The following is a 135,528-nucleotide window of genomic DNA, read 5'->3' as shown; positions in this document are numbered from 1 at the left end:
GAGGGGGAGACCCGGAGCAGAGACAGGGGAGACCCGGGGATAGAGAGAGGAGGAGACCCAGGGGTGGAGAGAGCGGGAGACCCGGAGCAGAGACAGGAGAGACCAGGGGCAGAGAGGGGAGGCAGAGAAAGAGATGGAGGAGAGGGCGGGACGGGCTGACGGGGGCCGCGGCGCCGGAGCGGGGCGGGGGTCGGGGGGCGGGCGACGGAGGGACGGGGTGCGCGGCCGGGCTGGGGCACGGGGTGCCCGCCCTCAGACCTACCCTCCGGGCCATGGGCTGATGCCGGCGGCAGCTCCCGGGTCCCTCCAGGGCCTGGCCGGCGGGGCGGGCACAGCCCGGGGCAGCGGCCCCCGACGGGCCGCGGTGCGGACGCCAGGGGGTGGGGCAGGAGACCGGGGGACCGGCCCCCCCACCCCCGCCGCCGTCAGTGGCCGGCGCCGGGCAGCGCGGAGGTTGCGTGCATGGACCCCCGGCACCCTCCCCCCGCGGGGGTCAGGACGAGGGGCTCATGCCGGCGGGGGCGGGGGTGAGCGGGGGGGCGGGCCCCCTGTCCTTCCCCCCCCCCCCCCGGGGTCCCGGGAGGATCGGGGCAGCCCGAGGACGATGGACCGGGAGACTGGGGACAGCGGGGGAGGAGGGAGACTGGGAGGGGGCGCGGGCGGGGGGCCGGGGGGCGCGGGGCACGGGCGGGGGCGGCGGGGGCGGCGGGGGGCTCCCCGCGCGGGGTCCCGGCGGCGGCGGCGGGCCGGACGGCTGCCGGCGGCTGGGTGGCTCGGTGTCTCCCCGCCTCCCCGTCTCTCCCGGTCTCTCCCGGTCTCTCCCTCTCTCTGTGGTCACATCCGGAAGTTCCACATCGAGATGCTTAACCCACTGTCCGCCGGTGGCTGGGCCGCGGGCGGGGCGGGCGGGGCGGGCGGGGCGGGCGGCCCCTCCCTCCTCTCCCCTCCTCCCTCCTCCCCCCCTCCCCCCCGCCGCCGCCCTAGGGGCGGCCTTTGTGTCGGGGTCTCCCCGGGTCCCCACCCCGGCTGCCCCTGTCCGCGCTGCCCTCTCCCCGCACCCGGCCCGGGCCTCCTCCGCCTCCCGCCCGCCGGCCGCCACAGGTCTCCGTCCGCCCGGCCCGCCCCCGCTCCCCAGCCGCGGAGCCTCCCGCTCCCTTTCTCTCCATGTCGTTCCCTCTTTGTCTCTCTGTCTCTTTGTCTCTCTCTCTCTTTGTCTCTGTCTGTCTGTCTGTCTCTAGGAGACAAACGTGCAGACAGAGGAGAGAACTGAAGGCTGGAAGTAACCAAACCCCATATTTTAGTTTCTGTCCTTGCTCTGGGCCCCCTAACTTCCCTCCCCTGGGAGCCAAGGATGCTCATGTGCCTGTCTGAAGCCATCTGTGTGTGTGTGTGCGCGTGTGTGTGTGTGTGTGTGTGTGTGTGTGTCTGGTGGTGGGGCAATGCCTGGGGATGTGCGTGTGTTTGCAGGGCTGTAGCTGTCTCTGCATATGGTGACTCCTGGGGCTGTGTGTCTGCCTGAGTTCGTACACACAGAATCCGGACCTCGGTCGTCAGAGCGTCAGCCCATGCATGGTGTGTGTGGGAGGGCCGTGTGTGCATGCGCATGGGGGGTTGCCCAGGTGTGCAGGCCTGGAGGTGTCCCTCTGTCCCTCTGCCCCGTTTTGACCCCTGCCTTTCACAAGGGTCTCCCCTGCCCTCAGTTTGGGCAGTTTCTGGAATCTGCAAGGTTGAGGGTAAATCATGTACCCACCTGCTCGCATATCTGTCGGGGAGCCGGTCTGCGGTTTTTATCTGGTTCCTGGAGGATCTGGGACCCAGACAGCCTTTGCAACTGGTGTTCCAATGAGACGTAGGAGGGTTCTGCAACAAAAGTTAATATTGAGCTCTGACTGTGTGCGGGGCGGTGTCCTGGAGACATATCAGGGAGAAAAGACAAACTTCCTGGCCTCCTGGCACTCACGTTCTACTGGGGATGGTTGGGGAGAGAGCAGACCAGTAAGTAAGTGTGTAAGTATAAAATAATGCCTAGAGACGACAAGTGCTCTGAAGCAAAGCAGAACAAGGACAGAGGAGTTGATATAAGCTAGACAGGGAAGGCCCTCAGAGGAGGTGACATCTGAGCAGAGACCTGAAGAAGGCGAGGGAGGGAGCCATGTGGACTCCTGAGCGAAGATCACTGGAAGCAGAACAGCAGGTGCAAAGGCCCTGGGGCAGGAATGTCCCTGGTGTGTTGGAGAAACAGTGAGGAGGTCAGGAGGGCAACAACAGGAGAGGGCAGGAGAGGGCAGGTAGGAGGAGAGAGAGAGAGACACCTGGGATTCATCATCTCACTGGCTTTTTCTACATTGGGGGTCTTTATCCTCTGGTGTCCTCAAATTCCTGAGGGGATATGCTAATGTGTGTCAGGAGGCCCGTGAACTCTCTGAAATTGCAAATGGTGGGCTTGGTGCCTGTGTGCTCCTTTCCCAGGAAATGGCCCCTTGATTTAGTCCTATTGTCATAAAGGGATACTGGACCCCCAAAAGTTACCCAACCATCACTCCTGAGAGACTGTGCCAAAGAGAAACGAGACAGAGATCCAGACAGAAGGGGGGAGGGACAGAGATCCAGAAAGAGGGGGACAGAGACGAGGGGCAGAGATCCAGAGGGGGAGGGACAGAGATCCAGAAAGAGGGGGGGGGGGGGGGGGGGGGGGGGGGGCACTGAGAGAGGGGCGGAGGCAGGACGCCCACCCCTGCTGGGCTTGCTAAGGATATTTTTATGACCCTCATAAACAGCTCTGCTCCGTGGCAATCTGCTTCTCCATCCTCCCATCTTTTTTTTTTTTTTTTTAAAGATTTTTATTTATCTGACAGAGAGAGAGAGAGAACAAGTAGGCAGAGAGACAGGCAGAGGGAGAGGGAGAAGCAGGCTCCCCTCTGAGCAGGGACCCCGATGCGGGGCTCGATCCCAGGACCCTGGGATCATGACCTGAGCCGAAGGCAGCCACTTAACCGGCTGAGCCACCCAGGCGCCCCTCCATCCTCCCATCTTGTGGAAGCTAAACAAAACCACCCAGGGCAGGGGTGAGACAGCTGGAGCTAAAGCAGGAGGGATTGGGGTCAGGACAGCAGCAGGACTTCCCGGTGGGAGAGGGCTAGTGAGCAGGGGGCTGTGAGGAGGGCAAGGACAGGACGAGGGGATGGCCCTGGTGCCCCTCACTCCTGGGTAGGTTCCCTCCTCCCCCACCCCAGGCTCAGCTTCATCCCAGAAGCCTCCCACCTCTGGCTCTGGCTCTGTCACTCTCTCCCACGCCCTCACTCTCTCTGTCTCACACGGGACCTCTGACCCTGTCTCTCCGTCCCTGCCTCAACCACCAGCCCTCCAGCCTGGCCATCTCTGGGTGTCCTCCAAGAACCCGGCACCTCGGCCCCTCTTCTCTCAGCCTCTGTCGGGCAATGGGCTTGAGGGGGAGGAGGAGGGAAAATGGTTAAAGCGGAGAGTGCCAGGACCCTGGGGGCCCCTGTGCTAGTGGGCAGTGCCCCTGAGGCTCTCCGGAGGGACAGGAGCAACTGTCCCTCGGATGACGCTGGCCCTTTAAGGAAGGCAGAAGGGAAGGGAAGGGGGCCCGGAGAGCCTTTAATCACTGCCACACACCCCGCCCCCCAGATAGGGGTTTTGGAGCAGAAAATTAATTTAAATCACTTTTTAATTAAAGATGCAAAGCTCTTCTGTCTGCTCCCTCCCCCCCCCACGTCCACTGCCTTCAGCTGAGGTTCAGGGTGGGAGGGCCAGGAGTGTGGGCACCCAGGCTTGCCTTACATCTTGGGGGGTATGCTGAGGTCCCCTCCCCAAGCTGACTCTGAAAACAAGAAGTGTGGGGAGTGCGTGGACAGAGGGAGAGAGGCGACTCTGTCTTCACTGGGGTGGGGCATCCCAGTGAGGCCAGTGAAGGGGTGTGACTGGGAAGCAGGCAAAAACAGCGCTGGAAAGGGACAGGAAAGTGGGGGGACAGACTGAGTTACAGATGGGGGGAGAGGGAGACAGAGACAGAGACAAGAGTCATCTCTGCCATTGCTCTGAGTTCAGAGGACGCTCCAGCCCCCCAAACAAGGAGGAGGGCCTCTGACTCTTGGGCGTAAATCTTTTTAATTAAAGAGAGGAGGGAGATGTTGGCAAGGGGAAAATAGGAGTGTCTGGAAAACTGATGGAGAGAGGGGAAGGGAGGAGGTCTGCAATTTTCTCACTGCCCCGCCCCCCCAGGCTGTCTGTCTGTCTGTATCTCACACACGCACATGCCCGCACGCGCACCCCAGTCTCCCATCTTTCTCTCCGACCTCAGGCCTCCTCTGCCGAGCTTCCTCCCTTATGTGGTCCTTGGACCTCTGGACCCTTGTGTCCCAGGGGAGGGAGCAGGTGGGGTCCAGGCCCGGATCCCGGCAGGCGGGGCTGGGGTGGGGTGGGGGCCCACACTTGCTGACTCTGGTGGGGTCGCATCTCTGAGGGTGGTGTTTGGACCCCTGGGCACAGGTACTGGGGAGTAGGCGCGTCTGCCTTTCTCTCTGGGTGTGTGCGGCTCAGCATGGACACAGACCCCCCAGGTGGGCCCCGAGCCCGGGAGGGGGTCTCATCCTCTAGCTCTGCGCCATCAAGTCGTCCATGAGTAGACCTGGGGGACCTGGAGGTCCCCCCAACACAGGTTCCCCCCACTTGGCCGCCAACCTCTCGGTGGCCTGGGAGGACCTTCTCCCTCAGTTCAGTCCTCTCTGGGGCTTTGCCCACCAGGTGGCTGTGATTCCGCAGAGACCCCCAGCCATCCCCACCATCAGCTCTCAATGGATGGAGTGAGCAAGGAGCTGCTGGGAGGGGGGGCTGTCTTCTGTCATGGTCCTACAAGCTCTCTGCCTCAGTTCCCCTCTGTCAACAGCTCGGGGTTTGTCTCTCCATCTCTCTTCCTCCTTCCTCATCCTAGGCTCTCCGCAAGGATCTGTATCTTTGCTCAGGGGTGGGGATGAAGGGACCCTAAAAGACGGTCCTCTGTGTCTCTGTTTCTGTCTTGGGTGTGTGTCCATCTGTCTGTCTCACCTGTCTCTCCCTCCATCTTTTCATCTGTCTCTGTGTCTCCTTTTCTCTGGATGGTCTGTCTCCCCCTCCCCCTAGCTCATCTCTGTCTCTGGAGACTGCTGTCTCTTGGTCTTTGTGTTCCCCCCCTTTTCCTCTCCTTCTGAGCCCCCCCCCCCCGTGGCCCTGGGTTTCTGCCTTCCTGTGTCTCTCCCTCACCCCTCACCCCGCCCAGGCCCCTCACAGATGCATCTCCCGAATCCCCAGTGCCTCCCCTGCCTGGCTCCAGGAGAGGAAAACATTCATCTTGGTGGGGGGGGGAGCCCCCCTCCCCACGCCCCCCCTCCGCCTGCCTCCTGGGCCCATCCATCACCAGAGCCAGCAACTCCGGCGGCTCATTTGTCACCGCCGCCTGCCTCCCCACCAAGCAATCATACCATTAGCCATGGCTCGGCAGAGGCCACTGGGAGGACCGGCCTGACCCAGGTGGGGGAGGGGCGCTGGCCACGACTCCCACCCCCAGCCCCACTCCTGTCTTCCTGTCCCTTCCCTCCTTTTTCTTCCAATCGGCTTTCCTCTGCCAGCCTCGCTCCATGCCTTAATGTCTGCTTTCTGGGTCTCATCTCTGCTCTGCGCTTCCCCTCCTCCCCCCGCCCCCGCCTCTCTCCCTGCTCCCCCCTCTTCCCCTCCCCCTCCCTCCTCGCCTCCTCCCCCCTCCTCCTCTCCTTCTCCATCCCTCTCGTACCACACACCTCCCTCCCTGTCTTGAGTGTGTCTGTCTGTCCATTTGTCTGTCTCTTGTGTCTCTCTCTCCATCTTTTCCTTCCTGTCTCTGTCTCTCTTGTCTGGATGATCTCTCTGTCTCTCAGCCTCACTCTCCCCTGTCTCTGCATCTCCCCGCATCTCCCTCACCCCCACGTGGCCCTGCTGGGTTGGGCGGGGGGGGGGGGGGGGACTCTGTCTGCTCTCTGGTCCACAGCTCCCTGGCACCGCATTAAGGGGCTGGAGGACCGCTTTGACCCTCTGGAACCATCTCTGCCCCATCTCTCCCTCTCTCTCCCATCTGCCTCGGCGCCGCATTTAAAAGTCTCCGCATTTAAAAGTCTCCGGGCCCCCCTCTCCCCATCTAATTTTCTGTCTCCTTTGGTCTTTGTCTCTGCTTTGTTCCGCGCTCCCTCCTCTCTTCTGTTCCTCTTCCCCTCCAGTCCTGTGGTCCCTCCTCTCCTGACCCCAACTGCCCCTTTCAATCCATCATCCTTGACATTTCCTTCTCTCCACCTCCTGGGGAGAAAATTGCAGGCAGAGGGCAGGGGAGCAGAGAGGCCAACTATGGGGGGGGGGCAAGAGAGCCAGGGCCTGGAGAGACACTGAGACCTGGGAAGCCCATCCCTTCTCTCCCCCAGGCTTGAGTGCTGGGAAGGTCTCCATGACTTCAATCCTCAAGGGGACAGCAGGAAGCCCAGGAGGGGCCAGGAGCCAGCCCTTCCTTGTTCCCTGGAGGGACAGCCGGGCCTCCCTTCTTGGTGCCCATGCATTTTCCCACTGGACGGGGGAGACGGTAGGGCTGTGTGGGCTGTGGGTGTCCCACTTATGTCCCTGTGACCCAACAGCAGCTCCCCCACTGGCACCTGCACCCCCAGTGGATGCACGCTCTGGCTGAGGCAGGAAGTGGTAGGAGCCAAGCCCTGGAAGAAGGCCTCCTCATCAGCAGCCCAGAGTTAGTGGATAAACACCCCAGTTTCCTCACCCTGAGGTTGGGCACCCCAAAGAGGATTCTGCACCATCCCTGAGCGGTCCCAGCAGGGTTGAGACTCTGTTGCCCGCAGGGGGTGACCTGCTGATCAACACATCCTTAATGCTTTCCTTCCCTCCAGTGTCTCCTGGAATCACCTCCCAAATAAGCCACTTGCCTTCCATCCTTGCCTTGGGCTGGCTTCTGTGGAGCCCAGCCTCAGACGGTGGCCAAGCAGGGACTCAGTGGATAGGCACAGAGAGTGGGCAAGGGGAGGAGAGATCCCCTGTGAATCTTATCTGTCCATGTGGCTAGGCTATGGTGGCGCCCAGCTTAGATGTTACTTGTGAAGGTGTTTTTCAGATGAGACCAATATTTAAATCAGTTGACTCTAAGTAAAGCAGATAATCCTCCAAAAAGTGGGTGGGCCTCACCCAATCAGTTGAAGGCCTTTAGAGAAAAAGACCGACGTCCCATGAGAAGACAGTAAATCTACTTCCAGACTGCCTTTCAGCTTAGGAAGCAACATCACCGCTTCCCTGGGTCTCCAGCCTGCTGGCCTGCCCTGCAGACTTTGAACTCACCAGCCCTCACAGTCACATGAGCCAATTCTTTAAAATAAATCTATCTATGGATCCATCTATCCATCCTATTGGTTCCATTTCTCTGGAGAGGCCTCACTAATATACCTCCCAAGCCTACGATGCTGTGAGCATGTGAGACACAGCAAAGAAATGAAAAAGAACATAAGGGTTCAAGACGTGGGGTATGGGACGCCTGGGTGGCTCAGTTGGTTAAGCGACTGCCTTCGGCTCAGGTCATGATCCTGGAGTCCCGGGATCGAGTCCCGCATCGGGCTCCCTGCTCGGCAGGGAGTCTGCTTCTCCCTCTGACCCTCCCCCCTCTCATGCTCTCTATCTCATTCTCTCTCAAATAAATAAATAAAATCTTAAAAAAAAAAAAAAAGACGTGGGGTATATTCATGCACTGGACTATTATTTATCCATAAGAAGGAATAAAGTACAGATACCTGCTATAACATGGATGGACGATGGCTAAGTGAAAGAAGCCAGACATAACAGGCCACATATTGTAGGACTCCGTGTATATGAAATGTCCAGAATAGGCAAATCCATAGACACAGGGCTCTGATTAGTCGCTGCCAGGGCTGGGGGAGGGGAAGTGGGGAGTGACTGCTAATGGGTATGGGGTCTCCTTTTGGGGCGATGGAAAAGTTCTGGAACCAGATAGTGCTGATGGGTTACACAGCATTGTGGATGCACTAAAATGGCACTGAACCGTGCACTCGAAAATGGTTAAAACGGTGAATTTTACGTTATGTGTATTTTATCACAATCAAAAAGAAAGACGTTCAAGGGGCCGCCTGCGTGGCTCAGTCGGCTGGGCGTCCGACTCTTGATTTCAGCTCGGGTCCTGATCTCGGGGTCGTGGGATCGAGCCCAGAGTTGGGCTCTGCGCTGGGTGTGGAGCCTGCTTGGGATTCCCTCTCTCTCTCTCCCTCTGCCCCTCCCCCCTCTGTAATTAAAAGAAAGAAAGGGGTTCAAGATGTAGAGATACCCAGAAACTAAGAGACAAGAGGCAGTGGTGAGTTAGCTCTAAAGGTAGAGGATTCATTACCTTTAACTCCGCGCAGTTGCTGTTACAAATTAGCACCAGCTCAGGGGCTGAAAACAACACAGATTTATCCTCTCACAGTTCTGGAGGTCAACATTCCAAAGTCAGTGTCTGAGCCAAAATCAGGGTGTCAGCAGGGCTGCGCTCCCTCTGGAGGCTCGAGGGGAGAATCCGTTCCTTGCCTCTTCCGGCTTCCGGGGGCTTCTGGTCCAGCTTCCGGGGACTTCTGGCCCAGCTTCCGGGGGCTTGTGGCCACGTGACTCCAGTCTTGAAGGGCCAGCGTCGTCAGATCTCTCTGCCCCGTGCTCACATGCGCCCCCTCCTGTGTGTGTAGTATCCTCTCCCTCTTCAGGATGCCTGTGACTGCATTTAGGGCTGACCCGGGTCATCCAGAGTGATTGGCCCATCTCAAGACCCTTTATTTAATCCCACCTGCAGAATCCTTCCCTGTCCTATAAGGTAACATTCAACAGGTCCTGGGGATGAGGACACGGATTATCTTTGGGGGGCGGGGGGCTAGTATTCAGCCTACCACGAATGGCTGCCAACAAGTCCCCTCCTCCCTCTAGGCACGTGCTTCACCCATCAAGAGGCGGCTTCTACTTCCCTGCCCGCTGAAATCCTGTGAATTGCTTGTGGTAGACGTGACCCAGGGCACCTTGCAACCTGGTAGAGAAGTTGGTCTAACCGACTAGGGGAGGAGGGCGGCCAGATGGAGAAGTAAAGCGGCCCAGCCCCCAGGCAGCGCCCACTGCAATCCACAAGGGAGGGCATCTTGCACATTCCAGCCACGGCCGAGCTCCCAAATGAATGCAGCCACACGATGACCTCAGCCAACACGACATGGACCCGAAGAACCAATGTCAACACACAGAAATGTGAGAAATAATACAGCGTTGTTTCAAGCCACCAAATTTCAGGTGGCTTGTTCCTCTGCGATAGGTAACTGATGAAGACACACACACACACACACACAGACACACACACACGAGGGGTGGGGGGCTGACATTTGGAAACAGGTAAACGGGGAGTGAAGATACAGATCAAGGAAGCAAAGCAGAGAGACAGAGACGGAGAGAGAGGAGGAGAAGACAAGGCTTAAAAGAGAACTTTGGAAACAGAGAGAGGGGGAGAGAGAGCAGTGGAGAGACAAGAGGCAAAGAAATTGTCAGGAAGTTCAGGGGCTCGGAGCCCCCGCTAGGCTTTCAGCCCCCAGCCAGCACCAGCGTCAGCCACACGGTGCCTTACCTGCACTGCCAGCCTGGCTGAGCCTTCAGATCGCTGGAGCCTCAGCTGACATCTGACTGCCGTCATGGGACAGACCCCAAGCAAAGACGATCCAGGTCAACCCATAGAGCCCACGGGAACCAAGCCACCCACGGAACCGTGGGAGAGGATATGAACTCGTCCTTTCAGCCCCTAAGTCTTGGGGTGGTTTGCTCCGTAGCAACAGACATCCCGGACGGGGAGCTTGGAGGGTCAGGGACAGGTGTGGGTGAGGAGTGGGACCCGGGGCAGTTGAGGGGCGGGGTCTTAGGCAGCAGATTTATTTGGGGGAAACAGGCTAAGGACTTGGGGAGCGGTTTGGGAAGATGAGGCTGAGGAAATGTGGGTTTTGAGTTTGGGGAGGTTTGGGGGGTTGGGACCGGGTCTGGCTGGGGACCTTGATCTTGGAGCAGGTGACGCAAAGGGTCCGGGACCCTCTGGTGTTGATGTCAGTTTCACCCCGCACCCCTATTCTGATTGCTTAGAGCTTCTCAGCATCCACTCCACACGCTCCCTCAAACGTTTCTGCAGAAGAGATTGTTCATTGTCCCACTACATCCATTCACCTCACTTGTCCTGAAACATCCTTGGAGATTTTAAGCATCATGACTCAGGATAAAAACTACATTTTTTTTCCCCCAGCACCTCTCATAGCAAGACGTGGCCATGTGAGTCAGGTCTGGCCACCGAGATGCGGAAGGAAGTGATATGTGGCCTTCTTGGGCCACGGTGGATCTCAGACCTCTCCTTCCTGCCCCATCCTTCTGGTTGGAATGAGGCCACGGACGTGAGCCATCCTGAGCTAAAACGAGGAAGGCCATACTCTGGCTATGCTGGAGCAACAAGATAGAAGAAACCTGAGTTTTTATTGCCCCGGTGAAGTAGATTTGCCATACCAGATGCGGACTGTCACACGAGAGAGAGAAAGAAACTCTTACCTTATTTAAGCCATTATTAGTTTGGATCCCCGTTATTCACGTCTAAACCACATCTAACTACTATCAGTAAAAATATTACCAGTACAAGTACTTCCTTCTTTAACCAATTATCATCTCTATTTTACAGATGAAGAAACAAGCCCAGAGAGGTTAAGTAACTTGCTCAAGGTGGCACAGCCAGTTAGTGGTAGAGCTGGGATTGGAACCCAGGTCCTCTTACTTGAGGACCAACATATTTGAGTCTTTTAAGTCTTTAACTGATCTGAAAGTCCAGTGGATGTAACAGGCCCTCTCCTGGGAAAATGCTCCTGCATGTGCGGTTTGCACACAAGCTCAGAAATTTCCCGAAACCTGTCCACTGATCTCAGTACATGTAGATTCCAGCTTGAGAATCCTCATGCAGTCTATTCCCTCGGCACCTGTCTGTGGCCTTGGGTGCACACAGCAGAAGGTGACTGACTGATTCCACAGAAGCAGAGTGTATGTGTCAGCTTAGGCTGGGTGATGTCGCAGTAACAAACATCCCCCAAATCTCAGTTGAATGAAATAAAGATCTTTCTTTCTTTCTTTTTCTTTCTTTCTTTCTCTTTCTTTCTTTCTCTCTCTCTCTCTCTCCCTTCCTTCCTTCCTTCCTTTCATTCATTCATTCATAATCTCTATGTCCAACGTACAGCTCAAATCACGACCCCAAAATCAAGAGTCAACATGCCCTACTGATTGAGCCAGCCAGGTACCCCAGATTTATTTCTTGATCAAGCTACAAGCCCACGGCAAGTTGGCTGCATAACACCTTCACCCTAGAACCCCAGGCTGTTAAGAGTGGTCACTATGTACATTATAGCTCATCATGGCCAAAGAAGACGAGACATGGTAAAGCGTGCACTGGCATTGAAAGCTTCTACCCAGAAGGGCCACACATCACTTCTGCCCTCTTTCTTTAGCTGAGGCAAATCACTACTGAATTCAAAGGGCTGGGAATGCACAATGTTCCCACAGGGAAGGCAAACAGAATTTAGCGAATGTTAATACAATTCACTATATGGAACTTAAGGAAAAAGGTATGAGGGGCCCACGGAAGCACTGAGTGGCCTGGAGAACCAGGCATGAGGCTAAGGTTCCAGAAAGAGAGCCCCAAACCTCGGCCAGAATGGACCCAACAAGGAAGCCACCTCCATAGCCACGGGCGATCCGGATCTGAGTCTTGGATGTCCCAGTTTGCACCGCTGCTGGGACCGGGACATAACCTCGCCTGCCCACCTCCCCAACACTGATGCTGCCTCTGTGTCCGTGCCCCTTCTTGCAACCAGCGAGTCAGAGGGTGCCGGTGTGACACCATCCTCACCAGCTACATGGATCCCCTACGGAGCCTCCTTTTGCAAGGCGCTCCTTTGGAATTGAGGACTCCTGCTGGTGAGTCTCTTTGGGGGGATCTAAGTCATGCGACTGTGCCCTAACTATAAAGAAGGCTGGGAAGGTCAGTTCCATGGCTCCTTTCTGGAGGATACAAACTTTCAAGGCTGGAAACGTCCCCACACATAGTGCATTTAGTGGCCAGAAATACGAGAAGTTTCCACTATGTGCTCACATCACTGAGGTCCAGGGAGAGATGGGAGTTGGCACTAGGCTTCGGCAAGCCTCTGTATTCGTTCCCTGTTGCTCTTGTAACACATTACCACCAGCTTAGGGGCTTCAAACAACACACACTTCTTTCCCTACAGTTCAGGAGGCCAGAAATCCAACATCAAGGGGATGGCCGCTCATTCCCGAGGCTCTAGGGGAGAAGCCGGTCCCTTGCCTTCTTCAGTTTCCAGAAGTGCCTGAGCTCCTCAGCTTGTGGCCCTTCCCGGGTAACTCCAACCTCTGCTTCCCCTGTCACACGTCCTGCTGCGTTCACCCCCTCCCCCTTTCTGAAGACCCTTGTGGTGGCACTTAGGGCCCACGCAGATAATCCAGTGTAATGTTCCCTCATAAGACGAGCTTAATCACATTGGTGACGTCCCTCTGCGCAGAAAGGAACATATCCACAGGTTCTGAGGATTAGCAAGGGGACCTGTTGGGGGGCCATTAGTCAGCTTACCACAGCGCGGCTTAATGGAACGCATCCAAGGGTTGTCTGTCCTAGGGACTCCTGTAGAGCCCTAGAGTGAGGTCAGGGCATTCACCCCCCCACACCTCCCACTGGCCCGGCCCCCGCCCCATGGGTGTGGGTCAGTTTGCATGTCTATACCAGGGCCACAGCTTTTGTGGGGTGACCCTCTCCATGTGGCCATACTTTCCAGCTTCTGGAAGTCACTGCCCCCCGCCCCCCGCCCCGTCCCCCAGGCTGGGGGCGTTACTAGCTCTCAGCTCTGCTAGCCCCAGAGTCCTGCACCATCCCTTGTCCTTTTCCCTTCACCCTGCTTGCTTAGATCAGCCCCAGTGCCCCAGTTCCCTGCCACCTGTGTCCTGCTACAGAGTCTTTCCACTCACAGGTCCCAAGCTGACCGCCACCTCTTGCACTGTTTGCAATGTGTCCCCCACTGCCCTGAGAGCCGGACGAGAGCAGGGCCAAGGGAGATTTTGGTCACCACAGTGGCCCCAGCATAGTGCCAGGCACAGATCAGGCACGTACTGGATAAAGGGAATTAAAGAACGTGGGGGCTAGAGTGAGTGGAAGGGATATTCCCCATTTCTTCTCCCCTGGGTTTGGGTTTTAGGAACCGAGACTCAGGTGGCAAAGCAGGTGTAGAGGGAGTCTGCATTTCTCTGTCCTTCTGGGGCTGTTCTAGGACGGCCATTGTGGTGCGTGCGTGCGTGCGTGCGTGCGTGTACGTGTGTGCATGTGCATGTGAGTGGGGAGGGGAGGGAGAGAGGAGGGGGAGAGAGAGAGAATATGAACTATAAAAGTAAGCAAGCTGGAAATATCTAGAAAGTATAACTCTTCCATCTATTGAGCTCTTACTATGTGCTAGGTATTATTCTAAAAATATATATCATTCGATAGAACCCTGCACCATTAGTCCCCATTATTCTTGTTCTTGTCCCCATTTTCCAGATGAGGGAACTGAGGCACAAAGAAAGGAAATCATTGTGCTATTGCTTCCTGCCATGACAAGTAATTGAAATCACTCCCAAGCTGACTCCCTTGGAACTCCTAGCATCCAGGGAAGAATCGTGACTTTGGTGTGGGACGGTCCTCATCTCATCCACGTCCCAAGCTCTGGATGTGCTCTCTTTGAAGCTGAGATCTTACTCATCTTCCTGAGGCCAGGCTCACCCATTTCCTTACCTCTACACCACTGTCCTTCTTCAACCTGGTAAGACAGAGTTGTCCTTGTCCCATTGGGCACTCTGGACCTCATCCTCTTCCATCCCTGCCCTTCCTAGCCATGAGACTTTGGGCAAGTTGCTTTCCCTCTCTGAGCCTGTTTCCACACCTGTAGAAGGGGGGCGATCCTTAGGAGGGACTATATGCTCTGCCTCAGTTTCCCCGACTTCTACTCCCTCCTCCGTCTAGATCAGCCTGACCCCTTCCCCACACCCTCCACCAAACTGCTCTTGTCAAGTCCTAAATCCCAAAGTTGCTTCCAGCTGCTCATCTTCCTCCACCTTTCAATCCTGTCAACCGCACCCTCATTCTGGAAACTCTCTTCTCTGGGCTTCAGGTGTCCCAGTCTCCTGGTTTCCCACCTACCTTTCCGGCGTGTCCTTCTCCATCGGCAGGTCTCCCATGTTCCTTGTGCCCCACCCCCTCCGTGGCTTGGTAACACCGCATTGCCAACAGATGCCAAATCTCTGTCAAGCACATCCCCCTCTCCTGAGTTCCAGGTGTCCCCTGGATGTCTCCCCTCCCTGACATCTCCTCTGGATGTCCCATAGGCTTCACCCTCAGCATGTACTCACCTGAGTCCAGCATGTTCTCCAAACCTGTTCTCCCTACTTATCCCCACCTTCATTCCCCAAACCCAGGAGAGACCTCACTGCTTCTGCCAGACATTGTCCACACTGACTCCCTCCCCGTCCCCCACCCCCAATTACCGGATCCACTCTCCACCCTTCTCCCTCCAGCTCTGCGTCCTAGAAGGGTGACCTATATGCACCAACTATTAACCTCTGGCTTCCGGTTGAATTCAGCCAATGGGAGGCACCAGCAGGAGCCTGGTGGGTGGGAGGAGAGTCAGGTTGGGGTGTTCACTGTCCAGCCCCCTTCTCTCTTCAGTGTGGGTCGTCGGTGCCCATACTCATGGCCTTCACTATACCTACAGCTTCAAGTCTCAACAGCTTCAGGTAACTGTCAGCTCACACCTTCAGGCCGGGGGTGGTAACTGGTCCCTCTACTGCCGGCCCCGAGGTCCTGCGACTTCTCCCGGCTTGTCTTCCTTGACCTTGCCCACCCCTTAATCCCTTAATAGCCCCTTCTTTAAACTTTCCCTGGCGACTCCCTTTGCGTGCGCCACTTCTTTCCTGCTAGGGCCCTGCCTGCACGCTCTCCCTGAACCCCCTCATCCAGCCTGATCCATTATCTTCTAAACCATCCCCTTCGTGCTGTCCCCCTTCCACCGCCATCTCCTTACTCCAGGACCCCTCTGCTGCCCCAGCCTCCTCCCTGATCTCGCAGCCTCCAGCCTCACAGGCAGCCAGAAGGAAAGTTTGAAAATGTAAATCAGACATCAACTGCCTGGCCCCTCTTTAAAACCCTTCCAAAGCTCCCCTTTGGTTTTGGGATAAATTCTAAGCTCCTTAGAGGGGCTGATAAGGTCTCTTGAGCTCGCTCCACTCCCCATCCCCATGCACCCCATACCCCATTCATGCTAACCACTGGCAGGAGTATGAAAAAGCCAGTAACTCACAAGTCTGCACACCTTTACATAGGCTGTGCCCTTTTCCTGGTGAAGCAAGCGCGCGCGCGCGCGCACACACACACACACACACACACACACACTCGCTTCAGGAAACTCCCATCAACCCCAGCTCCTCTGATAGGCAAATCTGGGTCCTCCTCTTTTGTGTTCCCAGGATGCCCAGTGAAAAGGAAGAGTTTGTGGCTGGTGGAATGGGGGCGTGGCTAGGAAAGCTCCCGGGTGAGGCGTGGGGGCGTGGCTAGGGAAAACTGGGTGGTCGGTGGGGGCGTGGCTAGGGAAAGCTCCCGGGCGCGGCGTAGGGGCGTAGCTAGGGAAAACTGGGTGGTGAATAGGGGCGTGGCTATGGGAAGCAAGTGTGGACTTTCAGTGTGGCTGGTGCATGTGGGTGTCCTGCAGAGGACTGGGGGCATGGAAAAACCCAGAGTACCTGGTCTGTTCCACAGTTGCCCAAGTCTCAGTCAGAGACTTCATTAGCTCCCTCCTCTAGAATCCCAACTGCTGACGGGAAGGCTGTTTTTCAGGCAGAATTTCAAATTTATATGGCAACTTTTACAGAAATCACAGAGAAGACACAGCGACTGGTGCTGATGAGCTAGGAGTAGAGAAAGGGGAGTGGGTAACAGGTCTGGGATGTTGGGGTGATGCACAACAGGACGATAGAACGCTAAAAACCTGTGGGAAGCAGGGTGTTATGGGGGTTGTAGGGTGATCCTCAGGGTCCCAAGCAGAGGGCAGCACTCCGCACACCCCAAGTGTGTCCTTTGGGCAGGAAACAACAGTAAGAAAATGCAGATGGCCTACCAACAGATGGGTGGCCTCCAAAGTTAAAAATGCCCACCCAGACCCCCTGGCCCCAGTCCCACCCTCCCACCCACCCCTGCTCCCCATCAGGCAGAGATGTGGCAGCATTTGCTGGCTTGTAGCCTTGGTCCTCTGGGACCCTCGGTCTCCTCTTCGAGGGCCCTGCCCGGATTGGCTGGCACTGAGGGCAAAATGAGCCTTCTAGATTGTCAGGGGAGATGGCTGGACTCCCTTTGATTCCTGGCCTCCTCCCCAAAGCCAATTCTCATGGCTGGGGGGAGTCTGCTGCCCTCACAAAAGGAAAGTCTGTCACCCCCTTTCCCCAAGACATGCACCCTCCCGCGTCCCCCCTCCCCCAAACACACTATATATACACACAGCCCCCCCCTTCCAAGGCGTGGCTGGGCTCTCAGAGGTAGTGGAGGCAAGTGGGGGCACTGGAATGTGAGAAGTTGCAGGTTCAAATGTGCCTCCTCCAGCTCTGAAACCCCAAACTTCTCCCCTCCCTTCTCCAAGCCTCGAGAATTAGTATCCTCCCAAGGGCCTGAGTGGAGAAATCAGGGAAGGTGTGGCCCCCTTATGCACGCACCTACCTGTTCCTCCGCCCCACCCCGGGGGGCTGAACAGAGCTCCCTGAGGGTTGGGGAGAAGGGCTGAGAGCGGGGACATCCTGGGATGGATCAGCCTCCTTCAAAGGTCCCCCAGGGAGGGCTAGGTTCTGAGACCCTGGGGCACAGGTCCCTGGTGGTGGTGGTGGGGGGATCCTCTAGAGGAAGGGGGTCGTAAGGGATAGGGAAAGGCTGGGTGTCTAGGGAGACCGATGGTAGATTCTCTAGAAGGTCACTGGGTAGGGGGCGGTTCTCTAGGGAGGGGCCTCGAGGTGAAAATGTCCCCAGGGGTGTGGACAGTGACTAACAGGGATGGGCTGCAGTTGCGGGTACCTCGGGGAGACTCCCGAAGGGAAGGGAGGAGGATGTCAGTGGGGACTGAGGGCGGGGCTATCAGTTCCCGGGAGGAAGGGAGGCTGAGTCCCAGGAGAGGAGGCTGAATCTCTGGAGGACAAAGGAGACGCGGGTCCAGAGCAGGGGCAGCCGAGTCTCGGGGGCGGGGGCGGGGGGCGGGAGGGGGCTAGAAGCCCCGGATGTGGCAGTAAGCCTCGAGGCTGGCGAAGAGGATGTAGAGGAACCAGAGGCCCAGGAAGAGCGCGGTGGTGGCGAGCTTGGGGCCGCGCGGGCCGCCCAGCTCGCCCCCGATGTGCGGCCGGCGCCGGTACAGCAGCACGGCGATGCCCACGAAGGCGAAGACGGTGAAGAGCGTGACGGAGAAGGCCAGCGTGCCGGTGCGCACCTCGAACGGGCGGCCCTGCACCGCCCAGTACACGGCGGCCACCGACCAGGCCACGCCCAGGCCCAGGAACACGTTCACGGCGTTGGAGCCCGTCACGTTGCCGATGGACGCGTCCGCGCACTGGTCCTGCAGCGCCGCCACCTTGCTGGCGAACGTGTCTGCGTGGGCAGAGACACGGCGGTCAGAGGGTCCCCGCGGGTCCCCGCCGCCTGCTCTCCGTAAGACCCGACGCCACCCCCATGCCCCCGACGAGCCAGACCGCGCCGTGTGCCCTCCCCGCCTCCCGCTGCTGCAGCTCTGCACCTGCGGCCTTGACCCCACCCAAGAGGCCAAGCGGCTCACCGTCCCTACGCCTGCTCTCTACAGAACCAGCTGCCTGCTTTCTATGGAACTCGCTGCCTGCTTTCTAGGTCTGCATGCAGTGGTATCCACTACCTACTTTGCGTGGCATCCGCTGCCTGCTTCCTGTGGACTCGCTGCCTGATTTGGGGGGAGAGGGGGGCCCAGTCTCTGCATTCTATGGGGCCTGCCGCCTACTTTCTCTGGGACTCACTGCTTTCCATAGGAATCAATCTCCGCATCGCATGAACCCACCGCCTACTTTTGTATTGGCCCAATCCTCCCATTGCCACCTGGCTGGACAAAATATGTGTTAGGTTCCATGCGCACGTGATCCTGTTCCTGTCAATTCTCCCCCGTGGTTTCTGTCAAGCATACAGCCTGGTTTCTATGGCCTCTGCCCACTTTTGAACATCTTGCTAATAACTCAGATCTCTGGTACGGAGCGCGGGCATCAGGGAACCATTCACAGTAGTCTACGGGACCGCCGCCTGCTTTCTAGGTCTACAGCGCCACCACCCGACTGGTGAACACATCCATGTGGGAAAAAAAGGTGTCAGGCTCCCCACATCTGGTCTTCCCACTCCTGTAAGAATTTCTGTCTGGGCCCCCTGGTCTCTAAGGGACCCTCTCTCAGGTTTATTTGGGAAGAGGGGGATCATGGACATTGCGTTTCCATGGGACATACACTACAGGCTTCGAGGCCCCGCTATCTTATTTCTGTGGCACTCCCGCCTCCAACATCTAGTTTCAACTCTGCCCGCTCATCTTAGTTAAAGCTTTGAGACTCACTGGCCTCGTTCCTGTCATGGCCACCAACATGGTTCGATGGAATCTTCCACGTGGTTTCTCGAGGGGAAGGTAATTAATCTTGTTTCTTTGGCACCCACTGATTGGTACCTATGAAGTCCCCACCTTATTTCTGTGGGACCCCTCTCCTTTCTCTTCAGTGCCCCGCCTTCTTTCTATGGAATCCATCGTCTGGTTTCTACATCTCCCACCAGCTTAGTTCTATGGGACATTACGCCCGGTTGCTTTTGGGGAGGATTCAGTCTGTATATTGAATCTACAGACCCCCGCCGCCTAGTTTCTGTTATGTTCCATCATCATATCTCTAGGGGACCCACCATATGGGTTCTGTGTGACTCCACCACCTGATATCTGCAGAACCTTTCTTTTAGGCTCTACTGTTGGACTTCTCTGAGACTCTACCCGGACAAGCAGTCTCCCAGGGGGTTACCGGGGATGGAGGTGCCCAGGGCCACGAAGACTACAGCGTTGACAGAGTCCTTGAGCCCAACGGTGCAGCCAAAGTGGGAGGCCAGGTCCCCAATGAGCGCGGTGAGCAGGCCAATGACCAGGATGCAGACGCCGAAGCAGGCCCAGCCGTGGCAGTACTCGGTGGGGGGCACACAGGCGAATAGCACCTTCCAGAACACCGTCAGGAAGTGCATGACGTAGTCAAAGCAGGAAGGCAGCCGTTCCTCCCGGGACCCGTCCTCCTCCTCCTCCTCGTCCCCTGTGGGCACACGACCCAGCTGGGGCACACACCCATGCCTCCTTCTTCCTCACCTACAGATCCCTCCCATTTTGTGCAATTTCCAGGCAGTGAGTTTCCTGAAGCGAATTGCTTTCCCAGAATCCCTTGCAGCTAGGAGAATGTACGGGCCCAGATAAAAATACTCGCTTTTCCAGAATTCCTTGAAGATAGAGGCTACGTGCCCAGCTAAAAATATCTGGCTTGCTAGGATCCCTTGCTGTTAGGGGTGGCCATCTCCCTAGCTAAAAACAATCTTCTTCTCAGAAGCCTTTACAACTACCATCTACATACAGCCATTTCTGGAGCTAGAAATACTGACTTGCTCTGATTCACTGCAGCTAACCGTAGCCACGTAGTCAGCTAACGGGGCTTACTGTCCCAGAATCCTTTGCAGCTAGAGCGCCAGCCAGATACCTAGCTAACATTATTCACGTTCCCAGAATCCCTTCGGGCTAGCAACAGCCATGTCCTCAGATAAAATATTCACTTTCCTGGAATTCCTTGCAGCTAGTGGCAGTCCTGTCCTCAGCTAAATACTTGCTTTCCCACACTCCCTTGCAGCAGTGGCCATGTGACCCAGTCTGGCAATGAGACCTAAACAGAGGGTTTCCGGAAGGCTCCGGCTTTCCTGACACAGGCACCGTGTTACGGATCTGTTTCTCTGAACCTTGTCAGGGATGCCTCACTCACCATTAGAGTTGTCTGTGCCACGTATTGTGACGGAATTTGACCTGCTTTCGACTTGTAACAGGAAAGCACAGATGAAATGTTTTGTCTACCTTGCCCTAAACTGAGAAGCATAAAGTGATGAATGAGAAGTAGTGAACGACTCCAGTGACCAAGCACTACATCTGGAAGGATGCCGATAAGAAACAGTGTAACCCTCCTTGCTTCCCTGCTTCCTCTTTCTGCCTGCCTGGAACGCGAACTTGACACCTGGAGGTGCGGCAGCCATCTTGCAACCATGAGGGCAAACAGCTGAAAGTGGGAAAGAGAAATTAAGAAGAAGCCCGGGCATTTAAGGATGTTACTGAGCTGCCAACTCTTTATCGCCTCCTATGGATTTCTTGGTTCTGTGAGAAAAAGAAACTCGAGTGTGCTTAAGCCACTGTGGTTGAGTTTTCTGGTGTTTGCTGCTGAATGCATTCCTAATTGGCCACAGTGAGACAAGGCCAAAGTCAGAGTGGGGAGAACACACTCTTGGGAGGGAAGGGGCTGCTTTCATTGCATCTCTTGGGGGCTTTCCCTGCTCTGCTTCAAATCCTGCCTTGGTTTCCTACTGCCCTTAGACCCAGGCCCACACTCCTGCGCTTGGCATTTGAGAACCCGCAGGCTCTGGCCTTTGCTTACTTCTCTGGCCTTTCCCATCAGGGGAGGCTCTTCTTCAGCCTTTCCCATGGAGGGAGCCTCATGATTATGTCTGTGGCTCTGGGGCTACCTCTCTGGTGTCAAACCTTGGATCTGCTGTGTGATCTTGAATCAGTGTCCTAACCTCTCTGAGCTTCCAGATGCCTATCTGAGAAATGGGAGGAGGAACTGGACCAGCCTCAAGAGAAGGCCGTGATGACTACATGAGTGAGGCCACAGAAAGTACTCTGCGTGCAGCCTGGCCCACCTCCAGTGTGACGGTTATTGTTTGAAGGCCCCTTCTAGTGCCTGGGGAGATTCACTGATGCTCCAAACCAAGGCCACCCTGCAAAGAGCTTACAGTTGAGGCAGGGAGGTAAAGGATATAATACAAGAGCACCTCTACATGCCAGACGGGACATGATTCACCCTCCAAGGGGCTGAGAACTGCCCTTCTCTGGCAGCGCCTCAAGCAGCTTTGGGCTCACAGCAAGGATGGAAAGGCATTTGTTGAACAAAGTGCAAAATGATCACACACTGAACAAGCTACTTGGGAAACATCTGTTAAGTGAGGTCATACAGGAAATGGACTTCCAAGCTCCCTGGCACTCCACTGTCCCCATCATCACTGTCACCATCAGGATGATTACTTACCACTGGTATGGTTCCCCCACCCCCCTCACTCCTTCCTCCGATCTAATCAGTTGCTCTCTACAGACCCACTGGCTGACTCACGTTGGCCCTCCGTAACCACCGTCTCACACCCTCCCCTCTTCCCTAAGCCCAGAGGGAGGGCCGTGGCTCCCCAGCATTCTTGGACAGAAGCTCCAATTCCTCAGCACATCGTCACGCCCCACCCCAGCCTCTCCTTCTTCCTCCCACGGGCTCCCTCTGGCACCTGGAGCTTCCCCCATTGAGAATGCTCCACGGGCCCCCATGCACCAAAATGACACCCAAGCTCCCTATTGGAGCCTACGAGGACCTGCATGGTCTGGACTCTGCCCACCTCCAGCTTCATCCCATGCTGCTTCTTCATGCCCGAAACTAGTCACCACCACGCCCCCCCAAATGTGCCATGACCCAGCAGACTTCCAGACTCTGGACTTGGTTTTCCCTCTGCCTGGAACACCTCCCTGTCTTCTCCCTCCCCCTGGCTAACTCCTATTCCAATTTGAAGACTCGGCTCAGGAGCCTCCTCCTCCAGGGAGTCCTCCATGACCTTTGAGCTGGGTCAACACCCTATCTGGGCTCCTGCAGCAACATCGGGTCCCCTGTCCCAGCGCTGCCTGCTTTGGGTTGTCACTGTCTTGTGACAGGTCTGTCTCCCCAGCTGGACTGTGAGCTCTGTGAGAACAAGGACCAATCGGTCATGGTTATCTCTTTGTCCCCAGCACTGTCCTACACAGGGCTGAGTCAAGAGAATCCCTCAGAAATAGATATTGAAAGGATGTGGCTTCAGAGGGAGACACTACTTCGTTTCTATTAGACCTCTGAGCTGGTGTCCGCAGCTCTGCTACCTGGTATTTTTCCATCTCCGAAGCCTGGTTTCTTTCCATCCCACTGAGCAACCACAATTCCTGGTGTATTTTCAGCTCCTACCAGGTAGGCCTCCTAGAAGGAAACCTGATGTATAAAGGACAGAAGCCTTGAGCTCCACCTCAGCTCTTTCTGAATTCCCTGTGGGACTTCAGGCCAGTCCCTCCTCTGCCTCTGGGCCTCAGTTTCCCCAATCCGTATCACAAAGTGCCGATCAATGTTGATCTCCAGGATTGAGCCTGTGAATCCAAGTGTCATGGTGTCTCTGGCCACAGGGGGGCAGTGTGGGCCTGCCTGAGACCTAAGGAGGGTGAACCGCACAGGTGGGAGAGAGCTGGGTGCCCTGGTGACTGTCTCCATGGCAACAGAGGAGCCCAGGCTGTCTGGGGAGGCCAAGACTTTTAACCTGGTCCCACCCTGCGGCTGTCTGATGAGAAAGCCCCGCCCGACCGCTCCCCCACCGGCCCTCTGGGCTGTCTCTCTGTCTCCCTGTCTCTCGCTCTGGCCTTCTGCCATTTAGGGACTTCACCCTCTACATTTCTCATGCTCTCTCCACATCTCTGTCTTTCTCCATGATTCTCTGTGCATCTCTCTTTGTGTGTCTGTCTCTCCTGTTTGTATCCGTTCCTTATCTTTTCCTCTGTCTTTCCGTTTCTTTGTGTCTTTCTTGTTCTCTTTCTCTTCTCTATCGTGCTGTCCTTCTCTTCTCGTCCCTCTTTCTCTCTCTTCCTCGCCATTCCCCTGTCTCTCCATCCCTCTCTCTCTCTCCTTTCTCCTCCCTCCCCACTTACCTGCGCTCACCGTAACGGCCTCTAAAAACTGTTCTCTCCAGGAATGGGTCCCAATCACCAAAGCCAAGTTGGTTTTCTTGATGAGTTTATCCACCGTGTTCTGAGGATAAAAGGGTGCGGGAGAAATCATTGCCCGTGACCACCTCAGGGCACCCCGAGGCTCCCTGCAGAACACTGGGGTTGGGGCTCACAGCCCATGCTCAGGGGTCCCCAACCCCCCACAGCCAGGTTCACAGCAAGAAGGGAAAAAGGGAGTGCTGCTGTCCATGGTGCTAGCACAGGGATGGGAGGATGGTCTCGCACATTTGACCACCCCTCCCTTATGACCTTCATAGCTGATTCCTCCTGGACCCTCCCCAAGGAAATGACTCCAGGAAGCTGGGGTCTCAGAAAGTCACCTTAAAATCATATGACTCCTCGATGATGACCTCCAGCCTGCAGTTTTCCCCAAGAACTGGCTTGCCCATCTCCGCTATCCTCCGAGCCTCCTCCTCCTCGGCTGTCAGCTTCCTGTCCCCATCCCCTGCAGCATGAAGGATGGGAGTTAGACTCCAGGGAGGCCCGCCTCACTGGGCCCATGATGCCCTTGCTACCTGTTCCCACTGAGAAAGAAAACTGTCTGCTGTCCTCTGGGAAGCCTCCTTGGTGGCATGCTCCCAGCCTGCCCCAGTGTCCCATCTGACCACCGTCTTCCCCAACCAAAGACCCAGCTGGTCCATGAAGTTCAGCTGGTGGGCTCTGGGCTTCATATGGAAGGAGCTGTGTGACCTGGGGCAATGCCTTGGACTCTCTCTGCCTCAGTGTTCATATCTGTAAAACAGGCAAAATGACAGTAGCTACCTCATGGGTGGTTGTGAGGGTTAAAGAAGTTAATTCATGTGCAGTGCTTAGCACAGTGCCTGGTGCACAATAAATAATCCAAAATGGTATTTCCTTTGTTAAAAGTACCACCATCATCATTATCATCACCACCCTTGTGGGAGGAGGCCTTGTCTCTACATCCAAGCTCTGAAAAACATCCTGGAGTGTGTCTGAGGTGGTAAGGAAAGAGGGGATTCCCAATTTCAGTACAGACCCACCCATAGCTCACTTATCTCCCCGAAGCATGTTGGTCCTTGGGTCCAAGCCCAGCATCAACTTAACCCTAACTCTCAGTGGAAAGCCACCCCCACCAGGAACACTCAGAAAACTCTGCCAGCAATGATTTTTATTGTGTTAAGCTGTTGGGATTAGGGGGCCTATTTGTTACAGAAGCTCCTATTACTTACCCTAATACGATCTTCCATCTGACCCTAATCCTAACCCCAAACCCCAATTCTGATCTCAGCTCCAAAACTACTCTGTCCCTTATCTTCGAGCCACTGCCCCCACCCCCACCCCCAATCTCTGACCCTGGCCCCAATTTGAATGGTAAGTCCCCCAAACTCACCTTAAACCCCCACCTAGGTTTTGACCTAAATCTGACCCCAATTCTAATCTGACCCCACCATAAACCCAGATGGGATCCTGACTTACCATTCCCTCAATCTTAACTACAAACAAAACACGATCTTGGGGCACCTGGGTGGCTCAATTGGTTGAGTATCTGACTTTTGATTTCAGCTTAGGTCATGATCTCAGGGTCGTGAGATGAAGTCCCACACTGAGCTCTACCCTGGGCGTGGAGCCTGCCTAAGATTCTCTCCCTCTCTCTCTGCCCCTCCCCACCAATCATGTGCTCTCTCTCCCTCCTCTCACTCAAAAACAAACAAAAACATGATCTTGGTCTCCAAACCCCCAACTGTAACTCCAAACTCAATGGGCCCTACCAACTCTGACGTCAGTTCCAACCCTCACCCAGCCCCGAATCTGCCTTTATCTCACTTCTAACTTGCCTCAAACGTAACCTGGAAGGGTAGCTTGAGGCCACGACCCTCCCCTGAGACCTCCCTCCCATGTCGCTGTCCAGTCAAGCCCAGCGGTAACTCCACTCACCTTGATTGAGCAGCAGAGCTGGGGAGAGAGAGAATAGAGAGAAGGTGAGATTGCTTCCCTGGGAAGCTCAGATCCATGAGCCCGAAGGAGCACCCACTAATGGAGCCTCCAAGGGTCCTCCCACCCTGAACCCCTTACCTCTCCCACAGCCCACCCATCACCCCTCACCTGAAATCCCTCGCTTAAGCCACTGCGGCTGGCCCAGCTCGATGAAGAAATTATCTTTTTTCTCATATTCCTCGTCATCAACTATCTTTACCTGAAGAGTTTTCCTGAGGGGGGGGGGAGGAAGAGCACCCAGCATAAGCCCCCTCCCCAAATTGCCAGATAACTCACCCATTAGCCCATTTTTTTAGCACCCCTCCATCCCAGGCTCCCTAATCTCAGTTAATCCTCACAACTGCCCCCACAGGAAGGCTCTCTATCATCCCTGCTTGACAGAAACATGCCCAGAAACAGCTAAGGAAGCTGAGGTTTATTAAATAGCAACCTGAAGTGTCCTGACAAAACCAAAGTTAGGGTAGGTCCTTCCTCTGCTCAAAATGTTCATATGGCTCCTATCTCAGCCAAAATAAAAACCAAAGTCCTTACAAAGGCCAACAAGGCCCCATGCCATGTGGCCCTTTTTCCCTTTCTGGCCCCCTGCCCCACGCCCCCTTACTCACACACTCCAGCTACACTGGCCTCCTCACTGTTCCTTGAACATGCTAGGCCTGCTTGTGCCTCAGGGCCTTTGCACTGGCTGTTCTGTCCACCTAGAACACTCTTCCCCAGGCTCATTCCCTCAGTTTCTCTGGATCTCTGTTCAAATTAATTTCTCATTGAAGCTCACTCCCACCACTTTCTTAATTTTGAAATCCACCCCTGCCTGGACCCCAGCATGCCCGGCCCCCTTACTCTGCTCTATATCTTCTTTGTTCCATATCACCTTCTAACATACCACCTAATGTGTTTATTTGGTTTGTGGTTTGCCATTTGCCTCTTCACATTAAGATATAAGTTCCACCAGGGCGGTGACCTTTGTTCATTTACATTCTTTGCTGTATCCCCAATGCATAGAGCAGTGCCTGGCACATAATATGCCTTCTAGAAACATTTGTTAACTCTAAGCCTTCAGCTCAGGAGACGCTCTGCTTCCTGCCCTCTGTCCTGACCACGTTCTGAGGGTTAACTGAGTGCTAATTGATTTTGTCAGCATCCCCACTGCTTTGGTAACAGGGAGGGGGGTGACTAGGGAGGAACAGCCAAACATTATTTTTGCCCTCCAGGCACACAACCCACCCCCCTCACTCACAAAGACCCACAACCCCAGAAAGACCACAGCCCTGCCACTAGCAGCTCTCTCAGTGGTAGGAACCTTGCGGCCTGGCCCCAGAACCCAGAAACACAAACACCCAGCCCACACAGTCACCCAGCAGAGGAAGCTCAGCCAATCACACCGCCCACACCCACACACCATCGCACCCCGCAGCCATTCCCTATGCAGTGGCAAAATCACACAGACCAGATGCCTGTTAGCACAACACCCCCACCACAGCCTCGCGACTTCGCCAACCTGCAAAGCCCCATTGTGGTACCATGTAGACTCTCTTTCCTTATATCTCCCTCATTAAGCTTCTTGCTGTCTGTTTATTTTTATTCCCTTCAGTCTCTCTCTTTCTCTCTCCATCTCTGACCCTCTCTGTCTCAGGCTCTTCCCCAGCTCTCTGCCTTTCTTCATCTGTGTTCTTCTCTCCCCATCTCAGTCTCTCGGTGTCCATAGGATGGAATAACCGAAGTCAACGCAACTCAGTCAAGAGGCTCTCAATCATACAGTCTCTCAATGGACCCATCTCAACACACAAACGCAAAGGACACAGCGACACCCATACAAAGACAGATGCACACAAGACAGTCATGTGGGGACATATGCCCACCTCCGCCCTCACCCCGTCCTGGTCTCAGGATATTTTAAATTTTCTGTGGGTGAAAAGAAATCGCCGCCCCCAACCTCAGTTGTGGGCTGGGAGCTGTCCACGGTGCTGGAACACCGTGGCAAGAAGCAGGGTCTCCGGAGACATTCTTCTCACACACCCTGACACGCAGACAGCTGCCGACCTGGTGACACGCTGACAAGGTGATACGCACACATCTCCGACACTCACTCTCTCCCAGACACGCAGTGATCCGCCGGCATGCGGTGACTGCGTGCCAACTGGCACCCTGACAGGCGTGCCCTCAGGGGACCCAGGGAGGAGAAACCCAACTGGCAGGGGACAGCAAGAGGGACTCGAGCTAGACAAAGGCAGGACTTCCTGAGATCAAAGGAAGCAGCCTTTCTCCCCAGTCTGACTCCCTCATGCCTGCCCTCCCTGTTTCCTGGAAACCCCACTCTCCCGCCCTCCGCAGCCTCTGATCTCGAACCAGTCTCCTTTGCATCCTGTCTCTTGTGCCTCTCTCTGACCCAAACTCTTTTCTCTCTGTCTCATCAAGAGGACCTCTCCTTCCCTGAGTCCCACTGAGTTTCTCTCAGTAAGAAGGTCTCTCTCTTTCTTCCCTGAATCTCGCTTCCCTTCAGGCTTCCTGGATCGTAGCTTCTCAATCTCTCTGGCTCCCTCTCTCCACATATTTCTCAGTTTCCTTCTCCCTTTGTATCAAAGTTTCTGTCTTTCTCTAACTCTGTGCCTCTGTCTCTCCGTCTCTCTCTCTCTCTCATTCTCTCCCCACCACCCCATCTCTGGGCATCTCTCCTCCACCTCGGTGTTGATCCTACCTGGGGCCGCCCCTCCAGCCGGGCTGCTTCCAAGCACCTCTAATTAGCGCCTGCCCGGGAGAGGAAGGATGTGTTTCCCTAAACTTAGCTAATTAGCCTCCTGTTCTCTGTCATCTGAAGCCACAGCTGGAAGCTTGGGCGGGGGCGAGGGTGGGGGCGGGGGCAGAGGGCGTCCCAGCCTGGGGAAGCCCTTTGGGGGAGGAGACGGCCTGTGGGGTCGCAGCAGCAGGAGGGAAGCGGGTTAGACTACAGGAAGGACCAGAATGAGCAGAAAGACAACTTTCCCCCATTCCCCCTGCCTCTTGAATGTGAGAAGGGGGTCTGGGATGGTGCCCACAGCCCTCAGCCCAAGTTCTCAGCTCAAGCCAGACAGAGAGAGAGATGGAAAGGTAAGGAGAGTCCATAACTGAAATATAACCCGAGTCAGAGAGCTAGACAATGAGGGCCGAGATCTAGAGATTAACAGAGACCCAAAGAGAGACTGCCAGGAGCGAGAGACGCGGAGACGCGAAGGGAGGGATGGAGAGGCGGGGAGAGCAGTGAGAAGCTGAGCGGAGGCCAAGGCACAGAGGCAGGGAGGAGGAGGGGGAAGGGAGCGCGGTGGGGGCTCTGCTTGGTGGGAGGAGCGTGGGCGGCAGGAGGAGGGAGACAGACGGGCGTGCGGGGGCGGAAGGGCGCAGGCAAAGGGGGGAGGCGCCGTCTGCATCCCAGGCAGGTGGCGGGGGATGTGAGGCTGCAGGCACACAGTGGGGAGACTCGGGCATCTGTGTAAGGGGGTGGCCGGGTGTCTGGGCGTGAGACCAGCCCTGACGCCGTGTTTTAGCGAGCGTGTCTGTGGCTTGGTGATTCTGTATGTGCCAGTGTGTGTGTTGGTTGTGTCGGTGTATCCAGCCCACTTCCCCAGACCCCACGCCACCTTCCGCAAATCCAGTGTCTTCCAGTTTCTTCAGTGTCTCTCCAAGCCCTGCCCTTACCTTGCCAGGCCCCCATATTCCGACTCGGTCTTTTCCCAAAGCCTAGCCCACATTCCCCTTAAGTGTCCTGCCATTTCTCCAGGTTCTTCCTCCTACCCACAAGCCCCACCCTTTCCCTAGTCCCGCCCCAAGCTCCGCCCTATCCCCTTAGGCCCCGCCTTCTTCCGCCGTCCTCGTCCAGTTCCTTGGGTCCCTACCCAGACCCCATCCATCGCCTTAGGCCTTGCTGCTTCTCCATTTCCACAGGCACCGTCCCACCTCGATCGGACCCTCCCCTCTCTCCTCAGGCCACATTCCATCTCCTACTAGCTACCAATTAAATCCTCTACACTCCTCTTCCCAGGCCTCTATCCTACCTCTTCTCCTCTCTCCTCACCTGGCCCTTCTTTCTCGGGTCCACCCTGTTCTCAAACCAGCCTCTTTCTCCCACGCCCTTCCCACGTCCAGTCCCTTCCTCTTGGCCCCGCCCCGTCACTCCTGTCTCCTCCCTCCTCGTCCCTGGCCCGCCCCCTCTGTGGGCCGTGCCCCGCCTCCCCAGCCCTCCCCAATCAGGTCCCGCCCACTACCCGACACGCCCCCCACTGCCCAGGGCCGGCCCTGGCCCCGCGACCCCGCCCCCTCTCGCGGCCCGCCCACCGGTCGGCCGCGCCCACGTCTCCGGCCCCGCCCCATATGCCCGCCGAGCCCCATTCCCCCTCCCCGCTGCGGCGCGCTCACATGGTCTCGTCGTCGCCGAACTCCAGCTCGCCGCACGCGTCCTCGTAGTGCACGCCGCCGCCGCGCGCCGTGCCGTCCACCGTGCGGTACGGGAGGCGCACGGTGCCCCGCGCGCCCGAGCTGCGCACGACGCGCACGTCCACGGTGCCCATGCACTCGCTCACGTGCAGCAGGCGGTCCTGGAAGGAGAATATGCCCGCGTGGTCGTCGTCCAGGATGGTGACGGTGGCCAGCAGTGGCGCCACCAGCCGTCCCTTGGGCCGCCCGCCGCCGTCGGGCTCGAACATGCCCTGCGCGTCGCCCACGCGCAGGTTCAGCAGCCGCACGAAGAAGTGTTCATCCTCCTCAAAGATGTCGTCGTCTATGATGCCGATCCGCAGCTCCTTCTGTGTCTCGCCCGGCTTGAACACCAGCGTGCCCTCGCTGTGGCGGGAGGGTTGGGGGGGTGGGGAAGAAAGCGGTGAAGGTGGGTCAGCGGCTCTGGGAAGGAGGGGAGTCAGGGCAGGCTTCCTGGAGGAGGGAGAGGCGCCACCGAAAACTCCCAAGTATGAGGGTGGACAGGCATTAAACAAATAATACTGAGGATGGATTAGGGTGGGCTTCCTAGGGGGGAGAGTAGGGGATGCAAAAGGGGAACAAGACCGAGGTAGTCCCTCCCTCGTGGAGCCCATGAGGATTAGGAGCGCCAGCATTAAATAGATAATGATGACGATGAGATCAGCGCCGGCTTCCTGGGGGAGTTTCTAGTGGACAGGAGTGCTCCAGGCAGAGGGAACAGCGCATGCAAAATCCCAGGGTGGAGACAGCCTGCAGTGTTCCACAGCCACACTTCTCAAACCTTAATGTGCACACGAATCACCTGGGAGATCTTGCTAAAATGCAGATTCTGGTTCAGTGGCTCTGGGTTTCAAGACTGCATTTCTAAGTTGCTCCCACAGGATGTGGATTCTCCCATAGGGTACAGGGACCACACTTGGGAGTAGCAGGGATGTGGGGCCCAGAGCTGACCTTTTCACACTTCTGATGAAAACCCTTGAGTCTTCCTGGGTACCCACAAGAGAACATCCACACTCCTTAACTTGGTGTCATTCATTCATTCATTCAACAAATCCTCCCTGAGCACCTTCTCTGTGCCCTGTTCTGGGTGGTGTTGGGAAAAGAGCAGTGAAGAGGCCTTGTCTTCACAGGGCTCACCGCACTCACAGCCCCGTGGGAGAGCCATATCGTGGTGACAATTACACATTTAATAATTACTGTTCATTCATTCAACAAATATTTACTGAGCAGCTGCTGTGTGCCAGGCACTGTTCTTAGTGTTGGGGAAATGGCAGCAAAACCAGATCAGAGGGGCACTTGGGTGGCTCAGTCGTTAAGCATCTGCCTTTGGCTCAGGTCATGATTTCAGGGTCCTGGGATCGAATCCCGCATCGGGCTCCCTGCTCATCGGGGAGTCTGCTTCTCCCTCTTCCTCTGCTCCTCCCCCTCTGCTCATGCTCTGTCTCTCAAATAAATAAATAAAATCTTAAAAAAAAAAAAAAAAAACCAACAGATCAGAGAAAAATCCCTACCCTGGTGGAGCTTCTGTTCTAGTACAAGAGATGGGTAAACAACAAACATATAATAAAATGTCAGGTGGTGATGGTGCTATGGAGAAAAATAGAGAAGGGGTGCCTGGGTGGCTCAGTCGTTAAGCATCTGCCTTCGGCTTGGGTTGTGATCCAGGGTTCTGGGATCGAGCCCCGCGTTCTGGGATCAAGCCCCGCGTCGGGCTCCCTGCTCGGCGGGAAGTCTGCTTCTCCCTCTCCTGCTCTCCCTGCTTGTGTTCCCTCTCTGGCTGTCTCTCTCTCTGTCAAATAAATAAAATCTTTAAAGAAAAAATAGAGGAAAGCAGAGGAAGGAGGTTAGGGAGTGAGAAGGTGTTGTGTTAGGACGTCAGGGAAATTTTTCCTGAGGTGATATTTGAGCAGAGACTTGAGGGAGGTGAGGGAGGGAACCATGTGGAGAATATCTGAGGAAAAGTATCCCTGGCAAAGGGAACAGCCAGTGCAAATGTCCTGAGGCAGGACCAGCTTGGAGTATTTGAGGAGGCTAGTGTGGCTCCAGTGGAGGGAGCAAGGGAGGGGGGAGGGCGATGAGGGAGATGACATCACAGAGGGAACAGGGCAGAAGTCAGGGACCCCAGAGGGGACATTGGTGCTTACTCCAAGTGGGGTGGGAAGCATGGGAGGCCTCTGAGGAGGGGAAGGATATAAGCTGGCTTAGGTCTAAATGAGCATCAGTTGTGTAAGTCTCTGAACATATGTGAGATGCTCTATAATGGGGCAGGGGAAGAAATGAGATGATGACATCAGAGTAATCAGAGAGAAACTTTGAGGGGACAGGGAATTAGTGGGTTCCTGGCAGGGCTGTAGGCATCAGAATGACTCTGGGATGTAAATGCACCTTGAAAATCTATAATTTCCCCTCCCAACCCATCCCAGCCTGCACCACTGGCACCATTTCTGAAAGGTGCTATATGATCCATGAGTGTTCTCTATCATTACTGTGATCACTTTCATAAGAAAGAGGTCCTGGGCTCCACTTCTCTGAAAGAAGTCCAGCTCTGGGGGGTGGGGGGAGGCAGAGGGACCCCGAGGTTCTGGCAAAGAGGTAGAACCAGATGACAAGCCTGGAGTAGACAGGTAAGGGGCTCCCTGTGGCTGCAGCCTTCTGCTCAGGAGACGCTGTCCATGGTGGCTGAGGCACCCAGCCCAGGGAGCCCACCTGCTCTGAGCCGGGTCGGGCCGATGTGCTGGCTTTCTGATCTCGGGTGGTAGGATTTGCAGCCCTCTGAACCTCAGGTTCCTCATCTGTAAAGTGGAGCTAATAACAATGTCTACCTCGTTATGAGGATCGAGTTATAAGGCTAGGGAAGCACTCAACAAAATTTAGCTAGTGATATTTGTATATTAAGATTAGAATCTTAGGGATGCCTGTGTGGCTCAGTGGGTTAAGCGTCTGACTCTTGGTTTCAGCTCAGGTCACGATCTCAGGGCCGTGAGATCGAGCCCCACGTCGGGATCCTCGCTCAGCGCAGAGTCTGCTTGTCCCCCTCCCTCTGCTCCTCCCACTGCTCTCTCTTTCTCAAACAAATGAATAAAATCTTTTTTAAAAAAGATTAGAATCTTAGAATCCTAAAGTCATGGGATGTTAGAAATGTAAGCTTAAGTGGGGATTTTAGCACCATCTTTACCAAATGGTTAAAGTGGGCATCACTAGTAGTAGAAAAGGCAGGTGTCATGGGCCTCCTGGTATAATATGCACCGAGGAGGACTGCATCACTTGCACGAGTTCTGACCAAAAGTGCATCACCTGAATCTAATCATGAGGACACATCTGATAAACCTAAATTGAGGATTGTTCTACTAACTGCCCTATCTTCAAAAGTGTCAGGGTCACAAAAGCCATAGAGAAGTGGAGGGATTGATCCAGACCGAAGAACTCTAAAGAGACATCACAACCATATGCAACATTTGGGTCTGGACTGGATTGGAAAAGAGGGAGGGGTGAAAACACAGTCACAAGGATGTTACAGGGATGACCGGGGGGAAATGCAAACAGGGACAGCAGACTGGGTAATAATATTGATTCAGTATTACACTTCCTGAGTGTGGCAGTTGGATTGTGACTGTAGGGAGGGGGGTGTCATAAATCTTAGCAGATGCACACTCAAGTATTTATGGGTGAGTGGTCATGCTGTCCGCAACTCGCTCCCATCTTGCGCCACAATGATTAATACTAGTATATATTAGGGAGAGTGAGTGAATGCAAAGAGGACAGAAAATGAACAATCGGTAACTCTGGGCAAAGGTTATATGAGGGTTCACCAAACCATTTCTGCCGCCCTTCTGTGGGCGTGAATTTTTTCAAAATAAAACGTTGGGAAGAAAAAGAACATAAGGATTTTAGAAACCAGGTATGATAGAAATATAGAAGACGGACTTGTGTTTCAGCACTGGATGCACAAACTCTGAGAAGATGAAAATCTTAGAACCAGCAAATCAGAGACTGGTTGGGGTGCGGATTAGAATACCCAAATGTAGGAATCCTGGAATCTTAAAACTTTAGACCCTTAGCATGTTAGGATTCCAGAGGTTAAAACTCAGAATCTTGGAACAGCTGTGCTCTTTCAGTGCCTTGGAGGTCATATTTAATTTGGGGAAATTGAGGCCCACGGATCACCCTAATCCATATGATACCTGTGGGCAAATCAGAAAATGGCTTCCCTTCTTCAAGACACTATTTCCACGAATCAGGACACTGTCATAATAGACATACAAATCTACAATGTCTACTATGTGAATAGAGCTTTCTTAGATGTGGTGCTCTCATGCAGTGCACAACCTCAATAACTGTACGTGACATCCCTGATTGCCCACACTGAAGCAGGAACTTGCTTAAGAAACAGGGTCCGGGGCTAAACTTGGACTGGAACCCAGGTGTCCTCCCTCCTAGTCCTGGACCTAAGCTGCATTGATAAGTGATGCCAGGCCTGTGACTGTCACCTGGGATAGGAGAGCAGGGACAGGAGAAAGGTGTCAACTTTCCCTAGCTTTTTGGTTCCATCACTGAGCAGCATATACTCCTGCACTTCAGACATCTCAGTACTGAGGTCATTTGCAGGTGAGAAAGGTGCCTCTGATCCCAGCAGGTGACACCCATCCTCACTTCCTTTTGCAAAACCTTTGGTGGGGGAAGTTGCAGACTAGGGGTGTGGGTAGGAGAGGAAGGGTGAAGAGGTTGAGTGACAACAGGCCCCAGTATGGTGAATGCCTTTTCTTCAGTCGAAGGAGGCTGGGAGATGTGGGATGGTAGGGAGAGGAGGGAGGGGGTTGGTCATGGATGACCAAAGAGATCCCACACTACAGGACGACAGAACAAAGATCCTGAGCCCCACTCAGGAGAAGCAGAGTGCAGGGAGGGCGTGGGTGGGAGGGTAGGAGAAATGAATGGAGATGGGCAGATCAAAGGATCTTGGACGGACCCGAGATGGAGGGAATGACCTACAAATGCCCAAAGCAGTAGAAAGATAGGAAGATGTGATCGACAGAGGCAGGGGAGGCTGGGCTATTGATGGTCTTTGCTGGGGCACAGTGGTGGAGCTGAAGATCTGTGAAACCCAGAAACTCAGACCCAGAAAGAGAAGAGTTAAAGGGACAAGGGACTGGCTGCTGCAGGAGCAGAACCAAAGATCTGCGACCAGGTCCGCTTCAGCTTTACTCCGGAAGGAGGATGAAAGGGAGGTATGGCAGACTGCTTGGCAGGTGGAACCCGAGAGAAGCTCAGTCACCAACACTCTCTCCCGTCCTCTGCTTTAATTTCTTCACAGCTGACATTTTTCTGTCTTCAGTGTCTACTCCCCAGTGGCCCATCTTTCCCATGAGAATGTCAGCTGCGTTTGGGCAGAGACTTGATGTGTTTCGTTCACTGCCTGTCTTCATGGCCCAGATCTGTTTCTGGCACATAGCAGACCAGTGAGAAATGTTGGTAATTATAGGGAACTACGACAGACTGCACATCGGTCAACAAACTACACTGTAAAGCTATCATTCTTGAAAGAGTGTGGTATGGACAGAAGAACTACAAACAGATAAAGAATTTTGTGGGTCACACGAGGATAAAGTTATCTTGTTTACTGTTCTGTGTTCCTTTTTTTTAGGGGAGCAGAAGGAGAGGGAGAGGGAGAACCTTAAGCAGGCTCCACACCCAGTGCCCAGCCAGATGGGGCTCGATCTCACGACCCTGAAATCATGACCTGATACAAAATCAAGAGTCCTAGGCTTAACCCACTGAGCCACCCAGGCACCCCTACTATTCTGTGTTCTAAAGATAGTACCCATAGTAGGTGCTCAGTAGGAATTGCTGAAGGAGGGAAGATCACAGGTCTGCTCAAAAAGGGGGAAGGAGAGGGACAGGGGGCAGGGAGACACAGGAGGGTGCAAAGGTCGGGGGGGGGGGCTTCTTTATGGTGCCACCGAAGACCTGGGGATAATTTGGGTACTGCCTCTCCCCTCTTATCCCATTTAATTTTCTCACATAGCACTTATCATCACCTGATATTTTTATCTGTTTAATAGTTCATAACCTAATTGCAACTTGAGGGTAGGGACCTTAGCTGTCTTGTTCACCATGATATACTCCCAGGTATACAGCAGGCGCTCAACAAACACTTTTACTTTAGTAATGGTAGGTGTGTGTGTGGGTGGGGGGGTACTTGTCCTAGCAGGTAACGCTACACATAATGCAGCTGTAATAATTAACACAGGGTGGTGTCAAGCACTAAAACCCGCAGGTAGATCGTACACATGGGAGACGGGACAGCCGTGCTATCTGGCAAATGCTAGAAGGGTGTGCGGTACAAAGAAGGCTCTGGACGGTGAATGAATGAGTGAACAGTGAATGAACGCCGCAGGTCCGCGCACGGCAAGGTAAGGACGGATGCGCGCTGGAGGCAGCGCCCTGAGCGTGGAGGCTGCGGAGGCTGCGGGACCGCGGCGCCTCCGCCCTGCGAACGGCCAACCCACCTGTACTCATAGTCGGAGCCGGCCTTGGCGGAGCCGTCCTCCGTGCGGTAGTCCACGTAGAAGGTGCTGTTGCCCTCCCCGCCCTGGCAGGTGACCGACAGCAGCACCGAGCCACAGTTCTCCAGGCAGTGGTAGAGGCTGGGCTCGAAGAAGATGCGGCTGGCGCCGTCGTCCTCGTCCTCGCCGGGGCCCTCGCCGGGGGAGGCCCTGCGCGACGCGTCCACCGCGTGTCGCCGCAGCACGTTGCCCGCGCCCGTCATCAGCCGCGTGGCCTGGATGCGGTAGAAGGCGCGGCTCTTCTGCTGGTGCAGCAGCGCGTAGTAGTTGGCGATGCCCACCAGCTGCTCCAGGTCCTTGTCCGGGTGCTTCTGCTTGAGGTCCTTGAGGATCTGGATGACCTCGCGGCGGCTGGCGTCCAGCTCGCGGGCCTCGGCGGGGCTCGGGCCCAGGCCGCCCACCTCGCCCGGCACCTCGGAGCCCACGAACGTGCCGTCCAGCTCGATGCTCTTGGGGGGGTCGCCCTCGGCGCCGATGATGATGCCGCTGCGCGGGTCGGTGCGGTAGCGCTTGTACACGTACTTGTAGAAGAGCAGCCGCTTGTCGGCCATCCAGGCGAACACCACGCACACCGGGAAGAAGACGAGGGTCAGCAGCGCCTCCCACACCTGCGGGCGGCCGCGCGGGTCAGGACCGCCGCGCCGCCAGGGGGCGCGCTCGCCGCCCCGCCGTCCGACCGCCCCCGCGTCTCTCCCGCCCGGCGCTGGGGTCCCGCGGTCGCCGGGCGCCTCCTCCGCCCCCCGTCCCGCACCTCCCCGCATCTCCCCGCATCTCCCCGCATCTCGGTGCCTGCCCCGCCTCGTCCCCTCTCTACTTCCCTCTGGTGTCGGCTTGTCTCTGCCTCTCCCCATCTCTCTCTCTGTCTAGGTCGTTGTCTCTCTCCCTGCCTCCGTCCCATTTGGTGTCGGTCGGTTTTTGAATCTTTCTTCCTCTCTGTCTTGTTACCTCTGTCTCCTTGTTCTCCTTTTATTTCTTTTGTAGATACCCATCTCTCTCCCTTGTGAGATTCTTCGCAGTTTCTCTCCCTCCGCCTCTTTCCCGGTCTCCTGATGCATGCATCCATCGATCCATCCACCTTTCATCACGCTGAGAACCATGCCCACCTAACCCAGTGCCAGGAACCCAAACACCCTCAGCCGCCACTAGGGGACAGACAGGTCCCCACCGCGTGGTCTCAGCCCCCCTCAAGGGGCAGAGCCTGTGTCCCTTCCTGCCTCTCTCTCCCTCCATCTTTTTCTCCCTGCTCCTTTTCCCCTCCACCCCTCCTCACCTGGGACGCGGCGACTTGTCCAAACCCACCCATCACCCAGGGCCTGCTCTCTGCTCAACCTCTTCCTAAAGCTCCCTGATTCCCCACCCCCACTCCCTCCGCCCTCCCCTCCCCCACCTCCCTCCCCCTGACCAGTGACTACAGCTTTTGCCAGACTCTCCTTCCTTAGAATCTGTTTGGCCCTTAGGAAAGAGACTTTGACTCTAAAAGAGGCACAACTTTGGCTCCTGTCACAGCCTCTCGCAGCAAGTTCCCATGTTTACACGCTACCTCCCCAGAGAGACAAGGCAAGGCTGAGTTCAGATCCTGGTTCTAGAAGAGGGAGGTCTGGCTCAGCCTCTTGCCTGTAAAATGGGGGTGTCCCCAAGACTGAATGAGCTTATGTACCCCTAACACTTAGCACTGTCAGTTCCTGACACATGGAAAATACTCAAAATGTGAAATTAACATTAGCGCTCATTGAGGCCCAGGACTCGGTCTGCAAGCAGTTACCTTTCTTATTAAAGATAAGGAAGAAACGATTAAAGATTATTTACCATCAGATGGCCCCCAGAGGTGTCTTTAAAATGGGCCCGGAAGGGAAAATATCTTTTCAGATCCAATCCCCACAACCCCTTGTCGCTGTGTTTACTGACGGCTCAGAGAGAAGGGCAGGACTTGGAAACAGAGCCTCACAAAGCCACCAGGCAGGTCTGTCAAAAGAAGCCGAATTTTCTACACGAGCTGTAAAATGAACTCTGGCCTTGTGTTCATTGCGCTGGCCACTGTGTATATTGCAGGGGATTCTCCTGTAATCAGAAGACAGCCTCGAACCCCTAAGATTTGCTTTTCTCCCGCAGGTAAATAAAAGGCGATTCTAGGAGACTCACATCTTCCTTCCAGGGCACCCACTGCAAATGGGCATATGGATGGACTTGCCCACCCTGGGAGGGAAGTAAGACAGCTTCAGTGGACAGGAACACCCCCAAGGGGGGGTTGTCTCCAAATTAGGGTCCTTTATGGGCTGCCACCATGATTGGGGTGGGAGATCTGGTCCAGCGACTCACGGGGCAGTCCCACACAATACAGAATTGTCCCATGTCCTGCCTGAGCTCAGAACCTCCCTCTGGACACTCGCAGTGGCGAAACACCTGCTTTTCTAATAATTGCAGTCTGGAACGCAGCTCTGTTACATGTATATGAAGTATTTTCCTAATGCTTTAATATATGCTGAATACGCTTATTTTTAATCTTGTAGCTACCCACTCCTCTGCTCAACTCCTTGCATGGAATGTTTCCTGATCTTTTTCTTTCTCTTAAACCCAAACTTGTTCAGTAAAAGATGGTGCTGGTATCTGGTTCCCACACCATGACTTTTAATGTAGCCATGCTGAAGCATTTACATGTGGAAATGCACATTGTTCTATCAGAGACTACTTTCTTTTATATCACAGTTCAGCCACTATACGGACTTTCGGAAAGCCAACAGCACAGGCAAGTTCATTAATGGGAGGAATCGCTCACATTTACTCTGTTCTAGGCTTGCTGTTCTGAGCCCTTCCATATGTAATTTATTTGATCCTCACACCGCCCTCTGGAGTCAGTGCTATGACGATGCCCAGGTGACAGGTGAGGAAACTGAGGCACCGACAAGGTGAGGAACTTGTCCAAGGAAGAGCTAGGAAGCAGCAGAAGTGGGGTTTGAACCCAGCGTGCCTGGGTCCAGGATCCACGCACCAGACTACTGGGGTAGAAGGCCTGTCTCCTATCATCTAAGAATTTCACATCAGAGTAAAGGGATGTAACAAAGCATTTGCTAGAAAAAGGGAGCATGGGTATGAAGGGTCAAGAACCAAGGGCCCAGTCTAACCCCTTCCATGGTTCAGATATGAAAACTGAGGCCCAGAGAGGGTCCGGGCTTTGTCTGAGGTCACACAGCACCTCTGGGAGAGAATCCAGAGCCAGACCCATCTCACTGCCCCAGTTCGCTGTGTTGAGGAGGAATTGGCACCATCTTGGTCTCATGCCAGTTCCCTCCCTTACTTCATGAAAGTGTCTCATAATTCTGGCTTCCACATTACTCCCGAATGGATCCCCCATGGTGACTTCTCCACCCAGAACTGTGACATTTTCTACCCTGTTTTCTGAGTCTGAGCCTGGCTCCTTCTCAGGGGGATCTCTCTCCTCCACCCCCATCCTTACCCACCTGTCACTCATGGTATCTAAAATTCTCTTCATAGTTTTGCTATAAATCCTCATCAAAGAGCACTTTGAAAACCTAAGTCAGTCTACCATCCTTTCTAATAGCGCGTGAGAACCGTGTGACGGTTTCTTCTGTATTTCTCACCATGGCAGCCAGGAGACTCGGCATTATAGTCGTTAGTCAGTTGTGGTAAAGATCTCTCTCCCTCTCTCATCCCTGTCTCCTGGTGCTACCATCTCTCCCTTAGCTCACCTGCGGCTTCTGGTCCCTCCCGTCTGCTTTTATATCACCTGCAAAGAATTTTTATACTTCTAACTTCAGCTCCTTCCTGGAAAGAGACTAAAATTGGCAGAACCTGACAGATACGCGCGGAGAGATTATACACATGTGTGAAGGAATTCTGGGTAGCCTCAAATAAATTATGCATGTGTGTGAACGAATTAGGCCAGGCCCATAAATAAATTATGCAAATGTAGATGGCAGTCATGGGGTTGTGGGAAATGAATTAGGCACATGTTTTAAAGGAAGACTAAACAGAATGTGGTTAAGACAGTGGACAAATGAGAGGCAAATGATTATGGGAACGTGGGTGTAAATTATGGAGCAGTGGGGCTAAATTTTGTCTCACTCTTGGAATAAATTATGCAAAGTGGCCTTTGCAGTGGACTTGGGCTTATACCTACGTTGGATTGGATTGCATATAAATTACAGTACAGTGATAAATTATCCTACCATCAGAAATCAATTATGAATAATGAATTATGCAAATCACAATTGCATATCTGGCAAATACAGAGCTAGTTTACCAGATGTGGGCCTACGTCTATGCAGGCCCATGGATACATTATGCAAATTGTACCAAGTTACCCAAGTTGATTAGCACTGTCAGAAAACACAAGGTTGGATTATGCAACTGTGGCATGAATTATGCAAATGCAGGCGGTCTTATTATAAAGGTGGGAATAAATTATGCAAGACAGGGAGTGGAAGAAAACATGTGAACATACCTGGCAAATACCTGGCTAGACCATGAACTGCGTGTGGTATGCATTACACAGATCATAAGGACTCTGTTAACACATACGGCACCATTGTGAGAGCTAAAAGGGGCCCCTTCTGGATGGATATATTGCAAAATGTCACCCCCCTCTGGGCGGAGGAGCCCTTTCCAGGACCTGCAGAGCCATCCAGACATGGCTTGGGCACACTCAAATGGACTCCAGCCCCAAATTGCCTTCTCCAGCCCAATGCCCTTGTGCAGTGTGTGACCTGCACAACCATACCTGGCAGCCCTCCCAGATGTAAGCATGCATTTCTGCAAATACATGAATCGAGTCTCCAAGCCCAGGGAGCCACCCCTCTGGATTTTGCAGACATACATGCACCAAGGAGGTGTCCATGGGTCCTTGCTCACCTGGACCACACCCGGGGAAAAGACGGCAAGGATGAGATAAAGCCAGACGTAGGCGAAGATACTCCAAGAGGCAGTGACAAAGAAGACTCTCAAGTGCTTGATCTTGCGGCTCTCACCGGCTGGGATGACGTAGATGCACACAGCAATGACCACAAACATGTTGAAGGCAGCACTGCCCACGATGGTGCCCGGGCCCAGCTCGCCCGCCTGGAAGTTGTGACCGCAGACCTCGATGACAGACAGCAGGATCTCAGGGGCTGAGGAGCCCAGGGCCATGAGCGTGAGGTTGGACACCGTCTCGTTCCAGATGCGGACGGTGCCCACGCTGGTCTCACCGTTGGCCTTGGTGATGGTGATCTCCTTCTCCTTTGACGTGATGACCTCGATGGACGCCATGAAGCGGTCGGCAATGATGGACACACCCAGGAACATGTAAACCATGGCCACGAAGTAGACCACAGCTCGTGCCGCCTTGTCACCCAGCGACGGGTCATCGGGCTCCCAAACGGGCAGCAGGACCCCCGGCTGACAGCGGTTTGAGCCCTGGCAGCCCCCTGTGCTGGTATCACTGTCATTGGCGGGGGGAGGCGGCAGGGAGGGGGTTGGGGTGGCTGCCCCTGAGCATGGGGGCGTCCCCAGGAGGAGTGCAAACCCCACTAAGGCCAGGGGAGCCATGGAGGGTGTCGGGTCCTGTGGGGGAGGAGGAAGAAGTGTGGGTGAGGGGCACGGACCCCTCCCATTCGCACAGGAGCCAAGGCTTCTTGGGGGTAGAGCATGGGGGACAAGCAGAGGGCTGATAGGAGGAGGATGGGGGCAGAGGGAGATGCAGAGAGACAGAGAGGGCCAGACAGAGACTAAGAGAGAAAGATAAAGACAGAGGAGAGTACACGTTGCTCTCACCACCTTGGGGAACTAGAGATGAACATCCCGTGTCCTAGGACTCAGCCGTCCCCCTCCCAGGTACACGTGCACCCGGGAGCCATTGGTCCTGTGTCTGCCAAAAGACACATCCGAGAATGTCTAACAGCTCCCGTCTTGAAACAACCCAGATGCCTCTCAGCAGTAAATGGAGAAGCCCAGCACGGAGCACTCACACTGAGGAATGTTATAGGCCCTGGAAAGGGAAGGGGCTGCTGACCCACCCAGCCACACAGATGAATCCCACAGACGAGGGAGGAATGAAGCCAGGCCCCAAAGAACACAGACTGAATAATTTAGCGGGTGAGGCGAGGGGCTGGAAGCCGTCAATTCATTAGGCAAGTCTAATGGTTTCCAAATTGACCCTCAGAGGGCTCCTGCTTGGGGTCTGGGATGTCTGTCTGCCTGTCTGTCTGAGCGGGACTGGGGAGGGGCTGCTGTAGGGTCTCCCACTCACATCTTGCCCTGCAATGGCGGCAGGTGTCTCTCTCCAGTACCCCCTATGTCTCTGTGAGGTGCCCAGGTCTTCAGCAGCTATGACGAGGCCCCGTGTTGGGCTTTTGGTCTCATTTGTGGGTTGTGGGGTCTCTACAGTTTCAATACTTCTCCAGCCTCTGATTCTGGGTTTGAGAGGCTATCTCTGTGTCTTGCCTCAGTTCCCTTTAAAAACGCAAACCAGGGGCGCCTGGGTGGCTCAGTTGGTGGGGTGTCTGCCTTCAGCTCAGGTCACGATCTCGGGGTCCTGGGATTGAGCCCCGTGTCAGGCTCTGTGGTCAGCGAGGAGTCTGCTTCTCCTTCTCCCACTGCCCTTCCCCCCAGCTCATGCTCTCCCTCTCTCAAATAAATAAATGAAATCTTAAAAAAAACCCCAAAAACCCAAGTCAGTTCACATCCTTCCTCTGCTCAGAACCCTCCATGGCTCCCGACTCAGTCTCAGCCAGAGTACCACAGCCCTCGCCCTGGCTCATAAGGTCTCACATGATCTGCCCCCCTCGTTCCCTCTCTGGCTTCATCTCCTCCCCCTTGCTTGCTTGGCCCCAGCCACCTTGAGGTTCCTCACATACTAGACAAGTTCTTGCCTCAGGGCCTTTGCCCCTGTTGTTCCCCCTTCCTGGGACACTCATCCCCACAGATTCACCCTCTCTTCTCCAGTTCTCCACTCAGACACCTTCCTGAGCTCTCCATTCAAAACGACGCCACCCCACTATGGGGAGTCCCTAACCAGTTCCTGGATGGAGAGGGCCAAGGCTCAGAGGTCAAAAACTCGTTCAAAGCTTCCAGCACCAACTCTGGCTCCATTTCTCTCTCCAAGAGTGGTCCAAACTCCCAGTTCCCCTGCCCGACTCTTGCATTGCCTTGGTAACCCAGTAGCCTATAAAAAAAAAAGGGGGGGACTGACAGAAGAAGGAGGGGCCCTCTGAGCTTGCACCTCCCTGATCGCTGTCTTGCCTCAGTTCTCCCGGTAACTTGCATTTCTGTCCGAAAGTTCTTCTCTGAGTCTAACCCACAGCCTGCCCCCAAAACACGCCCACGTACTCACGGGCAGGGAGCTGGCTCCTCTGGGGGAGGGAGGCAGAATGTTGGCAGAACTTCCCTGAGGAGAGGAGTGTGTGTGTGAGTGTGTGTGTGTGGGCGGGGAGAGGGGGATTCTTAAAGGGCCACTGCACAATTAGCCCCCTTAGCAAGGCCCCTAATGATACGTCTAATTAGCAGCCCCCTAATTAGCAACAACTTAGGCATAATTACAAACCCACCAGGATCCAAAGCAAAGACTCATGCTCTCTTCTCCCTCCCTTCTCCCAGGCTTTCAGGAGTAACAAGGGCCACCTGGGAGTCAAGAATTCATCTCAAGCATCAAACTCCCTCTGTCATGGGAGGGCCACGGCCTGGAAATTGCCCCGCAAGTCTAACCACCTGTCCCTCCTGCTGCGGTCCTCAAGGGAGACCAGAGTCTGCCAGTGGGTGTTCTCATGCCTGCCCTCCTTGCCCAGGGGCTGGGCAAAGCAGCCTGGCTCAATCTCTTTTCCTGCAAAACCTGGTTTTCTCTCACTGAGGCCTTAGGGGAGGAGGGGTCAGGGAGAGAAAGCACTAGATAAATATTTGTGAAACGAAGGACCAAGAGCTCTGAGCCCTGCCGCCGGGGCCAGCTGGGCTTCCTCTGCTGGAGGCGCCTGCCTATGCCTTCTCCATCCACCAGCAGCCCTGAAACCTAAGCTGGGTTTAGAATCCAGGGGCAAAAGGATCAGGTTGAGGCCAGGGTAGGAGTCTGGAGGGCAGATGGTGGCATCTCTGCATCTCTCCCCACCCTCGTGGGCAGGTGACCAGCTGGGTCAGTGGTGAGCACCCCGGGTCCGCCTCCCGCGCCTCCCAGGGGCTCGGAGACCTCCTTCCTAGAGTGAGACTGCAAGCATAAGGGCGGGGGGGGGGGGTCCAGTCCGGTATGCCAGGTGGGACCTCCTCCCTCCCTCACGTCCCTCACATTGGCAAGGGAGGTGGTGGTTCCTGGTTGTGCTCTGGTGGGGGCAAGGGTTGCCCGCCACCCCTCGGAGGGATTCTGAGGTGGGGACACAGGCTTCTAAACACACCCACTTACTGCTCCAGGGGTGAGCCAGGCTCTCCCAGCACCACGTCCCAGCCTGGGGGTCACACATAGTCTCAGTGCTCAGGGCTATGACACCCTGATGGGTAAATTGAGGTCTGGAGGGGAAAAGAGCACGGCCATGTCAAGTAGCTTCAAATCAGGGGCAGGGGAGGATGGAAACTCAAGGCATAGGACTGCTAAGCTGGTGCTCTTCCAAATCCAGCTGGGCCCCACATGGATACTTGAGGACCTCACCCCATCACAGCCTGGGCTACAGGCTAGGCCCACACCTCTCCCCTGGTCACTCACTCTCGCCCAGCTTCTCTGGGGCCCCCTTCCCCCAGGAAAGAAGAAGATGCACTGGCCAGGGACCTCCAGACTCAGAGGGCCCTCTCGGAGCCCCCAAGGGATGGTGAAGTAGCTTTGGAGAGCCACCTCCACTGAGAGACAGGTCTGAGGCTGGTATGCCATGAGAGGGATGGAGGTGAGGCTGCAGAAAGGACTGGCCTGACTCACCCAGGACCTTAGTGCTGTGCCTGGAGTAGGAAAGGTGCTCAGTAACTGTCAAAGGAACGGACGAGTGAAGCAAGCAATGCACAAATGGCAAAAGAGGTACAGAAGTCAGACTGCAGGAAGGACCGGTCCAGTCTGTATGAAGAGGAATGGGGAGGCAAGATCGGGGGACTGGTGCAGTGTCCACCACAAAGGGTATATAGGCTAGACTGCAAGAAGGACTGGCTTCAGAATGCCAGATACAAGGCAGGGGAGAGGAGAGGAGCTCTGTCCTGGGGGGTGGGGTGGGGTGGGGAGGGATGGGGCACAAGCCAGCCGGGAGGATGGGCGGGAGCTCAGCTGAAGAAGGGAGAGGAGTTTGGGGGACTCCGCGCCTTCTGGGGGAGCCCACTCTGTGGAGTGGGGGTAATCTTCTTCCTCCAGGTCTCCCCCTGGCCAGGGGCAGGGACGAAGGTGTGTAGGAGGAGAGTTAACCCACTACCAGGGAAGAGAGAGACAGAGAAACAGAGACCACATACCTACAGAGATGGAGAGGAGGGAGAGGGGCAGAGAAGAGAGAGGGAGACACCCACAGAGACAGAAACACAGGAGAGCAGAGACGGGAGAGAGAGACAGAGACACACACACACACAGATGGTGAAAGAGGAAGGCAGAGAGAAAGAAACCAAGGACTTAGAGACAGAACCCCGAAAAGACACAGAACAGACCCATGCACAGAGGAAACCAGAGGGACAGAGGTGCGAGTAAGGGACTGAGAGACAGGGACACAGGGAAAGGGACTCAAGAGAGGCAGCCAGACTCTGCAGGACAGGACCCCCAAGAGATGTGGAGAGACAGAAAGATGAGACCCAGACGCAGGAAGGCGGGGGCGGAGGGAGAGAAGGCGAAGGGTGGCTGCCCCAGACAGGCTGGGGTGTTCTCGCCCCGTCAGTGCCCAGGAGGCACCCCCTCCTCAGCCCGCCATGCTCCCTGGAACACAGGAGGGGCTGAGGATGTTGGCTGCTGGTGGCGCCCCCAACCCACAGAAGGGACTGGGTATCCCTACCCGGGATATGCAGCCCCCCAACCCCCATAAACGAGCTCAGGGAAAAGCAGCTCCTGGCTCCTCAAATGTCCCCCTCCACCCGCCTGGGACAACACCATCCTTCCTCCACGCCCCCCCCCCCCCACAACGGAGGGTCTCTTACCTGCAGCTGCAGCTTGGAGCAGGTCCCCCTAGCACTGGGCTGGCAATGGTGGGTGACTCCACCCGAGAGAGAGAGAAAGAGAGAGAGAGAGAGAGAAGCTGGAGACTGAGAGGGAGAGCCAGGGAGGAGGGGAGGGAGAGGGGATAGAGGGAGGAGAGGAAGAGGGGGGAGGGACACGGGGGAGGGGGAGTCAGGAGAGAGGGAGGAGGAGGGACGGGGGAGAGTGCTGGGAGGGAGGAGGAGGAGCCAGAGACAGAGAGGAGGAGGAGGAGGCGGGGAGAGGGGAGGCTGCGGCGAGGCGGGGGGAGGCTTGGGGAGGGGCCTGGAGAGAGGAGGTTGGGGGGGAGCCCAAGCCTCCCACCCACCCTTTCAGGTTCAGCACCACAGACAAGGGACAGAGGCGGAGGGTGCTTTTGTGTGTGTGTGTGTGTGTGTGTTTTGGGGGGAGCTTGGGGGTCATTCAGAGGCATCCTTCCCCCCTCCCCAACACACACACACTCTGATCCATACAAGGGCCAGAGAGGCACGAACAGCTACAAATAGTTACAGGCTCACAGAACCAGGGGGAGGGCAAGAATGTTTAACCAGTCAGATCCAAATTCACATGCTGTGCCTGCAGACATAACCTCGCCAAGCAAGCCAGAAACAACCACAAAGGCACCCATTAATAATAGTAACAACAGTTGCCATTCATACCGCCCTTACCACCTGCCAGGCGATGTTAGAAATTTTTTTTGGTAAGTGACTGACAGGTGTTGACACAACTAGCCCTTCTAATAACCCTGTGAGATAATGCTATTAGCCTCATTTTACAGATGGGGAAATTGAGGCACAGAGTGGCCAAGTGGGGCTTCAGGCTCCACAGCCTTAACCACTCCACTGTGCGCTGTCCCAGACGGAGGAGCAAGTGAGAAGTCAGGCAGCGAACCCGCAAACGGCCAGGCGGGGGGCTGAGTCCTGAAGATACAAAATCCTGAGCCCTGAAGTGGACACACAGGTGCACATACATGCCCGTGAGCACACGCTTCACAGACTCACACCACTGCTGACGAAACTCACCTAATCCCATGCCGGGGTCCCACTCCCACCCAGGACGGCAGGCGGGCAGCAGGAGGGAGGAGACCCCGCCCACGCCAACAGTCCATGCCCATCGCCAGTCCAGGCTGGACACCCTTGGGCGGGCTGCCAGGAAGAGGGAGGCGATTCAGCTCCCTGCAATTTCCCACGCTTGGGCCCAGGATTCTAGGAGCTGACAAGGGTGGCCAAGGATTGGTGGGCTCCTGCCTCCTAAAAACCCACCAGGTGGCTTGGTCTTCACAGTCAGTGTGGGTGGTCAGACTGTTGGGTGGACTTCCTTGGTAGGAGGTAGACGGATGGCCAGAATGACTGTGGTGTCTGCCCCTCTGCACTGGGAAGCAGGAGTACCACCCAAACCCTGCCCCAGGGAGGAAAAAGCCCACCCTCCCCACCAGCCTGGATCCTGCTCGGGAATTAGTCCCCAGCCCCCTGCCCCAGACGCTATTTCTGGCCTGCGGTGGGGGAGGGCGAGAGTTCTCCCCGTTCCTGCCCTCCACTGGTCCCGGAGATACAGGCCTCTGCTTCCTTCTCCCTTGCCCTAGCCGGGGCTGCCAGAGGGAGCAAATCCTACAGCCAGCCCAGCCTTGGGCCAGGGAAACCAGCCCTGTCTCAAACTCCCTGGTCACTGGATCCCCTGGGCTTTTCAATCAGATCTAACCTTGGTCCTTTCCAGCATGGCACACCCTGGGTCTCTCCCTCCTGGGTCTCATCGCGGTATGCCCCACTGGGATCTAAACTCAGTTGCTTTCTGTTGGGGTCTAACCTTGGCCCTCGGCACAAGGTCTAACCACAGTAATTTCTGTCCGGGGTCCAACCTCAGCATTATTCATATGGGGGGCGGGGCTAGCTTCAAACCCTCTGCGGCAATTTGACCACAGCTTCCCACGGCAGTCCTTCCCACCTGTATCCTTTCTTTTGAGGCTTAATTTCTGTATTTTTCCCACTGGGGTCTAACCTCAGATCCAGGGCACCACACTGGAGTCCAACCTCAGATCCAGGGTGCCCCACTGGGGTCTAACCTCAGATCCAGAGCGCCCCACTGGGGTCTAACCTCAGATCCAGAGCGCTCCACTGGGGTCTAACCTCAGTCCTTTTCCTTGGCTTCTACAATCTCTTCCACGTTGGTTTCACTTCAGCCTTTATAGCAGGGCCTCATTTCTATTCTCTGAGGTCTACACTATGATCTCACCTCAGTCCCGCTTCTAGGTCTAACCTTGGATTTTCTCTCCCCATATGCCCCTCTCTCCTATTCTCCTGGGCGATTCCAGCACCCAACACCGAGCCTGGCACAGAGCAGGTGCAAACACTTGCCAGAATGAAAGAATGAAGACAAGTCAAAGTCCGCTTCCTCTGGACATATAAATAATCATTGGCTGACCAATTCTCACTGGGGGCGGAAGGGGGGGGTCGGGTGAGATCATCCCATTTTCAAACGGGGACACTGAGGTACGAGACAGGGGTGCGTCAGCCAGAGTTGCAGGGCACAATGGGGCAGAGCCTGAGCAGGAACTCCCAGCTCCACCATCCTGGGGGGCCTGGGGAGACCATCCCCTCCTTCAGGAGGCTTCCCCACCATGAATGGCTAGAGGCGATTACTCCAGTGAACTGCCCCTGGGCCCGGGGCGGGCAGTGGGTGGGAGCTCAGGAGGCCGAGGTCTCAGGGCCCCAAACCAGCCCTGTCCCCAGGCCTCTGCGACTGATGTCTCCTCTGCTGTACTTGATGCCGAAGCCGGGTCAGGACCAGCTCCGACGCCTGAACCAGGCTGTGCTGTGGGAAACAAGAGGAGGCCCAGTTGAGACAGGGCAGGAGGGGCGCAGGTTGGACCATGCGGGAGCTCGGCTGCGGCGGGAGGTTGGAGAGCAGACCAGCATGTGGGGTGGGAATGGGTCTCTGTGATGGGGTGAAGTTAGACCCAAGAGGATGGCCTTCATTGAATTTCCAGTGGGAGGAACAGAGCCTAGGCCCAAATGTATGGGTGTGAGGTTAGAACTCAGAAGGGACAGGGAAGGACCGAAACATGGCAGAGACACTACATTGTATGGGAGTGAGGCTGAGGTTAGACCACTGCGGGGGGGGGGCGGGGGGGGGGGGGACAAAGGTGAGACCTTGACAACAAAGGATAGGCTAATAAGGCAGAGGAGGGGGGCGCCTGGGTGGTGCCTGAATGCATGTCCTCGTGGGGCTTCTCCCGTCCCCTTCCGTGTTTCTGGGGAGAGCATGCCCTCAACAGAACAGGTGTGTCAAAGCCCCCAGCCCAGGCTCTGCTTCGAGGGGAACTGAACCCAGGAAGCCCGGCTACCTGCAGGATGTGCACGCCCTTCAGGGAGACCACGGCGAGCTCCTGCAGCCCATCCCCAGTCAGGTCCACGTGCGCCATGGCCAGCAGCGGGCTGGAGAAGCCTCGCCGCCACAGCAGGCGGAATCCGCGCTCGGCCTCGGGGAGCCCGGACTCTGGGCCGAAGTACTTGTAACAGAGCAGCTCCTGCGGGGGGGGGGGGGGGGGGGGGGGGTCACATGGGGAGGCGGGGCAGTGGGAGGGGACAGGCGGTGGTGGTCCCATTCCCCAGGTCCCACCTGCCCGTAGGTGGCCACCAGGACTTCGGGCCGCCCATCCAGGTCCACATCGGTGACCAGGCCACAGAGGACGCTGTCAAACTGGTCACTGCCGGGCAGGAGAAGCTGGTCCTCGAGGCCCCGGCTCAGCAGGTCCCTGAGGGTCCCCGAACGCAGTGGGGAGACTGAGGTCATACCACAGTGCCCGCAGGCCTGGTCTGGGTGTCCATGCTGCTCCCCTTCCCAGGTCTGGGCCACGCTGTTCCTCCTGACGCCCGGACCCCCTCGTCTCCAACCTGGACGTCTCCACATCCACCAAGGGGAACCCAAATCGCTCACTCCCAGACTGGCAACCCGCTATTCCCCAGTAGGGACACCCACGCTGTCCCCTGGAGGCGGGGCCATCTCACTCCCACATGGAGGCCCCATTTTGCCTCCAGTCTGGACGCGCACACGGCCTCCGTGGGGCCGGGGCGGGGAGGGCTCGGTCCCAGCTTGGACACCTGCGCTGCCCAGCAGGGGAGCCACATCTGGCTTGCTCTGGTTCCCGAGAGCAGACTGGGACGTTTTCAGAAATTCTGCCAGCTAGCTGGCATCATGTTGGTGGCTCGAAATCTACTGCGGCGGGAGTAGGGACACTCCAGAAATCGATCGGCCACACGCCGAGCCAGGTGGTAAGCATTTGCCAACTCGCTTGTCCAGGGGGAGTGGGCATCTCGGTTCCCACCCCAAGGCATCGAGGTAGCCCCGACAAGGTCCAGACATTCACACTCCCCTCTATGGGGCACGACCACCTTGACCTGCCCAGCCCTGAACGACCTCCCCCAAAGGGACTTCCTGCCGAGGCCCCTCACCGATACACCACTGCAGGCTCCAACATGCTGGCTACAAGCACGCCGTACTCTTCCCGCTGTGGCCTGTCCATGGTCTCTGCAGAAGGGACACGAGGGGGGCAGGGCCTGAGGCGACAGGCTCCAGGCTCCTCCTCACACCCCCCACTCCGTGACAGGACGAAGACCCGAAGCTGTGCCAGGGAGGGATGCTTTGAGATTAGACCACAAGAGAACGCGGAGTGAGGGGAGACGCCGGGAGGAGGAGCAGATGTGAGGCCAGAGTGGGAGTGAAGACCAAGCCGAGGGGCAGAAGGCAGCCTGCAGAGGTCAGGCGAAAGGAACCCACCGGGGAAGGCCAGGGCACAGGAAGAGGAACAGAGCAACACGTGGGGCAAGAGGGGAGCCCGAGCAGGAGGGCGCACAGAGTTCCTGGGGCGGAGGGGTGCGGGGGGGGGACCTCAGGATTAGATCACAACAAGAGACAGAGTGAAGAGGCCAGAGGGGGGATGAGAGGAAGTCACAGTGTGCCGGCTGATGGTTAGACCGCCAAGGGAAAGACAGAAGTCCAACTCCAGAGAGGGTCTAAGGTTAGACCACTGGGGCAAGTCGCTGAAGTGAAATCTGAGAGCACAGAGGGGAGGGAGGGGGCCTGGGAGCGATGGGGGGGGGGGGCGGGGGGGTTGGACACTTTGGGAGAGGGGCATGAACCTGGGTGTGGGGAGCCGAGCCTGCAGAAGTTGCCCCCCACCCCAGGACCAGAGCTCACCCTTGGGGGCCGAGAGGCTGAACACGATCACTCGGGAGATGGGGCCATCCTGCAGGATCGTCCATGTCTGCAGGACCTCTGTGGGGAGGGGGAGGACTCAGGGCCCTGCCCCCAGCCCCTGGCTCCCGGTCCCCATCCTGGGACCTCACCTTGGCTTCGCTGGTCCACGTGGGCAACTCGGACATAACCACTCTGACAGCCGAGGGCGGAGAGTCGCCGGGACGTGCCAGGGAGGTTGTGGACGTCAAGCCAGAGGACACTGGTGGGCGGGCGGGTGGACAGCGGGGCTGAGGGTGTCACCAGGTACCGGTCCCATGTTCTGCCTCCCCAGGAGCATCCACCCCCTTCCCGTAGACCTGGGAACCCGCTGGGGAGTCTGATTTCTCTGAGGTTCTCTGATTTCCCTGAGTCTGTTTCGTGTTTTCTCTGTGATCACCACTGTTGACCAGCTTCTCTGAAGTCACATCCATGGCCCGAGTTTGCTGAACTCCCCTCCCCTGCTCAGTTTCTTTGAGGTCATCTCCATCCTCACTGCTCCTAAGGGTTTTCCCACTACCTGATTTCTCTGAGGCCGCCTGCTCCAGTCCCCAAAGGCCTCTTTCCAGGGACTCTCTTACCTACTGGTCAGGTTCGTGAGCTCTGGGAAGAGGTTTTCCACGGGCTGTTCTTCAAACTGATGCAGCCCCTCGTTCTGGGGGAACCAAGACCGAGGCCAGCCTCACACCCAGCACCAGCCCATGGCGACCGGGGCAGGGCCCTGCCCACCGCGCCTCCCTCTGCCTCACCTCCTTGTACAGATGAATGGCCGGGTCATTCCCACTCAGGAGAAACACTGTCTCCAGTTGATTCCCGACCTGGACCCTGAAAGCAGACAAATCTAGAGCCCCAGTGTGGCAGAGTCCATGTGTAGAACTGTCCAACCTCAGAATCGCAGAAACCTTCTGTTTCTAGAGCCCTCACCTGCTAGAATCCTCATTCTGGGTGTGGATGCAGGCACGGAACATGGGGCTCTAGTGTTCTAGAACACTAGGACCTCTTTAATCTAGAACTGCGGTATTCCAGAAGTTCTGCTTTCCATCTCCTTTGAAATACTCGAACTTCTAGAAATTGCCACCATGGATATTTGGACTCATAAAATAGCAGAACATCCAAATCCTAGAATCCAGAACATCAGCTTCTAGAATTCTCACCTGCTAGACCAGAGGCTGGCAAACTATGACCTACAGACCAAATCCAACTTACCCCCTGTGGCTGTAATAAAAGTTCTATTGAAACACAGTTACACCAATTATTTACATAGTGTCAATGGCTGTCTTCTTGCTACAGTGGCAGACAAGTAGTTTTAACAGAAAAACTTGGCCAATCACTGTGCTAGACCACTGGTGTTCTAGAATGGAACTCAGAGCTCTAGAGTGGAATTTTCACACTTTGGGATTCTAGAAACCTCACATTCTAGATGGTCTGTATTCTGTCTCCTTGAAATATGAGAATATGAGATAGGAGAAGGACTTTATCGCTACAGAATCTCAGAACTACCAAACTGCAGAATTTTTAAATCTTGGAATCTCAGAGCTTACGACTCTAGAAAACTTAGCATCTCTGGATCTTGCAGGATCCAAATCTAGAACATCAGAACCTCAGAGTTCTAGACGTCTAGAACACAAGTGCTCAATCAGCTCTCAGATTATCTAGTTCAGGGCCAAGGCTAGTCCACAGCCACTTTAAAAGCACAATGCTCTAAAAAACAAAACTAGAGTCTGACTGTCTATGGGCAGGTTTGCTGCCTCGTTTGCTAGAGCCTCCCCACTACGCGCGCGTGCACACACACACACACACTCTCTCTACAGTATTACACCTGCAGCTTACATACTCTGCATGGCACAGCTGGAAAGGAGTGAACTGAAGCTCCAGGTTCAGGCAGCTCTCTGTAAGGGGAGCACACGCAGATGGGCACCGGGGACCTGACAGGCGCCCCCTCCCATCTTCCCCAACCCTCCTTCCCTCGAGGCCACACTTACGGGCTATGGAGTCAAGGTTGTACTCAGAGCCAGGCTCATAGTCGCAGTATATGTTCAGAAAGGGGCTGCCCTTGTCCCCTGAATCCTGGGGTAGGAAACTGGCCTCAGGGGAGAGTAGGGGCAGCGAGAGGGTTTTGGGTCAGGCGCAGCGGGATCGTGAGGAGGAGGGAATGGGTAGGTGGAGCGGGCCTGGATACCTTGATGAACGTGATCCCCACCACCAGGCCCCGCTTTGGGGGTGACTTGTTGAAGGTGTCGATGGAGACAATCTCCGCGTCCACTGGCAGGGGACAAAGTTCACGTCAGGCAGACTCCTGACCCCTATATCCCCAATCACAGTGACCCCTGACCTCTAGGACTCACTAATCTCTGACCATGGCAATTACCATCATCTCTGGGTCCATGTGAATCCCGATCATCGTAACTGTGGTAGGAGGGATCCTAACCTCTGGGTCTGAGGAATCCTGAACCCTAACCACTGACACCAATGCCTCCTCATTATCAGCCTTGATCCCTTTCAGTCACCCTGATCCCATTCTCTCATCACGGTGACCCAGCTCAGAGCTTCAGAAGCCTTCTCAACACCAAGTTCGAGGACCGCCCCCCCAACCCCATGGCGCCACGCACCGGGAATGTAGTTGAACTGCAGCTCCTTGGCCACGGGCCGGATTTTCTGTCGGAGGTCTTGGTAGCGGAAGCCCAGCACCTTGCCTTTAAGGGTGGCGGCCAGCAGCTCCCCGCGCCCGCCAGCGCCGCCCGCCAGCCCGTACACATTGCTCTGCGACGAGAAGCGCGTGAAGCTATCCTCGCGTAGCGGGCAAGGCCCTGCGGCCACGGCCGCCTCGCCCATCACGCCCCTCAACCACTCACCCCCGGCCGCGCCCGCCGCCCGCCCTGCCCCACCCCACCCACCGCTCCCGAAGCGACCTGAACCGCCGGGTCCCCGCACGTCGCGCAGACTGATGACGTAAAGAAGCTGCCGTCGCTGCCCTTTACCAAGATGGCCACCCGCCGGGCCGCCGGGGCTTCCTATATAAGACTGCCTCATCGCGCGTGCGCGCTCCTCGCCGCTCCTTTTCGGAGTCCAGGAGGGGGCTGCCACGGCCTGAACTGGGGAGCTGGTGGGCCTCGCTGTGGGCTCTGTGGAAGGTAGAATAATAATCCTAAAACTCAGTATAGTCCTTACGTGCCAGGAACTGTTCTAAGCGCTTTCCCTCTATTTATTTCAAACTTACAAGCAGGCTGAGGTAGGTACTGTGTTTTACGAAGGAATCGAGGCACAGGAGGTAATTTGTCTATGATCGCACAGCTAGTAAGCGGTAGTGGAATCCATACGAGATAGTTCCGTAGTCTGTTATTTTAATCACGTTACCTTTAAAGTGGTGAAATGCATTCGTACCCAAGGAAAAGGGATCTGGCTGACCGTCCTGGCAAAGAACCACCTCCTTCACTGAATGAATACCTCCTTCGTGCCAGTCATGTTGGCCCCGATCATCTCTGAATCCTGACAGCCACCCAGCTGTTGTTACCCTGCTTTCATTTACTCAGCATTTATTGAGCACTTACCCTGTGCCAGGTCATCCTTTACACATCAATTTCGACGAACTCTTCCAACTCTGCAAAGGAGTTTATTGTCCCAATTTATAGGGATTGAAATGGTGGCTCTGATATGACTGGAAAGTGGGGGAGGCTCTGGGGTCTTCAGGGGTTCATATATGTGCTTTTTTTTGTTGGACTCTAGAAAGGCATCAGGAGTTTGAGGGACTCTATACATCTGTACATCATTTCCAGAAGATAAGAGCTGGCCAAATGTCTGGCCACATTGAGTTAATCTTCTGTCTCTCTCTCTCTCTCTCTCTCTCACACACACACACACACACTGCAGGAAGTACGAGTGTACGCGCGGGTGCACACACACGTGAACAAGGACGGCAGGATCCGTGAAGGTGGTGACTGGATCTCCCTTGGTCACAGTCAGATCCCCAGCTCCTGGACCACGAGGCCTGACACAAAGCAAGCATTCAGTAAATGTGTTAGAAATCCACAGATTCCGTGCCAGCCCCTTTGCCAAGCACCAGGGACATTGTTACGTAAGACATAAGGGGAAAGTTCTCAAAGGCACATGGGATCTGGAGGGTGGTTAAGGGGAGTCTGTGTCCATTCCCGACTTCGGGATTTGGTGACCAAATCCTCCTGGAGGGCAGGGTCTAGCTATGTGGTTTCATGCTATATTCCAGGGCCTAGACCAGGCATGGTATACAGTAGGTGCTTAGTGGATACTCGCTGAGTCAATTAAATGTGGGGTCTAATTCTGCTTCTGAAGAATGTTTTCTTCAGGCTGCTTCTCCCTCACGTGGTAACCTCTAAGCTACATTCACTTAACATCTGTCAAATGAATAAATGAAGTTATAGGTTGGGAAGGAAAGAATTGTCCTGCTCAGTCATTTCCACCCCTTGCAGCACATGTGACTCAGCTGTGGAATTTTCAGGAAAAAAAAACAAAACCAGAACCTCCCAAAAGAGCGGGGAGCTTCATCCAAATCACAATTTATCACGTTCTGACCCAAGCTTGTGTACTTCAAGTGATTTTAAGCCCAGCCAGGGTTGAGACTCACTATTGAGGTCACGGGTGGAAGAAAGAGATTCTGGCGCTTAGTCTTCAGCCGGTGCCCGTGGCAGACATCAGTAATTGATCTCAGGTCTCAGGAGTCTTAACTGCGCCCTAGGCAGCCATCATCAACCAATCCATCTGAGCTGTGGGAGGAGCTCAGGGGACAGAGCAGGGCAAAGTGCTGCAGTCCGTTCTCTCTTGACACGGTGAACCTGAACCTCTCTGGGACTTCTTCCAGGCTCTAGCCTGGAGCACCTCTTCAAGGAGGCTGACTTGGTCTCCCAGGCGGCCCCTCCCCTCGTCCTGCCCCCCGTTCACTTCCAGACACCCCCTCCCGTGGCGACTCTGAGCCTCCCCCAGTTCCGTCCCCCCACAGCCCACGTGTGTCAGACTGCTCGCCTCCACGCAAGCCTCCATTGTGGCATGTGGCGGAGGCAGGTGGTTCTTGCCCACTTTTCCCAGGCAAGGGCTCCTGTCGTCCCCCCTTCCACTTGCCACACCCGCTTGGTCTTCGTGCCCTGCCCACCTAAGTCGTGTCCCCCCTCATCCTGGGTGCCTGGAACAAATACCACCGGGGCTTTCAACCCTCCTTCCATGAGGGGCCTCTTCCACCCTCCTTACCGCCGTCCGTACCCTCCCTTCTCCAGCCAGCTGGGGCTGGTACTGCCACCCACCGTCCCAGCAGAGGAAACTGAGGCCCGCAGAACCCAGAGGCCATAGGATCAAGCCAGGCTCTCCCAGACTCCCGAGCCCACCCATCCCCGGGCCTCCCCCAGGACCTCTGACCCCAGCCCCATCTTCAGTTATGCTCGCCCTCTTCTTTCCCACCAGGTGTGCCCAGAGCCCAAGGCAGGTACCAGGAGGGGCAGGAAGACAGGACACCAGCCCTGAAGGGAGAAGGGGGTAGCAGAGTTGAGGAGGAAAAAGAGAGACTCATGCAAAGTGTTCTTTTTTATTTTCTTTCTTAGGCCAACTGCAGCTTCCGACCACAAAACCTCAAAGCACTAGGGAAGGAGCAGATGTAGGGGTGGGTGCAGGGATGACCCTCTGAGCTCCAGGGCCTGCGGTCTATCCTGAGAGGTCAGGGCTGCAGGAGGCTGGGGGTGGGGGTGGGGGTGGGGGGTGGGGCGGGGTTCCCGGCACTGGAGGGGAAGGAGCCCACCCCCGTGGAGAGAGCAAATCTCAGCAGCTACATGTGCTCAGAGCTTGGCTGGAGGACAAGTGGGAACGACAGAAACCAGCCTCGTGCCTCAGCTGGTCAGGATATGGGGGACCAGATGCTGACCCCCACCCCTGGCAGCACCCACAGCAAATAAGTCTGTGTCAAAGAGTCTATGTTTTGGGGCAGAGAAGGGGCACCTTTGAGGGGCTTAAATAAATGGGTAGAAGGCGAGGGATGCAGCAAGAACAGAGGGGGGCTGTCTGGCCGGCAGGCCTGGCCTCAGGGACCCCAAAGCAGGGCTGAGCCCGCACTGTGGCTTGGGGAGACTCCTCTGCGGGAAGGGAAGGGAGGTCTCACAGCCAAGGTCTCGGCCCCACCTCTCTCTCTGGGCTCACGCGCTGGAGGGGCGCGGGGGTAGAGAAGACGGGGCAGGAAGACAGGTGCCAGGGGGCTGGGTGGGGCTTAGCGCAGGTCCTCCTCATCCCCCTGGATCGTCTTCTTGATGCGAAGCAGCATGGTGGTGAGCCACTGGTCCAGCCGGGAGATGGCATCGTACTCCTTCACCTGGGACACATGGGGAGGGGAAGGCGACAGGGGGGCCGGTCCCGTACCTGGTCCTGGCTCCCTGGCTCCCTCCTTGTCCCCAAGCCCAGAGTCTCTGGTCCCCAAATTCTCTACATGTGTCCCAGCCCACCTCCCTGAGGAGGAGCAAAGGGAGGGGGCTCCCTCTGAGGCTGCCTTGAGGAAAAGAAAGAATGCTGCAGCGTAAAACGGTCCAGCTTCCTGTTTCATGGGTGGGAAACAGGCCTGGAGATGTGAAGGCCTATTCCAAGCGCCACGGGGACGGGGCCAGAGAGAGAACCGAGCCCTGTCACCCTGCCCCGGCCCCGCTCCTCCCTTCTCTGTGGCTGAGCTTCCTGACGTCCTGCCCACCGTCCGGGGCATGATGGACTGGAGGGACTTTGGTCTCTGTCATTGTTGGTGGTGTAGGATTCCTGAGGGGCACCCAGGAGACAACACTTGACAGATGCAGTCTAGACGACTGGATTAGGACCGGAGCTGGGCCCACCCAAGTTCCAGATTGTTCAAAAGAGAGTAAGGAAAGGGAGACACACCTCTGTGGGGCGGTTCTACCAAGGAAGCTAGTGCCGGAAGAGGCCCCCCCCTTCCACGACTCGTCTCTCTCCCTCCCTGCTCCTCCCAACTGCTCACCAAGGACACTCACTGGTGCAAAGACCTTGGCCTTCAGGGACAGACAGACACAGGTCTGCCTCCCAGCTCTGCCCCTAAGGGATGGAGGATGAGTCTCCTCACCTCCCCCTAGTGCCATCATCTCTAATAGGGGGAGGACACCTCCCGTACCTCCGGGGCTCCCCGTGAGGATCCTGGGGTGACTGGAGAAAGGGATTCATAGCCAGGACGGGGGCCAGAGAAAGGGTGGGATTCATGGGAGAGTGTGTCTGCACAGGGCGCCCCCCACCCCTGCCCCCAGCCCCGGCCACTCACCGCCTCGGTGTAGCTGTCAATGTTCTGCTCCTCATGGGCATCTAACAATTTCTGCAAGAAGATGGCAGGCAGGGGTCAGGGACCAAGGCTGGCCTGAGGCCTGACCTGGATTAGACCCACACATACACTATCCTGCGGGGGGCAGGCCAGGGGGCTCCCGTGCTGGGAGGGAGGAAGGGGCTGGTTCCACCCCTGCCCGGTGTGTATGTGTGTGTGCGTGTGTGTGCATGCTCATGTGAGAAATCACACTGCCCCTACCTCCATCACCACCTGAGCCTTACTTCTCTCATCAAGAAAACAGAGGCCCAAATGAGGGAAAACAAAACAAAACCAAAAGACCTTTAAGAACTGCTGTACAAACCCTGATGATTATAGTAACCAGAGCCCAAGCCTCCGGGTGCCCCCCACCTCCAACCCCCCCAGTCCTGGCTGAGCCCTCCAGGCCCAGAGGCAGGGAAGGGGCAGGGAAAGGGCGGGGAGAGGGCTGCAGAGCGCCCAGCACTCACTTTCATCAGTGTGCACTCCCGGGAACCAGAGAACGCGGGGAACAGCTCCTCGTACTTCTGGACAGCGAGCTGGACATCGCCAGGGTGGAAGGAAGGAAGGGGACAAGCTAATGAAGATGGGCCATTGGAGCCACCGGCCTGGCAGCCAAGGGGATCTGAGACATCTGGCCCCTGGTCAGCGCTCTGCGCCCCTCCCCCAGCCTCCAGTGTCACCCGGCTTTGGGCCTGGAGGGCACCTCTGTGGGGCTGTGCGCAGCCAAGCCTGCTGCAGAGACAGCTTGTGGGGACGAAGCAGCGGGGGGTGGGGGTGGGGGTGGGGGTGGTGTGTCTCCCAGGCCAGTGCCCAGGGTAGGGGGCAAATGACAACTGCCTCGTATGAGCCCATCCTACGTGCCAGGGCTGGTGCTGGGCGCTTCCCACATTTAACCATCATGTGGACCCAGGGAGGGTCGAATGACGGTGACCCCTATTCTGAAAGTGGGGAAACGCACAATGACCTGCTCAGGGCACAGGGTACGTGGGGGCGGGGACGCGCACCAGCCTGACACCAGAGCCCAAGCTCTTACCCACAGCGGGAGCAGGGGTGGCGGAGGGCAGTGCGGCTGGGGCCCCGGCAACACTGCACCCAGGAAAAGTCCAGCTCCCCCCTGGGCTGTTCCCCACCCCCTCGCCCAACACGGACCCCTCTCTTGCCAAGCAGCCCTGAATATGGGTGGTGTGGGCACACATGCTAGGGTTCCGATCATGACACTAGGAGTCAAAGATCTGGAATCCAGCCATGGGGCCTTGAATAAGGGTCTCTGGTCTCAGCCTCAGCGTCCTCATCTGTAGGACAGGGGACAGTGACGCTGACCTCAAGGAATGCAAGTACGGATTCAAAACATGCTCTCGCTGAAGACAAGGCCTGGCACTGAGTGAGCCCGGAGCTGGATAAACTCAAAAGCGGCAGAGACTGGGCAGGTGACACCAGGGCCAGGAACACACCAGTGAGAACACGCATTTCCTGTCTGCAGCTGTCGGGTGTCGGACGTGAGGGAGGGGCTCACCCCTATTAAGGGGTTAGAAGGTGACTTGGCCTAGTGATGGACACCACGCTCCGAGGTGGTCACTGGGAGGTGGGGGAAGCTCTGGGCGGGCCCACGGGGCCCCAGCTCACCTTGGCATTGAGCATGTCGATGCAGAAGTGGCAGAGGGCCGCCTTGAAGAAGTAGTCCTTGGCGCTGTACTTGAGGAGGGGGCTGTCCATGGCGTTGGTCCCCACCTGTGACCATGTGGAGGCGGCACCATAAGCTTGGGGCAGGCAGCCAGAGGGCCAGGGTCACTGCCAGGCACCTGGGGCCAGCTGGGAGCCGCATGTGTGTCCCGGGTGAGGCCCTGCTAAGCCGGGACCCCAAGGGCAGGGAGGCCAAGGACCAGTGTGTGGGCAGCCAAGGCCCAGGGTATGACAGGAGATGGGTGTTGCCACAGGGCTGAAGCCAGGTGTCCGTAGGCCCCGAGGCACCCACGACGCTGGGGAGGAGGCGGCCCCGCTGTCAGGCCCCACAGGAGGCTGGCACGCAGTGGGCAGAGGGACGGCAGGCTGCGGAAACATGAGAGGTGGCGCCCGCCCCCTTCTCCTCCAAGGCCAGCTGCCTGCCTTTCTCTTGGCCAAACTGAACCCACCAGGACAGCCTGGCCCGCCCAGCCCTCCCCACACAGCCCAGGGGAGCCTGCGCACCCACGTGACGTTCCCTCCCTGTCCCACCCGCCACGTTCGGGACCATGCTTCCTGGCCCCCTTCCTGCAGGCTCCTCAGCTTCCTCCGGCCACCCCAGGCCTCAGTGATTCATTCCCTCCAGGACCCTGGGCCTCCCCGGAAGCTCCCTGTGAGAAGCGTATAGGGAGGGGGCGGTGAGACCGTGTGGGGTCGTGGGTGGAGAAAGGTTTAGCCAGCAAGGACAGGATGAGCGCCAGGGAGGTGATGGAGGGAGGCATGTGATAGAAGGCAGGGGGAGGGAGCACGGTGCAGACGTCGGGCGCAGCGCCCTCCCAGAGAGCAGGGCTCGGAGCCCCACCTGTCCCCACCTGTTCGTAGATGTCAACAGCCTTCTGATACTGCTCCAGCTGAGCGGCGTAACCAGCCACCTTCAGCAGACACTTGTTGGCTGAGCTGTGTGGGGTGGGCGGAGAAGACAGAGGTCGGTGGTGGCCTGGGGCTTACTGGGGCCTGGGGAGGACAGGGAGAGGGGAGCCCGTGGCCCGTACCTGTTGGATTCTTCCCCTTTGTAGTAGTCTGCAGACTGCTCGTAGTGGGCGATTGCCTGGGGGAGACGCGGGAAGGGGGCAGAGGGCAAGGAGGTGGCAAGGTGACCGCTGTCCACCACGGGCCCGACCCTGGGGCCTTCACGCAAGTTCTGCCAATGCCCCACGCCCCTCTTCCAGTACTCAGACACCAGAAACCTCCCAAGTAGACAGAGCAGAGAGATGAACCCCAGTCCGAGGGGACCGGCCACTGTGGTCCTCCCCCACCGTTGGCCAGGCAGGGCCGACGGCCACTCACCTTCTCGATATCCACCAGCTCTGTCTCATAGATCTCGGCGATGGAGATGTGGTGCTTGGCCGCGATCGTGAATCGGCCCTGGGTGGGACACGGGGAGGGGCCCTCTGTGACAAGTGATGTCCCCAGCGCCCCACCCCAGCCTGCTCTTGCCCTTCTGGGTCCCCAAAGCTGGTGGGTTCCTGCCCCTTAGCCGCACCAGTGAGGTGTGCACAAGAGGGTACCGAGAGCCAGGGGGGCATAGGCCTTTAACAGGAGGCTCGACTGAGAGGCCTGGGTCTGAGTGCCGCCCTGACGGGTTGACCCTAGGCACCTGCCTCCCCATTCAGCCTCCGTGTCCATCCTGTCCACAGGGACACGGGCAAACAAGGCAATGCCAAGGTCATGGGGGCACGGGTACCTGGTGGAGGGCCCGGCCTGGGGAAGCATTTGACAGATGGCCCACAGAGGTGGAAAGACCAGCCTAGAATTGCCTGGTAAAAGCTCTGGAGAAACCAGGCTGACGGCTGGGCATCCCTACTGCAGAGGGGACAGCCTTTCTTGGCCTCCCCCCGGCCCCCAGTGTGGCCATGGAAGCCGCCCCCCACCCAGGCCAACCCCCAGCTTCCCCCATAGACATGCACAGTTCTCCCGAAGGAGGCCTGGAGCTCCCAGAGGGGCTGAGCACAGGCCACCAGCCTCCCTCCAGTGGGCGTCCAGGCGCCTGGCCCTGCCGAGGGACATCAGGAAAGGGCGAAGCTCTGGGCTCAGCTACTCCTGTTTGTGGCCATGTGTCCCTGGGCAAGTCACGTCACTTGTCTGGGCCCCCCTTTCCTGTCACATGGGCGAACGGCAGGGAGGATTAAACCGCTAGCACTGTTCCATCTACGATACTCCAGCATGGCCCGGGACCTGGCAGGGGAAGGGGTCCGACGAGACAGAGGTAGAGGGTGAGGGGCAAGTGGCAGAGTGGACAGGAGTCTGGTCCTGGCTCCCTGGCGGAGCCGCCCCTGGGCCTCCCCTATTATGGGGGTGCTCCCTGGGGCGGGGCAGGGGCTGGCCCAGGTGACCAGACTCCCGCAGCTCCCACTCCCCCTCGTGCCTGCTCTTGGGGCCGAAGCTGGGACGGCAGGCTGGAGCAATATGGTGGGGCAGGAGGGGGGACAGGACAGGCAGCCACCCTTACCATGTCTGTGTAGATCTCGATTGCTCTCATCAAACAGTTAATGGCCTCTGGGGAGAGAAAAAGGGAGGCAAGGAGGAGAAATGAGAACGAGAAGTCATCTGGGCAGAAGCCAGGAGAGGGGGAGGCAGGGCTGTGCTCCCATGGCTGGGCGGGGAGCTGAAGGGGTCCTTGAGCCCCAGGTAACGTGTTCAGAGCGATGGACTGCAGGCCGTGACTTGCTGAGGGCTGCCACAGCGCCACCGCCTTCCCGGCGACCCCAGGGACGGAACACAGGCCGACAGCCAGCCTCCCATGGGCGTTCGGAGCCAGGCCAGCGAGGGCCCTACCCTCCACGACAAGAGGGGCTGGCAAGGGGAAAGGGGGGGACCAGAGGGGGCCGGGCCTGACATCTGAGGGACGCCCAGGTTTCACCGGGGCTCTGGCACCTTGGCACTGCCCCACGTCCCCTGCACCTGTCTGGCCTCCATCTACAGCAGGAGGGGGCTGGACGCCGGGACACCCAGGCCCCCTGGGCTGGAATCTCCATCACTGTCTCCTGCCCACGTGTCTGCGTTCAGCAGAGCCCTCTGCTCTTGTCCCTTCCCCTGCCACCGGTCAGCTCCTCAAACCACAGGTCCCCCCAACACAGCAAACACCAGGAAGGCCCACGAGAGTGGAAATTCTGCTACCTTTGTGGTACTACCTCTTCCAAGACCTGAAATTTGGGTATGGCTTTTTTCTTTTTTTTTTTTGACACGTTATTTGGAGGAGAGAGAGCAGCATGAGTGGGAGGCATTTTCTAGCAGACAGAGATGAGCTCTCAGGGTGGATTTTTTAAATGCATCTCCGAGGAAAAGGTGTTGGGGGAGGTGCGGGAGGGGAGGACGGAGAGCCTGGACAGAGCCAGGACTTGGGCTCTGAGCTGGGGCGGGGCTGCAAGTTCATCCTGCCGTCCAGGGCACCCAGCAGGCTCCTGGTCCGCCCCCAGGGTCCCCACAGTCAGCCAGGCCCGCTGGGCGGAGAGGCCACGGAGAAGAGCCGCAGCTGGCACCTGCTCTTATGGGGCTAAAGGTCTCACTACCTGGGGTGGGGTGGAGAACAGACATGTGAACAGAGGCTCTCAGCCTCGGACCTGTGGCTGGGCCTTCAGGGAGTCCACAAGGCCCCCTAAATTTACATGCGAAAGGTGGGTGTCTGTGAGCACTCTTCTGAGGGAGGGAGGGCCTACAGGTTTGCTCCAATTCTGAAAGGCCTCCGGGGATGCCAGAAAGATTTAAAGAATGTACACCATTCGGTCATGGTTTTGAGGCTGATAGCTGGAAGCCCGGGGCACCAGAGAAGAAAACAAGGTAAAGAGGAGGCAGAGGGAAAGAAAACACACAAAAAATTATAGCCGGAAAACAGTCTGCTTGAACACAAGCACATATTTTGAAACAGAGCATTTCTGAACTGATGAACCAGCAATGGGCTGGTTGCAACAGGACGATAAGGCCGGTAAGGAGCTCGGGGGCTGGGCTGCAGGGAGCTGCCTCTGCACATCTAGCCCTGCTCCAGCCTCCATGCCGGTGGGGGGTGGGGGGGCGCCCTGTGGCCAGCGGGGAGACTCACCGGCTCCCTCTTCTGGGACACTGGGGAGCCCCACCCGGCACCTGCGCGCTGAGGTGGCCCAGGCGGCTCCCAGGGAGATGAGCAGGCCCAGGAGGGGGACAGGCTGCGAGTTCCTCTCTCTGGTAGGACGCGCTCTCCCACAGCGGCCGCCCCAGGCCTATGGGGGCCGCCCCAGGCCTACGGGGGCCCCCCCAGCGCCGGAGCGCTGTTAGCACAGCACGGCCCTTGGAGAGGCAGAGGGGGCAGGAGATCACTCCCAGGCAGCATCGCGGATTCACAAGGTTAAGTCCCCCTCACGTGGGCTCCTGGCTCGGGGACACCCCAGCAAGCGCTGGTAGACCAGCCGCTGACACACGGGACACGGCAGGCTTATCTCCAGTCACCAGGCCCCCGGGGATGAGCGGCCAGAGCACCCCTGGATGAGATCCAGCTCTCTGCGGTCCAGAGCGGGGAGGGTGCTGGCTTAGGCACACTGGGAGCCGTGCAACCCAGGGCCCTCGCCCCACCTGCTGGGCTCCAGCGGGCTCCGGGGCTGGCTGCTGTTTCCCACATCAATCCCGGGACTCAGCCCTCCTGGGTGCAACGGGGGCACAAGGCAGAGTCCCACAAGGGAGCGGACTGGGTTAGAGAACGCTACCGCCGCGTGTGGTTCGCAGGAGGCGCCCAGGAACGCGCACGTGCAGCCCGGGGCCCCGCTCAGGTGTCTGGGGTTAGAGGCCTCCCTGGCCTGAGTCCCTCCAGAGCGGCCGGTGGAGGCTGGGAAAGGCTGGGAAAGGCTGGGAAACCCGGGAACCACCGACAGCTAGAGGCATCACATATCCCCCCCCCCCCCCCCCCCCCCCCCCCCAGTCCACCATTCCAGGCAGACTCGCAGACAGAGCACGCTGACAGGTGCCAAATCCTTTCCTTCTACCCCGGCCGGCTCTGGCAGGCCTTCTGTGCGGGCTGGGCACCAGCTGCCTCTCGCGGGGAGGGCCCTCCAGGACTCCTGGAGGAGGTGCTGACACAGGACAGAGGCCTTCCAGGCGGCCGAGGGGACCAGCAAGGCCCCAGGGAGCTGGCCACCTGCTTGGGGAAGCCCGGTGGGGTTCCGAGTGGGCCCTCCAGCTCTGTTTTACAAGCCGAGTGGCCAAGGGGAGGAGGCCGGGCCTCTGATGGGGGCCACGGGCCACCCCTCATTAGAGATTTATCACACGCCAGGTGCCGTGCTGGCCAAGCCTGTGCTTTTTCTCACACGTGGTCTCTGCCTTTACCAGACTAGGAAACTGAGGCCCAAAAGATGAAGTGACTGCCCGAGGTCACACGGGAAGAGGCTCGGTCTAGACTCAGGAGACCACGCGGAGCCACACGCTACATGAACCATTACCGGGGCGAGGAGTCCGTGAGGCGGCGGTGCTGGGTCACTGCTCCAGGGGCCCCCCCCCCCTCAGCACCAAGAACCTGGTGCTCCAGCCAAGGCACCCACTCCGGGCTGTGCCCAAAACAGGCTCCTCTCCTGGTCACTACTCCTCTTGCTGCCTGAAAGGTCCTTCCCACCCAGGGCCACCCCTCCCTCCCTGCCTCAGCTCCCAGGGCAGCAAACCGTGCTTGCTGATCCCTGGAGAAACCAAGCTGGCCTCTGGGGCCCCATGATGGCCACGTCAGCAGATCCAACGTGAGACACCCCTCACCCTCCGCACTTCCTGAGGCGGAGCACAGGGCTACACCCCCGGCCCAGGCCCCAGCACCCAACACACCCCCTGCAGAACCCTGCCTTGAGCTGGAAAAACAGATCAAAAGCCACCGAAGGATTAAGGACGCAACATCACAGACGCAACATCGAGGAGCCGGGTGGGGGCCCATCCGAGGGAAGCGCTCGGGTTTGTTTGAAGAGCCAATGGGGCCGCACACAGGTCATGAAGGCTGGCACTCGACTTCTGCCCCAGAAACGAGTCCTTCCGGTCACCCCGGAGCAGCAGCTGAACAGCACAGACGCTAGGGCGGCAATCCAGGAAGACCAGTTCCCCAGCGAGCAGAGGGAAGGCTGGTGGTGGGGAAACGGGACACAGACGTCCCTGGGTGATTCGCGGTGGCCCTGGGTCCTCCTCACATGGCCGACACGGCCTGCTGTGGCCCACCCCGCCACAAGGCCTCCCCTCTGGTTCTCGCCGAGCCTGGGCCCACCACGTGACCCCTCAAGCCAACCTCTGTGGGACACCCAGCTACCCAGGCAGCGACTGGTCAAGTCTGGGGACACAGAGAAGCTACTTGGTCTACAGAGACCTAATCCCTGCCCAGGAACAACAGGTCGGTCCCTAGTGGTGGTAACGGATCCGCCAACCACTCGCCAGCACCGGGACGGGAACCGGTGCTTACCAAGCCTCGCAAACACCTCGGTGCCCAGCTGCAAACTGTCCTCTCTTGGGAAGGGCAAGTCTTTGTTCCAAGATGAGGCATCTCCCTTTTTTTTTTTCTCAAAACATTCACGTATTCCCTATTCTCTCATGAGAGAATAGTAACAATAAATGGTTACCTAAAAAAAGTATCTTTGCTTGCTAAAATTAAAAAATCAGCAACCTGTGTCTGGCAGCGAGATGGAAAACAGAAATTTAAAATTCCAGCTCCCTGAGACCCAAAATTCTGGTACCCACCGGGCTGCGCTTCTGCTTCGGGATGAGCCCGGTGGGACAAATGGTTTTCTCACCATGAGTCAGTCCCAAACCGGGCTTTTCTCCCCAACGCTGCCTCATTTTAAGTAACTTGTTCTCTGGCAACTCCCATCTTGGGCTGTGTTCTGATTTCCCCCCCAGGGTGTAGGGAAGCCAGGTTAGGATAATTTCCGCTCCTTTTTCGGCAGCAACTCCTACCTGGCTGGTCTCAGAACCCCCTCCCACCCCCCTCTGCATGTTAATTCTGACAACAGAACAGATTTTCCTCTCTCCTTGGCATGCGGTGGGTCTGCAATGTAACTCCCACTCCCAAATGCTCCCCGGCTCTGGGAGGGAAGCGATCAGCTGCGCACACCAAGTAGCAGGGGGAGGCGGAGGCTTGGAGCGGGATGCAAATGCCAACCGGAAGGGAGCCAATTTCGAAGTTCAAGCGCAAGTGTCTCCCTGCCAGCCTGTGGCGCGCGTGTCCCCGGAGAGAACCGGCGCCTCACGGAAACCTGAGGACTTCTGTGGAGAGTGCTCAGCCGGCCGCAGAGACCCGCGGACGCTCACCTTGGGGGTCAGCTTTCTTGAACGCGTTGCCGGCGTCCACAAAGCAGGTGGCCGCGTCGTGTTTGCTCTGGAGCTGCAAGTGCAGCTGGGCTGCCTGGCAGAAAGCGTTTCCGGCAGCTGGAACAGAGAAGAGCGAGCTCAGCCTTAGTGGGGCTCCGCTTGTCAGAAGCCACCCCGACGCTGGCCCGGGAGGGGGCTCTCCTCTCCCGAGAATGCAGAGGGGGCTGGAGAGAGGAAGGGACTGGCCTGGCTCCGGGGGGGGGGGGGGGGGGGGGGGGGGGGGGGGGACTGGCGGGGCTCGGGGGGGGGGGGGGGGGGGGGGTGGTGGTGCTGACGTGAAGGCCTCGCCCTGTCCACCTGAGGCCTCCTGACTCCTGGGCTGAGGCTCCTGAAGGTCCACGAGGTGGACGCGGAGGGAGGAGGAAGCTGCCTCAGGGAGAGGCCCCTGAGCCCTGTGTATACAAAGAGAGAGCCAGGTGGGGGCCAGCTAAGATCCCATGGCCCTAATCTCAGCCTCTGCCAGTATTTCCAGGGCCACCCACTTCTAAAGATCCAAGGAGAAGGCAGACGGGGCCGAGAACTATGCAGGATACAGAAACTATCCCCAGTTGACCCCCGCAGTGGCCCCGTGGGACAGCAGGAACTCGAGTGCACGGGGACAAGTGCCACTGGGCAAAGGGCGGTGCAGACCACATGGGAAGCCCAGTTTGTCCAGTACTTGGCTGCAGGCAGTCATCCTGCGCTGCTCCCAAGCCACTGTGGTCACCTGTCCATCTCCTAAGTTGCCTGGCAGCTTGCAGAGGACAATGACCTGGCTCCTCCTCTGGGGCTGGAGAGCAGGGGTGGGACGGTCCTGATCGGAAGCTCCAACGCCCACCGCCAGCTCAGCCAACCCCCACCTGAGGCTCCACTGCCCTCCGTCCTCCTCCAGCCGCGTCGGAATCACAGAGTTCCGGAGCTGGAAGGAGACCAGAGGGTCTGGCCCCCTCCTGGAACTTGAGAGCAGCAGGAAAGACAAAGCAGCCCAGTTTCCATCATGTATGATTTATTACTTTGAAGGGCTCAAACGTGAGTGCAAAATTTCCAGAAAAGCAGTATCGCTGGGAGAAAAATGAAACACAGCCCTGGATTTTTGTTTGAATAGTTGGGGGTGGGGGTGGGAAGGAAGTAACACATTTTAGGGGCAAAGCGACATCTACATGACTGAGAAATACTCTTTCTCTGACGGCGCCTTCTTAGTTTGGGAGCACGGAATTATACGGGGCACGTGGTTGTGTGCACTATCTATTTGGTGAAAGGTCAGGAAAAACCCTTCTAGTTTCCAGGAAACCAAAAGTGTTCTCAGAAAATGAGGAGACTCCGTCTCACCGGGGCCTCCACCCTCTGCCTCCAGGATCCCATTCCAGGCTGTGTCTCCTTCTGGTCAGAAAGTCCCTCCCAGGGCCCCAAACCCGTCTTTGCTCCATTTCCTTGATCCAATCTCACTGAGGCTTGAGGCCGAGTCCTGCAATCAGCCCTGAGCAGCTCAACGCGCTATATTTTCAAAGCTCTCCTCCAGGCCCTCAGGCAGCTCCCGACCAGCTCTTCCGGCCTCTCAGGCCTCTAGGAGCCCTTCCCTGCCTCGGTGGGGCCGGCCAAGCGCCAGTCTGACCACAACCTCAAAGCCAAGTCAGAGGAATGGAGACTCTGGTCTCACTCCGCCCACTGACATAGGTTCTGAGTGTCTCTGGAGGTGCATGACCTGGGATGCCCTGTTCTGGGGGGAGGCCCTTGCAGCAGTTTGCGACAGTGTGCGAGAGCACACGGAAGGCTCCGGTGGGCACCTCACAGCCACTCCTGAAGTTTGCTAATCTGCCGACCAGGATCCCGGAAGAGCTCTCCTTGCACCCCGACGCGGGGAGGTGGGCTCGCAGGCATGACGAACACGGAGCTCGCGGCCACCACATTTACTGAGTGCTGGCTGCCCCCAGTGGGGATGCCTGATCTCCATGAATGCCCACTGCGGCCCCACGGGGGTGGGACTGCCGCTGTCCCCGCTGTCGGACTCAGCAGGAGTCAGATTGGGAAGTAACCTGCCCGGGGTCACACGGCCAGCCTGAGCCGTGCCACAAACCTCAGTCACTCCGGCAGCAAAGGCCCTGAAGCCACACAGAGGCCGCTCCAGAGTCAGAGCTCTGCCTTCTGAATTCTGGTTCTGTCCCTCACCATGGTGGCGCCTTAGGCCCGGGGCTGAGCCAAGCCTCGGTTTCCAACAACGGGGATGTTAACGGTAGCGCCCCTCACAGAGCTGCTGCGACGATTCCATTCAATGCGCATGCTTGGCACTTAGGGGCGCACTTGACTGTTGGAACCACTGGAATGGTCTGCTACATCTAGCATTCAGACCTGATAAAAGCAGTAGGGAGGAGTTTCTGGGGAAATCGGACACTCGGGAGTTTAAGGAGAAACCCCTCCAAGAGCTATCTGGATTCAATAATCTATTTATCCTTAGAGTCCTCTCGCCAAGGCCCTGTGGCCCAAGTAAAATAACCCAGTGGGCTCGAAGCGAGCCAATGGCAGGCCGATGGGCTTCCAGTGGCAGAGATGGCACGGAGAGACTGGGGGCTGCAAGGCGAGCCCCAGAGCCAGGACTTCGGGACTGGAAGTCAAGGGAAAAGAGGAGAAAGGAGCACGAAGGGGTTCTAGCAGAGATCACATACCACTCCAGTTTTTGGCCATTTTGAACATGTTTGCTGCTCTGGTGTAGATCTCACACGCTTCCTCTATTTTAGATGAGCCTCTGGGGAAAGAAGGGAAAAGGAGATGAGATGCACTAGTCTGGTAGTGAGGAGCAAGCCAGTGTTCTGTCCTGGTGACAGTGGAGATGTGCCCCTACCGCCCGCCCATAAGGCCTCTGTGAAGTCCGCCGCAGCCCAGGCCTCTACTGAGGGTTCAGGGGAGACCAAACCTGCGGCCCCTGCTCCCCCCATCCCTGGCACAAAGGCACACTCAATGCAGGCTGGCTGGGCCCTCCCTGGGGAGGCCTGGGTCACCCCCACTCCGCGGGGATGGGGTGGGGGAGGGGGAAGACTTCCCAACCTCCCAGTGAGCCCGGCCTCTGACGGCCTCTTCCATTTCTGCTCAGTGAACGCTGGTTCCCGGGCTCTATGCAAATTCCCCCACCGCCCCGCCAAGAGATTGCAAAGCATTCTGGGGGAGGAGCCCAGCTCTGGATGACTTGTCCATTCCCCAATGCCTGAAGCCCGTGCCTTACACGCCGCAGGTGTTCAGGGAAGACCTCTCGACAGTACGAGTGTGCCATTACTAATTCAGGACGGAGCGGATATACACAAAAAACTAGACTTTCTTCTCTAACGTGGGGTCTACAGAACTGTGGGGCCAGGTGCAAGAGACAAGATTTCCTCACCCTACACTCCTCCTTTGTACTGCCTGAATTTTCTTATCTTCTGCCTATTTTATCTGCTAAAGTGTATTTATATAGAACACAGAAAAGATATATTTGGCTTTTTAAATATCAGGATTTACATTTGGTTCTATGGTCCAGCAGTGAGTTACATGTCTAGCCATCTACCCCAAGAAACTAATCAGAAGCGGTATAAGGATGTTCAGTGCAGAATTATTTAAAATGGCAAAACTACCTTCAAAGAACTTACTGTGCCAGAGTAGGGGCCTGAGAGATACGGAGGAGTACTTAAAAAAAATCAAAGAGCATTCTGCTTAGGCAGCTTTACTCTGCCCTCCTGAGATCTCCAAGCGGTGCATCGGAAGCTCTTCTGGAACTGGGGGGCCCCTTCATGAGTACCTTGTCTGTGAGTCCCCGCCATGTCTCTGTCCTTCCACCTCCAAGAATGCAACCCGCCTCAGCTCATGAGGTCTGTGGTCTCTGCAACTGTTCAAACACCCATGGCCCACATAAACCAGTAGGAAAAAACCCTACATGCCGAGTTCTACCAAATGGATTTCGGATCCTCTCTTCGCTGACATCAATCAGTGTTTTGTGTCGAACGAGGAGAAAAGAGAGGCATTTTCCAATAGAAAGCCAAACAAATCATCGTTCCTGTCCCCCCTGACCCATGTCCACTGGCCCTGGAAATCGGCCAGCCCCCGCTGCAGCTGTGGAGAGCCTCCGGGGTAATTTTGGGAGTCGTGTTCACAGCGTTCCTTCCTTCAGTCCATTCATTTGAATCACTGGAGCTGCTAGTTACAGTGATCACACCAGGCCCCCCAGGCACCCTCCTGGAAGATTTCACTCAGTAGGTCTGGGTGGGGCCTGGAATCAGGCTTTTTAAACAATGGGCCCAGATGAATCAGAAAGCTCAGGTGAGTTTGGGAGGAAAAAGCTGATGTAGACCCACCCCAGCGACCCCTTCAGGCTGTTTCCATTTGTAAATATACCCCAGGGCAGGCCAGCTGGCTGGCTAGGATTGGAATCCCGGCCTCATGAATCCACATCACAGGAGATAAGGTTCTTCTTAGCTGAAAAGTCTCTGCCTTCTGGGGCTGTGCTGATGCGGTCTCCCCTCCCCTCCCCTCCGCTGTTCCACAGGAAGTGGCCCCCCGGGGAATGCACTCCTATGCTCACTCTGCTGGGTCGCAGGGTCTTCCCTGGCCAGCTTCACCCCAGCTGGCCCAACACACCTTGGGCTTGGGGCCCCTGCTCGGAGTGACCTCTTTAGAACCCACTCCTGGCCTTGGAGAGGTGAGGAACTTCACAGGCAGTAGGGGGACCTCTGGGGCCTGGATAGAAAAATCCTCTGGGGGACCTTCTCTAGAACGTTCTCTGACTTAAAGGGGATGGATGCGTTCACAGACCGAAGTCATGTCTCCCTGCGCCGTGGATCCCCTAGCTCATCCTTCCCTTCCTTGTGGGAACAACTAAGTCCTATCCAGATTGAGCCAGTCTCTGAAAAACCTCAGGCTCCTGGATGAGCAGAAACGACTCGTCCCACCGAGAGGCCCAAAGCGGGGTGATCAACAATGAACAAAGTCAGCCCCAGCTGGTTTGTTTCAGCTCGGTGGGACAGTGTGAACACAGCACACAAAGGCTGTCAGCTGCCGGGCTGCAATTCTGTGATCCCAGGCCAGCCCTGCGCTGGGTCAGTGATTCTAACTGCGGAGTGGGAAGACCAGAGGGATTAATGTCTGCTCAGGCCTGCCTCCTCCCTCCTCTCCGGACTTGGGTCCTGGCCATTTCCATGCCAGATGATGATCAGGGAATCTCTGGAGTTCCATCGTCTCCTTTAAGAGATGGGAGCGGAGTTCCCAGAGGGGGACAGACGACTCGCCTTGGGTCACTGGCAGATCTTGAGACAGAAGCCCTTCCCACAGCCACTCATTCACCTGGGGAACAAATGTGAGCATTTATTACGTGCCAGACACTGCAGATACTAGCAGCAAACCAAGGAGAAAGACCTGGCTCTCAGTAAACAGGAAATCAGCAAGGTGATTTCTGAGTGAGTAAGCACTGGAGGCCCTGGGGGAGGAGGGGCCTCTCTGGATGGGCAGATCCAGGCCGCCGCTGTGAGGATGTGAGAGTCAAGCTCCGTCCTCAAAGACAACTAAGGAGCCACCGACAGAAAGAGGGAGGAGCACTCCAGAGAGCAGTCACAGCATGTGCAAAGGCCCTAGGACACCAGCAGGCATGGCCAGTTCAAAACAGCAGTGCGCCGGCTGGCTCCGGTGCAGGGAAGGGTAGGAAATGAGGCCAGAGAGGCAGGTGGGGGACCCCCATGCTGGAGGCCAGGGGAAGGGGTGAGGCCCTATTATACCATAACAGGCAGGTTTCTGGCAGGGCCAGTGACCAGAAGGAGGAAGTCCCCAGCTCCAGTGCTCTACCAAGCTGCCTCCCCGCAGGATCAATCTGCAGTTTACCACAGGACTTCTCCCCGAGGTCAGGGCGGCTCTCAGAGCACTCATCGGACAGTGGCAAACTCCCTTCGAGGAAGAAACCAGGCCTCCTCCAATGCCTCCTGCAGGAGATCCAGAAAAGCTAGTTGGGCCTGCCTCTCACGAAGAGCCCAGTGGCAGCACAGGCGACAGCTGACGGTCCCTCCCCCACTGACCTCCCCCGAGCTGCCTCTGCTTAGCTCTCCCCATCCCGCGGCTCCAGCTCCGAGTCAGGCCGGGAATAGAGGGAACTGGTTTGGGCCAGCCTGGTGCAGGGCTGTCTATAATTACCCACTCGGCTCTGCTTTCTGCCCCCTCCCCAGGCGGAGGAAGCAGTCTCAGGGCTCCCAGGCACAGCCACCAACCTCCAGCGACTGCCATATGGAGAGGCGCGCGCGGTGCCAGTGACGCACAGACGGCCCGGTGGGCGCCGGGCCAGGGGGGTCTGCAGGGCAGAGTCTCAGCCTCCCTCGCTCCCTCCTCCACCCCCTGGGCACCTCCTGGCTCCTGGAAACATGCCACCCGGCCCACCGGCACTCTCCTAAGGGCTGCAAAGGGCGGGGCGGATGGAGTGACTCCCATTGTAGGTCCTCGACCCTCCCTGGCCCTCCTGTGCCTCCCGAGGGCCGCAGCCACTGCCCCTCAGTCCTGGCCTCTGTTTCTCTGCTTCTCCAGTGTCCCGGGTGGGCAAGAAGGGACCCCAGGGCCTGTCCCACCCTTACCGTGTCTCAACATCCTACCCACCTCCTTTACGTGATTAGAATGGCCTGGTAGGAGTGCAGAGTTCTTTTCTTTTTTTTTTAAAGATTTTATTTATTTATTTGAGAGAGCGAGAATGAGAGAGAGAGAGAGAGAGCATATGAGAGGGAGGAGGGTCAGAGGGAGAAGCAGACTCCCTGCTGAGCAGGAAGCCCGATGCGGGACTCGATCCCGGGACTCCAGGATCATGACCTGAGCCGAAGGCAGTCGCTTAACCAACTGAGCCACCCAGGAGCCCATGGAGTGCAGAGTTCTTCACAGTAACGCTCTGGGTATTACCCCTGCTCCACCGAGGAGGAAGCTGGGGCTCAGAGGGGTTAAGGGGCCTGCCCACACTTATGCTGCCAGAAAGTGGCAGGGCCCAGAAACAGGACTCAGGCCTGGAGATCAAGTGCTGCCTTGCGTCTCACTCACTCAGTGACCTGGGAGGCTTCCTTCCCCACGTCCAAGGGTCTTCTGGAAAACGAGAAGGTGGACAAGGTCCCTGCCTGCTCTCGCCTCTGTTCTAGATTAAACAGCCAACGCTGTGCAGATTTCCCTCCCCTGATGAGCAGACGCTGCTCTCTGCTGGAGCCGCGCTGAGCACGCCCTAGGCAAGGGAGGGAGTTAAACCAGCCCCCCACAGAGGCCCCCGTCCATGCTGCAGGCGGAAGGAACATTAGAGAACATGACGGTCCACCTGGCCCAGGGAGCAGGCAGCCACCGGCCCTCTTCCTCTGCTGACTGCACTGAGCTGTCAGAGAGCTGCGGGATCCCCCGGCATCTCTCCCGCACCCCCTGCAAGGCTAAGCCCTTCACCACCCCCCCTGCTCGGTACTGCACCCCCTCACCCCGGCCTGATGGGTATGGCCTCCTGTGGGGCAGGGCCTGGGCGCCCCCCTCAGTGCGCACACAGGCCCCAGGAACGACTGAAGGCTAAAGTTGTTACGTGCTAACGGCTGGGTTCTGCAACCACCCCAGGTCACACTTGTGACACGTCTGTAACGGGTTTCTACAGAACAGACCTGGGGGCCAAGGGAGGGGCTGAGACCAGTTTCGGGCACTTTGATAACGGCGTGACTTCGGGCTGGTGATCAGCAGAGCCTCAGTTGCTTTATCTGTAAAATGGAGACAAGGAGCCGATCCGGGAAGCAGGCTGTGGGGATTAGAGATGACATATGTGCCGTACCCAGCATGAAGGGCAGAGCAGAACAGGTGCTCAAACGGCTGCTATTATGTGAAGGAGGAGAAACATGCTCTGAGGGCTGCCGGCCACCTGGCAAGAGGAATTCTAGAGTCACGAGGGCTTGGTGGAAAAATCGAGGACTGTAGTTAGGCCTGGACTCGAATGCACGCTCGTGGCTTGCACGTCCCGGGTCCCTCTGTGACCCAGGGGGAGACGCCGTCCCTGGCGGGGCTGCTGGGGGCCCTCGCAATCTTGCTGGTAGCACCTAGGAGAGTGCTGGCCCCATGGCAGGCGCTCAGCTTGGCTCTTATCAGGCTGGCAGAGAGGGCACGTTCTAGAACTGTTTACCTATTTCCACTCTCAGCATGAGCTTTATCTCCCCTGCCCCCAGGTTGGCAAGGTGGCACCCTCCTCTGATTTCCACAGAGCCCTGGGCCTCCAGCCTCCCCACCCCCCTTACTACATCCTACGGACAGTGCTTATTTCTGGGCCACTGCCTTCCTGACAGTAAGCTCAATGGGGGGGGGGGGCACACCTGCGCACGGTGGGGTGGGTACTCCTCTAGTTCTCCTACTGATGCCCCTCTGCACCCCAACAAGATGACTTCACTGCAGCCCAAGAACTGTTTTCCTTTCCTTAACAGATGTTTCCGAAAGACCTCGGTCTCTCAGCTGTCCCGTCCCAAACAGGAGCACTGGAAGTTCTGTACAACCAGGCGGCAAAGTCCCCTCCATCGACAAAGGCAGAACCCTGGGACTGCAGCAAAATGATGGCCGGGGTACCCCCAAACCTTGCATCCCCTCAGGAAGGACTCCACTCTGACACTGGGCGAGGGACACCCGAGTTTTCAGCCATGGAGCCTGGCAGGGGGCAGGGCGCTCTGAGTGGCCACAGTGATCGCCGGAAACAGGCAGGCCGGGCTCCTGCAGGCTCTGCAGTGGAAGGTGGTCCAAAGCACAGCTGGAAGCTACGGTTCCCACACGGGGCTTGGCTAAGGGCCCACCCACCCTACCCAGGCAGCCATCCTTCCCCTACAAAAGCCAGCCTCCAGCGCTCCTGGGGGTTGCAGGTGCCCGCAGGCAGTTTAAACAGGACCTGATTGGTCAGGACCTGATCCCATCTTTAGGAACAGGCTGTCGGTCTACGTGCTCTCGGTCTACGGAACACCCTATCATCCCTATTTCTCCGGCGCCTCCCACCCAACTTCCAGTAACAGCACTTAATGATAACAGTGAGCACTTAAATGCTTACCAGGACCGGGCGCTGTGTGCTCACCACTTCACAAGCACGTTCTCCGTTTCTCTTTAGGACCACCCCATGAAGTAGGTATTACTATGATTTTCATTTCACAGACGCAGAAACTTCCTATCAACATTGGTATCCAAGCGGAAAAGTTTTTGTCTTGGATGTCGGTAGGCGGGGGCTGGGGGGCGAAGGTGGAGGTGTCACGGATGAGGACAAGCCCCAGGGAACACAACCACTGTTTAGAACTCGTACCATTCCAGAGGGAGCACAGTGGGGAAGTCTGTGGATCCATCTGAAGCCTCAGGGCAGGAAGAAGAAGGCATACCTCCCCTCCCCTTTCCTGCGGTTTCACTGTGCTTTACTCAGGAACTCTCCATCTTTTTGCTTCCGGAGAGAAGTCTGGGCTGCCCACCCCCCATTCCCCACAGCTCCCTGCCGCAGGGGCATGTGCTCTGGCTGGGGGCTTGAGGGAGGAGGAGGGAGCCAGAGGGAAGGTACACAAGGAGCTCGGATCTACTAACTGGCTGGTGGTACCGCCTCCCTCGCGGGCCGCTGGTGCCCAAAAGCCCTCTAGTGTCTGGGAGCCCAGAAACAGTGAAGAACAAAGAAGGCCCTAACATCCAAGGATTCGGGCTTGCCCCAGATCCCAGGTGGGCGCTATCCTACTTGGCCCTCTGACATGACCAGAGACCTCTCAGTTTGCAAGGTTACTGCTGAGGTTTCTGAAAGGGGAGGGAAAAGCACGAGGGACAACCTGAGCCCCAACACTCCCTTCTCCGGTCCCTGAAGCCACTGGGGTCTGTAAGAAAAGGCAGCTGTGAGATGCTGAACACATGAAACCCCAGCTCCAGAGGGGAGGAGGTGCCCGGAGCGGCTGCTGGCCAAGAGGAGTCCTCTGGGCTGACCTGTCGCTATACTCCCTGCTCTCAGACAGACAGGTTCCCGTCAGTACCTCTGCCCTCTGCTCTCGCCTTGCCCACTCCCCTCTCAGCACCATCTCAACTGCTTTTGGAGCCGGAAGGGACTGGGATGAATACACCGGCTCTTTCACTTAAATGTTTGGAGAAAACTGCCATGTGGGGCAGGGAGGGAGGAGGAGTTATAGGGTAGGAGCCCCCTGAGACACCGAAGTCTGCCAACATCCTTCCTAAGTGTAGTGTCCAGAAATGGGCACGAGCCTCGGGGAGAAATGAGTGTGGCAGCAAAGACAGCTCTGGGATCAGACAGGCCCAGGTCTCCCACTTACTGAGGAATCAGGCAAGTAAGTCTGTCCACCTCCACAGGGATGTTGTGAGGATCCAATGCAAGGACACAGGGAAGGTGCCTGAGCCAGGTCTGACTCAGAATCAGAGCACTTAATAAATATTACCTGGTATTACCACCATCACTGCCTTCACTCTCCCCCACACCAGCTGCTGCAGTCCTTTCTAAAAGGCCAATGGGAACTCTCCAAGATCGGCCCTGTTATGGACTGAATGTGTCCTCTCAAGATTCATGTGTCGAGATCCTAACCTCCAAGGTGACGGTACGCGGAGATGGGGGCCTTTGGGAAGTACTGAGGTTGCGAGGCACAGCCCTCCTGACTGGGCCAAGTGCCTTTATAAAAGAGACTCCAGAGCGCTAGTTCTCCCCTTCCATCACTGCTTCCACAATGTGAGGACACAGTGACAAGTCCCCTATGAGAACGCAGGCCCTCATCAGACACGAAATCTGCCAACACCCGGATCTTGGGACTTCCAGCCTCCAAACTGTTAGAAATAAATTTCTGATGTTTATAAGCCACCCGTTCTAGGGTACTTTGTCATAGCGGCCCAGACAGACTAAGACGGCCCCCATTTAAAATCCTCGATGCTCTCCAGCACCTCAAGTCCAAGGTTCTTTCTCCAGTTCATGCAGCTTTCTCTCAGGCACCCTCAGACCTGGGCTCATCACTCCCAGGATCACCTTAGCCCTGACTCCCTCAGCCCCATCGCCCAGAGCTCATGCAAATCCACTGCGGTTCGCCTTGGAAAGGTCAATCCGCGGGGCAGGTGTCCTCGGTCCCAGGCCCCGCCGTGCCCATCAGGGATCCTTCAGATAGGTTCTCTTAGAACTCCAAAAGACTCTGACCTGGCTGCTCTCCCACTCCGGTCCCCTTCAGGGCCTCAGACCGTGTTGCCTCGGCCCAGGTTCTCCTCCGGCCTCTTGGCCCATCTTCAGCTTGGGTCCCCTTACCGCCTCAAGACGGTGCGGCCTCGGTTTGGGTGCCCTCAGCCCAGGGCCCTCCCAACACCTCAGACCATCTCCCCTCCAACCGTGTTGCCATTGCCTGGGCCCCCTGCCCTTAGCCTGGGTCCCCCTCCGCTACTTTAGACCACGGCACCTCCTCCCGGAATCGCCTCCGTTCTCTAGGCTCGAGCCGTGCGACTCCGCCCCGCCGCTTCAGGCCATGACTCCTTCGTCCTCTCAGTGTAGGTCCCAGCCCACCCCTCGGCGTGGTTCTCACCCAAAGAGGCCCGAGAAGAAGGACTGCGAGTTCTTCACTTTGCGCTCCGCCTCGGCCAGCAGCGCCATCGCCTCCGCTTCTTTCCCGGAGTTGTCCATGGCGGCCGCAAAGGTACTCAGCAAACCGCCCGACCCGGGCCCGCGGGGCACTCAGCAGAGGCCCGGCCGCGGTAGACAGGTCGGGGGAGCTTACAGGGCTGCGTTGACGTCGCACCGGTACGCACCCCCCCCCCGCGCTGCCCGGCACCATGTGATGTGCGCCGGCCAACCAGCGATCTGGTAGGGAGGTGCGCGCCCTGCCGGCCACACCCTCGCCAGCCGCCGCACACCGCCCCGTGACTCACGGCCGCCAATCGGCGACGCGATGTTTCAACGCTTGCGCATACTTCCGCGTAGGACACTCCACTCTTCCTGGTGCGCCCTACGGCATTCCACGTGATTCGCATAAGCCAATCGTAGTTCCCACCATCAAAGACCCGTCCCGAGGTGGGGCTTTCTGGCTCCTGCTCCACCAGTCAGCAGGATCCCCCGTCTCGGCCCGTACCTCCCCGCGGAACTTGCGCCCCAGTCAGCTGACCATTGACCCTCACATGACAGCTCCCGGCCCCGGCCGGAAGATACGCCCCGCCCTCCTCCGGGTTTGACAGGTGTCCTGCGCACAGCTCAGTCCCCGCCTCCGCTCCTTAACTCGCCCGTTCTTCACTAGGAGAGCCGTGTGCGGTGAGGAAAGCGCTCTGCCTTTCCTTGCGCCCTCTGCTGACGGATACTGGAACTGGTTTGGGAAGGCCGGTAAAGTCCGTAGACGGGGAAAGAAAACTGAGCGAGGGCTCTCTCTGGATTCATTAATAAAAACAAAAACAAAAACAAAAGCTGGAGAGAGCGTGTCAAAAATTCACTCAGAGCCCAGATCTTTGTTTTTAATACCATTCTCCAATAAAAGGAACCAGGACTCCTTGATAAATGGCTGCTTTGAGGCTCGGGCAGGAAATTACACAGGATGAGCCTGAAGAATCTTGTAGTGCCAAAAAGAGGGGGGGAGGGAGAGAGAGTGTAGTGTGTGTTTGTATCAAATGGTAGGGTATGTCAAAGAGACACAGGAGCCAACTGAAAGAGCTCCCAATAGCCAAAGCTGGAACATTTTGAGCAACACAATAAACTAGTACTGGATTATAATCCAATGTATAAAATATCCCTGAGCCCTTGCTGGTATAAGTGAATGACTGAACAAATAAACGGGGAAGAGAGACAAATACTTCATGCAGAAGAGTTCTGAATAGTTCATGTAGACTCCTCCCTCCAGAAGGTGGAGCATAACTCCTCACTCCTGTAGATTGGGAAAGGGACTGGGAGACTGCTTCCAGTGGAGAAACCTGACAAACAGTCTCAGCCAGGTGACTGAGGTTAACATCAACAGTGGTGAATCACATTGATAGAAAGTGCTCTCAATAATGTGATGTGAATGGCACGTCACTTCTGTGAAGGATGGCTCTTGACACCACCCTCTCCCCATCTAATCACAAACATCAGACAAACCCCAGTTGAGGCATATTCTCCGCAACACTTAACCAGGACTTCTCAACACTGTCAAATCATTAAAAACAAGGAAAGCTGGAGACACAGTCCCAGCCAGGAGGAGCCTATGGAGACATGCCCACTAAATGTAATTTGGTGTCCTGGGTGGGATCCTGAAACAGATGAATGTTAGGTAAAAACTAAGGAAATGTGAATAAAGTATGGACTTTAGTCAATAATAATGTATCAATATTGGTTTGGTAATCGTAACAGATGTACCATACTCATCTAAGATATTAATAGGGGGAGCCTGGGTGGCTCAGTTGGTTAAGCGTCTTGACTTTTGGTTTCAGCTCAGGTCATGATCTCAATTGGGCTCAGCACTCAGCAGGGAGTCTTCATGAAGAGTTCTCTCTCTCCCTCTGTCCCTCCCCCCACTCGAGTTCTCTCTCTCTCAAATAAATAAATCTTTAAAAGAAATATTGGGGGGGGGCGCCTGGGTGGCGCAGTTGGTTAAGCAACTGCCTTCGGCTCAGGTCATGATCCTGGAGTCCCGGGATCGAGTCCCGCATCGGGCTCCCTGCTCGGCAGGGAGTCTGCTTCTCCCTCTGACCCTCCTCCCTCTCATGCTCTCTGTCTCTCATTCTCTCTCTCTCAAATAAATAAATAAAATCTTTAAAAAAAAAAAAAGAAATATTAGGGGGAACTGGGTGTGGGGTATATGGGAATTCTCAGTACCATTTTCACAATCTTTCTGAAAAATCTAAAAACGATTCTACTATGAAATCTTCTTTAAAAAAATTCAAGTTGCAGGGCCCTACCCCCAACGATTCCAATTATGGAAGTCGGTGGCAGGATACAGGAATATACATTTTCTTACAGGACTCCCAGATGATTCAGATGCAGATAACCCAGGGACCACTGGGTGAGAAAAAGCTGTTATTTGGGGGTGAGGATGGGGCTTAGCTGAGGGGGAGTAATTCACAAGAAACGTTTGCTCTGACATTCGGAGACTCTCTTGGACCACCTTCTTGTGGTGGCCACTGTATTCTGACCGCAGATCAGGTGGGGGTGGTGGGGAGAGTCTGGATTACCACAAGCAGTTTTGGTTCCCTGTCCAGCCGAGTGGTGCTATTTATAAAAGCTCCAGTTTGTTTAACACTGTTAAATTTCAGGACGATTTGTTATGCAGCACTAGAGAACTAACATACCACCCGCCCATTAAGTCAGGGTCTTTCATTTCCAGCAGCTGAGCTTGTCATTCAGGGCAGGACCCAAACAACAAGAGCAGGAGGACCCATTTAATGGCAATGGCTCTGTTCCTGTGGTGCACCCTGCCAAACGGTCATTTATGTCTTTTCATTGAACTGGGATGTGGGGGAAGGCACTTCCCATCCTGTTTCACAGACTGAGAACACAGAGGCTGAAACAGGGAAAGTGACTTGCCCAAAATCACAAAGAAAGAAGAAGAGTTGGGCTGTAAATTCCGGCTCCTAGGAGACCTGAGCCTGAGCCCTTTCCCTTAACCACAAGGGTCCTAAGTCCTTCAAACTCAACTTGCTCCTCTGCTCCCCCTCCTGCCCCGGCTTTAAGATTTATTTAGCCGCAACATGGCCCCCCTGGGATGGCTCCTGACACCACGCTCTGCCCTGCTCCCCCCCACCCCACTGTCCCTCAGAACGCAGCACCCACTATGACAGACACAATCGCACCTCGAGGCTATCAGTCTTCTGAGGTATCCCCGCTCTTCCCCATCTGATTTACTGACATCTACTCAGGTGCCGAGCCCCAAAGTTGTCATGCCGGCCCTGACCTGTCCTTTCCCTTACCGCCTCTCCCTGGGAGGGGACCCACCAGCAAGGCTGAGTCTACCCCTAAGATGCTTCCCTACTCCCCGAGTTTCTGTCCCTCCTCAGCCCAGGCCACCGTCTCACCTTCTTACCACCATGCCTACTGTGTTTGCCATCTTGCCTCCTACAAGCTCCACAGAGCAGGTGGAGGCTCTTGGACCACCCTCACTAGCCATCCAGACCTTGGCCCCAGCAGCCTCCTCGGTGTGGCCTTCCCTGGCCGGCCACTGTGTGCCATGCCCCGGACACTGCCCAGGACTTGGCCTCCCGCTTTATTTTCTTTATGTCACCCTGTGGTGGACACACCGTCTCCCTGCCCGGTAGCCCTCTCCGCGTCCTCTTCTTTTCCTGGCAAACAGAATTCCAGTTTTGAGCCAGTGGCAACAAACTTGAGGGATCACACTGGTTTCCCCCGGTTCCTGGAGACACAGCCTGAGTGTCCAGGAAAACCGTGGCCGTTTTCCTTCCAGCTGTCGGGGATCAGTGGAGAAAGCATGGGTTCTGCCAGTGGGACAGGAGGGGCGTCCTGCTAGGGGCTGCTACAAGCTCTCCTGGCTCTTCCAAGGGGACAAGAGGGAGGGACGGGTTCTCTTCCCCGCAGCCTCCGAAGGTCTGGGTGTTGGCATAGGAAGAGGTGATTTTTGCTGCTGCGGCAGCCGACAGGCTGAAGCTGGCCCCTGTGGGTGCGCCTGACCTCACAGCTGAGCCACGGGAGCCACCACGCGTCCCGACCCCTGCCGCCTGTGCTGCCTCCCCTGCTCCCGTGGCCGCGAGCATCCCCACGATCAGTATCTCAAATCACCTTTTCACTCATTCATCACCGCGACTCTCTCACTCCGACAATGGAAGCCCCACAGGGAGAGGGGCCTTTTTCCTCCTGCCTCACTGTAGCCCCATTGCACAGACTGGGGGCCGTCAGTTGGGCTTATGCTCTATGGTAGGTGCTTACTAAATGCTGGCTGGGTGAGTGTACGAGGCCCCCGGCTCCTGTCCTCCGGGGCCGGGACTCAGCTTACTCATCTCTGTGGCTCCAGCAAGTAGCAGGGCTCAAAAGCCTTTGTCAGATCAACAGGCCGGGGAAGCCAGAAGACAGCTGCTCAAGAACCCAATTTAATAAGATTTACAAGTCGACACGTACAAAAAAAACCTAACAATGTACAAGTCATTGCAAGACTAGGGACTGAATCTGGAATGCAGAGAGACTCCCCTGGTGAGGGGGCCCCAACATGTTGGAGATCTGAAGGTATCTTCCCACTGATTCTCTACGTCTTGGCCTTATCTAACAAATGTAACCAAACCCCAAAACTGAGGCGAAGATTTTAGCGCTAGCCAGATCTACCTCATCCCCCCCGCCCAAGCCTCCCTGCTCTAGGAGAAGTGGAACTGAAAGAAGGGGAGAGACTAATTAAAACCTACGGAGACTGGAGCCTCTGGCACCAGCCAACAGCGGTCTGACGACTGGGGGCTTCTCCTGCCTATTTATGGCCGAATGCCCACCATGTTTCCACACCAGGCTGGCAAGTGAGGGAACGTAAGGGTGGGGAGGAGGCAGAGGGGTACCCCAAACCCGCTGGAGAGGCCGAGGGGAAAGGTGACGAGGCTGGAGGCCCCCATCCAGACTGGCTGCCTTGCCCCAGTTCCCCCCAACCCACCCCAATCACCACTGCAGGGGGCCGATGTCAGCCCCTATCTCCTCCTCCTCCTCTTCTTCCTCCTTCAGCTGGAAGGGCTTCACAGGCCACTTTACCCTGACGATGGGCTCCACATGGTCCTGAAGCCGGTGGCGCTTCATGTGGGCATTTCGACTCTTGATTTTGTCGAACACCCTGAGAAGTCACCAAAGGACACAAGTCAGAGCAGGGTGAAGGCAGGTCGCCCAAGGGCCGCCAGGGGGGCCGAGGGGAGGTGGTGTGGGCACATCCAGGGACAGGAATGATACCTCTCACACTCTCTGCAGGGAAAGACACCCTGGCCCTCCACACTCCCCGGTGGCTCAGGGGTCCGCTTGGGGCCGGCATTTGGGCTGGAGTTGAGAATGGACTCCCTCCTGTAACTCTTGGTCTTTATCTTGAACTCAGGAGTGGGACGGTGGCTGGGTCTCTCCCGAGGGCTGCAAATGACCTGCAGAGGGACAGAAACGACGATGGAAGGGTGCCAACCCTCCACCCTTCTCAGGGAGCCTCTAGGCTGGGCAGGGAAGCCCTTCCCCCTTCCCTGACTTGGATGGGCAGTGCCATCCCGATCTGCGCCGAACTCCAGCCCCACCTTCCCCCGGACCTTCTACCTTTGCTTCTGTCCTGTCTGCCTCATCTGGCTCTCTCTTGACCCTCTTTTCCAGTCCTGGGGCTCGGCCACAGTCAAACTTGATCATTTTTTTCCAGATGTAATAATACTCAACACACTGGGCTACAGTCTTTGTCTGAATCTAGTGAAGGAAAACAGAAGGCGGCTATGGGCAACACCTCACAAGCAGCCTCAAGTGTCGCCATGATGCCCTAAAATCCCCTCCCCATGGGCGCCTGGGTGGCTCAGTTGGTTAAGCGACTGCCTTCGGCTCAGGTCATGATCCTGGAGTCCCTGGATCGAGTCCCGCATTGGGCTCCCTGCTCGGTAGGGAGTCTGCTTCTCCCTCTGACCCTCCCCCCTCTCATGTATTCACTCTCTCTCATTCTCTCTCTCTCAAATAAATAAATAAAAATCTTTAAAAAAAAAAAATCCCCTCCCCATGGGGCCAGTCACTTTTTGAAAGCCTTCCTGAATGTCTCTCTGCGTCGGCCTGGCGTGCCCCTTCACTGCAAGGGGCAGAGAATCGCAAAGTCCTCACAGGTGACGAGGGGTTCAGGGTGAAGCCCCCACGGCCGACACTGGCTAAGCCCTGCACACCCCAGGGGGCAGGTCCATCCCAGAGATCCTGCCCTATGGGAAGGTGCACTGGGAGGCATGTTACAAGGATGCTCATGGCGCCATCATGCCTAGGAGCCACGTGTCTGCCAACTGGGACTCATGAAAGCAGAATGCCCTGAGGCAGTGGGGGCCACACAGCCTTTGCAACAGTGAGGCAGGGCCCTGAAGTCCGTAGGGAAGTGGCCCATGAGAGGAGGAAGAGGTTCTGAGGGCACAATTTGATCCTGGCCATTTAGACCCCACCGTTTGCTCCTCCCTCCACTAAGAAGTGATTCCGTTAACAATAAAATCTGTAAAAACAAAACAGGATGGAAAAGTTTATTAATTGCTCCAGAAGGAACATTTCTCAGGTAAATTCAATTGGCCATTTAGTATCTGGAGCTCACTTCAGAAAAGACCTTCTCTGTGTGAATTTTTTCAGCTTTGTGTGTCGTCACAAACTAAGAGTCAAAATAGTACATCCCCTGCCCATCTAGGAAATAGCACTAAGTTAAAAAAAAAAAAAAAAGCCAAAAAGTTGAACTTCTGCTTCCAAACAAGACGGAGCAATAGCAGGAGCTAGATCTCCCTCCCATCCCAAACAATGAAAAGACACAGGCAAAATATAGGAAACAGTGGTTGGTAAAACCCTAGGCATCAGTCAAAAAACATCTTTCTGAGAGGTAGAAAATACACTACCACCTTGGGAGAGTTTCCAGACCACGGCCCAGGGGGAGGGACCAGCAGACTCCTTAGCTGAGAGGAGCCTAGTGCCTGGGGAGACCAAGGTGGCAAGAGTCCACAGGACAGAGGACAGCAGAGCAGACAGCAGCACGGAGAAAAATGCCAGAGATCTGGACAGAGTTCCCCTCAAGGATTCAGTGAAGTGGGTGTGAAGAGACAAGCCAATGCTAAGTAAAGATCCATCTGAAAGGATCAGAGGGAAAGGCGCCTGCGGCTCTCAGGGGCCAGGAACGGTGCCTGTCCCCACCAGCTGGGGGTGGAAAACCTAATTCATGGGCCACTGGTAGAGTAATGAGAAGGGTTTCACCTCAGAAATGAGAAATAATTAGCCCTAGACAAAAAGCTGTTCTGGTACCGCCTTAAAAAACCTAAAGCAATACCCAAAAGGAACAAGTTGTTTTCAAGTAACTGTGCCAGAACAAAGGTCAAGAATATTTATAAGATGCAAAAATATCCAGCACCCAACAAGCTAAAATTCACAATGCCTGGAATCCAGTGAAAAATCACCAGGCATGCGAAGAAGCAGGAAAATATGACATATAATGAGGAGAAAAATCAACCTGTCAAAATCAAGTCAGAATACTTGCAGATGTTAGAATTAGCAGGGAAGGACATTAAATTTATTATGTCTGCATAATATTTGATCAAAAATTTAAGTAACGACATGGAAGATATGAAAGAGACCCAAAGAAAACTCTTAGGGACAAAAACCATAATGTCCGAGAGGAAAACTGCACGGCATGGGATTAATGGCAGACTTGGCACTGCAGGAAGAAAGATGACTGAACTTGAAGATACAGCAATAGAAACCATCCGAAATGAAACACACAGAGGAAAACAGATGGGAAAAATGAAAAAGAGCATGAGTGAGCCATGGGGCAAGTGCAGGAAGCCACACACACACACACACACACACACACACGTCGGTGGAGTCCTCGAAGGAGAAGGGAGGGACACAAATATCTGAAGAAAGAAGGCCAAATTTCCCCAAATTTAATGAAAACTACAAACCCACAGGTCTAAGAAGCTCAACCAACCCCAACCACAAGAAAAAAAATGAAGAAAACCATACTGAAGCACATCATAATAAAACTGCTCAAAACCAGGGATGAAGAGAAATTCATATAAACAGCCACCACACAAACAAACAAACAAAATACATGTTTTATACAGAGGAACAGAGACAAGGAAATCTGTAGATTTCTTGGTGGAAACAACAAAATCAAGAAGAAAATAGAGCAACATCTTTAAATGACTTCAAGAATTAAAAAAAAAAAAAACCTGTCAAACTAGAATTCCATACCTAGCAAAGATAGCTTTCAAAAATGGAGGCAAAATAAAGACTTTTTTCAATACACAGAAGCTGGAAAAAATCCATGACTAGCAAACCTGAACCACAAGAAGTGGTAAAGGATTCGCATCTATTTCTTTCTGGAAAATGATGCCAGATGAAAACATGGATGTGTACAAAGGGATGCAAGCGCAGTAAAAATGCTAACTATGTGTGTAAAAATATAAGACTTTGTATTTTACTTTTATTTATTTATTTATTTACTTATTTATTTATTTTTATTTTTAAAGGTTTTATTTATTTGACAGAAAGACAGCCAGAGAGGGAACACAAGCAGGGGGAGTGGGAGAGGGAGAAGCAGGCTTCCTGTGGAGCAGAGAGCCTGATGCGGGGCTTGATCCCAGGACACTGGGATCATGACCCGAGCCAAAGGCAGATGCTTAATGACTGAGCCACCCAGGCGCCCCCTTATTTTTAAAGATTTTATTTACTTGACAGAGAGAGACACAGCGAGAGAGGGAACACAAGCAGGGGGAGTGGGAGAGGGAGAAGCAGGCTTCCTGCTGAGCAGGGAGCCCGATGTGGGGCTCGATCCCAGGACCCTGGGATCATGACCTGAGCCGAAGGCAGACACTTAACGACTGAGCCACCCAGGCGCCCCAAGACTTTGTATTTTAAATCTCTCTAAACATAGTTGGCTGTTCAAACAAAAACAGTAACAAGGTATTGAGGGGTTCGTAACATATATAAAAGGCGTAACAATCACAGTATAAAGGCCAGGAGGAGAGATGGAAGCCTGCTACTCTGTGGTTTTCATTCTGCACATGAAGTGCTATCAAATCACTTGAAAGTTCAACAGTGATAAGTTAATGATGCATAGTATAAACCCTAAAGCAACCACCAAAATAATAAAAGAGTTATAGCCAATAAGCCAACAAAGGAGATAAAATGGAATCCTAAAATTTACTACATTAATCCAAAAGAAGGCAGAAAAATTGCAAAAAGGAGAAACAAAGAACAGATGAGTCCAACAGAATACACACAGCAAGGTGATGGACTTAAACATAACCATCTCAATAATCACGTTAAATGTGAATGGTCTAAACACCCTAATTAAAAGGCTGGATATTTTTTTAAAAAGCATGTAACAGAATATTACTCAACTATAAAAAGGAATGAAATCTTGCCATTTGTGACAACATGGATGGATCTGGAGAGTATAACGCCAAGTGAAATAAGTCAGAGAAAGACAAATACCATATGATCTCACTCGTGTGGAATTTAAGAAACAAAAAAAGAAAAAAGACAGTTAAGACAGATTCTTAAACACAGAGAACAAGCTGGTGGTTCTCAGATGGGAGGTGGGTGGGGGGAGGGGGAAATAGGTGATGGGGATCAATAGCACACTTCTTTTGATGAGCTCAGAAGTGCTGAATTATTATATTGTGCACCTGAAACTAATAACACTCTATGTTAATTATACTTCGATTACAACAAATAAAAAAGCACCATCTAATACATGCTACTTAAAAAATATACTTTAAATATAAAAACACGAATAGGTTAAAAGTAAGAGGTTATACCATACAAACACCCATTATAAGAAAGTTGGAGTAGTTGGCTATATAATAGCAGAAAAATAGATTTCATAGCAAAGAATAATACCAGGCATAAAGGAAATCATTTCATTATGATAAAAAGGTCAATTAATCAAGACATAAGAATCCTAAATGTTCATGCACCTAAGTCAGAGCTTCAAAATACACGAAGCAAAACCTGATAGAACTACAGGGAAGGGGTGCCTGGGTGGCTCAGTTGGTTAAGCGACTGCCTTCGGCTCAGGTCATGATCCTGGAGTACCTGGATCGAGTCCCGCATCGGGCTCCCTGCTCGGCGGGGAGTCTGCTTCTCCCTCTGACCCTCCCTCCTCTCATGTGCTCTCTCTCTAATAAATAAATAAAATATCTAAAAAAAAAAAAAAAACTACAGGGAAAAATAGATCCATAGTTACAGCCAAATATTTTAATAACCCATTCCCAATAATTGCTAGGACAAGGAAACGGTAAAGGGATGGAAGACCCAAAACACATTATCAACCATCTTGAACTGATATTTCTAGAGCTCCAGCCAATAGCAGCAGAATACAGCTTCTTCAAGTGTACTCAGGACATCTACTAAGATGTAGACCATATTCTCGGCCATAATCAATGATCAAAAAATTTAAAAGGATTTGAGTCATATGAAGTATTTCTCTGACCACAGTGACATTAAATTAAAAGTCAGTAACAGAAGAACTCTGGAAAATCCTAAAATATCTGGAGACTAAATAACACACTTCTAAACAACTCATAGGTCAAAAAAGAAATCAAAAGGGAAGTGAAAATGTATTTTGAACTCAATAAAAATGAAAACCCAACATATGTATCAAAGCAGTACTTTGAGGAAAATTTGTAGCACTAAATACCTATATTAGGGAGGAAGAAAGGTTTCATTTCAATGATCTCAGTCTCTACCTTCAGAAGCTAGAAAAAGGAGAACAAATTAAACTCAAAGCAAGCAGAAGAAATGAAATAATAAACAGCAGGGGCGCCTGGGTGGCTCAGTCGTTAAGCGTCTGCCTTCGGCTCAGGTCATTATCCCAAGGTCCTGGGATCGAGCCCCGCATCGGGCTCCCTGCTCCGTGGGAAGCCTGCTTCTCCCTCTCCCACTCCCCCTGCTTGTGTTCCTGCTCTCCATCTCTCTATCAAATAAATAAAATAAAATCTTAAAAAAAAAAAAAAAGAAATAATAAACAGCAGAGCAGAAATCAAATAGAAAAAAAAAATCAACAAGCCAAAGCTGGTTTTTTTGAGAAAATCAGTAAAATTGATAAATCTCTAGCCAGACTGGTCAGGAAAAAAAAAAAGACCAGTTACTGATATCAAGAATGAGAGAGGTGACATCCCTATAGTCAATGAATATAAAAAGCACAATATGAGACTATTATGAACAATTTTAGCTAATATATCAGACAACTTAGAAGAAACGAACAAATTTCTCGAAAGAAAAACCACCAAGAAGACATGATAACGTGAATTGCCCTACATCTATGAAATAACCTGAATCTGCACTTCAAAACCTTCCCACAAAGAAAACTCCAGGCCGAGGTGGCTTCACCACCAAATATTTGAGTAATAAATAAAGCTGATTCTAAACAACTTCTTCCAAAAATTGAAGAGGAGGGAATACTTCCCAGCTCATTCAATAAGGTCAGCATTACCCTGATATGAAAGCCAGACAAAGATATTACAAGGAAAGAAAGCTCCAGACTAATATCCCTCACAAACACAGATGAAAACTTCTAAACCAAGTGTTAATAAATAGAATCCAACAATATATATATACAAAGGACAAGACTTCGGGACCAAGTGGAGCTCATCCCAGAAATGTGAGGTTGATTTAACAATCAAAAATCAATATAATTGGCCATACTAAAATAAAAAAGAATAACCATATGAGCATCTCAACAGATGCAGAAAAAGCACTATCAATACAACCCCATATCCTTTACCGATACAAACTCTCAGCAAACTGGGAATAAGAGGAATTTCTTCAACCTGATCAGCAACATCTACAAAGACCCCACAGCTAATGTCATACTTAAGAGGGAAAATAGGGGCTGGTTTCCCTCTAAGATCATGAACAAGTCCAGAAGGTCCACTCTCACCACTTCTACTAACAAGGTACTGGAGGTTCTACAGTGCAGTGAGGCAAGAAAAAATCAAAGGCATCCAGACTGGAAAGGAAGAAATGAAACTGTCTTTATCTGCAGATGATATGATGGCCTATGTAGAGAACCCAACAGAATCTGCTTTTAAAAAAGCTATAAAAACTAATAAATGAGCTTAGCAAGACTGTAGAACACAAGATCAGTATTATTTCAATCTTATTTCTATGTATTTCACAAGAAGCCATTGAAATCAGAATTAAAAAGAACCTTCCATAACAGCAGAAAAAGTAGAACTACTTAGGAATAAGCTGGAGGTCAGACGTGCAACACCTCTACACTAAAACTTTCCTCAAAACACCATGGAGGGAAATTAAAGACTTAAGTAAATAAATATACTTCGTTCACTGGTCAGAAGACCAGATACTATTAAGGTATCAATTCTCTGCAATTGACCTAGAGAGTCAATGTACCAAACAAGATCCTGTCAAAGTTTTTTAAAGAAATTGACAAGCTAATTCTAGAATTCACATGGAAATGCAAAGGACCTAGGATAGAAAACACTTTGAAAAAGAGTAACCCAGAGTTGAAGAACTAACGTTTTCTGATTTCATGACTTATTATATAAATCAACAGTAATAAAGAGCATGCTAACAGCTTAATAGTAGACCAACAAGGGGCGCCTGGGTGGCTCAGTCGTTAAGCGTCTGCCTTCGGCTCAGGTCATGGTCCCAGGGTCCTGGGATCAAGTCCCACAATGGGCTCCCTGCTCTGCGGGAAGCCTGGTTCTCCCTCCCCTACTCCCCTGCTTGTGTTCCCTCTCTCGCTGTGTCTCTGTCAAATAAATAAATAAAATCTTAAAAAAAAAAAGTAGACAAATAGATCAACTGAACAAAATGGATAGCCCAGAAATAAACACATACGTATATGGCCAACTGATATTTGGCTGAGGCACAAAGACCGTTGAGTGGAGAAAACGTAGTTTCTTCAACAAAAGGTATTGGAACGATTAAATATTCATATGCAAAAAATGAACTCCAATCCATACCTTGCATATCAATCCAGAACAGGTCATAAATCTAAACCTAAAACTAAAAACCATAACACTTCTAGAAGAAAACATAGGGGAAAATCTTGATGACTTTGGGTAGGCAAAGGTTTCTTAGAGATGCCACCAGAAGCATGATCCATAAGAGAAAAATTAGTAAATTGAGCTTACTCAAAGTCTAAAATTTTTCCTCAAAAGACACTGTTGAACTGAAACTGTGAAGTCAGAGACTGGGAACAAATATCTGCAAAGCAGGTATCTGGATGAAGAGCTTGTGTTCGGAACGAATAAAGAACCCCCACAGTTTAATAAAAACACAAACACCCCCCCAAAAAACATAGGCAAAGAATTGGGAGCAGACACCTTACCACGAGGCACAGCGAAAGCGAACAAGCAGGTGGAAAGATGCTCAACATCGTTTGTCTTTGGGAAGCGCAGTGAGAGAACGCTGTGTGCTCATCAGAATGGCAAAAAGAAGCCTGACCGTGGGGCATGCTGGGAAGGGCGCGCAGCACCGGGAACTCTTGTGAGCACTGCCCGTGGGCACGTGAAGTGCTACGACCGCCTTGGATAACCATTTGGCGGTTTCTTCAAAGTGAAACATGACACTCACCATATGATGTACTCATTCCCCTGGCTAGGTATTTACCCCGAAGAAAAACAGTGCTGGTCCTTGAGAGCCCTGTATGTGAATGAGTGTTCACGGCAGCTGTATCTGTAATTGCTGATATCTGGAAACCACCCAGATGGCAACAGGTGAAAGATTAAATAGATGGTGGTACACCCACACAATGAAACATTCCCCGGCAATGAAAAGGGGTGAACGACTGGTACTCAACAACACGGATGGATCTCACTGATGCTAGGTGTAAGCAGAGCACATGTCGTATGACGATTCCATTCATAGAAAACTCTGGAAAACGCAAACTAATTTACAGTGACAGAAAGGAGACAAGGAGTGGACTAGGGACAGAGGTGGCAGGAAAGAGGACCGAGGGGCAGGGGGAAACGTGTGGGGGTGACAGATGTGTTTGTGATCTTGACCGTGTGAATGGCCTTGTAGGTGTATAAATACACAAAAACATCAAATGTTACACTTTGATTACGTGCGGTTTTGTGTACATCAGATTAACAAAAGAACAAAAAACCCAGCAGGATATCCAGTGTAGTAGGACCTCAGCCTTTCATAAGCACGCGCACGTATGCGTGTAAGATGTGCACGGGGAGCGCAAAGCTGAGGCGCACGAGCAAACAGGCCGACGTTAGCCACCAGAAGGAGGCCTTTACCGGAGCATTTCTCAAGTTGAGGATGGGAGCGTTCATTTATTTGAGCACTGAGCCTTGATGCATTTCTGGGCTGTCTGGAGGTGTTCACAACAATGGCGTTTTAAAATTATGAACCGTTTCTGAGACAAGCAGAGCGTCACCCCCGACAGGCCCTTCTGCTCTAGTTCGGCTCAGCTGTGTGAGGCGAGGCCCTGTCTACACCAGCGCACCCACATTCACCTTACCGTCTTGTGTATCAAGTAGAAGTCCTTCTTGTGGGCACAGAATGCCTTCTTAAAAAGCCTCTTCTCCATGGGGGTCCAGATGTCTGAACCTATTAGAGAAAGAGCCAAGCACGGGGGGCGGGGAGGGGAGGACAGGGCTGACGTGCAAACCACCCTCCTTTTAAAGCTGCCATCACTAAGCACAGTTATGTGTCAAACATTCTGCTAAGCCCCTTACTTCCTTTATCTCCTACAATCCTGACAAAAACCTTAGCAGGTAGGGCCCGTTAGGATCTGCACTTTACGGAGGCAGCCACGGCTTGCACTGGTTGAGAGACTTGCTGAGGCTGGGGGAGGGCCCCAGACTGCCTGACTCCAGGGCTGGCGCGCCCCACTGCTGAAGCTCAGCCTGCCTACGCCTCTCCCTGGCCAGGGGCATCCCCTTCCAGGTTGGGCACAGCCCACGAGGGAACCACCAGGAAGGGGATGGTAGGACGCAACTAGAAGAAAACATGCCACAGAGTCCCCCACCCCACCCCCACCCCCCTGGGAGAGGAGAGGCCTTTCTGGAAAGACAGATGAAGACCCCAAGAGAACTCCCAAAAGGCACAGGCAAAGTCTGCTGTTCGGACTGACTGTTCACAAGGTCTTGCCTGGCAAAAACCACACCCACAGCCTCGCCCAGTCACCTGCGTAGCGGTAGTCGGCCAGCGGGTGAGTCTGCGGCTTCTGGGGTCCTCGGAGTAAGAGGGTCTCCAGGGCAATCTGGAACAAGAGGAGTTGTGGGCTACTTTACACAGGGAGGGAATGAAGAGTCTCCTCCCTCCATTCCTTCCTTCCTTCCAAAGACACTTCTAGCTCTCCCTAAGGCCTTCCCTAGCCCTACTACCCGGTGTGTGGTTGGTCCACGGACCAGCCACCGCCTGTAAACCACCTGTGGCCCCGCGGACCACACCACTAAGCAGACTGCTGAGTGCAGCTGACGGAGGTTTCTCACGGCAAGGTGCTCCTGACACAGGAGACAGTGTGTGGATTTATTCTGGGGCACACTCCTTACCATCAAGGACCAGCATTTGGAATAGGACTGCCCTTGCCCACTGCCCTCCTTTATTTCCTTCATAGCACTAACCACTATCCAGCAATCTTCTAAAACGTACTTCCTGTTTTGACTCTTCTAGAATGTAAGCCCACAAAGAGAGGGATTTTGTCCTGCTCCCCTGAGGAACCACAGTCAGGTCCCACCAGGGGATCTGTGGGACCCAGCACAAAATGAAAACGTGGGCCCTTGTTCAAAACTTATTAAGAATTTCAAGATGGCAGCAGCAGAGTATGAAACCAAGGTTGGAGCCCCTAAGCCGGCCCTGGCCCCAGCGCCACATTACCAAGCACTCAGTCGAACCCCATAAAGATGTGTTGATCACTCTGCTGAGCACCTACTACGTGCCGGCCGCTGCCTCTCGGCTCAAGAAAAAGCATGACCATGGCACTGATTCTTGGGGACCAACCTCAGGTGATGGGACTTTTCCTCTCCCACTACTCAAGACTGTGAAGAGGGTCCTTGGAGGATGCAGAGGCCATTCTATTGCATCAGAGGTTTTCATACACGGGTTTTTATTTTTATTTTTTTTAAAGATTTTTATTTATTTATTTGAGAGAGACAATAAGAGATAGAGAGCATGAGAGGGGGGAGGGTCAGAGGGAGAAGCAGACCCCCTGCCGAGCAGGGAGCCCGATGCGGGACTCGATCCCGGGACTCCAGGATCATGACCTGAGCCAAAGGCAGTCGCTTAACCAACTGAGCCACCCAGGTGCCCCGTACATGGGTTTTTAATCGAAGAGAAAAAGCTCAATAAGTAAACCCAATTAGCACAGGACCCAAGATGATGGGTCTCCGGGGCGCTGACTGCCCAGTGCCCCCGAGATGTCTCCGAGGACCCCGGGCGTTGTTGTTGCACCACCCAGACAGCTGACTCACTGAGCCCACAGCTGCGGCTCACAAGGACCACACCAATCCCAAAGCCACCGGGTCGAAGGACAGTGGCCCGCCTTCACTTTTCGGGAGCCGCAAACCCCCAAGCAGACCGCACACGGCATGCACCTGCTGTCCCGGCCCCAGGAGAGGAGGGGGCTTCCGCAGACGGCCCCTGGCCCTAACCCTGCCTCCACTTCACCTGAACGTTGCCCTGGGCTTCGTGCAGGCAGTGCAGCGCAAGCTCCAGGTTGGTGCCCCCTCCCGGCATCACGCTGGAGCAGGCCACATTGCAGAGCTCAGTCACTGTTTCCGGCGGCGAGCCGTCCCAGCACAGGGGGAGAGAGGAGACACAAGGAGTCAGCGAGCTCCAGGGAGGAGACTTCCCCGACAGCACTGAGAGGGGGCTCCTTGTCACCGGCCTCCTCACGTCTCAGCTGAAAGCGGGATGAGAGAAGGGAGAGACACGGCGGAAGGGCGCAAACCCTGCTCCTGGCACTTGCTCTGAACAGCCTGGCCCGGCTTGCGTGAGAAGGCAGCTGGGGGCAGGGGAGTGCAGCTCAAGAGAAGCCACACAGCACCAAGGGCGAGCCTTCCCCACCCCCTCACCCCAGGGTACTGCTTCTCAGCCGAGGGGAGAACTGGCAGGAGAAGTCCTCAGACATGGCGGGGGGGGGGGGGGGGGGGGCGGCAGGGCCCTCGGGAGTTTGGCCCCAAAGTCTCAGCCACCTCTGTCCTGCGTTTCTTGGTTGGTCGTCACATCTCCCCATGGCTTCCAGACCAGAGAAGCTATGTGCTCATCAACTCCAGCCAGCGATCTCTCCTGGAGCTCTGGGATCTCGGCCTGGAACCGGCTTCCTATGTTGATGTGTCTGAAACGAGGCCACACACACAGACGCGCGAGACATACACATGTGACCAAGACGGGAAATGGAACAGAGACGGGCGGTGTGCCCTGCTCTCCGGCTGCAGCCCTGCCCAGTGCAAACCCTCTGCCATCTGCCAGACGTGTTCAGCGTCCATCATCCCTGAGAGATATGTGTAGGCATTCCAGAAACCTCTCAAGGGGGGACTTCCTTCCTTCCTCTGATTTTCCTTATTGCCATACCTCTGGCCTCAGGAGTCGCTTTGGGTCTAGGGCAGGGGAGGTATACGCTTACAGCCGGCAGGCTTCTACACCCACGGCCATACCGATCTAGCCACATTCCACGGACACTCGAAAGTCTTACATGATGGTACCACCACCAATTCTACCTAGGACCCCAGGGTCCTGGGCATTCTGTCCCCCTGGCCCCAGCTATGGTATCTCTGGACAGAAAGAATACTGAGGGAGCTTCCCACATACACACATAGAAGTGCACCACTTCTCTCTTAGGGAGGCTCCGTAGCTAGACCAGAGCCCCTATGATGAAGGAGCCCCTGGGAAAAACGGACACTGGCCCGCAGGGAGGGTAAAAGCACCCCCACTTTGGAAGGACCCACCCTCAGGTGCTAAGTCTGTTCCAACTCACGGTTCAATGCTGATCTTGGTGTCATCCTTTACCATGCAAATGCCAAAAGAGCTATCCACTTGATCTAGAAAACATACAACAACAACAAAAAGTCTCAAGAAGACTGACCATAAGTGATCCGGGGGGCCCCTTCTGCCTGCCTTTGCAGAGTAGCTAAAAGCAGGCTCTTTAAAACCATAGGGAGATTACTCAAAAAATTAGAACTACCATAAGATCCAGCAATCCCACTTCTGGGTATTTTTTTTTTAAGATTTTACTTATTTTTTTTGACAGAGAGATAGAGCCAGAGAGCAAAAGCAGGGGGAATAGCAGAGGGAGAGGGAGAAGCAGGTTCCCCGCTGAGCAGGGAGCCCCAAGTGGGGCTCGATCCCAGGACCCTGGGGTCATGACCTGAGTCAAAGGCAGACGCTTAACCAACTGAGCCACCCAGGTGCCCCCCCACTTCTGGGTATTTATCCAAAAGAACTGAAATCAATCTCTCAGGGATATCTACACTTCCATATTTACTCAGCATTACTCACAACAGCCAAGTGGAAACAACCTAATGTCCATCAACAGAGGAGTGGGTAAGGAAAATGTGGTATTTACATACAATGGAATACTAGTTAACCTTTTTTTTTTTTTAAAGGAACCTTCAATATGCAACAACATGAATAAACCTTGAGAACATCATGCCAAGTGGAACAAGCCAGTCACAGAGAAGGAAATACTACGTGACTTCACTTATGTAAGTATCTAGAATAGTCCACTCCAGGGGTGCGTGTGTGGCTCAGTTGCTTGTGTCCGACTCTTGGTTTTGGCTTGGGTCATGATCTTGGGGTCCTGGGATCAAGCCCCACATCAGGTTCTGCACTTGGCACGGGGCCTGCTGGAGATTCTCTCCCTCTCCTTCTCTCTCTGCCCCTTCCCCCCACGTGCATGCATGCTCATTCTCTCGCTCTCAAAATAAATAAAAATCTTTTTTTTTTTTTTAAAGATTTTATTTATTTATTTGACAGAGAGAGAAACAGCGAGAGAGGGAACACAAGCAGGGGGAGTGGGAGAGGGAGAAACAGGCTTCCCGCAGAGCAGGGAGCCCGATGCGGGGCTCGATCCCAGGACCCTGGGATCATGACCTGAGCCGAAGGCAGATGCTTAACGACTGAGACACCCAGGCGCCCCAAAATAAATAAAAATCTTAAGAAAATAGTCCAATTCACATAATCAAAAGTGGAATGGTGGTTGCTAAGGGCTGGGGTAGTGGGACGTGCGTATTTACTAATTTTTTTTTTTTTTTTTAAAGATTTTATTTATTCATTTGAGACACAGAGATAGAGAGAGAGAGCATGAGCAAGGGGGGAGACAGAGGGAGAGGGAGAAGCAGGCTCCCTGCTGAGCCAGGAGCCCGACGTGGGGCTCGATCCCAGGACCCTGGGATCATGACCTGAGCCGAAGGCAGACGCTTAACCATCTGAGCCACCCAGGCGCCCTGTGTATTTACTAATTAATGAGCATAAAGTGTCAGTTAAGCCAGATGAATAAGCTCTAGAGCTCCACTGTACAACGTGGTACCTGTAATCAACAATGATGTACTGCATACTTACTCATTTAAGGGGGACTCATGTTAACTTATCATGATAAAACACAATTTTATTAAAAAAGATTTATTTATTTGAGAGAGAGAGGCAGGGGAGAGGGGCAGAGGGAGATGGAGAGAGAGTAACCTAAGCAGACTTGGTGCTGAGCACGGAGCCTGATGTGGGGCCTGATCTCACAACCCTGAAATCGTGACCTGAGCTGAAACCAAGAGGTGGTCACTCAACTGACTGTACCACCCAGGTGCCCTGATAACACACAATTAAAAAAAAAAAAGATTTCATGGAGGGATTGAACTTCTAAAAAGCAGAATAAGGAACTCAGCAAGGCAACAAATTAACTGATAAGTATTATTTCTAAAAACAGTAAGTTAAAGTCTCTGGAAGTTGTCCTAAAGGCAAACAGCATTTTAGAAAATACTATTTAAGGGATGCCTGGGTGGCTCAGTTGTTAAGCGTCTGCCTTCGGCTCAGGTCATGATTCCACAGTCCTGAGATTGAGCCCCGCATCGGGCTCCTGCTCCACGGGAAGCCTGCTTCTCCCTCTCCCACTCCCCCAGCTTGTGTTCTTCTCTTGCTGTATCTCTGTCAAATAAATAAATAAAAAATCTTAAAAAAAAAAAAAATCAGTTAAGAAAATGACCAAATATTGGTAACAACAGTGAGAGTCTGTGGCATCTGTCTGCCACCCAACCCCCAGCTCCATGTAACAGAAGCTCTACCTGGAGTGCCCTACTCTAGGCAGGTGCATCCAAGAAGATGGACCCCCTCTCCCTGCAGTATCCATGCTTAAAGAATTAAAGGGAGGTATGATGATTTCTCATCAAAGACAGAATACCATTAAGAGACAGAAGATTTTTAAAAAGAACCAAATGGAAATTCTGGGGTTAAAAGAAAGTACAATAACCAGGGCGCCTGGGTGGCTCAGTCAGTTAAGAGTCCGACTCTTGATTTCGGCTCAGGTCATGATCTCAAGGTCATGAGATTGGGCCCTGCATGGGGCTCTGTGCTCAGTGGGGAGTCTGCTTGAGATTGTCTCTCTCCCTCTGACCCTCCCCCCCACAAAAGAAATCAATCTTCAAAAAAAATCACAATAGGGGCCCCTGGGTGGCTAAGTCGTTAAGCGTCTGCCTTCGGCTCAGGTCATGATCCCAGGGTCCTGGGATCGAGCCCCACATCGGGCTCCCTGCTCAGCGGGAAGCCTGCTTCTCCCTCTCCCACTCCCCCTCCTTGTGTTCCCTTTCTCGCTGTGTCTCTCTCTGTCAAATAAAAAAAAAAATATCACAATAACCAAGATGAGGCTCAACAGCAGATTTCAGTTGGCAGGAGAAATGATCAGCAAATCTGAAGATAGATCAATGGAGATTATGTAATCTAAAGAAGAGAAAAAAGAACAGAGAAAAACGGAGTGAGCCTCAGAGAAATGCGAGACATCATTAAGTGCAGCAAAATACTTGTAATGAGAGTACCAGAAAGAGAGAAGAAAGGGACGAAAAAACATGTAAAGTATCATGGCATTGATACAACAGCTGAAATCCTCCCAAATTTGGTAAAACAAACAAACAAGATATAATCCAGGAAACTCTATAAACTCCAAATAGAACAAACACAAAGAGCTCTACATCTAGACACATCCATCATAGGCGAAATGTTGAAAAGCAAAGATGAAGATCTTGAAAGTAAAAAGAGAAAAACAACTTGTTTCATGCAAGAGTGCCCCAGTAAGATTAACAGCCGACTTCTTGTCAGAAACAATGGAGGTCACAAAGCAGAAGGATAACATATTCAAGTTGTTGAAAGTAAAAAACTGTCAACCAGGAATCATATCCAGCAAATTACTTTTCAAAAATAACTGTGAAATAAAGTCATTCTCAGATAAATAAAAATTGAGATTTCTTGCTATTAGATCTGTCTTATAAGAAATAGTAAAGGTGGAAGGGCACCCAGGTGGCTCAGTCAGTTGAGTGTCTGATTCTTGGTTTCAGCTCAGGTCATGATCTCAGGGTCGTGGGATCGAGCCCCGCGTCGGGCTCCATATTCAGTGGGGAGTCTGCTTGAGATTCTCTCTCCCTCTCCCTTTGCCCCTCCCCCCTCTCTAAAATAAATAAATCTTTAAAAAAAAGAAAAAGTAAAGGTGGAATATCAGTCAGTCATAAAAAGGAATGGAATACGGACACATACTGCAACATAGGTGAAACCTAAAAACATCATGCTAGGAGACAGTCACAAAAGACCACATATTGCAGGAATACATGTATATGGCATGTCCAGATTAGCCAAATCTATAGAGACAGAGAGTAAACTAGAGGTTACCTATGGCTGGGGTTGGGGGACAGGGACAGGAGTGGCTGCAAATGAGGGTGGGGCTTCTTTTGGGGGTGATGACAATGTCTGAAACTTGATGGTAGCAATGGTTGCCCAGTTCTGTGAATGTAATAAAACCCACTGTATTACATGCTTTAAAGGAATAAGTTTTATGTAAATTATATCTCCATACTGATAACAGACAACTAAGAAAGTTCTTTAGACTGAAAGCAAATGACACGAGATAGTAATGGGAATCAAAACAAAAAAACAAAGGGTGCTGGTAAAGGTAACTATATGGGTAATTATAAAATTATAATCATATATTTCTTCTCTTATTGACTTAAAAAACAATTGTATAAAACAGTATGTATTGCGGGCCTATAAAATATAGAAATACACTATATGTGGCAATAATAGCACAAAGGGGTTGCATTAGAGTAAAGAAATAATAGCCCAGACAGTAACTTGAATCCACAGGAATAAATGAAGTTATCAGTAATGGTTAATGAGAAGGGTAATACAACAAACTCTATAAATAATGCCTGTTTTCCTTTATTCTCTTTTTTCATATAACATAAAATTACATAAAGTAATAATTATGACAGTGTACTTCTGGGTTTCTATTATCTACATACATATATAACATTGTTATATACATATATGTAACAATAATAGCAAAAGGATTAGAAGAAATGGAATTAGATAGCAATGTTCCTATATTTTATTAAGTTAATACACAACTGAGCACACTCTGATAAATTAAGATGTTATGTTTTAAGTCCTAGAGCAACTCCTAAGAAATGACTAAGAGAAAGTGAAAAATTAAAGGAAGGGATGTGTTGTACAAGAAAATACTCACTTCATACAAAAGAAAGCAGAAAAGGAGGAACAGAAGGAGAAAATGCCATGAGACATATAGAAAATAAAAAGCAAAATGGCAGATACAAATGCAACTGTGTCACTGGAACATTAAAAGAGAATGCTTAAACAAACCAATCAAAAGGCAGTTTGTCAGACTGGATAAAAAAATATGACCCAATTGATGCTGCCTGTAGGAGACCTGCTTTATTTTCAAAGACACAAACAGGGTGAAGGTAAAAGAACAGGAAAAACCATACCAAGCAAACAACAACCATAAAAGACATGAAATGGCTATACTAATGTCAGGCAAATTAGACTCTATTTTTTTTTAAAGATTTATTTATTCGAGAGAGAGAGAGAGAAAGAGAGTGGGAGGAGGGGGAGAGGGAGAGAGAGAATCTCCAGCAGACATCTGAGTGTGGAGCCCAACGCCGGGAGATCTCATGACCCTGAGATCATGACCTGAGCTGAAATCAAGAGTTGGATGCTTAACCGACTGAGCCACCCAGGTGCCCCTGCAAATTAGGCTTTAAAACAAAAAATATTACGCAAGAAAATGACAAAATTATTGTAATAATGATAAATGATATCATACCATAATGGTAAAAGGTCAAGCCATCAAGAAAATATGGCAATTATATAAACATAATGCACCTAAAACGGAGTCCCTAAATACATAAAGCAACAAATGACAGAAGGATAAAATGAACAATTAAAAAAAAATAGTTGGAGGGGCGCTTGGGTGGCACAGTCCGTTGAGCAAATGACTCTTGGTTTCAGCTTGGGTGGTGATCTTGGGGCTGTGGGGTCGAGCCCTGAGTTGGCCTCCATGCTCGATGTGGAGTGTGCTTGGGACTCTCTCTCCCTCTCCTTCTGCCCCCTCCATGCATGCATGTGCGCACTCTCTCTCTCAAATAAATAAATCTTTAAAAAAAAAATACTTGTAAATTTAAATACTTTCAATAATGCATAGGACAACTAGGCAGAAGATCAACAGGAAGTCTAATACTTGAACTAACTACACATAGCAGATATCTACAGTATATTCCATCCACCATCAGGAGAATACATTCTTCTCAATTACACATGGAACATTCTCCAGGACAGAACATATTCTAGCCCATAAATATGCTTCAAAAAATGTAAAAGCACTGAACTAATACAAAGTATGTTCTCTGGCTACAATAGAATTAAAAATCAACTTAAAAAAGGCAATTTGGAAAATTCACAAAGGTGGAAATTAAACGACACACTCCTTAATAATCACTGTATCAAAAAAGAAATCAGGGGCACCTAGCTGGGTCAGTTGGTTAAGTGTCTGCCTTCGGCTCAGGTCATGATCTCAGTGATGTGGGATCGAACCCCGAATCGGGCTCCCTGCTCAGCAGTGAGACTGCTTCTCCCTCTCCCTCTGCCCCTCCCCACCCCCACTCGTGCTCGCTCACTCTCTCTCAAATAAATAAAATCTTTAAAAAAAAGAAAGAACAAAGAAATCAGAACATATTCTGAGATAAATGAAAATAAGAATATAACATATTGAAACTTGTAAAATGCAGCTAAAGGGGTGCCCTGAGAGAAATCTATAGCTGTAAACGTCTGTATTAAAAAAGAAGAAAGGGCGCCTGGGTGGCTCAGTCGTTGAGCGTCTGCCTTCGGCTCAGGTCATGATCCCAGGGTCCTGGGATCGGGCCCCGCGTCGGGCTCCCTGCTCAGTGGGAAGCCTGCTTCTCCCTCTCCCTCTCCCCCTGTTTGTGTTCCCTTTCTTGCTGTGTCTCTGTCAAATAAATAAAATCTTAAAAAAAAAGGAAGAAAAATCTCAAATCATTTATGGTCAATTGGCTTTCCACCGGGTGCCAGGCCAATTCAAAAGGAAAGGAACGGTATTTTCAATAAATGGTGCGGGAACAGTGGATATCCACATGCAAAAGAATGAATTTGGACTCCCACCCTACACAATATATAAAAGTTAAAATGGATCAGACATGAATTTAAGACTTAAAATGATACAACTCTTACAAGAAAACACAGACATACATCTTCATGACTTCCGCTCAGGCAAAACCTTAGATACAACACCGAAAGCACAAGTGACAAAAAATGAATTGGATTTCATCGAAATTAAAAACTTTAGTCCTGTAAACAAGACCACAAATAAAATGAAAAGACCATGCCCAAAACGGGAGAGAATTTGCAAGCCGTATATCTGATAAAGGGCTTAATTCCAGAATATATAAGAAACTTTTACAACTGAGTAATAAAAAGATAACAACTCAATTAAAAAAATGGGAGAAGGATCTGAAAAGATTACAAATAGACAGTAAGTACACGGAAAGATGCTCAGTCTCAACAGCCATCAGGGAAATGCAGATTGAAACCACTGTACACATACTAGGATGGTTATGTAAGAAGAAAGATCACAAGTGTTGACAGGGATGTGGAGAAGCTGAAACTTTCATACGACACTGGTGGGAATTTAAAATGGGTCCATCCCTTTGGAAATGGTCTGGTAGCTCTTTAAGTGGTTAAACATAGAGCTACCCTATGACCCAGCAATTGCCCTCCTGGGAATATACACGAGAGAAATGAAAATATATGTCCAACAAAAATCCGTACACGGATGTTCATGAGCAGCATTGTTCACAGTAGCCAAAAGACAGAAATGACCCAAATGCTCACCAACTGATGCATGGACAGATAAAATGTGCTATGTCCAGACCATGAGATATTATTGGGCCATAAAGAGGCATGAAGCCGTGGCATATACTATCACGTGGTGAACATGGATGCTAAGTGAATAAACTAAACACAAAACGTCACCCACTGTAGGATTCCAATTATACAAAATTACTAGAATGGGCAGATCCATAGAAAAAGCAGATTAGCGGTTGCTCAGGGCTGGGGAGATGGGGGCAATGGGGTGTGCGTAACTGCATGGATACGGTGCTTCCTCCGGGGGTGACAAAAATGGCCTAAAATTAGGGGCGCCTGGGTGGCTCAGTCGTTAAGTGTCTGCCTTCGGCTCGGGTCATGATCCCAGGGTCCTGGGATCGAGTCCACATCGGGCTCCCTGCTCCGCGGGAAGCCTGCTTCTCCCTCTCCTACTCCTCCTGCTTGTGTTCCCTCTCTCGCTGTGTCTCTGTCTGTCAAATAAATCAATAAAATCTTTAAAAAAAAAAATGGCCTAAAATTAGATGGTGTGATGGGCGCACAACCCTGTGAACATACTAAAGAAATACCGTGTACTTTAAATGGGTGATTCATATGGTTTATGAATTCTATTCCGGCGAAACTGTTAAAAATTACTCAAAGGGCAGGCAGAAGGGTGGGCAGGCTGAACAGTCTCTGCATTTTCTTTCTGGCTGTAAAACTCCAAGCACCTGGAAGGCTGCCGGTCCCAGAGGTTGCTGGGATACCTCCGAACAGCAGCGGGACTCACACACCAGGCACAGCCACGGGCCGGAGAGAATGTCTGGCCCCCGTGCGGCAGGAGAGAGTGGATCTGGCCCCCGGCAGGCCCGCCACACGCGGAGCAGAGACCATAATGATGCCCAGCGTCACTCACCGAGCATGTTGCTGATGAGTTTGTCGGGACCAGCATGAGCAGAGGTGGAACAGAGCGTGTTGAAGTACAGTCCCGAGCCCTCCCGGATGGGGCTGAGCATCGGGGGCGGCGTATAAGGAGAGCACTGGAACAATCCCTTGAGGAGGCGGTCCACGAGGAACACTGGAGACCGCAGACAGCTCTGGTGGCATCCTCCCAGGCCTGGCTCCCCAGATGAAGAGGGTGGAGGAGGGGCGAGCAATGCCTTGGGTTGGGGGCGCTTCTTCCGCTTCCTATGCTGGCTGCTCTCCTTGCTGTCTCTCTCTTCCCCGTCTTTCTCTTGTCCCTGGGAAAGAAAAGAGTTCAGGACTCAGGGGATCACCTGAGGCCACCCGCCACACAGCTCAGTCTTCAGGATAGCAGGAGAGTGGGAAAAGAGGACGGACTCCGGAGACAGAGGGACACACGACTGCAACCCGGCACATCCATGCCTGGGGCCCTCAGAAGAGGGAGCCGAGCAGGGCCCCCGCGCCCGAGCCGGACCCAGATCCTAAGTAAGCCGCTGGAGCCCTCCCATGCACCCGTGCCCTCAAGGAGAGGCCTTGACTCAGGGAAAGGTGGGAACAGGTGAGGCCAGTTTCAGCTGTTAAACTGCCTGGTCCCGAGAGAGTGGGGGCCAGACACCGCCACAGCACGACCAAAGGAGAACCAGCGACAGGTCCTGAGACGAGCGAAGGCATCCGTGCACCTTGTCCCCAAGTCCAGCACGGGCTTGTCCGGCGAGATGCTCTGGTACGGCCTGAAGGGACTGGTCACTTGAACTTGCAACTCTCTCACCTCCATGCAATCGCCCCTCCTCTCTGCCAGTCTCACTCCTCCTCTCCTCCAGGTCTCAGCTCCCACACCGTCTCCTCCAGGAAGACGCCCCTGACCTCCTCAGGCGGAGTCCCTGGTGCCCCTCAGGATGCCCTCAGCTCTCTCTGCTCCCCCTCACAGCCCGGCGCACACTGGGGTACCACTGTCTGGGGACAGGTCTACTGACCACTGGACCGGCAGGCGCGGGGGCACGGTCACCAGGGTCCACAGCGCCGCCACCACAGACAGGTGCCGAGGACGCTCCGAGCGTGTTAACGACTGAATGAGCGCGCTCCCCGAGACTCAGCTATTTTTCTGACGTTTGGTCTGGGCTCCCCCCGCCCCCCGCAGCTTCCGCCAGCAGGTGGGGGAAGCAGCAGGAAGGAAGCAGCCTGACCCGCACCCACCTTGGCGGAGCTCCCAGTGGGTCGGTTCCCTGGAACTACAGGCACAGGGATCCCCAAAGAGGCTGCAGCCGGGTTGTCCAAGGACTTCTTAGCTCCTGGGGGACTCTGCCCGTCCCCCTCTGGCCTCAGCACCTGTCTTAATGGCTTGCAAAACTCCGTGCCAAACACCTAAATGCAGAGAATCGATGGCTTTTTAAGATTAACGGGCGGGCAAGAGGGGAAGAGCTGCTCCAGCCTGCAGTGCCGGCCCCCCGCCCCCACCCCCGGGAGCAGCACAGCCCTGACTCCTGGTCCCTTGCCCACGCTTCCCCCAGCGGGACATCTCCGTCCTGAGATAAATGACATCCCGTCACCTAATCCCTGAAAGCCTGCCAGAAACCCTGCAAGCACAGAGCCGACTGCACGCGCCCCTTCACCTGCTGCTCCTGCTTCCCTCGAGGTGACGGCCACTGGTCACTGTGGAAACACATGTGACTGCTCAGCCCTTTCTCTGTATAAAACATCTGGCTGCAATTCTTGCAGACATAAGTGCTCCTTGGCTCTGCCCAGTCTGCAGGGCCCCCATTTTGCTGGTTACTGTGGGGAAACATGGCAGGAGGGAAGAACGGGAGAATGGAACTTTGTCCCCATCACTAATTTCTCTGTTTTTGTTTGTTTGTTTTTAAGTCTGATCCACTGACAACTCTTGATGAACCCTAAGAAGTGGAGAGAGAATACCCCAATTCTTCATGGCCGGGTGCATACCTCTTCAGGACTGAAGCATCCAGAACTCGGTGACCCAGGCCCAGCACATGAAAGCCACCAGAGGAATCAGAGGGGCTGAGCACCCCCGGGCTGGGCAGGGTATGGCTTCTGAACTTACCATCCACCTGCCACATTCTCCTCCTTCAGCGGATGGGGGAGCCGGTAGATATTTCCACCCTGAAGATGAAAATACATCTGAGCCAACATATTGGAAAGGAGGCATGCAAGAGCTACAACTGTAAGACTCTGAGAAGAAAGCATAGGTGTAATTCTTCGTGACCTTGGAGGAGGCACTGGGGCCTTGGATGACACTGAAACAAAAAGACAGAACTGACAAATTTGACTTCATTAAAACTCAGAACTGCTGTGCTTTAAAGGACACCATCAAGAAAGTGAGAAGATGACCCCCGGAATGGGAGAAAATCACTGCAAGTCACATACCTGACAAGGGAGTTGTATTCATAATACATAAAGAACTCCTATACAGCTCAGTAATAAAAAGTCCAATCAGCCAACTTAAAAACGGGCAAAGGATCTGAAAGACACTTAACCCAAGAGGATTTACAAATGGCCACTAAGCACATGAAAAGATGCTCAGCACCATCAGCCACCAGGGCAATGCAAATCAAAGCACGGCGATGTGATACCACATCACACCCACGAAGGTGGCTGGGATAACAAGCCTGGAGAGCAAGCAGTGTTGGTGAGGATTTGGAGAGGCTGGAGCCCTCCTGTATTGTGGGTGGGGATGTTAAATGGTGTGGCTGCTTTGGAAAAGTCTCACAGTCCCTCAGATGGTTAAACATAGAGTTGCCATATGACCCAGGAATGCCCCACTCCGGTATTTCCCAAGAGAAATGGAAACCTATGTCCACACAGAACCTTGTACACGAACGTTCACAGCAGTACTATTCACACTGGCTGAGAAATGAGAACAACTCAAATGCCCGTCAACTGATGAACAGACTAACGAAATGTGACACTACCATACAGTGGAACATTGCTCAGCCATAAAAAGGAGCAAAGCACTGACAGGTGCCACAATGTGGACGAACCTTGAAAACACCACACTAAGTGTAAGAAGCCAGACTACAGAACGCCATGTGGTGTATGATTTCAATTATATGGAATGTCCAGAAGGGGGCAAATCCATCGATACAGAAGGTAGATTCATGGTTGCCGGGGGCCAAGAGGGCTGGAGAGATTGGGGCCGACAACTAAGGGTGTGGGACTTCTTTTTTGGGGTGATGAAAATGTTCTGGCAAAGAGTGGTAACAGATGCATAACCTTGTGAATATACTGAACGCCACTGGAGGGTACACTTTAAAATGGTGAATTAAATGATATGTGCTGTTAAAAAAAAAAAGAGGCAGCTGTGGGGTGAGGGGAAGGGTGCTGGACCTCGGGCCGTGGTAAGGAAGAGCGGCCCACCTCTCCGCGCCCAGACCCGGTGCCAACCACAAGGACTGAGCTACTACCATTCGGCAGGTGCCGGCCGGCGTCGGGACCGTGACTCCCACCAGGTGAGAGACGGCATCACACGCAGAAATATTTCCAAGGCGAGATCTCTACCTTTATATCCTCTGAAGAATTTAAGGAGGCCAATCCAAAAGGAAGTGAAAGGCAAAAAGCAAGTAAGCTGGAAAAGCTTCGGGGAGAAAACGTCTCTGACAACTCTAAAGACCTCATTCTCAGCTCTTTCAGGGGGTGGGGGTGACAGGAGGAACCACAATCTCTACGAACCTTCCTTCCGGCCTATCTAAACCTGTCCCGGAGGAGCCCCTGAGATGAAACACAATGCCTGCCCAACCAATAAAGGTGGGAGCAAGTCACGAATGAGACTCCGGCCCGGAGCACCAGCAGGTGTCGGGTCTCGTGAGGGAGAGCCCAGGTACCTGGATTCTGTTGAATATGGTCAGCTTGGACTTGGAGTCCTGGGGAGGCTCTGCCGGAGGCCCGGCCGACGAGAAGGAGGCCATGGCTACCTGGCTCGGGGAGGCCATGCAGCACATATCCATTTTCACCTTCTCCTTCCGGAAGCCCGAGAAGCGCTGGGACCTGAGGTTGCCTGAGAAGAGCCTGTAGCCTCCGCCCCTGGCGCAGGCCTGGCTCTTTTCACCTTTTGTGGCCCCCAGTGCTGTGTCATTCTCTGCCTGGGCCTGCTTCCCTGGGAGCTGGGCTCCGAGGGGCTCCTCCCCACCTAACTGGGTCTGCCGTGGGCCCCTGGGGGAGAAGATGTCCCCCAGGTCCAAGGTCCCTTTTGTGGATCTCAGCTGCTTGGCCAGAGAGGAGATGTCTGGATTGCCGGGAGGGTCCAACGATGAGGCCGTGAGGGACGGCGGAGTGGTGGCCACTTTGGGTCCTCCCTTCGAGTCCCGTCTGGTGCTGGCTGGGGAGGCCTCCCGGGGGAAAGCGGGCGTGATTTTCCTCCTGCGGGCTGGGGACCCCTCTGGCTCCGGGTTTCTGGGGCCAGCATGGAGAGAGTCAACAGGGGGTGCCGGCGGCGGGGGCTGCTGTGGCCAGGGCCCCGGCAATGGCTTCAGGGCGGCCTGCTTGCCCTCAGGCCCGGGAAGCTGGGAGAAGATCCGCTGGGACTTGGCGATCATCTGGAACACCTGCATCTGCTCGTGGCTCACCAGAGACTCCTGGGACTTCAGGAAGAGCTGCCGGAAGAGCGGCGTGGCATCCGACGGGAGCCCGCTCGGCTTTTGGGCATCCTGGAGGCCCGGCTCCCCAGGGTTTTGCCATGAGAAAGAGTCGCAGTCAAACTTGCTTTTCTTGGAAACCCAGGAGTCGTCTTCCCTGCCGGCATATCGGGAGTCACCGGAGGCCTCCCCAGGTGCCTTCAGGAGCGTGGCAGGGAAGGGCAACGTGTCCTCCAGACTGGTGGTACCCGAGCTGGGCGGGAGCTCTCCTGCAGGGGACGTGCTGCTGGGCCCCGGGCCTGACTCGCAGCCCTCCTGGGACGGCACTGACGGGGCCTTGTGGACCATGAACACGTTGTTCCCTTTGCTCTTGGGGCAGCTGGGCAGGTTCCGGAGCCACTGGAAGTTGTGGCTGGCTGGCTGGGAACTGGCAGGGACCGTCTGGCCTCGGAACAGAGGCAGGCAGGCAGGCAGGGGGCCACCCTCGGGCCAGCCCTCCAGGGTGGGCGGCAGCGGGAGCACAGGGGGCTCGGACTCGGCTGAGTCGGTGCCGCCGTTCTCCACAGCTCTCGAGTGGACAGCCGTGAACATGGCAGCGGCAGGCTCCTTCCTTGGGGGACGAGGCTCCTCGGGAACGTCCGTGCCCAGGTTTCCGGGGGCCGCCGGGATGCCTGCCGGGGTGCAGGAGGAGGGCCCGGAAGAGGGTGCGCAGGGACAGGCCACGTTCCTCCCCTCCCCGCCGTCTGAGGGCCCTGCGGCTGCTGGGACGGAGGAAGGAATCTTCTGGTGGACGATGCTGCTCACGATGCAGCGCAGGAGGTCTCGGTTGGGCAAGAGGGAGCCAGGGGACCTGGCTTCCGGGGGCGCCAGGGATCGCGGGCCAGCGGGCGTGGGCTGGCCGGCCGCCTCGTGAGCGTGAGGGGAGTCCCCGCAGGCCTCCTCGTCCGGGGGGGCCTCCTTCAGGATGCACAGGCCGTGCTGCACCTCGTAGTGGCGGCGCAGGGAGCGGTAGTCACAGTAGCTCTTGCTGCAGCCCTGTTCGATGCACACGAACGGCTTGGTCTTCTGGTGGGTGAGCATGTGCCCGGTCCTGGAGCCACATGGGAGGAGCAAGTCAGCAGGTACCTGGGCCGCTGCTCGCCGCGGGACCCCAAGTGGGTCCCCAAGGGGCAGTGGTGCATCCATGTCACCAGTCAGAAGCTACACTTGCCCCCCCCCCATGAGGAAAGACCCAAGTGGCCCCTCCGATGGCCAGGGCAACACAAAGGGTTCTCCTCTCCCTAACCTTTCAGCAAACCCCTTATCGGAGGGGGAAAAAAAAATCAAAGAAAGGCAGACTGGCGTTCCCCAAAGTGAGTTCCCAAGGAACACCAGTCCTCCAGAGTTGCTCCCTGAGGACATGGGCTCAGCTGGCAAGGAAGTTTTGAAAAAAACATTCTTTGCTCCTTGGAGGTTCAGAGTAGCAAATTTAAGAGCCACACAGTACACAGACGTCTCTCTCACCTCCCATGTCTCTCAAACTTACTTGCCCGCAGAACCATCTATTCAAATAGCCCCTTTTAGCATCCCTGAGGACCAATGTTCTGCAGGATACACTCAAGATACTTACTGGATGGAGCACGACCCTTCCCTTAGCCAAAGAGTCTTTGCCTTCCCATAGCACTCCTCTAAGGACACACCTACCTGGAACCTACCCCTGGGGAAAAAAAATTTACAGATGCCCCATCAGTAAAAACTTTCTAGCAAACAGCCAAATGTGCCTCCTGTAATTTCTGCAATTATAAACGAATACGAATATGTACCACGTTTACGTCATACTTCCAGCTATGTTAACATATCGTAGGCATAAACAAATGAGTAAATCCCGCTCTAAGGTTCCCAACAGTCCTACCCTGGCCAGTCTAATCCCCATGGCACATGGGGTTATCTCCAGTAAATAATACAGCCCTCCCCCCAAAGCCCTTCTGAGGGGAGCTGCAGAGGAGGAGTCGGGAGACCCAGTTTCTAGTTAGAAGCATCATAAAAATGCAAGGTCTTGCCATCTCCCACTGGCAAGTGTCTGGGTTTGAAAAAAAGTCTGCCTTTCCAGCCTCACTAGCAAGAAAAGCTCATCATTTCCAAGATACTGAGAACAAAGGGAATTCTGGCTCCTAACTCTTACAATAGGCTTTATTTTTTTAAATCAAGAGTTTTGTTTTTTTAAAAAAATAAAATAAAAGGAGTTTAAAAAATACGTTAATGCTCCAATGCCAGGCATTTCAGAATCTCTCAGGCCCCCTGAGTTATTCCCACACACACTCCTCATGAGATGCAGATCCGTCCTCCTCGGACACCTGCCGGGGACTCCGAACATTTCTCTATAAAGTTAGCCCAATTCCCTGCATGACAAAATTGCCTTGGGAGTGAGCCCTTGTGTGTCTTGAAACCCTCAAGGGTCCCGCCTGCAATCGAAGCGGCGGTTTCCTCCCTGGTGTGAACGTGGGGGCCGGGCAGAGGGACCTGTCCCTGGCAGAGCGAGCCCCACGGCTCAGAGGGCTGGCAGTGTGAGAAGAACGGAGCGGGCGTCCGCGCACAGCTCACAGCCATCTGGGGAGGAGGGGACCCCTGCCGAGGGCAAGCCGGGTGGCCTGGCGGGGGGTGTGAGGGAGATCCAGGAGCAGCACGCCCATTCCCCCCCAGCCCCCTAACCACACTCCTACATACAGGTGGTCCTGGCGCTTGAAGGCCTTGCTGCAAATCTTGCAGACGTGCTTCCTCTCCTGGCTGTGTGTCAGGTAGTGCTTGCTAAGGGAGCTGGCGCTGCTGAACACCTTCCCACAGAGGCTGCAGTCCAGAAGCGGGTTCTGGGGGGAAGCATGCTGCCGCTTTCCTTTCCTGGCGCTCCCACAGGTGGCCCTGCCTCCTTCGTCAGCCTCCTTAGGTACCTTGAGGGCGCCGAGCCCCAGGTCTAAACAGAGGGAGAGAGCACAGGTTGGGGACATCAGAGGGCACGGCCGAAGCACTCAGCGGGTCTCAGGGCTACAGCCCGCTGGGGCAGAGGGGCCAGGTCCACGCCCTCCAACTCCAGCGGCTTTGCGCACAGAGAAAAGGGGGAGGGGGAGAAGGGACCCCAGTCAGGCCAGCCCCGTGGGATGGCCCTTGGAGGGACGGTCTGGGACAAGGTGACCACTGTGGGCCAGGCTTTATGGCTAGACCATCCATGGCGCTCTCAGAAGGCCAAGCCAGAAAAATAGAATCCAAGACCTTAGCAAAGTACAAATCCTTCCTTGCAGCCAACCCCACTTCTGGGATGTTAAAGGAATAAATATAGATTTGTACAAAGAGGTAGCTGGTAAAGCAGTTAACAGTAGCACTGCGTTTCCTGTTAGAAACAACCTAGCATCTGACAAAAGGGCACGCAGGGGACCACAGGATGCTTTCAATGGTTTAGGGCACAGCATTTAAGATAAAACCGTGGGAAAATATCTGACGACATGAACGGATATTCACGCCACGCTACTCAGTGAGAAAACAACAATCTGTTACAAAACAGAAAAAGACAAAACAATTTGAATAGAAAACAAGCTGAGAAAATGGCATAGACTGGGAGGATTATGGGCCACTTCTATTTTCCTCTTCTCGTGTATCTGAATGTGTTTCCGTGTTTTCTGTATCCCTTGGAGTAAAATGATAAAAGGTATGTTACAAACCATTCACCTGGGGACCCGGGGAAGGGACAGGGAATGCTCAGGCAGGAGAGGAGCGGGGTTGTCAAGCATCTCAAGGGCCAGTGTGTGGGGAGGATACCGCCCGCTTCTGTCTTGCTCCAAGGGACAGAGATTAGGTTTGGTTTCATCCGACTAAAGAGAAGCGGATTTCAAATCACTGGACACACAGGGCCCATGGATGCAAGGACGCTGTGGGCTCCTGCTGTCCCCAGCACCTGGAATTCCCTCCGGGCACTCGTGGTCACTCCACAATCGTCTGGTGGACAGACCAACTGTGGAAATATTCCTGCTCTTTAGATTGGTCTTCAAGATGGTTGGGACCACCTCATGAGATGGCAAGTTTAGAAACTGCCACTTCTCTTGGGTGCTGCGGGGGGGCGGGGGGGGAGGCAGGAGTGAGCACAGCAGGTGCAGCGTGAGAGACACCGCAGGAAGGAGCCTGGACTGGAGTCTCCCAACTCTGTCCGGCCGTGGGCCGTCTGTCTCTCAATGTGCCTGCTCTCCTCTTCGTGTACGAAATTACTGTGGCAAGTGGTCGACTGATCCCAACAGTTTAAATGCGGAATAAGAGGACTCCCGTCAGAGAAGTCCTCAGTCCTGCTAAGCTACTTTAAAAATGCTCATTAAAGCAACTATTAAACCGGAAAACAAAACGTTGTTCCAAAAAATTGGCAAGGACACTGAAAATCAGGCAGGGTCACTGGCCAAGGAAGCTGCCGGATCTTCACAGAACGCAGAGTTAGGAGAGTGTTATAAAACGGTGTACGTTCTCTGACAGGCAAACCTACTTGTTTTTTTTTGTTTTTTTAAGATTTTATTTATTTATTTGACAGAGAGAGACACAGCGAGAGAGGGAACACAAGCAGGGGGAGTGGGAGAGGGAGAAGCAGGCTTCCCGCGGAGCAGGGAGCCCGATGCGGGGCTCGATCCCAGAACCCTGGGATCATGACCTGAGCTGAAGGCAGACGCTTAACGACTGAGCCACCCAGGTGCCCCAGGCAAACCTACTTGGAGGAATACATTCAAAGAACTCATCTGAAAGGAAGCTCGACATGTAAAAAGTTGTTCACAGAAACACGAACACTCTAACGAGCAGGAATATGGTCAAACAGCATGATGGAGGATGGAGTAGTTTATGATGACAAGGGAATACCTCACATAAAAAAGCAAATATGCTCATTTGAAAAACCTCAAACCACATCACACACTTAATGCACCTGTTTTTCTGAGTGCCTTAACTCGTGTTTTCCAAAATCTACGTGCAGGAGCCAGGCTGGGGAGTTTTCCTGATGTGACTTTTCTCTGTTTGCTAAGTTTTCTTTAATAACCGTGTATTACTTTCCTAATTAAGAAAATGAATACAAGTGTATGCATTTATATCAGCCTGAACTTAAGTCGGAGAAGTATAAGGAGTTAGAACTTGATAATGTACAGTGGACTCTTTATAAGGTAAAAAAAGAATTCAAGTTTAAAACACACCAGGGAAAGCTGAACTAGATTAAGGATCTGTAACACATTTTGCAGGGAAGGACACAGACCCCCATGAAAACCTGGCAAAAGCTACAGTTTCTTTGCCCAGCAAAATGCGCACATATTCACACTACCAGCGTTCTTCAGGTGGTTTCTGTGGCCGGGGTTGAGGACCCTAATTCTTGTACCTCCCACAGGCCTGGCCCCATGCCTACAACACTGCACATGTCCCACGATTCTAAGATTTTATATCAGCCATCGTTCCAACACGGTAACAAGGCTGAGCCCTTGTCTACTGCATCTTGTATGGAGAGGGGGCTTCAGGAGTTTCTCATTGTAGCAAGTCTTCAGGACATTTCCTGAGCTGCTTATCCCAACTGACATTAACACCTGCTCTGCAGAGCCATCGCGGGCGTGGCCTTCTGTGCAGGTGGTGTGAACGTAACTATCAAAGAGCTCTAGCTCAGTTAACCCAACTAAGCAACTTATCCATGAAAAGAGTTAGCAAAAATCGAATTTGGGGCGCCTGGGTGGCTCAGTCGGTTGAGCGTCCGACTCTTGATTTGCACTCAGGTCATGATCTTGGGGTTGTGAAACTGAGCCCTGAGTTGGGCTCTGTGCCCCAGTGGGGAGTCTGCTTGAGATTCTCCCTCTCCCTCTGCCCCTCCCCCCTCAAATAAATAAATCTTTTAAACAATTTTAAAAATCGGGATTTATCTTGTAGGGGAAGCCTGAAAGCAAACCAAAAACCAAATGAAAATTGCACCAAGGCCTTTAACTATCCCATCAGTCCTCCTTTTGCTCCTCCACTGTTGGAGAGAGAGACTTAGAACTGAATTGATGGACGGTTTGGGATGAACCCCACCGATTCTGATGGAAATAAGCACTATCTGTCCCGTGCTCTGCAGTCCATGCGATGCTTTTACATTCCTCTCTTCTCTTGCTTCTTACTGCTGTTACTCTGGGGGGAAGCAGAGTGAGCACTCTCATCCCCCCACTTCACGGATAAAGACAGCGAGGCTGGGGAAGGTTAGCCAACCAAGTGACAGACAGGATCCCAGGTCACTCTGCAAACATGAAAAGGGCCTCTGAGATGTAATCAGTAGGAAAATCTCCCGTGAACTCAAAGATCTGCCCACACCACACACAAGATCAGGACATCCACAAATGGCCCAGTTTCTCAACATTATTCCTTAGGATCAGTGTTCTGTTTCCTTGACTAGGAAGTTGGAAACAATTCCCTAGTTAAAAAAGAAAGTGTCCCCTGTTCCCTATTCACCTGTGGAAGATAAAAATTTTCCTATCCAATCCCCGAGCCGGCCACAGGAGCTTTCACACAGCCCTCTGGGCCCTCGGACCCAGGTGGACAGCCTCACCTTGTAAGGAAGCCTGGGATTCCGGGTCTGCATACTCCTCCAGCAGCTTCACAGAGTCACTGTCCTTCCCTGAGTACAGGGACAGTGTGTCTAAGTTGTCCTCCAGTGCCTCGCTGGCCATGTCAGGTGTTGGGAGGCTGGGGTCTAGGTCCAAACCACTCAGGCCAGCGTAGAGCAGGTCTCGTGTGCTGGGACCCAGATCCCGGTTGAGGGTGTCGCTGCAATTGAGTCCCTGGCTCTCGGAAAATGAAGGGAGATGCATCTCTGGAGGGAGGGCACCCTCGTCCCCGAGGCTGTACTGGTCCATGGCTCTCCACTGCCAGGTCTTGGCCAAGAGCTACTCTCCAGACAAGCAAGGCCGTGTAAGGAGTCAGGGAGGAAAAGCTCTTGGTGCTAATTCCTGAAAATGAATGAGGAGGAATCAAAATTATGAGATGGCAATACAGCGTGGTGGATGGAGCGTGGACTTGGAATTCAAACAGACCTGTGTTTGGGTCTGTTCTCTGCCACTTAACAGTCATGTGAACTTGGGCAAGTCACTTAAGCTCCACGAGCCCCAGTTTCCTCATCTGTAAACTGGGCATAAGAGTACCTCCATCATAAGGTTGTTGTAAGGAATAAATGAAAGGAATTCCGGCAACGTGGTGGACAGAACTGACCTCTTTCTCCAGCTATAAACACAGAGAAATACGACAAAAGATAATTTTTAATACACAGCCGAGCTCAGGAGACAGGCAAAACCCCATGTGCCAGCAACAATGAGAAAACGCAAAGGCAACTCCGAGGCGTTGGCTCAAGTCGGCCAGAGGGGAAAGTCAGACTCAGATACTGAGCCTGTGGTCCAACACGGCGGCAACTAGCCATACGGGGCTGTGAAGCACTTGACACATGACTGGCCCAAACTGAGACATGCCATAAGTCTAACCTGCACACTGATTTTGGAAGACTTAGTACCAAAAAAAAAAAAAAAAAGGTAACTTTAGTATGTTTTTATATATTTTTTTTTTTTAAAGATTTTATTTATTTATTTGAGAGAGAGAATGAGATAGAGAGAGAGAGCATGAGAGGGGGGAGGGTCAGAGGGAGAAGCAGGCTCGCCGCTGAGCTGGGAGCCCGATGTGGGACTCGATCCCAGGACTCCAGGATCATGACCTGAGCTGAAGGCAGTTGCTTAACCAACTGAGCCACCCAGGCGCCCTGTTTTTATATTATTACATGTTGAAATGATAATATTTTGGATACAGTGGGTGAAATATGTGATTAAAATGAATTTCATCTTCCTCTTTTTAGTTTTTCAAGGTGGCTCCTAAAAACCTTTAAATTATATATATATGGTTCATATTATATTCCTATTAAAGAGCATTACCCCGGAGGCTGGGACCCAAGGTCATAACAGACCTGGGAGAAAAGGAAACAGGGCCCTGAGCTTGCAGGAAGTGGAGATCTGGGACCTTGGAAGAGCCAGGCCATCCATGGGAAAACTAAACAATCAAAAAGAAAAACTGTGCACACGGGGTGCCCGGGTGGCTCAGCGGGTTAAGTGTCTGCTTTCAGCTCAGGTCATGATCCCAGGGTCCTGGGATTGAGCTCTGTATCAGGCACTCTGCTCAGCGTGGAGTCTGTTTCTCCCTCTCAAATAAATAAAATCTTAAAAAAGAAAAGAGGAAAAACTCTGCACACAAGCCTAGAGAAGTACCCCAAGAGTTAGGAAGAAAACAGGGCAATGAGAGACAACAAAACCTAGCATGAGAAAAGAGTAAGTCAGCTCAGGGCAAGAACAAACAAACAAGTGAAACTTGCATGAAGACATTTAAATTAAAAGCTCACTTGGAAGGGCTAAGCAGCAGAAAAAACAGTGCTGAAGAGAGAAATAATGAACTGGCAGAGCAATCTGAGGAAATCCCCCCAGAATTCAGCAGAGAGAGAGAAAGGAATGGAAAATATGAAGCTGAGACAGTACAAATGGAGAAGTAAATGCAAAAGACTAACACCGTCCAATAGGGGTTTCCTCCTAAAAGAGGAGAGAATACAGAAGACACATCTTTTTTTTTTTTTTTTTTAAGATTTTATATTTAAGTAATCTCTGCACCCAGGGTGGGGCTCGAACTCACGACTCCAAGATCAAGAGTCGCAGGCTCCACTGACTGAGCCAGCCAGGCACTCCAGGAGACACAACATCTTCAAGAGATATTGGTGGAGGAATTTCCAGAATTGCAGGGACACCAGGCTTAAAGCTCATAATTCCTGAAGGTACATGGTTAATGACCAAGCACTGCAAGGCAGAGCAGGATGAGTAAAAATGAATTCATTCCTCAACACACAATAGTAGAACTGCTGACCATGAAAGACAGACAGAAAACCCCACAAAGGACCAGAAAGAAGACGCAAACAGTCTACAAAGGGATGAGGACTAGCTTGATGGCAAACATCTCAGAAGAGCGGAGGCTAGGAGACAAGGAATAACACCGCCAGCAGAAGGGCGAGAGCCGGCACAGAACTCAATGTGCAGGGAAACTGGTATCAAGAGGGCGCAACAAAGACTTTTTCAGACGAGGCACAAGAGGTTGCCCATAAACCTTGGCTCAAAGGCTAATATAGGTTTTGAACCATTTGGAAAAGAAAAGACAATGATTAACTTTGTACTTTACCTATGCTAAAAGAATCCGGGGGTAACTACCGGAAGAAAAGGAATAAACTATGTAACATCTGAATTAGTAGAATTTATCCCGCCCCCAAAAAGAGAAAAAAGACTCAAATGACTAAAATTAGAAATTAAAGCAGAAACAAAACCAGAAAGGATTATAAAAGATGACTATGAACAACTGCATGCTAACAAATTAGGTTAACTTTGAGAAAAATGGACAAATTCGTAAAAAGAGACCAATTACCAAACTGACTCAAGAGGAAACAGACTATCTGCATAGCCCTGTGAGAAGGAAAAAGACTGAGTTAGTAACTTTAAAACTTCCCACCCATGCCACCACAGAAACAATGAAAAAATCAACTTTATTGGAACTCTGGAAAATAGTCAAAGGTTTACTGCAAACAAACGACCCTTAGCAAGACAAAGGTGGATGAAACATGGTCCTGTGGCATTTTAACTTACTCCTGTCTCATCCCCCAATCCCCCCCCCCCCCGCCCCCCCAGCAGTGGTTTTGAAGGCAGAAGCCACGTTCTGGTGTGGGCTCCTAGTGCAGAAGGGAGCAGAGACGATCTTGTTCTCACACAGCTGAGCTTGTCTGTCCTGACCTGTCAGAAGGCTCCTGAGGGGCTAACATGGAGGTCTTGCCTTGATTTTGCCTAACTTGGAACTTTCTCAGCAGAGAACAGTCACGGGGATGGCACTTGTTGAAAACATTAAAGGCAATATTGTACACCCAAAATTAATATAAGCGTATATGAATTATACTTCAACTAAAAACGCTCAAAAATTAAAAAATAAAAGCAATGAAGCAGGGCCAACAGCAGATATGCCACTGAAAGCCAGGAGAAAGAGGTGAACAGTGAGAGACCTTGAAGCCTAAGGGCTTTGAAAAGTTTCCATGCTGGCAGTTTCTTACAAAGCTAAACACGGTCTCACCATACAATCCAGCCATCACAGTCCTTGGTATCTACCCCAGTGAGCCGGAAACGTATGTCAACACAAAACCTGCACACAAATGTTTACAGGAGCTTTATTCATAACTGCAAACAAGTAGAAGCAACCAAGATGTCTCTCAATAGGAGAATGGATAACCAAACAAAAATGATCCTGAACGGCACATATGTACAACGGAATGTTATTCAGCAATAAAAAGCAAGGAGCTAGCAGCTCCTGGGTGGCTCAGTTGGTTAAGCATCTGCCTTTGGCTTGGGTCATGATTCTGGGGTCCTGGGATTGAGCCCATCATTGGGCTCCCTGCTTGGTGGGGAGCCTGCTTCTCCCTCTCCCTCTGTCCTTCTCCTCCTCCTCCCCCCAGCTTGTGCTTGCTCTCTGTCTCAAATAAATAAAATCTTAAAAAAAAAAAAAAAAAGCAAGGAGCTATCAAGCCACAAAAAAACATGGAGGAACCTTAAATGCATGTTGCTAAGTGAAAAAAGCTGGTCTGAAAAGACTACATATTATATGATTCTAACCATATGGCATTCTGAAAAAGGCAAAACTACGGAGACACTAAAAGACTGGTGGTTGCCAGGGTTTGAGGGGAGGGAGGAGGGATGAATAGGTAAAGCACAGGAGGGACTTTGAGGGGAGTGAAACTACTCTGTGTGATTCATGTAATAGTAGGTACATGACATTATACATTAGCCAAAACCCACAGAACTACACAACACAAAGAGTGAATCCTAATGTAAACAATGGACTCTAGTTAACTAAGAATAAAATAAATTTAAAAAATAAAAACCGTCCACGTATTTCAAGGACTCAAGAATGCCATGTGCCCAGGGCAGGCACATGCTCAGAAAACACTTGTGAAGGCTCTAAGCTCTCACTTCTGGCCGCTCGTCCGTCTGTGAAAGCAGGAAGTGAAGGTGAAGGCAGAGGTGCAAACTCCTGCTCAGCGCTGAAGGTGTGTCCCAACACTCACACAGAGCACAACCACAAAGACCGGGACTTTTTTGGACTCCAGGCACTTAAGGAAATCTCCGCCAAATCATAGCTGACCACAAACTAACAGAGCAGAGACTTTGTTCACCACACACGACAAAGAATACAGTCTACAAAAAGAGGCTGCAAAAGTTACTAACCTAACATTACAATCCATAAGCAGCAGCAGCAACAAATCCTGGGGTAGGGGAAAGGAGAATCTGATTCCAAGAGTCACCACCACATTATATCCAAAATGCCCACTTTCTCAACAAAAATAATTACAAGGCAGGCACACAAAGTATGGCTCAATGAGAGGGCCCACCATGTCATACAAATGATAGACTCAAACAGTATCGGCCTTTTATGTCTGGCTGCTTTCATGAAGAATAGCATTTTCAAGGTTAATCCACATTGCGGCATGCATCACTACTTCATTACTTTTTATCAACGGACAATACTCCACCGTCTGCATATAGCACATTTCCTTCAACCATTCATCTGTTGATGGATATTTGGGCTGTTTCCATTTTAGGCTATTATGGATTATTCTGTCCTCGCCTAAACATTTAGTAAACGCCTGATGACTCACTGGTAACAAATCTGGTGGATCCTCGAGTAACTGAAGTTTGGGTCTAGATTCCTAGGCTATTGGTTTCTACTGTTTTTAAACTTTCCATGTTGAAATGTAATAGAAAAGCTGTGCCCACAACATCTGCATTTCACATCATGCATCTACCTGCATGTCTGTGTGGAGCCTATTGGGGGAAACTCAGAAGGTGAATACAGGCCCAAACAGTACAACTCTGAGACCCAAGTGAGTTCTAGAATTCGGAATATGGGGTAAATCAATGAAAAACACTGTATTTTAAGTAACCTTCAGTGGGTCTGGCAACCAAATCACTATTTCTGCATCGAGACTTGTGACGACTCAGAGTAAATGGAATAAATACTGTAAAGAATAACATGTGAGTTCTGGTTTGCCCACCAAATGAGGTCTGTGACACCATGGCATTGTCCGAGTTTTTTGGGTTTTTAAATTGCAGAGAAGGGAGTGGGGACCGTTGAAATTTATATTCTGAGGCAAAAAGAATTTCTCTGCCAATTCTGAAGTTCCTTGCACAGTGTTGCAATAAGCTCTCTTTAGCACTCCAAAGAGGAAAGAAGCCATCTCTTTCTTCATATTCCAATAATAAAAACAAGCTAATAAAATAAAATAGAAAGCATTGTTTAAAATAAACATGAAGCAATATTTAATAAAATAAAATATGAAGCATTTTCTCCTTCTCAGGCATCGCACTAAGAGCTTTCCATGCATGCATTCACTCCCTTCTCTCTACAACCCAGAGGTCGGTGCTGTATTACTTCTGTTTTACAAAGAAGGAAAGGGACTGACTGACTCTGAGACGCTAAGAAATTTGTCCAAAGTCACTTGTCTAACAAGGAATGGAGCCAGACCTTAAACCTAGATATTCTGACTTTACAGCTTGTGTTCTTACCCACTACCCAATACTAATTCGCCATAAATAAATTTACACTGCGCTACACCAATTAATCTAGAAAGCACAAAAGGTTCTGGATAGGGGCAGAATTCCCCACAGGCCAAATCACCTGCTTTCCAGCATACTCCCATAGTCCACAGAACAAACTGGTCTCATTACCACTTGGGGCAGGCACGCCCAAAGTCCAAAGACCATGTTTTGATATTTACATCCTTTTCCAGTTAGTAAAGCAAACCCTCTCTTCAGCCAATATTGAACTTGTTCTTGTTCTGTCAACAGATAAATTCTATTCAACAAGTTTTAGCACCTTCTATGTACAGGGCTCCCCGCCAATCCCGGTGGGGCGGGGTTTGTGGTCCCCTGGAACCTTGCAGACATTCCCAATTCTTTCCAAGAATTTTATAATTTTGTGCTTTCACTTGGAGAACCACCTAAGAGAAGAAAATCAGTCTATGCAGATTATTGATTTACTACCTTATAACCCAGTACTACCATTTGGTTTCAGTGCCCGGGGTATGTTTTAATTGCACAAATGCCAAAAAGGATGATTTTAATTGCCACAGGCTAATGAGAAGAGGACAGAGGTGGATTTAGTTCATAATAATGCCTTCGGGGTCACCTAAAAGCCAACAGACATCGTGGTACAAATGGAGGTCTTGCTGCAGTTGGAACTGAGGAAAAGGACAGGAGACCGGAGACATCACAGGGTCTGCCTTGGGCAAGATGTTTGTTTCAAGAAAGCTGTTCGGTCTCAGCAAAATAGCACCCCTCCCACTAAACTCAGCAAAATAGCACCCTTCCCACTAAACTGATGTTTATAATTTGAATTACGTTGGTTTGGTTGCTTTGTTTTACATTTAATTTGCAAATTGATTTTGGCTTTATGGGGCCACAAGAACTGTAAACTTTAGGAACATAGGCCTTGTTTTATCATCATTTATGTCTTGTTTAATAGTTTAAAAAACAATTTCAGCCAACGCTAGGGATCCGAAGCAATTTTAATGTTTTTTTTTTTTTTTTTAAAAAGGTCTGTCATTCTATGACTGGTGGGAGCAGGAGGGAGGCAGGGATTCTCCTGTGAAATGCCACAGCCTCTTGGGAAATTAATCTTCCATACGTTCTAGCCTGCAACAACAGGCACACAATCCGGTAAATAACATTTACCGAGCCATTGTTTGGATGGAAAGGAGGCAACAATCTAAACACTTACCGCCTCCATAAAGAGGTTTTATTTCACCACAGTTAATCTGAATATTTTTCTATTGGTTATCAAGTCGAAAAATCTGTCAGACTTCTTTTGGACAGAGCAACGCTGTCCAAAAGAACTTTGTGTGCTGATGGAAACGGTCTAAGTCTGCACGGTCCGAGGATAGCCGCCAGCCATGAGCAGCTGGTGAGCGCCTAGAAATGCAGGAGATACAACTGAGGAGCTAAACTATGTATTTTATTGAAGTTTCATTGAATGTAAATGTACCTAACTACAAGTGTCTGGCGGCTCCCACACTGGACACTCACGGCAGACCTAGAGATTTCTCACTGAAGTAAGGCTTTCCAACTTCTATTTCAAAATCTTGGAAAAGGGGTGCCTGGCTGGCTCAGTTTGTGGAGGATGTGACTCTTGATCTCCTGGCCGCCAGCTTTAAGCCCCATGTTGGGCGTAGAGTCTATTATAAATAAATAAGTCCTAATATTAAAAAAAAAAAAAATCTGAGCCTCTGTCAACTGCAATAACAATTTTCCAGAGAAGCCTTGCGATCACAAGGGAAGTCATGGGCTGGAGCTGAGACGTGCAGGTGCTTTGGACAGAGCAGGCACTCTCCGGTTTGCCAGAGCCCCCACCAATGCCTAATCTCTCACCCCCTCCCGCCTCACTCATTTATATGCCCTGCCAGGCCCCCCCGGAGACCTCTTCCCTTAGGACCCTGATTTGTGCAGTTTCCCTTGACCAACCGCTCTCTACTTAGATGAAACCCTTCAACTGCAGGCCTAAGGGGCCCCTCCCAACATACCAAGTCTGAGACTACCTCTCCCTCCTTCGGAACTCCATAAGTACCTGTCGGGCAGGCCACGTCACACTTAGCCCAAATGGTCTTGGAGTCTCATGATCTCTCAAGTTCTTCTGGTTTTCCCCAGACTACAAGCTCTAGGATGCCTGTGTCTCTGCCTACGTGTCCATACTCCTCACAGCCTCTTGTCTGGCACAGAACTAACTCCGATCAAAGAGAGCTTTCTGCATTCCTTTTGCAGATGTGTGACAAAATCCCACTGTGCCACCTCCTTTCCTCTTTGAAAAGCCCCAACCTACTTTTCTGTCTGCTTTTCTTTCTTTCTTTCTTTTTTTTTTTTTTCTCCAAGCACCATCTTCTCCTTTCCCTCTCTGCGTCAGTGTTACCAGGGAGAGAGTGATCACGTCCGAGTAAGATCAGACTGCTGGAAGCTGGGAAATAAGAGAGACTTGCAGCTTCTACCCCAACTATGCAAATTCTTTGTTTTCCCACTCCAAACATTATTTGCTATACAACTATAGGCCTGTTTTGTTTGGCCTATGCGGTGTCTTTTTGCGATTGCGTTCGTCACCAACATTTTTTTTAATGGGGAGATTTCAACTAAATGTATTAATTTCTAGCTTCTCTTGAAAATTGTTAGATTTTGCATTTCCTGATAGTTATCAGTAGGAGAGAGGTGAGGGACAATTGCCATCTCCGAAGAGATGTTCCCACAGTCCTCACTTTCTTCCTCCCTGGCCCCTATAATCATCATCGTTACAAATATCAAAAATAGCAGCAAATACTTCTCAAGGCTTTGTCATGTGCCAGGCACTCCTAGAATCACTTATGGATCATCGGATTCCCACAACATCCCTTTGAGGCACATCCTCTGTTCTTAACCCTATTTTACAGATGAGGTAAATAAAGTCCAGAGAAGGTAAGTAACTCGCCCAAAATCAAGGTTAGGATTCAACCCCGGGTAGTCTGACGTCAAAGCCCTCACATGTAACTACTCTCTATGCTAGGATTCCGCACCTGAGCCTGGAACTCCTGCCCCACACTCTGCATCTACTTTCTTAAGCTGAACAACCAAAGGACACTCCCTCCCCGGCCATGGAACCAATATAACTTTAACCAGAGGTTAACTCATCTCCTCTGATCGTTCATTAAAAGAGCAGATTTATACCTTACATCAGGAAAGAGAAAGAAGATATGGGGGAATCAGATGGCTAGGACTATGCTTTCCAGGAAAATTTTTTACACAGAATTAACTAAGGGAGGAAAAGAGACCTTAAAGCTTCTCATTCCAAAAGCTGATCCTAGCATAAAATGCAAATAAGCATTAAAATCTAGAACAGCAGTTTTCAAAGGGAGGTGGATGGGGGTGGGGAACCCTGGGGTCCTCAAGAGTCTTTCAGGGAGTCTTCAAGGTCAAAACTATTTTCATAATAATATTCAAACATTATCTGCCTTTTTTACTCTCAGTGAAACTTTCCAGAAGCTACAGGGAATACCTCAAAAGGCTGAATGCAAAAGCAGATATGAGAGTCCAGATGACTATAAAAGCGTAAGACAAGGCCACTATTCTCACTAAATTTTTTGTGTTCTGAAATATAGTCTTTTTAAAAAATTTAAAAATTAGTCAATTTTGTTAATATATAATAAGTTTGTTACTGTTATTTTTATATGAATAAATAGTTTTAAAACTTATTAAACTTCCAATACACCAAATATCAGCATATATAGTTCGCATGCACAAACTCTCTGGGGTCTTCAATGATTTTTAAGTATAAGGGGGTCCTAAGATCAAAAGTTTGAGAACTGCGGCTCCCAATAGGAAAAGTCCTGCATGTACACACACTGAAAGAAACCCTAAACCAAATATTCCAAAGTGGTGGCCAGCCGACATGTTTTTGTAAGGGCTTCACAGTCTTTAAATGCCTTTTAAAGTCACTGTCACCATTTAAAGATCAAAAGGTTTCACATAAAGACAGTGTTCTGGTCCCTTCTCAAAAAAAAAAAAAAAAAAAAAAAGTTCTGGCAACACTGTCCTGGCATTTCCACTCGGCCATTTCCACAGACTGGTAGGTATCACTTAGATGGGAAACACGATCTCTGGTTCACCACACTGCAGGCCTTTAACTGCCTGTACCTGGAGGTATCTAAGTTGCTGCCCTAAGCCAGAGGGGTGGGGGGGAAAGCATTTTTGCAACCAACGATGAAACATACATCAATTTAATAAATGTCTGCATTCTTCCAGAGAAGTCAACATGCACTATAAATAACCTTTTCCTTATCTGACTTCCCCAAAGCAGCAACTGGTAATGGTTTCACCATTCCTACAGAGACTCTTGGATCAATTAGAAACCCTTCTGAGAAAGAAAGGAATCCATCGGACAAAAAAAGGTATCTTTGGACACAGGCAAAGGGAGAAAACTCACCAGGAGAAGAGCAAACGAGTGAATCTCCAGGGAACTGGAGGGCCCAGGTTAGGCCCCACAGGGAGGGGATTCAGGTGATCTCAGACCACTGGCTATTTCCTCCTGGAACTCTGGGTAGTAAATTCAGGACACTCATCCAACTTCTTTTGCCCTGAAAGCAGGTGGTGGAAAGGAAGAGGCATTCAGAACTTGGGTCCCCAAAGAAGCAAGCACACAGGTGTGAAACTGGGAAAGGGGCAATTTTTGGAAGAAGGAAGAAAGCAATACTAAATTGGGGAGATCTAGATGGGAAAAGGCGTTTTGTTGTTATGGGAAAGTTATTTTTTTCTTCTTTTTTTTCCTTCCTTGGGAATGGACCTGGAAGGTTTTGCTGGGGAAAGCCTAATTGGGGTAGGACTGGTGATGAAAAGGAATTTTTGCTGAAGAGGCAGGGAAGAGGGTTGGAAAAACAAATACTACATGAGAAACTGGAAGAACTGAGTTGGTCTGTTATCAGTGGAAAGATACTACAAAAATGGGGACTCTTGGTGGGAAGAAACAATTTTTGCTGGAAAGTGATCCTGAATGGAGAAAGAATCTGGAAAAGAAAAAAATATATATTTCTATATGTATATATATATTTTTTTGCTAGAGTAAGTTCCTAAAAGGAGGGCGAGGGGTATAATCAAAGAAGAGGGATTTTTGTTTTTGCTGGAAGATCCTAAAAAGAAACAAATCTGGGTCCCCTATTCAGAAGAAAGGGGATTTTTAGCAGAAGGCCTGGAAGCTAGGGCGAATGCAAGGCCGCGGTGCAGAAAGTGCGGAGGTCGGTAGGGCCCCGAGGCGCGAGCTGGGGTGCTGTGAGGGGGCAGTTGGGGCCTGCGGGGTCGGGGGAGGAAAGATAAAGGGGATGCAGCGGACCAGGGGTCCCTGAGGAGAGTCTTCTCCAAGCGGGAAAGGGCTGCGGGGGTGCAGCAGGGCCCGGAGCTGTTGGGGTGCAGAAGGTGCGTGCGTGACGCGGGGTGAGGGGCGCCCGCCGCGCCTGCTGCGCTCCTCGAAAAGGAGATGGGCCCCCTAAAAAACAAATATATAAACGAATTAGATTTTAAGGGGGGGGAGGGGTTGAAAAGTGAGGAGGGGCGGGGAAGGGGGGGTAGGGAGGAAAGGAAGGGGGCAGGGGCAGCAGCAACCGGGTTTTACCCGCCCCGGGGGCTCGCGCGCCGGCCTTGAGCCTCGCGCCTGGCGGGCCTCCCAGCGGCCCCCTGCCTCCCTCGCGCCGCCCGCCGGCCGGGCGCGCACGCGCAGCCCGGCCCGCCCCCGGAGCGGCCCGCTCACCCGCGGCGTGGGCGCGCGTGCATGGCTGAGGGTCGCTTCACGACGCCCAGGGCGGCCTCGCGCGCCCCTCGCGCCGCCCGGGCTCCCGGCGCGTGCCGCCCGGCGGCGAAGTCTCCGCAGCTATTGGGCCTCCGCCGAGGGGCGGGGCGGCGCGAGGGGCGGGGCTTGGATGCGATCAGGTGACCAGCGGCGGGCGGGAAAGGAGGCGGTTGGTGGCCATTTTGCGGGGAGGGCCGTTGAGGGCGGGAGACTGTCCAGGCGGAGCCCGGGAAGGGGCTGCGGGGGGAGGGGCCGGCCCCCCAACACCCGCACACACACGGGGGCCGAGAGTCCGGCGGCCCGGGCCATTGTTCCTGGAGGGCGGCTTTAGAACGCAGCGGCGGGGCACTCGGGCTCCCTGCGGCTGCTCCGAGCTGCGGTGGCCCGCGATGGGGGCTGCGAGGGCGGGGGCCGCCCTGGCCGGGTCGTGGGGCCCAGCGAGGCAGCCCCGCGTGTTCCCGAGGCAGCCGCGGCGCGAGCGGGAGCCACGGAGACCTGCCCTGTGGTGGGTCGGGAAGATGCGGGGCTGCCCTGCTTTGGTGTGCCGGCCAAGCCGTCTGTGGGGCCAGCTCCGTGCTGAGCCGTGTTGAGGGAGGGGTGGAAACGGGGTGAGCAGTGGACGGAGGGTGCTGACGGGTCAAGGAGTTTGAACCCTGGAACAGCTGAGACGGGGGGTTTATTCCCTACAAAGGGAACGCCGATCATCTATGGACACGAAGTCGCTTTGCGGTTGCCTGAGGGTGGGAATGGGGAGCCATACCTGAGCACGAGGGGGTCTCACTGGGGTGATGGGAAGATTCTAAAAGTGAGTTACGGCGATGGTTGTGCAACGTGGTGGGTTTACTAGAAGTCCTTGGATTGTACACTTAAAACGGGTGACTTTTATGTAAATTACACCTCAGTAAAGTTTAGTGGATTTCAGAAATGGATCCCTGGGGTAGACAGAACAGAGAGGAGAAGAAAAAGACCGGCATTCTACTTTTGGATTCCTTTGTTCAGCAAGTATTTATTGAGCTTCTTTCTGAAATAGAGCAGCATCTGAGTCAGACCAACATCCCTGCTCTAGCTTATGTTCTGGAGTAGCGCTGTCGCATGAAACAATACAAAAACGTGAAATTAGCTTTAATAATACAACTTAACCCAAAATGTTATTTCAATATGTAACCAAAACAAAATTTTTAATGTTACTTTTTTTTTTTTTTTTTTTGGAAGTCTGGACATCTCAATCCAGACCTGTCACATTTCAAGGGTAGTCACAGGTAGGTAGCTACTGGCTCTGGTACTCAACAGCATACCTCTAGTGGGGGACAGGCAAATACATTTAGAATGCAATGTGGAAAGAAAAAATAAGGAAAGAGGATGGAGCTCGTCAGAGGATACTGTTCGATACAGGTCAGTGAAGGTCTTTCTGATGAAGTTACACTGAGCAAAGACCTGAAGGAAATGAAAGGAATCTATAAAAATATCTGGGGGAAGAGCAAGTGCAAAGGCCCTGAGACAGGAGGATGTGGATCCATTTGAAGAACAGCAGAGACCAGTGTGACTAGATCTATGTGAGTAAAGAGTAAACTAGGGACAGATCATATAGGCCTCCATAAGTTATGCAAAGATGGGAATTAAACACCTGCTTTCAATTGAGGAGAGATGTTTCATTTATTTAGCAAACATTTAAAAATAGAGTTTCAGCAGTGTGATCTATCCCCTTAATGGAAATAGGAACCCTGGTCACAGGGTGCGTGAGAGTTTAAAGAACAGGACTTAAACTCCTGAAATAAATTGATATCTTCCCGTCCTCTGACAAACACTGAACACTTTATGGACAAAAGACACTTGCGACATGTAACACAAAGAATTAGCATTCAGAAATTATTTTAAAAGACTGCAAATTAAAGCAACAGCCAAATTAAAGAAAGAAAAAAAAAGATATGAAGAGACGCTTCATCCCAGAGGAAACCTATGAAAAGAGGCCGAACCACAATAACAAGAAATGCAAGTTAAAACAGGAGGTATCATGTCATGTCCACCAGCATGGCAAATTTTTAAATTTTTCTATCAGGTAGAGCAAGGAGAACTCATACAGTACTCATAATGGGTAAAATTGGGACAGTCACATTGGAGAACAAATTCGACTTACTGAATACAATTAAAGATGTAATGTATCCCATGCCCCAGCGAACCCAGGGGTTCATTGTAGAGAAACTTGACTCATATACATTAGGAGATGTGTACAGGAGTAATCATAAGCAGCAATGCTTTCACAGCCCCCCATAAGCCTGGATTGGATGATCCTAGAACAGAAAAAGGACATTAGTGGAAAAACTACTGCAATCTCAACAAAGACTGGAAGTCAGTTAGTAATGTATCAGTGTTGATTTCCTGGTTTTGACAAATATACTATGATGATGTAAGAGGCTGACATCAGAGGAAACTGGGTGAAGGGTATATGGAGGTGTACATCTTTCCAACTTTCCTATAAATCTAAGATTTTTATCTACAGGATACTGGAAAAATTATGATGCATTTACTCAATGGAATATTATACAGCTGTGAAAATTAGTCAATTTCAGTCACAACAGTACAGCTGTGTTTTCATTTACTTACAAAGTTTCAAAAGAGGCAGAACCAAACAATATAGAGTTAGGGACACAAAGATGTCCCTGCAGATATTGATTATTTTTTTATGTAGGCTCCATGCCCAGCAAGGAGCCCAATGTGGGGCTTAAACTCATGACCCTGAGATCAAGACCTGAGCTGAGATCAAGAGTCAGACGCTTAACTAACTGAGCCACCCAGGCACCCCTGTGGATTATTTTTTTTTAACGATAAGATAACACAAAGATAAGATAAACACAAAGTTTAGCAAAGTAGTTACCTCTGAGGGGTGACAGAAGGGAATGAGAAGGAGGAGGGCCCACAAGGAAACTTCAGAGGAAATGGAATGTTTTCTTTCTTAAATTGGGTGGTGGGACCATGGCTGCTCATTTTGTTCTTATTCTTTATATTTTATGCATGCATATATGTTTATATTATATATTTACATTATATATGTGTGTATTTGATCTTTAAGCACCTACTCCATACTTAAGTTAAAAACAAAAAGAAATTTTAAAAGAAATAAGAGTTAAGCTGGAGAAGCAAGACCATGGACTTGAAACAATTCAAGTACTTCCTTCTATCCCATCTCAAACATTGAGAGCCTTCTGAGTGCTGTTCTCTGAGGAGGATGCAAAATGAAGACGGTCCACTGGTCACAGGAAATGGGGGTCCAGTTAGGCAGGAACAGTTTTTAAAGCATTGTTCTTTTCATCATTTAGTAAACATGAAGAAATACCGAGGCTGTGTCACTTGCACGACACCTGAGCCGGGCAGTCAAGCAGATAAGGACACGGGATCCTGGCGGTTGAGAATCTACTTACAGGAAGTAGCACTTAACTGCTGAAATGATCCAAGAACAAGCCATTCCTTCTTCCCTTAAGCAGCACTTTTGAGCGTCTGCTTTATGCTCTACTCAGTGATCAGCTTTTCTATGAAGGGACTCATAGGAGGCCAAGAGACTCAGGAAGGAGGGGGCCCTGGACGAGGGAGATGACAGTCCACTTAGCCAGAGGGGACTGAAACTCGAGGAGTGAAATCACAAGGATTCTTGCCTTTAATTAATAGACGTTAAGAAATACTGAGAGCCTGTCTGTCTGCTGCTCAGAGTTTATGCTGGCAAGGAAGAAGAAAATGCAAGGAGCCTAGTAAAAGCTGAGAAGTCACAGAGAAGGATTCGGGTCCTTGCTTCACGATCACATACTGGTTGACTAAGAGCTTGCTGTGGGCCCAGAGTAGGCTAATGGAGAGCTTACAGCCTCACGAGGGCCCGACATCGCCAATCTCTGAGGATACCTGCAGGAGGAAGGTCATTAGAGCCGGCCTCAGAATGGGTGTCTTGTCTCTGTCTGGAAGAGAGGCTGGCATCTGTGCAAATGGCCTTTTGCCCCCACTTTCAAGTGGAGACTTATGTTTAAGGTTTGTGTGTGGAAGGGCATTTCCCAACAAGATGGCCCTTCCAGATAAAAATGCCTTAAAAAGCCCCCATCAGCACTCATCAAGATAGCCAAAAGGTGGAAACGACCAAATGTCCATCTACCGATGAATGGATAAACTAAACGTGGTAGATCCAGACATTGGAATATTATCCAGCCGTAAAGGAAGTGAAGCACTTAACGTTATATCCCCATGACTTATTTCGTTTATCAGAAATAGGTTCAGCATCAAAACAGGTAAACACACTGGGGCGCCTGGGTGGCTCAGTCAGTTAAGCGTCTGTCTTTGGCTCAGGTCATGATCCTAGAGTCCTGGGATCGAGTCCCGCATCGGGCTACCTGCTTCTCCCTCTCCCTCTGCCCCCTCCCCTGCTCATGCTCTCTCTCGAGCGCTCTCTCTCTAAAATAAAGAAATAAAATCTTTAAACAAACAAACAAATAAAAAACCTGAAACAGGTGGACCCAGCTGTGGTAGAAGCAGGACTCTAACCAGTACCGGATGGTGTCCAAGCCCATTGGTACTAACCACTCTCTTACGATACAATGACATGTGTCTTCAGGGCCTGGCACTCTGAATTTTTGTTTAACTGAATTTAATTAAACGTGGTGACTTAAAAAAAAAGAAGAAGAAGAAGAAGACTGGAGCCCTGCTATGTGCTATTACATAGGTAAACCCTGAAAACAGGACGCCAAAATATCCAGAGGAGGCAAATCCATAGAGACAGAAAGCAGACTAGTGGGTGCCCAGCAGTGGGGGATCAGGGAATGGGGAGTGACTATTTAGCGACTATAGGGTTTCCTTTTGAGGTGCTAAGAATGTTCTGGACCTCCATAGAGAAGGCGGCAGCTCAGCATCACGAATATACGAAGCACCACTGAGTCGTATACTTTAAAATGGTAAACCTCATGTGATGTGAGTTTCATTTCAACAAAAAAGTCATTTAAAAAAAAAACCTCTCAGTATCTTTAAGCTTTTGAAAGTAAAAAAGCACCCGTACATCTCTTTTACGGGAGATTTCCTTGGGCTTCCTCTGTCTAGCGCAGTGTTTCTCAAAAGTGAGCCTGGAGGGCTGACTCAGGTCTGGTGTGGGTGGGACCAAAGAATGTGCATTTCTCCGGTGGTGATGTGGCTGCTACTGGGCGGGAGGCCACACTTGGAGAATTACTATTTTTGCACCAAGAATCTACTAACGTTGGGGGGTGCTCCATTAGACACTTTCAAGGGTAGGGTGGCAGTCCCCCCACCGACTCAGCGCCACGCTCTGAACACAGCACACGTTCACCTTTGTGGGACGAATGAATCAGCGGGGTGACTGTGGCAGGATCAAAATGACTGGCTTTCCTCTACCCTGAAACCCAGTATCTGGAGACACTGGTGAGATGTTTCTGGTTGAAATGAGGACTTGAACAACCCTAATGCCAAGAGGGGGGGGGGGAAAGCAAGCAAGCAAGCAAGCAAGCAGCCCTGCTTCTTAATATTTAGCCATGGAAATCCGAGTCTACGGAAGTAGAACACCATTCCTCTGGCTTAAAAAAAAAAAAAAAAAAGGAAATAGAACAGCTTCTCTGCCCGGATAAATATTGAGCCCTCCTGCAGCATTATTCCATTTGTGCTAGATCATCTTGCAAGTCATTCAACGAATGCCTTTCGACTGTCTACTCAAGCAAAACACTCTTTGGGGCGCCTCCTAGGGTAGGTATTTATATTGGAGTAATCTTTCTAACTATTTCATGTGTTGCTAAATATTTTTTGTTATTTTTGTAATTCTTCTGCTTCTCCTACCAGACTACATATGCTCCTTGAAAGTGTGGTCTGGCCTCACTCAGCAGACACTATCGTCTATAATAATACTCTTATTAATAATATAGAATTATATCAGGATGACCAACTCATCCCAGTGTGCCCAGAACTTTCCTGATTTTAGCCCTGAAAACCCCATGTCCCTGGAAACTCGTCAATTCCAAGCAAATTGGAATTTGCTTGACTGTTGGTCCCCCTAATTATAATGAATGATATAAATAGAAAGCATTTATCAAGCTCTACTTGTATTAACTCACTCCTCACAACATGGGAATATTAGTATCATCCCTATTTTCCAGATGAGGAAATGGGCTCAGAGAGGTTAATTTTCTCGAGTGTACACAGCCAGGAAGAGGCAGACTCAGGAATAAACCCATCCTTTTTACCACCACGGGTGTTTAGTAAATATCTGTAAATTGAATGAGTAAATCGAGAATCCTTAGTACCTTCGTATTTGACCATAAAATCTAGCTGAAGAGGTCAGACACTCTTACTCATCTTTGTATCTCTGTAACCTTGCAGGGCTGGGCACGTCTGTCCATCTGTCGTAAACCAATGTGAAATCGCACAGCTCAGGATGTTCAAAGAACACCACCAGCAGGGTTTGCTTAACTGCTAACGGAGGAGCTTAGCTTCCACGGGCTGTAGGAGGAAGGAGAAGGTTATGAGGACTGAAGCCAACTGAAAAAAAGTCTCAGACCTAGTCTGCATCTTAAAGGACCAGTGGATTATGGCATCAGTGGGCCCAGTAGCGATCAGTGGCTTTCCATGTACCAGACACTTGGCTGAAACGTATCCACGAAGGATGTGTGGTTGGGGGAGGAGGGAGAATCTCCCTGCACGAAGGGTATAAAAGGGAAAGTGAGGCTGGGAAATTCAAAGACTGGCCAGACTTCGATCTGGTGGCAGCAAACTCCAAGACCGATGGAATAATAATAATAATAATAATAATAATAATAATAATAATAGTAATAATAGCAGCAATAACAACAGGAAACATTTCAACAGTGACTATCATGTACCAAGCCTTCCTCTCAACAT

General features: G+C 53.0%; 5 protein-coding genes across 8 annotated transcripts in view; all 5 read right to left on the bottom strand.

The window, feature by feature from the left end:
* Positions 1-332, bottom strand: part of MEIS3 (Meis homeobox 3) — a 10,887-nt gene extending 10,555 nt beyond the window's left edge. For all 3 annotated transcript variants that reach the window (XM_032388232.1, XM_032388233.1, XM_032388234.1), the window contains exon 1: positions 263-332. In XM_032388232.1, coding sequence (XP_032244123.1) covers positions 263-274 — 12 coding nt within the window. In that variant the 5' untranslated portion in view covers positions 275-332. The remainder of the gene's footprint in view (positions 1-262) is intronic.
* Positions 333-15,965: 15,633 nt separating this feature from the next.
* On the bottom strand, positions 15,966-46,390 carry SLC8A2 (solute carrier family 8 member A2). Its single transcript, XM_032388043.1, has 10 exons — positions 46,256-46,390; positions 41,057-41,746; positions 36,134-36,798; positions 29,571-29,993; positions 25,296-25,399; positions 25,128-25,145; positions 23,552-23,676; positions 23,154-23,253; positions 19,180-19,458; positions 15,966-17,758 (listed from the first exon to the last, which is right to left on the bottom strand). The coding sequence occupies exons 2-10, from the start codon at positions 41,729-41,731 to the stop codon at positions 17,382-17,384; spliced, it is 2,766 nt and encodes a 921-aa protein (XP_032243934.1). The 5' UTR covers positions 41,732-41,746; positions 46,256-46,390; the 3' UTR covers positions 15,966-17,381.
* A 427-nt stretch (positions 46,391-46,817) lies between these two features.
* Positions 46,818-54,395, bottom strand: KPTN (kaptin, actin binding protein). 2 transcript variants are annotated; one of them, XM_032388866.1, is made up of 12 exons: positions 54,131-54,395; positions 53,701-53,783; positions 53,504-53,588; positions 53,356-53,410; positions 52,271-52,346; positions 52,103-52,176; positions 51,635-51,744; positions 51,486-51,563; positions 50,741-50,816; positions 49,908-50,043; positions 49,633-49,815; positions 46,818-49,100 (listed from the first exon to the last, which is right to left on the bottom strand). In XM_032388866.1, the coding sequence occupies exons 1-12, from the start codon at positions 54,351-54,353 to the stop codon at positions 48,990-48,992; spliced, it is 1,290 nt and encodes a 429-aa protein (XP_032244757.1). In that variant the 5' UTR covers positions 54,354-54,395; the 3' UTR covers positions 46,818-48,989. The 2 variants fall into 2 exon arrangements, with proteins under 2 accessions (XP_032244757.1, XP_032244758.1); XM_032388867.1 differs by lacking the exons at positions 53,356-53,410; positions 53,504-53,588 and having other exon boundaries at positions 54,131-54,375.
* Positions 54,396-57,052: 2,657 nt separating this feature from the next.
* NAPA (NSF attachment protein alpha) lies at positions 57,053-79,552 on the bottom strand. The gene is made up of 11 exons (XM_032388366.1): positions 79,317-79,552; positions 70,476-70,555; positions 67,777-67,893; positions 62,990-63,036; positions 61,828-61,905; positions 61,533-61,588; positions 61,353-61,437; positions 60,445-60,549; positions 59,289-59,357; positions 58,783-58,833; positions 57,053-57,840 (listed from the first exon to the last, which is right to left on the bottom strand). Exons 1-11 carry the CDS (start codon positions 79,412-79,414, stop codon positions 57,739-57,741), a joined length of 888 nt encoding a protein of 295 aa, XP_032244257.1. The 5' UTR covers positions 79,415-79,552; the 3' UTR covers positions 57,053-57,738.
* Positions 79,553-84,334: 4,782 nt separating this feature from the next.
* Positions 84,335-117,113, bottom strand: ZNF541 (zinc finger protein 541). Its single transcript, XM_032388967.1, has 15 exons — positions 116,807-117,113; positions 112,957-113,200; positions 109,504-111,343; positions 107,727-107,785; positions 107,281-107,440; positions 106,865-107,032; positions 105,624-105,948; positions 97,320-97,383; positions 96,538-96,680; positions 96,011-96,114; positions 94,529-94,604; positions 93,861-93,949; positions 84,962-85,102; positions 84,617-84,798; positions 84,335-84,503 (listed from the first exon to the last, which is right to left on the bottom strand). Exons 1-15 carry the CDS (start codon positions 117,111-117,113, stop codon positions 84,335-84,337), a joined length of 4,071 nt encoding a protein of 1,356 aa, XP_032244858.1.
* Between the last annotated feature and the right edge of the window lie 18,415 nt (positions 117,114-135,528).

This window comes from Phoca vitulina, unplaced genomic scaffold, assembly GCF_004348235.1.
Source record: "Phoca vitulina isolate PV1807 unplaced genomic scaffold, GSC_HSeal_1.0 scaffold52, whole genome shotgun sequence".
Classification (NCBI taxonomy): Eukaryota; Metazoa; Chordata; class Mammalia; order Carnivora; family Phocidae; genus Phoca; species Phoca vitulina.
Note: the sequence above shows the minus strand (reverse complement) of the source record. Positions and strands in the feature narration are given on the sequence as shown.

Coding starts and splice junctions, on each gene's coding strand:
- SLC8A2 (XM_032388043.1), bottom strand. CDS start 41,731: ATGGCTCCCCTGGCCTTAGTGGGGTTTGCACTCCTCCTGGGGACGCCC. Junction 29,994..36,133: donor GGCTCCGACTATGAGTACAG/GTGGGTTGGCCG, acceptor CTCCCGCCACAG/CGAGGGCACGCTGGTGTTCA. Junction 23,254..23,551: donor AGGAGTCATATGATTTTAAG/GTGACTTTCTGA, acceptor TTTTATCCTCAG/AACACGGTGGATAAACTCAT.
- KPTN (XM_032388866.1), bottom strand. CDS start 54,353: ATGGGCGAGGCGGCCGTGGCCGCAGGGCCTTGCCCGCTACGCGAGGAT. Junction 52,347..53,355: donor TTCCAGCTGTGCCATGCAGA/GTATGTAAGCTG, acceptor GTCTGCTTTCAG/GGTCCAGGTCGGGAATCAAC. Junction 51,564..51,634: donor CGTGGACCAGCGAAGCCAAG/GTGAGGTCCCAG, acceptor CCCTCCCCACAG/AGGTCCTGCAGACATGGACG.
- NAPA (XM_032388366.1), bottom strand. CDS start 79,414: ATGGACAACTCCGGGAAAGAAGCGGAGGCGATGGCGCTGCTGGCCGAG. Junction 61,906..62,989: donor TCGAGATCTACACAGACATG/GTAAGGGTGGCT, acceptor TGTCCCACCCAG/GGCCGATTCACGATCGCGGC. Junction 58,834..59,288: donor GGGAGTGCACACTGATGAAA/GTGAGTGCTGGG, acceptor ATCTTCTTGCAG/AAATTGTTAGATGCCCATGA.
- ZNF541 (XM_032388967.1), bottom strand. CDS start 117,113: ATGGACCAGTACAGCCTCGGGGACGAGGGTGCCCTCCCTCCAGAGATG. Junction 107,033..107,280: donor GAGGGAAGCAGGAGCAGCAG/GTGAAGGGGCGC, acceptor CTCTGCATTTAG/GTGTTTGGCACGGAGTTTTG. Junction 96,115..96,537: donor CCAAGAAACGCAGGACAGAG/GTGGCTGAGACT, acceptor CGCCGGAAACAG/TGACTGAGCTCTGCAATGTG.